This window comes from Prionailurus bengalensis, chromosome C2 (assembly GCF_016509475.1).
Source record: "Prionailurus bengalensis isolate Pbe53 chromosome C2, Fcat_Pben_1.1_paternal_pri, whole genome shotgun sequence".
NCBI classification, from domain to species: domain Eukaryota; kingdom Metazoa; phylum Chordata; class Mammalia; order Carnivora; family Felidae; genus Prionailurus; species Prionailurus bengalensis.
In genome coordinates, this window is record NC_057350.1 from 153,322,061 (window position 1) to 153,456,625 (window position 134,565).

Below are 134,565 nucleotides of genomic sequence, written 5' to 3' on the forward strand. Positions count from 1 at the left end.
GGATCCAAAGCTGGCATTTCCCCACTTAGCAATTATTAGTCACGGGCCTAAAAAAAACCTATGTTACTGAGGAAAGCAGTGATTTCTGGGGCTTTCCCGGTTTCTTTGTAAGACAATAGAGACTATCGTTGTTTTATTAACAGGGAACCATGTTTTCATCTAGTGAGGGAAGTCAAGAACTCCAAAACGTGAGACCTGGCTTACTGATTCAGACCTGGGGTGGTGCCCCATAACTATATTGTTTTATTTTACAGGGACCCTGATACTCAGCTGTGTTTAGAAATGGCAGAGCCAGTATTCCGCAGTAATCCGGAATAACACTTCTATCCTAGGCTTCTCTGCTCCACTTACAAAAATATTGCCCGGAGTTGTCTGCAAAGTATAGAACTAGGGGGAGTGGGTAAAAGTGGGAAATTTGGTAAATATACCCCTACCCTGCAGGAACTTACCCCGAGTCCCAGGACAGTCCATTTAGAAGCCCACAGTGTCTCCAACTAGGTCCTGAGCTTCTGAAGGGCAGAAATGAAGACCCGTGCCGAGCTCCAGTACCACAGGACCATGGTAGACTACGTACTCAACCATTAACAACTGTACGTGTACCACACAGGAACTCACAGGGGTGTTTCTGAGTCAGCTCTGTAAGTGGAAAACACCATTATATTTACTTCTAATCCCCATGAAAAGAAACCTCAATCCCCTGCCACGTGATTAAGAGAGACAACAGGATAGTTTAATTATTATTATTTTATTTTCATATACAAAAAGATAAAACTTGAAATAGCTCTAGATTTTTCCTCCTATTCTGTTGGGGTGTGGCTGCTTCTTCACACAGGGGGAAAAAACTACATTCACATCGGTTTATTTGAGGACCCAGTGCAGAGGTCAAGCAGCAAAACCCCAACTTAGCAGATCTAATTTCAAACTTGACACTCATTTCTAAAATTACCACAGTAAAAAGGAACAAAGATCCACTGCAAATGAATGAACTATGATACAATGTTCTTTCCAAAATGTCTTCATTTTGCAACTGTAATTACATGGATGTCTGCTTTAGGCCATTTTAGATGTGTGCATGTATATAATATATATACGTGTGTATATGCGTGTGTGTTATATATATATATGTGTGTATATATATAAGTCCGCACACTTTTCAAATCCAGACAGGGTAACAGCAACAAGCTTAACTCTGTGTGTGTGTGTGTGTGTGTGTGTGTGTGTGTGTGTATTTTAAACATGATACTTTAGTATAACTTTTTGTTAATTCAGTAGTACAAGCTATTTCTGTTCTACAAATTTTTTATTTTATAGCTACAAGGGTGAAAGTGACCTATTACATTTACATCTCACATATCCTGGTATACAAACAGTACTTACTGAATTTGAGCCAAAAACTAGAAATCTTTATTTTTAGCACTTGAAGAGCTTCCTCACTTCTACAGCCTTAAGTTGTATACTAGTCACATTTCCAGAGTTTGTAATTATTCATTGTTTTAAACTGCAAGAAACAGGTGAATCCAAACTTTTAATTACAATTGTTATATACAAGTTAGATAACACAGCTCAGTAAGACTTTGCTATCCATCCTAAACCCAACACACACATTCTCCACTAAGTTAGACAAGTCCTTAGGATTTTCCTTCTTTTCCTTACAAATAATGTACAAATTTAGAAGTAGCTGGTAAAACTGATACATAAGATGGCAAATGAGAGGTGACATTTTCTGTCGGTTCCAAAACTGGTCCTGCAAATCTTGTATTCTGCTGTGTTCTTTAACTGTGTGTCTGTTACATGCAGAAGCTCTTTTCACAAGAATTGACATCAAACTCAATGTAGGTTAAATTTACAGTACTGTGAAGTTATCAGATTCAAGGACAAATGTGAAAAAATATTAACAGGTGAAAAATTCGGCCCTTTGATGCTACTGTTAAGATCATGTCAAATTCATAAGCAGATTCTTTTGTACAGTTGAAAAATGGCATTGTGTGGATTTGTGGCATGGAACTGAAATCTAGAAGTATGCTTCTATTCTGCGGTAACCCTCACCCTCAATTCTTAAGTACCACTCAATTTTCTTTGCATTTTTACAGAATTCTAGGGGAAAAAACGGGGGGAAAAAGCTGCTGGCGTTTTAACAATCCCTCCACTCACAGGAGGTCTGAACACTTCCAGGTGGGGTCTCCTAAGCGTCTCTCTGTATGATCACTGGCTCTCAGCCAGCCTTCGACGGGGACTTGGACACTTTCCAAATCGAAACCCAGATGTTGTCTAATCTTTCCTACTCTCACTTCTGTCATCGCTGGTAACGTCTGAATGAGCGCATTTTTCCCTTATGGAGAAATTATTTGGCTAAACGTACACTTAGCTTGTGGCAGTGCTCTGAGAAAACCCCACTTGGGCTAAAGTAAAGCACTTGCAGGGACTGAAGTCAACAGTCCGCTGACCAGGGCAGAGACCAAACACTTCGAGGGCTGATCAGAACCCGCCGGGAACACACTGACCTTGGCATCCCACGGTCAGCAGGACAGCCCAGGCAGGCAGCCCACGCTCGGATGGCTGAATTACCACTTTTAATCTTGGTCTGCCATCTATGCCCCAGAGACAAAAATTCAGATGTGGTGACTGCTGGTTAATTAAACTTTTTGAACTGGTAAAAAAGGCTCTTTAAAAATATATATATATATATATTTATTTAAAATACATCAAAATGACAAACAGCCATATCCCGCAAGGCCTAATTTCACAGCAACATATGCTACAGACATCTTCCCAAAATGCACAGTGGTGGATGGTGGGTTTTTTAATCCTGCCATTTAAAGGAATGTTCTACATTTGAGTTTTAATGACTGGAAATGTGTTACAAAGAGCTCATCTTTGGAACTAATTTGTGTGCAAGACCAGCCAATTGAATCACTTTGCCTATGCAGACACAAGAATACTGAAAATGGCAGAATTCAAAGAGGAACCCAGGAAGCACCGTTCAGATGACACTCTAGACCCATCCCACCACAGTGCAGTGAAGAGCTTGCCAGAAGCCCCTCTTTCAGTCCTTGGGAAGAGTTTAACTTCAAAACAAGTAAGTGCCCATACTTGGCAGGGTTCCTGCGTGCGTTATGTTACAAGCCTGCAGTACCGAGAGGACCCAGATGGTGACACTGTTCAACATGAGGTCTGAGGTAACTGGTTCTTACAATACCTGGAGCACAGAACTGCATCCAGAAATTACAGCTGGGAAAAAGGAAAAAGGTGGGGTTTCGGGCTAGAAAAGACAAGTAGAAAAAAGCTTACAGCAGTTGCTTTTGGGGGGAGGCAGGTGACAAAAACAAAGGCACAACAGAATTACATTCCGAGACGCGTGGCTGGAGAACAGAGAAACGTTCTTTCATGGGGAACAGGGAAAGGAACGATGGGTTAGTTCCTGGAGCGCTACTGGACCTGCTGAAACTAAACTTATTCCGAGTAGAAAAGGGGTAGAGTGTAAAACTTCACTCTGAACCAGACTGAATAAAAACACAGCCGGTTTAAAATGACACGTTAGGGATGCTCCTGACAAAACTGTCCCAATCCATGTACTTCTGGAGCACAGCGGCGTGGGTCTGGGGAGCAGGCCTTCAGCTGAGCCTCAGAAGTGGCAGTGACGATACAAAGATTAGCGTCATTGTTCACCTTCCCTGTATCCCCATCAAAAGCCTCGCCCAAATAACCACCCGCATTCTACCCCAAAATGAAAAGGCTAACATGAAGACCACCATCCATAACCATGGCAGTCGTGCTGACCTTTGCAGGAAGAGCAGAAGGGCGAAGTGACAGCTAGAAGGTGCCCTCTGGTACGGGGCTCTGAGCTTCCTCGGAGGGCTCCTGGCTGCGACTCGCTTGATGAAAGCAGGGAGCTGCCCCAAGCACTCTCGCGTCCAGAAGGCCCCGACCAGAGAGGACACAATGTGCCTGGCCACTCCCCATTTAACTTGATCGCTGCATCCACACAACACCCTCCTTTTCTGAGTAGTTACTAAACTGGAAATTCTGTCTTAAAAACTGGGTAATTTGGTCCTGCATAATTCAGTGTTGTGGATCACTCAAATCCCCAAACTCTCATTTCAAATGTTTATAGCCTGAACCTTACTCGTCCCAACCCGCCCCAATCTGCACTCCCATATAATTTCTGTCCCTCAAAACACCCTCATACGACTACATCCGACGGCAGGAACGCACAAACTAATTTCTAATCCCAGAACCTTTTGTTCAGAAGGTATCTCAGGAGGAAGCACAAATGTAAAACATACCACAGGCTCTCGCCTCCCAATCTGCAGGGAGCTGAGCCAAAGCATCACCGTCCCACACAGCCCCAACCGGGGTTTTAGCCAAACAAGACCCAGCGAATGGCCTCCCATCTGCCAGTGTATCACGAGAGTCCATACAAGCACTAGGTAAAAGCCCCGCACCACCCACACTCCAGTGTATATTTATCCTGAAAGGTAAAGCTCATTACTCTGATTACAAAACCATTCGCATCAAACTCACTAGACTTTATAAAAATAATCTGTGGTATAAAACAATCTCCACACTGTGCAGAAGACTCTGTCAGGTGATATAACTAAATATATATGTAGAGCTATAGATCTTTTAAAGTAAAATTTCAAGTGTCATATCTCTATCATATAACCTATTCTTTTATTTACAACGCTACCTAACAACATTCCGATGCAAATGTGATTGGGAGAAACAGAGAATGATCCCATGCCCAACCAACAGCAGAAGTTCCCAGAACTCGAGACAGAACTCATCCATCTGTAAAAACAAAAACAAAAACAAAAACACGCACACAAAAACCAAAAAACCAAACACAAACCCATCCTCACCTGCCTAAAAAGCATTAGCTAATAATGGGTCATGTTCCTCCTAACTGTGAGCTCAAAAATGTAAACTTTGCAAATAAATGTAACACTTTCCCACAGATGTGCAGAAGGGCCCACGTCTGGATAATCCGCTGCATACACACATATGCTTCTCTAGGGTCCTGTGGTTGGCATGCAGTGGTTCTCAGAATTGCGTAGGCCCCAGACAGTCCACAGACACTCCCGGAGAGGAAGGGCAGCACAGGGCCCTTCACCACACACTGGCATTTAGAGACTATGCACTTTAATTTGTGAGGAAAAACCACTTGTATTTATCTCTGCAAGCTGCCACAGGAGCAAATAAAGTATCACTGGTTTTGGCACTACAGGGATACGTGGAGGACCACAGTCAAAAGGTCCTGCTTCATTCACACCTGGAAGATACAGTCACAAAAATGTAAAAGCTTGGTAAAATTTAAACAGTGGTAAATCCTTTAAATTCAAAATCTTGTCCAAACCAAAGTTTACAATGGACCCAAAATGAGTATAAAATAGGAAGATTCAAAATATCCCTCTAGATAATTTGGAATTTTATTTGCTGAGTTTATGGGTCTCTTGGACCCACTGTTTTCAAAAGGAAGCTGAGTCAACTGAATTAATTTCCAGGTGGGGGCGGGGGGGGGGTGCATCTTAAACTTCAGTTTCTTTTTGCTACAAAACTAAATCGTTATCTTAAAAAACTATTCCAAGCCTTCTAAAGGTTTGGGATACATTCATAGGTGGATTGCTGGTTACAAATCAACTATCAGGAATCTTACTGAAACAACCATGCATATAACCCTGAATTTATTATATCTAGACTGAGAAGATAAATAGTTCATCAGCTGCGTTACTGGGCCCGTTTCTTGACCTAAAACATCACTGTTGATAAACACTTAAACTCGTCATTACTAGGCTGAACACGGATTAGCTACTATTTTATTAGTTCAGCTTTTACAAACAGCCATTAACCAAGGAATTCATGGCACCCAAATGAGAAGAAAAACCACTTTGCCCTCTTTCCTTTCTCAATGCTCACCCTGGATGGGGGGTGGGGTAGGGGTGTCGACGAGTAAATTGACTGTGCTTCTTGGAAAGATGTGGTCTAGGAGGCCCTTGAAATGTGAACTGGGTCTGGCCAGCTTTCCAAAGATGAGCCATTAAGAACCCAGCAGGCTACTGAAATAGTTGAGACGGAGGATCAAACGAAGTTAACTCCTGGGAAATGGTTTCCAATTCAGATACTCATCTAGTGAGCCAAGTTCTGAGGAATAACACTTGGCTGTTCGACTTCTAGTACCCATTCTAAAACCTTATATAACTTAACACATGCTTACCGTATTGCTAAAACCACCAAATCCTTATATTACCAATGTACTGAGAACTTTACACTGCATCCTAAGAAAGGCAGAATTCCATTTGCAAGAGGGCCACACGGTCCTCCTGTTCCAGATGGCACAGCCGCCTCCCTACCCTCATGGCTCAGAGCACAGGGACCACGTGACAGGCTTTCTGAGCTGTACACACAGCAAGTATGCACACACACACACGCACACGCACACACACACACACACAGAGCTGGGCTTCCCACCAAAGAAACCCCCCACACACAGCCCAAGCGCTCAGTGCAGAGTGTAGGGATAGCAAGGAGCAAGAACATGGCAACTGGAGAGAAAGGTAACCTCGCAGAACTGCAGGAACACCTGCTTTGCTTTCTAAAACATGACATGACAAGCTTGACAAAAGAATGGCCTGGCCCCTAGGGGCAGTGGAGGGAACTAGCTCAGTGGCCTGGAGGGGACAGATCCTTCACTGGGCTGAGAATACATCAGCAGGAGGCTCAAGCCACCTGAAGATGTTCTGAGCTGAACAAGACCTCTGTCGTCCTACACACATGCCCAAGTCTAGACAGGAGGAATTCTGGGTCAGACACAGCCAGCACACGCGGGGATCCCCTCCCCAGGCGGCATTGATCGCTCCAGGCACTACACCTACAGAACCAATTAGACAAGAAAGCAATGCTAAACAACGAAGGCCAGAGATGCTCACCACTTGCCTTGACAGCCCGCCTCCCTTCCTCCCGAGAAGGTTCCACCTACAGCCGTCACAGAGTAGCTCCCTCGAAGGACTCCTGGAGAAAACCTGGATGATGCTAGTCCCTAAGGACTGTGTCCAGGGCCTCTCCTGGCCCATCATTAAGAGTTCTTTGCAGGACACTGTGACACAGTGGCTTCTGTCCCCCCCCCCCAACCCCACCCCTTGCTTCCTCCTCCTCTTGCTCATTCCCGTATTTCTCTGGCTCAGGATGTCTTCCCAGTGATCACGTGTGCTTTCGAATAATACACTCTCCCCCAAAGAGCAGCCTACAGCCAGGAGCCTGTGTGGATGGAAGAACACCAGAAAGGAAGGAGCAAGGATCTTTGGCCACTTCTCTCCCCTGACTTGGCCACCCTCCCACCCTAGATGGGGCAGCCTCTCCCACAGACAGGGAAAATGATGCCAGACTCCATTCCCACCAGTCTCCACAAGAGCTCGGGGGGTGAAGGGGAGTGGTTCTCTGAGCTCCCCAGAAGTGGACATTGCGTGACATCTTTGTGGAAAAGAGCACAGGCAGAGGCCCCGCAACCCGATAAACACAAACCAGAGCTCTAAGTGGTTCGCTCCCCAAAGGATACATGACAGCAGACACTTTATCTGAGGCAAAAGACCCACCCAGGCTCCGAGGGGCGTGCCCCGGAAAAAGATCTTTTTTCTTCTTCTGCCATCGGCAGCAGTCAGGGATACTGCCTGATGGGTACGTTTTACGACGCAGCACGAGGGAAAGACAGCCTGAAGCCCGAAGAACTGGTCCCCCGAGACCCCCCACCACCACCACCACACAGGAACCATCTCGACACTTCACTCCGGTGCCAGGACCCCAAAGCCACCACAGCAGCGGAGCCCAGGGTCAGCAAAGAGGGGGCCCACCCAGATAAAAGGCCTGTAGGCCAACAGGAAGGCCTGCCCTGTCTGTACTGCGTCCTGACCAGCAGGTCCCACGCCTGGCCACGGCCCAACCCTTCACGGCCAGGCCCAAACTGGTTCTTACAAGGATCAAGCCGGGACACGAAAGAAAACTCACCCAGACAAAATCTGAAAACAAATGGAGAGGCAGGGGTTTCGTGTCCCACACTGGCCAGAATGAGTGAATCAGCTACATACGTTAGCGGTTTGTTGGTTTCTGAGGGTGAAAAGCAGATGCCGGAAAAGTAGAGACGCACTGCCTGAGGTGAAAGCTAAAGAAATTAGATATGGCACTTTTCAATAAATATTTTAAAGCTTTTTAAAGAAATAAGTGGAAAAGAAAAGCAACTGCTGTAAGGCCGGTTTTGCTGTTAAAAATTATTCCGAGGGAAGAAAAATACCACAGCACAAAATAGTTTTTAAAGAAAAAAAAGAAAGAAAAAGAAAATAAAAGAAGAAAAAAAAAAACACAGCTTACCAAAAAAAAAAAAACAAAACCCAACAGCAACAACGACGACAAAAGACCTGTCCCTGTAACCACCTTGGCCAGCTCACAGCCTGGCCCATGAAGCAAAAACAGAGCTCTGGGAGGGCCACAAAGTCACCTCCCACAGCACCCTGTGCCCAAACACGCAGAGCAAAGGACACGGCCAAGTGGCAGGCCCCAGAGGCACACGGCGTGCGGAGTGGGGAGCGTGTGCTCTCAGACCGCGACCCCAGGCCGCAGCGAGGACTCACCACTCTGGACACGCTGCTCCGTCACAGGCTGCCCCGAGTCGCCGCGGTGCTGCCCGCCCCCTCCGCTATCACTGCCGCCCAAGGAAAATGACCTCGAGCGGGTCTAAGGGCCACGGTCTGACCAAGTGAAAGTGGGGTTACCTGCCATTCTGAACACTGACCAATCGGGTCGAGGGAAAGACGTGAACCTCCAAGTCAGTCAAGAGGAGGCACCCCTCTCCCATTCTCACCCCAGTCAACCTCTCCCCAAAACCTCACCAACTCGCCTACCCTCAGGATGAAAAAGATCCAGTTTTTAAATAAAAGTCTCAAGAAACCAGAGGGAAAAGCCTTCGCAAACAAGAGTGACGAATGCCCACACGGCCCAGACGGCCAACCGACAGTTGATGACAATTATTTACAAGAGGGCGTTATCAAACAAAAATGGTAGCACTCCCTAGAAGACTCAAACTTTTTTCTTTTTCTCTATTTCTTTCAAACTTCCTTGTCATAAAAGCCAACTTACATTAAAATATACTTACTACGAGACAACACAACTAATAAAATATATAATAAAACTTACACAAGTAGAAAATTCTGAGGTATTTCTGGTTTGAGGTGGTCTGTGGTCGTGAAGTTTTCATTCTTTTTACTTTTCAAAATTTAAACCTCGGAAGCCACATAGCAAAGCATGTGTGTATATGCGGACGTGTGTTTCGTTTTTAAAAAAATTTGCATGTTTCATAAATTAAAAAAATTCAAACGTTGAAACAGCAGCATTAGGAACATTCACTGACTAGAGCAAGGTTATGGCATAATAGAGAAACGGTTCTTAGAATATGCACCTCTTCGAGGGGTCTGGAGAAAGCCGTGCGCACGAGCCACGTAAAGGGACAGCAGTGTCACCACACAGGGCAGAGCCAGCGCCGCAGGACTCTCAGGTGGCAGCCCCACCCAGGGAATCTTCTTGCCCTGGCTGTGCGGGGCGCCCCGTGGGCATTTCCCTGAACTGTTCCGGGAGGAAGCCATGTGTTTTAACTTCTTCCTCCACTACACGTATTTACAGCATCGTCTTAAGAAGAACGTAGTCACTGAAGCATGAGGATTTCTACCCTCACCTAACCTTAAAATTAGGGCAGAGAAAATGTTTTGTCCAGAGCCCCAGCCCGAGGCAGGGGGAGAAAACGGGTCAGAGCCGCACCCGCTCTCAGGCTTTCTCCAGACCCCGCTCTGGCCGTGAGCGCGCGGCCTCCACACGGTCCTTCCCCTCGATTCCTGGTTACCTGAGAAGCAGCCTCCTAGCAAAGGATGTTGCTCCGGGTGTGCCCGAGTCCAGTGTCGCTCTGCTCCAAACCCCATCCCCAGCTCTGCCCTCCCCTTCCAACTCCGGTCCAAACCATCCGCATCCTCAGCCCAGCTCCGCCTCGGTCAGGGCAACACCCGTTAATCCGTGAAAGACACGTCTGCTGTTTCTTAAACTCACTGTCTAAAAAGGGAGAGAAACAATAAAAGGGAGCGGAGAAGGGGGTGAGGGCAGGGGGAGAGTCCTCCTCGGAGGAAGGTGTGTTCTTATGTAACAGTCTTCAAAGGTTCCTCCAGGTAGAGTTTGCAGCATTAAGTTTCCTAAGACAGGAGATGGGTTTCTTTGTGTCACAGATTCTGAGACAACAGACAAAGAGAAAGCGGGAAAAATGAACCCCAAGGGACAGGAGGTGGCTGAGGCTCTTCAGCATGGCGCTGGTTCTGCATTCACAGCTCAGCACCTCAACGCCTGCTGACGTGCCCGCTGTTTGCGATACAGTAGAGCAATGTGCTGGTAAAAACTGATCCAATCCCAAAAATAATATTAATAATAATAATTATAATAATTATAATAATAATAAAAAGTCAAGGTAAAATAGCAGCTGCATTTTATGTGTTTGTTGGTGTTACGGGATTTCCAAAACAAAACACAACTTTTTTTTCCTTTCCTCTTCAGATCCACTCGTGTCCTGGGCTTAGATGCTCGACTCCTTAGGGGGCAGGTCCACATTGGTGACGGAGGTCACCAGGGAGACAAGACAGTCCGAGGTAGTGCCGTTGACCGACCTCCGGATCAGGGACACGCGCTCCTCCACGCAGCCTGCAGACAGGCGAGCCTCCGCGTCGTGGTCCCAGCACTCCTCGATGGTTACACAGAGCTGGGCCAGGCCCTGCACGTCGGCAGGGAGAGGGAGAGGACAGCGTTGTTACTGACGGTGCCCCTCAGTGAGGGCAAGCATGGGGGACAGGCAAACTTGAGATGTGACCGAGGGTCAGGCAGAGCCCCCTGGTCCCAGCCCCAGCAGCAGGTCGACTAGCAGAGGCCCGGGGGAGACCGCAGGAATCAGGATGCCTTCCCACCCAGCAGCCGCCATCCTGACCCTACTGGCCTCCCTCCACAGCCTCAACATAGGAAGGGATGGCGGGGGGGGGGGGGGGGGGGGTGCGGAACCCAGGCCCCTCTTGGGACAGACACAGCTACTTGCCTTAAGGCAGTGATATTCAAACAAAATCCATGTGAATCCCAAATCATGTAAGGACCCACAGTGCAGCCTCAGTCACAGTGGGGACCACAGGATGGCTTCATCCCGCCCAACTTCCTACAACCCCTGGACCCCTCCTGAGAGTCCGGGGCATGTAGCGTGACACCCTATGCTGGCTCACACTGAGTGGTGCCAGGAAAGGCAAATGCCCACATCCAGGGACTCTGGCCCACCCAGCACCAGGCCACCCCGAAACCTCTCTGGGCCTCGGGCTCCTCATCAGGGAACTGGACCGGCCACCCCAGCATGTCTGCCCTGGGAGACTGAGGCAGAAGGCATGGGCTCTGGCCCAGCCTACATCTCCCCATGTCTGTTTTCTCCGTCTCTAGCCCCCCGTTCCAGGAGGCAGCACTGCAGCTGAACTTGGCCTCAACAGCCTGACCGCTGATGGTATGTAGGGTAGGGTGCTAGCCTCCAATGGCCTCGAGGCTGTCCTGTTTCTAAATTAACCCTGAGGTGAGCAGAGGGAGGGGCTCAAAGGAGCTGAAGGCAAACATCCTTCCAAGAGGGAAATGGCTTACATTGCTGGGGTCTTTTGTACAGTATCCCCAGACTGGAGGAGCCAAGACTCACGGCTCAGCCCGTGCCCAGAAAATAATGAAGGCAGAGAACAGAGAATATTTAATTAGAGCTAGTCCATATTAAGCATCTACGCGACAAGTATCCTGCCAAGCCATTTACGGTAACCAGTTAAATCTACTACTACCCTAAGAAGGCAAAGGCTCAGAGAAATAAAGCAATAAATAAATAAATGATAAATAATAAGTAATAAGTAATAAATAAATAATACATAATAAACAAATAATAAATAATAATAAGTAATAAATAACAAAGAAAGAAAGAAAGCTGCCAGAAGTCACCCAGCTACTGATTGGCAGATCCAGGATTGAAACCCACACCGCGTCAGGGCGAGGGCCAGTCGGCTCCCCTGCACAAATGGTCCACGTGGGGGCGCCCTGACGGACCGGTCAGGCCCCCTTACTCTGGGCCCAAACCCAGAGCCACCTCCCCGGCCAGCACGAAACCTCCCCAGATACTTTCCCGTGGAAGGGAGGCAGGGCACTAAGTGGCCTCTGACCAGGCAGGGGAGGAGAGGACTGTCCGGCTGCCTGTGAGGCATCCCCTCTCTCTCTATCCCATGCTCCCTCGACCTCAGGTTCCTGTCACACATGGAGGGGCTCCCCTCTCTGTGCCCCTGCAGAGTCACCTGCCACCCAGGCCCCTCACCGGGTGCTTCAGCCAGTGATCCTTAATGGCGGGCCGCATCTTCTTGTGCACGACCACCTCCTGCAGCTCCTCCAGTGACGGGTGCTGGCCGATCTCTTCCTCAAAGGGCAGCATGTACTCGTCCACGGGTCCTGGGGGGGGCGAGAGAGAGCCCAGCAGGGTCACCCCAAGGACTCGCTGCTCCCCGTCCCACGCCCTGCATGCCCGGGGCTCCCGTCCCACTCACCGTCCGCGGCCCTGCAGCGGGACACAAGCTCCCACAGCACCAGCCCCATGGCATACATGTCGATGCGCAGGAAGGCATCTCTCTGGAAGTTGATGGCTCCCTCAAGCACCTCAGGGGCCATGTAACGCCGCGTGCCCACCTAGAGGAGGACGGGAGGGGGTGCCAGTGGCCACACACAAACGTACTCACAGCTGGACACGAGAGCTACCTCCTGAGTGCACCAGACGGGGCCAGGATGGCAGCATTCAGACCATACCACGAGGGAGGGCAATCCGTGACTCGCCACATTCGCGGGGAGGTCACAAGAAGTCATGGTGTCTATCATACCTCAGGAATCACTTAAAAATATCACACTCGAGACAACAGTAATCTAATTTGGAACTGCTGCCTCTTTACTCCGCCAGCACAAGGGGCTGCCTAGACGGCCTAAATCTCTGCTTTACTGAGATTAAGATCAAAAACCAAGACGGCAAAGATTACAGATATTTACAGCACTTGTTTTAGGATGATTTCCTCAGGCTTAACTGTTAGCTACTTTTTCCAGGTTTTTGGATTCTTAGTAGTGTTCCTTCTACTTTACACTGCTTAGTAATTCCGCCGACAGAGACAGAGACCGAGGCTACAAGGCTGAGAGCTGACCCCAATGGGGCAGCTATGTTTGGCAAAGCAGCCCCCGAGGCGAGGCCGCCCTCCAGGCCTTGCTTTCCCCGCTGGTAAAACGAGCGTTGTTCCTGGAGTTCTCGGGCAGCTCTGAGCTCAGTGCCCTTGCCCCGTGTCTCGCCAGCTGGGCACGAGAAGGGCAGGGTCCGCTCCTGTGCCAGCCCCCATCCTGCACCCCCCTGAGGCTTATTACCTGCCCGTGAGTGTCCCCCGGCGGTTTCCCTGGCTCAAACCGAACAGCCAGACCAAAGTCAGCCAGCACGGCTGTGAGGTCGCTCTTGAGCAATACATTCTTGCTTTTAAAGTCCCTGTGGAGACAAGTAGACCGAGATGAAGGTGAACACCGTGGTCCAAGCTACCTTGACCCTGGATCCCCACCGTGACCCCCGAGATACCGGAGGCTAAGCTCTAGAGCCCCCACACCAGGGCACCCCACCCTGTTTGGGGGTCAGGGTGTGCACCAGGGTGGAGTTTTATGAAGCCGCACAGGCGGGCAGCTCTAGGACATCCTCCCACCCTTCACCCCCCTCAGCGTGAGCATCTCTAACCGCACTTCTGCCACACCTGTCAAAGCAACACCTCCCGCAACGGCGGGGCAGACCCCATTCCAGTCCCCACGGTATCAAAAGCTGGCCCTTACGTTCTCAGAGTGGCCGAGGTCGGGCATACCGGCCCGGGATTAAGTCTTCTGGGAAGAATGTACGTTATGCGGGATGAACTTGCCCGGGTTTCTGTGCAGGCCCCTGAAGGGCTCAGGCCCGCCACCAGGCCGTGAAGAGCAGGGTGCCGGCATGTGAGTTCAGCGCCACCTCTCACTAGCAGAGACACTTCCGGTCCTCAGTCTCCCCTGTACCTGTCTCAGTCTTGCTGTGACGATTAAACTCAGGGAGTGGGAGATACACATACTTAGGGCCACCCCGGCACACTTACTGGGTACTATCGTTAGGTTGAACCGTACGGAAGAGTCAGCATTCAACCATTTTTGACCTACAAAAATTGCAGTTTCATACTGTCAACCTTAAATGTCACTGATGTTACTACCACCAGGGACCCTTGAGCTTGGATTCCCGGACTCCAAGGCTCGTTCCCGTCCCTTGTAGGTCTGATGACAAAATACCCAATTTCCCTGCCCTACTGTTGTTTCCTCTGTACAATGGGGCTGGGAAAACAACACCTATCTCACAGACGACAAGTGGCTCATGGACACTCTCCTCAGGTAACGAGACCGATGTGGCCTGGTATTTGGAACAGTGCCTACGTTTAGCGAGGACTACGATGATGAGTCAACACGGTGGTGTCAAGGTGTAGCCCCAGGACCTCAAAGAGTCCCTGCCACTGTTTCCGGGGAACCGTAAAATCAAAATCTTTCGCATTCATAACCCATCGTTTGTCTTCTTGTGAGTTCATTCTCTCAGGAGAAGAGTTTTCCAGAGGCTGCATACCTGTGATGTCATCACCAACACTTAATGGAATGTGTGTGCTCCGCTACAGCAAATACCAATACCCATAACCCACATATACACACGTTCTTCTTTGGAACGTAAAGAGGGGCACCTGGGTGGCTCAGTCGGTTGGGCACCCGACTCTTACTTTCAGCTCAGGTCATAAGCTCACAGTTCGTGGGTTCAAGCCCCACGTCAGGCTCTGTGCTGAAAGCACAGAGCCTGCTTGGGATTTCTCTCTCCCTCTCTCTCTGCCCCTCCCCAGCTTACTGTCTGTCTCTCTCTCTTTCTCTCCCTCAAAAAAATAAACACACACACACAGAGTTTTTTTTTTTTTTTAAGAGTATAAAGAGATCCTAGGGCTGCCTGTGTGGCTCAGTCGGTTAAGTATCCGACTTTTGATTTCAGCTCAGGTCATGATCTCACAGGTCATGAGATCGAGCCCCATGTCAGGCTCTGCACTAATAGTGAGAAGCCTGCTTGGGATTCCCTCCCTCTGTTTCTCTCTCTCTCTCTCTCTCTCTCTCTCTCTCTGCTACTCTCCCGCTTGCGCTCTCTCAAGAGAAATAAATCAACATTTAAAAAAGAAAAAAAAAGGACATAAAGATATCCGAACCAAAAAGTCTGAGAACTGCTGAACCAACCCTCCAACCAAAGTAACGGAGTCAGCATTCCCTCATGTGGCCACCAGAGGGCAAGAGAAAACCACCCTCAAGGCCACGCCAGGCCCAGGACACGGGTGGAAGGCAGGGGAAGGGGCAAGTGGGCCCATCACAGAGCAGCTAAGCACCTTTATGAAACTGAGACTCCCCACCCCAACCCCAGGCCCTGCTTTCACCCTCCAGCCCTCTCTGCAGCTCCAGACCAAGCACAGGAAAGGCAACTGCTGACCCAGGTACCTGTGGGCAATAGACGGCTTGTGGCCCTCGCCACGGCACCAGGGCACATCCTCATGAAGGTATGAGAGGCCTCTTGACATGGTCTCTGCCACGTGACACAGTTCGTTCCACGTGATGATGTTCCCCTTGAGGTAATCCGTGAGGGAGCCCTAGAGGAGACAGCACAGAACTGGGGCACAGGTTCTGGGTATAGAACAGGACCCGACCCGGCCCGGCCCAGGCCAGCCCAGCCCTGGGAGGAGGGTCTCAGTGGACCAGCAGCAGCAGGCTGCTCTCCTTGGGAGGCTGGGACTGACACGGAAGGTGTGTGAGGCCAAGAGGGGTTGGGGGGGCGGGAGGGGTGTCAGCGGCTGTTAACCATGAAGGCGCTATGCTTCTTCATAAGAATTCATCCCAGAGTTAGGAGTTCTTATGTCTGCACTTACGAAGGGTCACCTTACGGCGGAAGGCCACCTCATCTCGGGAGCCCCCGTCCGCAGGCATGACTCACCTTGTCATGGAAAGCTGTGATGAGCCACAGCTCCACCTCAAGGCTGGAGCCTCGCTTCTCAGCGGCGATGAACTGCAGCAGGTTCTCATGCTTCATGCCGGGTGTGCTAAAGATCTCCCGTTCGCTCTGCCATGACTGCTTGTCCTAAGGCAGGGATGCAGCTGAACTCCACTGCGGCCACACCACCCTGCGGCAGAACTGCCACCCCCACGCCATCCGCGTACCCACCCACCCTCCCTCCCTCCCTGCCTCGGCTCCGTAAAGGAGGCGGGCAGAAGACCAGGACCGGGCTGGGCCCCAGAGCACCGGCCAACAGTGATCCCTGAGATCGCTCGGGGCTAGCACCTCATTGACAAACACGGCCACCGAAGCCCAGGGAGGGGAGCGAGTGGCCCAGTGTCACCCACCACACGAGATGCAGAGCCAGGCCTCACTTTGCTAAGTGTCCTGGGCAACTGCTGGGGTAGCCTGGTGTCCAACGCCTCTAAGCAGAACCTGATGTCAAGAACAAACCCCTGCAAACCAGAACGGATCGAGGTTTTGCAAAGCTCTACCCTGACCCCGCGAGAACATTTCAGTGGGGCCCACCTGTCTCTCGTCCCACCTGCACGGGCCCGGACGGCCCTGGGGCGGGGTAGCTCAAGCCACAGCAGTGGATGATTTGGGAGTCCCTCAAACACTCACCTGGAGCGGGAAGATCTTGACAGCCACAAAGTCATTCATGAGTTGTGCCTTCCAGACACAACCAAAGCGCCCCCGGGCCTTGATCTCCAACAGCTGCAGTGGCTTCAGGCCCACCAGAGGGGACGGAGGTGGAGGCCCAGGGTCCTGGGGGAGATGGAGGATTTAACAGGGTCTGGCCTACCACCCCACCTGTACCCCTGCCCTGCCCTGCGCCAGCCCCGTCTCACCTCGTGGATGTCCACGTGGCCGTAGGGGGGCTTGCGATGCCGGTACATCCAGAACGCCAGCAAGACGATGAGGGAGAGGCCCCCAATGGGCAGCAGCGAGTAGGCCAGCACCGTGAGCAGGGTGGGGGCTGTCGGGGGTGGCTCGTACGTGACTGGGGGACACACGGAGCCCTGTGTCACACAGCCCGCCCACCCACACGCCTCGGGGGCCAGACCAGAGAGCCCCGCGGTCGCTCCCCCACCGAACTCGGGAGCTGAGACGAGAGCTCCAGGGCCAAGGAGAGGCCCCAGCCTGCCCTCCCGCGGCCCTCACCTTCTGGGCCCCCAGCCTCTGGCAAGTGGGTGAAGTGCTCGTTGCAGAAGTTGCCTTCACAGCAGCAGAAGTACACCTGGGGGTTCTCCTCGGTGGCCACACACTCCTGCCTGGAGGCACACAGTTTCCCAGAGACCCCTCAGAGGAGGGACACGCAGCTCACCGGGGCCCACGCAGCCGACCCCTCCCCACAGACAGAAAAGCTCACGGAGAACCATCAGGGGACAGCGTGAACCCACCTGCCCTAAAGTGGGGCCCAAAGTCGAGCAGGAATAGCCAAGGGGCCACAGCGAAGAGCCCTCCTTCAGACGGAGGCAGGCAAAACAGCCGCGGGAAAGCGAGGACCCAGGCGGCATCCCTACGTGCCCACGCTGTCTGGAGGGGCCCTCGTCTCCCCCTACCCTTAAATGCCAGGCTTGCCTTCACAGACGTCCCGAGGCCCAGTGAGCACTGCAGCAACAGGAGGGCTCCGGCGGGACTGGGGGCGGGGGGCGGGGGGTAGGGGAGGCCGGGCTCCAGCGCACCTGTCATAGCAGTTGAAGTCGTCCAGCCAGCAGCCCTTCTTGACGAGCTCGATGGTGCCCGAGCTGTTGCGCCAGGAGGCGTAGCAGTGCAGCCGCTTGTCCTGCTCGCCCTCGCAGCGCTCCAGGCCGCTCTGGTTGGTGCGCTCCAGCTCCCAGTTGGCGTTGTAGTAAATGCACTCCCGGGTCTCGGCCTCCCCACGCCCGGAACCTGTGCCCCGAAGGCGAGAGGTGAGAGAACGGCCGCGCGGTCCACACGCCCCTGCACCGGTCCTGGGCCCCGGGCCACCCGGAGGGAGGCTGGGTGGTGAGCGGGTGTCAGCCGGATGCCCCCCCCCCCCCCCACACACACACGCACACACACCAACCAGACTGAACGGAAAGCAAGGACCCTCCAGTCCGGTGTCCCTCCTGCACCCAGCAACAACAGCTGGTGCTCAACAGGGCAGGAGAAGATCCTAAGAATGAGGCCGGCGTGCTCAGGGTAAGGCTCCCAGAGTCACCACAAGCAGAAGAAGGGCTGGCTCCCAGCTGGGCTTGGCCCCTGAAGACCCCTGTGAGCACCCCCAGCATTCCATGCCCTCTTCCACCCCTGGCGTGAGTGCCAGCCGGGTGGCCAGGCACTTCCACCCCCAACTGCCCCTTCAAATACTTCTTTCCTTCAAACATGGCCTCAAACATTCACCCAATCTACCTTTCTCACCATCCCTCCCCCAAGCAAGCCCATTCCAGTCCTCAAATCTGCCCCACTGCCCCCAGGCCCTGTAATGGGAAGGAGGAAGGAGGAAGGAGGAAAGGGATTATGGCCCCTAGACCTGACACCTGAGCTGAAGAGCTCTCCAGAACTCCGTTTGGGAGTGCCTTTACGGGGCACCCATGATCAACCTGTCAAAAACCACACAGACGTCCGAGAGGAAACCAGCACCAAGCATCCACTAACCTCTCCACTCTTCTTGGGCTTACTGTGGGCCAGGGACCTGATGATGCCACCCCTAACTGGTATTCCCACCCCAGGAAGGAGGAAGGAACGGTCAGAGTCACCCCCATGGAAGGACAGTCAGCCAGCCCACCAGCAGCCAGGAGCCCTTTTCACCATCAGCCTGAAAGGCTGGCTGGAAGGGCCAAGGAGAGAAGACCCCACCCCAACCCCAACCCCAGCTGAAGAGCTAAGTGCCCAGAGTCCAAAAGCCCGAAGCCTCCCTCACACCCCTATACTGGCCATCGTGAGCAAATAGTGCACCCAGGGAGGACAATGACTGGCTGTCAGGCAGTAAGGGACCCCCCCCCAACCCGCAGGAGTGGTCATTCTCTAGTCACCCCGCCCCTTCTGCATCTCTCTGCAGTGACAAGAGTCTCCTTCTAGAGACCAGGGGCAAGCAGCAAATCTGGAAGCTCCAGGTAGGAGGACCCAAGGGCTCGGAATGTCATCCTATCAGAAAGCCAATGTCTAGCCATGGCTCTGGGCACCCAAGGACACTTAGCCTTTTTATTTTTATTTTTAATTTATGTTTTTTGTTGTGTTTTATATGTATATTTATTTCGAGAGAGAGAGAGAGAGAGAGAGAGAGAGAGAGAGAGCAGGGGAGGGGCAGAAAGAGAGGGAGAGTCCCAACCAAGTAGGCTCCGTGCTCAGTGTGAGCTGCATGCACAGCTCATGAACGTGAGCTCATGACCTGAGCTGAAACCAAGAGTCGGAAGCTGAACCGACTGAGCCACCCACACACCCCTGAGCATCCAAGGACACTTGTAAGAAGGAAAAGAGTGGTCTCCCAACTACCCAGGCAGCTGAGACCCAGCATGGTCCATAGGAAAGGCCTCGGGGTCTACAAAGGGGCTTCTGTGGGGGTGCACGCTGGTTTCCCCCAGCCAAGCCCTTCATCGAGCGTATAAGGTTTAAGGGGAGACGCTGAAAGGATGGAGTGAGCTGCAGATAGGGGTGCCAGCCACCCCTCAATCTTGCTTCCCCCACTGCCGGCACACCGCTCTGCCCGCCTCCTAAATACGCTCAGCTTCTGGGCTTAGCACGAGGGCTACCTCTGGCTGCAAGATCCTCCTCACCTTCTTTAAATTCTGGCTCTTCTCAGGGCGCCTGCGTGGCTCAGTCACTTGACCATCCGACTCTTGATTTGGGCTCAGGTCATGATCCCAGGGTCGTGGGATCGAGCCCTGCATCTGGCTTCGTGCTGAGCATGCAGTCTGCTGAAGATTCTCTCTCTCACCCTCTGCCCCACCCCACCCCCCACTCATGTGCACGCACGCACACTCTCATGTAAAATCAAATAAGACACTACAAATGTACTTGACAATTGCTTTTTAAACGTCAGCTTTCCCCCATGAGACTGCAAGGCTGATGAAAGCAGAAGGCTTGACCACCTTCAGCGCAAGAACTAGTTCCGGACACATGATGGATGGATGGAAGGACCAACGAACAGACAGAAGGACACAGCTGTCACCTGGCTAGGGCAGGATTTCGAAGGGCAGGGACAACAGGAGGCATGGCCTCAGCCCGCAGCCCAAGCCCTAGAGTCCTCACGGGAGTTACCATCTCCACGCAGACAATCGCACCAAGCCCCTCTGCAAGCCTAGGAGCCAAAACACTGACAATGGCCTAAGGCTGGCCCAGCTCCTCTCTTCAAGGCCACTCACCAAGTAGGGACTCCTCCGGCCTTTACCATGGGCAGGACCCAAGTGGACAGGGCTGGGAACTCCAAATCTTAAGGCTCAGGGGTTCAGGATATAAGTGGACCCCCATCTGACCAGCTCCTCCTACAGACAACTGAGAATAAGGCAGCCTCGAGCTGGCCGACTTTGTCCAAATCCTAGCTCGGATACTTCCGGGCTGTGTGACCCTGGGTAAGTTACCAATCTACCCCTATGCCTCTGTTTCCTCATGTGTGAAAAGGGGATGATAAGCCCACCTAATTCCCAGGGCTATTCCAGAGTCAAACGAGTTAATACATTTTAAAGGTAGTTAAGATCATGCCTGGCACATTAGCTGTTGTATTAGCAGCGACAGCCCTTCCTGCTGCCTGTGACAATCCTTCACAGCACAAGTCCCCCAGAGGGCTCACACGCCTACACCTCTAGGAGCTCTGCATTCAGAGCCCAAGGAAGACCTGGGGAGGCTGGGAGACTCCGTGCCCCTCCCATACCACACCCAAGCTCGCTGCCAGCTGGAAACCCAGGGCCTCCCCCTTCCTCCCTGCTGCTCTGCTTCTGCACACACTCAGCTATTTATAGCCTCTGGCAACGCTCCAAACACAAGGCAGCCTCTGCCTTTTAATAGACACAGAGTTCCTGCCCGCGCTTGCTCACAGGGCCAGGGCACCCGTGCACGGGAGGCTCCCCTGACCCCCACCCACTCACCCATCCCAGCAGGAGAGGAAGCCGTGCTCCCGAGATGGGGCGTCTGCAGTACCCCCATACCCAGGGGCCCTGAGGGCAGCCTACCTCCGAGATACCAAGGCAAGTGGTTCGTCCCATCCCTGAGCCCCAGCCAAACCGACTTCTGGCCCCCAAAGGCACCACGTATGCAAGTAGCAGTGTCCCCCAACAAGCATTCCCTAGGTTCCCTCCCAGGGGCCTCCACCTTGTTGGAAAGACCACGGTCCTCCCCAAGTTCTCAGTCCAGGTGGGCAGAGAAACCCCACCCCTGGACACACGCCACCACTGAGAAAAACAAAAAAACAAAAAAACACAGATTCCATTCCTACATTCCGGGAGCTTAACCTAAACAGACCAGTTTTGACACTCGAGGACAAGCACCGAAGGTGTTTCCCAGTCCAGCTGGCCTTGCACACAGCCCAGTATGTGCTGAGGGGAAGCAGGGGAAATCCTACCAGGATCCTGCCTATGAGGACTCGAAGCACTACAGAGAAGGAAGAATGACAGAAGGACAGAAAAACGAGGGCGATTTAGGCAGAGCCTCAGTGGGAGGCTGTGAAGCTAGAGTGGCCATGCCTCGCCTGGGGTTCCCTGAGCTCTGGGCTTGGGGTACATCCGGCCCAGCCAACATCTCCCAGGGAACTTCAAACCCCAGCAACCAACAACCTGCTGAGCTCCACCCTTGGCTCCTGCAGCCCTTCCGCAGCACCCCACCCTCCCCAGGGAGTAGGTGCCCAGCCCCGATCACGTGGGCATTACAGACCAGAGAGAAAGGGGTGTCACCCACCACGTCCACTTCGGACCCCAGCTGGCCGTCAACATGCCGAGGTGCACCCTCCTCCCAGAAGCCCGCGTGCCTGACAGGTGGCCAAGTGAGGCATGCCCGGTGCCCTCCCTCACGGCCCAGACTCCAGGTCCGTCCAGAGAGAAGAGGCAGCCTTCCCCTAGCCAGCGGCCAGGCTCCCTTCCCGGGAGGCTCCTGTCTTAGTCTCCCCTAGCCCTGCCCTCCTCAGAAGGCAACCCTGCAGTTAGCTGAGCACTTGCTGCCCCAACAGGTTCTTCCAGAGGAGCCACTTGCTGCCCCAACAGGTTCTTCCAGGGGAGCCAAGAAGGGCCCAGACACCTGAAGGTTAGGTGACCTTATCTGGTATCCAAGTTCATCACTCCACCTCCCCCACAACCAGAGTAAGAATGGCCAGGGTGTGGAGACTAAGAACCTAGAAGGGAGGACAGGGAGGTGCAAGGAGGGAGGCTGGAGCGTGAGAGAGAGACACACGGACACACACACACACACACACACACGCTGGAGTGTGCACCCACCGTGGAGTGGCACATACGCAGAGTGGGACAGAAAAGAATCCAAAATGTGTGTACCTTTTATCTTTGAACTTTTACACGAGAAGAACTCTTGAGTGGGTTTCCAGCAGCCAAACAATTTCTGATTCATTTGCTTTTTTGCCCTGACCCATTTATTTGTGAGCCATCCACATCGATACACATTTATTTAACAAACACGCAGCAGGCACTACACCAAGCATTTTACAAACAGTAATTTAACGCTGAACTGAGGCACCAAGAGGTGAGGCACCTTACCCAAGTTATTACCGAGGGCCAAAACCAGGTTTTGAACCCAGGCAGCCTGGCTCAACGGTACATGCCCTGTGGCCTCCCCCGTAGCTCCGCAATGCATGTGTTCCCGGCACATACAGTCCACCGTATGACGTCACCACAATTTACGTACCCATCCTCTTGATGAACTTCTAGGTTATTTATAAGAGGTGCTGATTTGATTACCGCCACCATGAAGCCTCTTGACTCCTCTTCTGTGTTTTCTTGTGCTCATGTGAGGGAGGCATTTAGGGTGTATATCAGAGATGCTGGGTCACAGGGTATGATCATCTTCAACTCATTAGATACTGTCAAACTGTTCTCCAAAGTACCAATCTGGATGTGCCAATTTATGTTCCCAGGAGACTACAGACCCACTGAGCTACACCCTCACCCCATGATATTTGCTCACACGGTCAGTATGAAATGGTGTATTACAGTTTTGATCCCCATTTCCTGATTATTTATGAAACCAATCATCTTTTTGTTTCTACTTCTGAGAAATGCCTGTTCACATCCTTTCCCATTTTTCTGTTGGGGTGCTTTTCCTAGGAGTTGTATAAGTTCTTTATACACTCTTGGTAATAAAACTTTTCGAACTATATAGTAACCCTCTTCATTTGTTCGTTTGCTCTTTACCAAAAATGCTATTTGATCTCATGCTAACTAACATAGCTATACGACATTTCCTGTGGTTACTATTTTCTGAATTTATCTTTTTCTTTTATTTTAAATCTTCCTGTATCTTTTTTTTTTCCAGTTAAATTTAACATTGTCTTTGACCTAGATTTGAGTACCATTACAGTCATGATTACTGCTATGTCTACATGTTTTTTCTCTACTGCTACCCCCTTTGGATTATCTTTTTTAATTCCGTATCTCAGCCACTTCTGGCCTGAGAGTAATGCTCTATTCTATTACAAGCCAGGCTTTAAACTTTACTGTATACTGTTTATGCTAAAAACCTGAAGTTAATCAACATCTCTACCATCCCTCGTAAGAACTTAACTGTTCTAACCCCAACTACCTCCTTCCAATTACACTTAGTTTAACATAACATTTGTATTAAATATTTAATCTATCGTTGTTCTTCTTATCTGCTTCCCAAAGCAGATATTATCTGTGTTTTATACACTCAGTATTTTCTTATCTGTCCATACATTTGTCAGCTTGTCTGCTCAGCCAACCCTCCTCCTTCTCTGCTCTTCCTTCTGGGACCACTGTCCTTCCAAAAGAACATCCTTCTTCAGTAAAGATCTTTTGGTAGAGAAGCCTTTGTATGCTTTTCTGAAAATGTTATTTTGCCCCTTTTCCTAACTGACGGTTTAGAAGAACATAAACCTTTAGGTTGAGTTGAAAATATTATTCAACTGTCTTCTGATTTATACTATTGTTGCTGAAAAGTCTGCTATTAATTTAACTTTGTAGATACTCTGTCTTTTCCCTCTGGCTACTTTCTTAGATCTTCTCTTTGCGGTTTCATTGAGATATGTCTGTGTTTATTACACTGCTTGGAAAAACATGCTTTTACTCTGATGATTCTCCTCTATTTTCAATTCTGAAAAATCCTTGACTTTTATCAATTTGAGTACTGAATCTCCCTACTCTATGACTCTGAAATTCCTGTTAAAGTGTATTAGACTTTCCTTTTCTACCCATTATTTTAACCCTGCCTTCGTATTTTCCAATTGTGTCTAGACACCATTATAGAGAATTCCAATTTATTTTTTTTTTTAATTTTTTTTTTCAACGTTTATTTATTTTTGGGACAGAGAGAGACAGAGCATGAACGGGGGAGGGGCAGAGAGAGAGGGAGACACAGAATCGGAAACAAGCTCCAGGCTCTGAGCCATCAGCCCAGAGCCTGACGCGGGGCTCGAACTCACGGACCGCGAGATCGTGACCTGGCTGAAGTCGGATGCCCAACCGACTGCGCCACCCAGGTGCCCCAAGAATTCCAGTTTATTAATTCTCTCGTTAGTTGTGTCTAATTTGCTATTTAGCTCTTCTACTTAATTTATAAATTCAATTAACCCATTTTTTCACTTCTAGAATTTCTACTTTCAAGAAATCTCTTGGGTTGATTTTGACACTTCTGTTCTTTGTCATACTTCCAAATCCCTGTTTTATAATTCTGTAATTGAATTTCTTGAACATTTATTTCTGCCACTTGTCATTCTGATGATTTTCACTCACGGCATCTTGTTTCCTTGCATGTCTGGAATCTGGGATTCTCGGAATTTTGGATTCCGTTTTCGGGCACAGAGCTTACTCTGTCCATCGGGCCTTTTCTGTGAGAATACCGTAAGGCCAAGTTAGAGGGGGCGACCTTCCCGAGATAATTTATGTTTTTGCTTATGCCAAACTTTCTAGGACATGATCAATCTGGAATCACTTTCATTTCGCGACTTCGCGCTTCCCAGAGAACGCTAGTTGCTATCAATTTCAACTCCAAGCTCACGTAAGCACAGGCCTACGGTTGTAAATTCTCAAGGGAAACTACCTGCCTCCCTATCCACCCAGGTCAAGACAATTTTCTTATATACTCCCTGTGTCAGCAAAAGGATCTTTCTTCTAGTCCGTACTTTCACTGAAGGTATAACCCTAAGGATGTTTTACCACCTGAGGGCCTCAGTCTCCATTTCGTACCTCGTCTCTCGTGCCTTACACACTGCTACCAAACCCACATCTCTAAATTAGGCAGAGATGCAAAGTCCCACCGGCTAAAGGCGGAGGTGCACAGCTCTAGTTTCCAGCCTCCTCTTGCTCCTCTCTTCCTTTCTCACAGATGCAGCTATGCGTATCCATTTCAAAAGGATATTTATTATACCCTGCCCGGCATTTCTGCGTCTCGTAAGAGGACATTCTCCGGCCGTTTTGCTATTTCGCTACCATTGCCAGAAATGTAAGTCCAGGAGCACCTTCTAAGGGTGACAAGAGAAGCTCTACATGCCTTCATGAGCCCGGCCTAGGAACAAGGAATCGAGCCAGGTCACCTGAATTCGCTTCCAGCTTTAACTCTGTAAACAGGTCCCTGGCACCACCCTCCCACAGAACAAACCGTGGGTCCCGGGCCATCCTCTGGAATACTTGCTTTTATCTAGGCCCCATCATTTCTGAGGAACACTGGAGAGAGAGCTTCCAGATAAAGGTGAGGGACTGGACACAAACACTACTTTTACTCGCTCCCGTAATGCCATGAAAACCGCAGCACAGAGGTTTTTTTGAAGGCATAAACCCACGAGGACAAAGAGAACAGGAAAGGACCACAGAAATGAAATTTTGAATGGAAAACAGATACACAGTGGGTCAATAACCACAGAGACTCCTGGGCTGGCTGTGGAGAAAGCTGCAAAGGACCCTCCAACACTCAGGAATTTGTGGCCCCCGATGTCTCTTAAGTCTGGGGTAAAGATGAGTCCAAAGACAGTATAAGGGGCGGCCAGACCCTCAGAGCTCACCACCACTCGCCATGGCGGGGGGCTGCCTCCCCCAACCCAGCAGAAAGTAGGTTATTTTCCAAAGAAGATAAAATAAAGAACCTCTGGACAGGGAGGAGGAGGAAAATTTGAGGGCACAGGCACCATACTGAAACAAGAGGAATACAGGCTAACACAGCCAATGAAGAAATTCCAGCTCTCCTCCCCCTGTGGCTCCTAGGATGTTGGCGGCCGGGCCTCTACCTACTCTCCCCCACCAGTCCCCAAGCAGAAAGCAGAAGGTACTTCTCAGGAGAACGTGACCAGCTTCAAAAACAGCCCGGTCAGATCATCCTACAGTTGGCAGATTCTACTCAGGAGCTCACAGTTTTTAAATTTTTTTTTTTCAACGTTTATTTATTTTTGGGACAGAGAGAGACAGAGCATGAACGGGGGAGGGGCAGAGAGAGAGGGAGACACAGAATCGGAAACAGGCTCCAGGCTCCGAGCCATCAGCCCAGAGCCCGACGCGGGGCTCGAACTCACGAACCGCGAGATCGTGACCTGGCTGAAGTCGGACGCTTAACCGACTGCGCCACCCAGGCGCCCCAGGAGCTCACAGTTTTTAATCAGTACTGAGGTCCATCCTTAAATATGAACAGGTCTAGGAAAGCCAAAGCCACTTACCTGAGAGATAAACACAGGCGGGGTTTAACCAACTTACAGAAAACATATCATGTAGAGAGAAGATAACTTCAAAAATTCTATCAATACCCTCAGAGAGCTCAAAAATCAATACATCCATGAAAAATAAATAGGATGTCATTGTTAAAAAAAAAAAACAGAATGAAAGAGCTCTCAGGAATTAAAAATGCATATATATGATGGCAGAAATGAAAATCAACGGAAGGATTAAAAGATAAAATTGAAGAAATCTCACAAAGTAAACACACAAAGATACAGAAAATAAGAGGAAAAGGAGAAAAGACCAGGAATCTAGAAGCCCAGTCCAGGAAGTTCAACACCTAAATTACAGGAGTTCTAGAAACAGAAAACAAAAGGGAAGAAATCAAAGACCAGCACAGTGGAGGAAAACAGGCCCCCCAACAAGGCCCAGAAAAGGTCCCACAACAAATGTCTACCAAGAAAGGTCACCTGGGGCACCTGGGTGGCTCAGTCGGTTGAGGGTACAACTTCAGCTCAGGTTGGGGCGCCTGGGGTGGCTCAGTCGGTTAAGCCTCCGACTTCAGCTCAGGTCACGATCTCACAGTCTGTGAGTTCGAGCCCCGCGTCGGGCTCTGGCCTGATGGCTCAGAGCCTGGAGCCTGCTTCCAGTTCTGTGTCTCCCTCTCTCTCTGCCCCTCCCCCGTTCATGCTCTGTCTCTCTCTGTCTCAAAAATAAAAAATAAAAAATAAAAAATAAAAAATAAAAAAAAATAAAAAAAAAAAAAAACAACTTCAGCTCAGGTCATGATCTCACGGTTCGTGGGTTTGAGCCCCGCGTCAGGTTCTGTGCTGACAGCTCACAGCATGGAGCCTGCTTTGGATTCTGTGTCTCTCCCTCTCTGCCCTCCCTACTCTCTCTCTCAAAAATAAATGTTTAAAAAAAAAAATTTTTTTTTAAAGAACCAGATGAAAATTCTAAAACTGAATAATCTGAAACCAAAAATTCACCAACACAGGTTGAAAGTAAACAAATGGAAATAAATATACCATGTCAACACAGCTCGAGGGTTACAAGATGAAATTTTCTAACATTAAGACACCAAAAGGGATGACTTCTTCCCCTGTTGAAGCCCCATCAACTGGTACTAATAACCAATATTGAAACAATTTCTCACCTCTATGAAATAGCACTTCAAAAGAACTGAAATGCTTTGACTTTTACTGGAAAAGCTTCCATTTTCCAATTTCTGTGTTGTTCCTTCTTTGCTTAAAGAAGTCCAGATTTCTGGACTTTCTATTCTCTCCCACTGTCTATTTAACTGTCTAGCACCAAAAGCTTCCCATTTTAGTTACTTTACCTCTACCACGAATCCTGAAATCCAACAGGTGCACCTCGTTCTTTTCCTTCAAGATAGCCTTGGCTCTTCTGGGTCCTTTGCATTTCCAAATTGGTTTACTCTGATTAACGATTATACCCTACAGGCCTTTTCTGCATCTACTGAGATAATCCTGTGGGCTCTTTTGCTCTGTTAACATGGATTTGCAACTGTGAAATCAATTATGCACTTCTAAGATTAAAACACTTGGTCATGATATAATTTCTTTACATACTGCTGGATTCTCTTTGTGAATGTTTTAAAGATTTTTGCATCTTATATTCATCAGGGATTAGTTCTGTTTATCTCTTACTCTTTGTTCCCTTAATCTGCTTTCTTTTTGAGAATTCTCTATTCCGTTTGTCCCCTGTATTAGCTTGAAAGTTATCTTTCTTTCTTTTTTTTTTTTACACATTTTTATTTATTGTTGAGAGACAGAAAGAGACAGAGCGTGAGTGGGGGAGGGGCAGAGAGAGAGGGAGACACAGAATCGGAAGCAGGCTCCAGGCTCTGAGCTGTCAGCATAGAGCCCAACATGGGCTTGAACCCACCAACTGTGAGATCATGACCTGAGCTGAAGTCGGATGCTCAACTGACTGAGCCACCCAGGCGCCCCGAGAATCATCTTTCTATCCTTTAGTGATTATCCTAGAGATTACAGCATCCCTCCTTGATTTATCAAAACCTAACATTCATAGATAGTTTCATCCTCTTGGTGGCCAATCAAAGAACTTTTAGAACATCCAAATATTATCATTTTCAGTGTTCTTCCTTCTCTTCTGTATCTCTTGACCTCCCCTCTAGATCATTTGCCTTCTGCCTGAAGAACACCCTCTTTACTTGAAACCTTCATTCTTTTTTAATTTTTTTTTAACGTTTATTTTATTTTTGAGACAGAGAAAGACAGAGCATGAACAGGGGAGGGTCAGAGAGAGGGAGACACAGAATCTGAAAAAGGCTCCAGGCTCTGAGCTGTCAGCACAGAGCCCGACACGGGGCTCGAACTCACGGACCGCAAGATCATGACGTGAGCTCAAGTCGGCCACTTAACCGACTGAGCCACCCAGGCGCCCCTGAAACCTTCATTCTTGAAAGAGTTTCACTTGTCAAGTTTAGGTTGACAATTATTTCCTTTCACATTTAAAGTTATCACTCCACTGTCTTCTGGCATCCACTGTTTTTAAGAAGTTAGTTGTCAATATAACTATTACTCTTGTGATCGTAATGCCTTGTTTCCTCTGGCTGCTTTTTAAGGTTCTCTCCTAGGTGTTCAGAAATTTGGCTGGCAAAAGAACAGGTGCGGAATTTTTATTTATCTTATCTAGGTTCATAGGGCTTCCTGAATCTGTGGCTTAATGTCTTTCATTCATTTTGCAAAGTTCTTTTCTACTTCTACCTTTTATTTCTCTGCCCTTTATTACTGTGGCCCTGACTGTGGATCTTAGGCCATCTCACTCCGGCCCCTCTGCATCTTTCCCTCTCTTCCGTATTATTGTTGTGTCTTTCCAGGGGTTTAGTCTGTGTATTATCTTCTGATCTATCTTCCAGTTCACTACTTCTCTCTCCACTTTCACTTCATCTCTTGATAAAATCATCCATTGAGTTCTTAACTTCTGTTAGTGTGCAACACAGATCTGTAACAGACTTTTCATTCGGTTCTTATATATTTTTACAGCTCTCGACTGAAATTCCCACTTCCTTGATCATAGCAAGCACTATTATTCAATATGCATACAATAATGCATATGATATGCATATGATAACAATATGCCAATTTGGAGCTCACCCAAGTTTGCCTCAACTGTTGATGTTTCTGCTGGCTACTTATTTTCAATGATCAGCCAGTCATGATACATACAAAACTGTAAAACAATTTGAGGGAAGGGACGCCTGGGTGGCTTAGTCGGTTAAGTGTCCGACTTTGGCTCAGGTCATGATCTCGCGGCCTGTGGGTTCAAGCCCCGTGTTGGGCTCTGTGCTGACAGCTCAGAGCCTGGAGCCTGTTTCAGATTCTGTGTCTCCCTCTCTCTCTGCCCCTCTCCTGCTCATGCTCTGTCTCTGTCTCAAAATAAAAAACATTTAAAAAAAATTTTTTTTAAATAATAATTTGGGGCGCCTGGGTGGCGCAGTCGGTTAAGCGTCCGACTTCAGCCAGGTCACGATCTCGCGGTCCGTGAGTTCGAGCCCCGAGTCGGGCTCTGGGCTGATGGCTCAGAGCCTGGAGCCTGTTTCCGATTCTGTGTCTCCCTCTCTCTCTGCCCCTCCCCCGTTCATGCTCTGTCTCTCTCTGTCCCAAAAATAAAAAAAAATAAATAAATAAAAATTAAAATAATAATAATTTGAGGGAAAGTAATTTGAGGTGCTATACTCCTGTAATGATGTTACATGTGCTTCCAGCAGGCAGCTGAGGGCACCATTAATTCTAGAACATCTTAATCCTACTTTAAAGTTTATCTTCTTTTGGGGCACCTGGGTGGCTCAGTCAGTTCAGCGACCGACTTCGGCTCAGGTCATGATCTCACGGTTTGTGGGTTCGAGCCCCGCGTCCAGCTCTCTGCTGACAGCTCAGAACCTGGGGCCTGCTTCAGATTCTGTGTCTCCCTCTCTCTCTCTGCCCCTCCCCCACTCATGCTCTGTCTCTGTCTCAGAAATAAATGAATATTTTTAAAAAGTTTTTTTTAAGTTTATCTTCTTTTGGTTCCCCCTTGCCCTCATGTCTTTGGGGTTCCAACTCAAAAGGAGGGGTTCACTACCCTCTGTTTAAAGCCCCACAAGGCTATCAAATGAAAATGCAACCCTATGGAAGAACTAAAAAGGACTCAAATGTCAAAGTCACTACCCTGGGCCTCTGTTCTTACACAGATCCTGACTTGGTAGGTCTTCCCTATATTCTTAGCTGTACAATGCTTTCAGCCAGAGATATTTCCCAAGTTTGTCCATCTTTTCCAGGTGCCTTCAGAAAGAGGGTTGGTCCTGGTCATCAACAGAGGAAGCCTCCATGTCTACCTTTTACCCAGGTTTTAGACTATTTTCAGGAACACATAATACCAAAAGGGGAGACTTCTCCTCTACACATACACAGAAACTACAATCACCTGTCTAGATCAGACTGTCCGTGGAAAGTGTTTAACCAAGACCCTAAGGGCAGAGGTCTGAAAAACAGTAATTTCTACTCCAAAGTGTAACCCAAGACGGAAACAGAATTCTCTTTCAACCGATTTTATTGTTTCAGATTGTTAGGGACCAAACTATATCCCTCCCCCCCCCAAAAAAAAACCTCTTAAGTCCCAATGTGACTGGAGAGATAAAGCCTTTAAAGAGGTAACTAAGGTCAAATGAGGTTATAAGGGTGGGGCCCTAATCCAATAGAACTGGTGTCCTTATAGGAAAGGGAAGGGCACCTGCTGTATGTGCACCCACACGGAGAAAAGACGACGGGAGAACACAGGAAGCACGCAGCTATCTGCAAGCTCACCAGAAACCACTCCTGCTGGCCCCCTGAGGAAGACTTCCAGCTGCCAGAACTGTGAGAAAATAAGCCTCCGTTATGGAAGCCACAGTGTCTGTGGTATTTCAAAGCCATCCGTTCTATGGCAGCCCTAACAGTCTAATACACCGTGCACATCACCTGTACGATGTGGGACAGGCGACGGAGACCATCACTCATTCTAGAAACAGTACCATAAATCCACTGGCCCCTAAATCCATAGGCAGAGACTGACAAGTGGGCTTACACAAGGAACCCCAGTGGAACAGCAGCGGAACAGCAGGCAGCATGCTGAGGGAGAACAGGAACGCAGACGCTCCGGAGAACAAGTCATTTCAAACTGATTGCGGCCGAAAGTTAAACAAGGGCACACCGCACACACTCAGCCAGGAAGCGAAGCTCATCTGAGCCCCCTTCCGTCATGAGAAGCTTTGGACCAGATTCTAAAAGAATTCTGCAAATGTCTCCTACACCACCACCTCCCCCCCCCCCACCGTCATCACCGCATGTGAAATCAGGATCCTGCCATGCCATGATCTTGGCAAATGCACCGGGTTCACAAGGGGTGCCCTATTACCCACAGCCCCTCACAACCTTCAGCAAGTGCTTCCCTCGCTCTGGAGGACGGAGGCAGCATAAAACGCGGCCAGTGAGCTCACGAAGACGCACACATCCACATCCGTCCCAAAGCCAGACCAGCATATACTGGCTAGTCCACTGTACCTCTCCTCTATCAACACAGTAAGCAGGAGACTCAGACACAGGAAGCCGCCTCTCTGGCTCTCCTCAGACACTAGATCTTGCCCGGGCACCCTTCACGAAGTGGGCTATTTCCCACTCCCCCCGAAAGCTCTGCAATCGAGCATTTCTAGAGGGGGAGGAGAGGCTCACATACTCTGCAGAGGGTCACCTGCCATCTCACCCAGCTTCTGCTCCCACTGCCGTCACCTGGGTGGCCGGGGGGCGGGGTGGAGAACAGTATAGCCACCACTCAATATCAATTAAAATTTAAAATACATATGTCCTGGGGTACCTGGCTGGCTCAGTCGGCACAGTATGCAACTCCTGATCTCAGGGTTGTGAGTTCAAGACCCAGGTTCAGAGTAAAGATGACTTAAATAAATAAATCTTAAAAAAAAAAAAAAACCCAAAATATACATGTTCTATGAAGCAGAGATTCCTCTTATCATCTATCCTCGAGAACCAATCTGCATAAACTATATACAATCAGAAAGTCCATCAATAGGAAACTCGATAAAATGTGGTCTACATACAAACTTTGAAATATTAAACAGCTATTAAAAAGATCCGGGTTGATCCATATGTATGAGAAAGGCTGTCAAAACATATCTCTGACTTTAAAAGCCATGAACATGCAACAATACAGATGTAAGTCGCAAACATGGTGAACAAAAAATGGACACAAACTAGTTCACTCTGTTAGATTCCACTCATATAAAGCACAAAAACAGGCAAAACTGACGTGTCCTGGGAGAAGTCAACCTAGTCGTTACCCTTAAGGATATAGGGGTAGAGACTACAATGGAGCAAAAAAGGGCTGGTGGGGAGAGGAGCTGGTAAATTTCTGATTCTCAATCTAGATGCTGATTACCTGGGCATATTCAGTTTGTAAAAATTCATCAAGCTGTCACTTCTGATAATTACATTATTCTACCTGTATTTTATACTCCAGTTAAATGTTTGAAAAGGTACAATACCATTTTAGGTTAAAAACTCTTTTTCTTTAAGTACTCTCACAGATGCACAGATAAAATGTGTAGGACTCTTGGGGCGCCTGGGTGGCGCAGTCGGTTAAGCGTCCAACTTCAGCCAGGTCACGATCTCGCGGTCCGTGAGTTCGAGCCCCGCGTGGGGCTCTGGGCTGATGGCTCAGAGCCTGGAGCCTGTTTACGATTCTGTGTCTCCCTCTCTCTCTGCCCCTCCCCCGTTCATGCTCTGTCTCTCTCTGTCCCAAAAATAAATAAACGTTGAAAAAAAAAATTAAAAAAAAAAAAATGTGTAGGACTCAGATGGGGGCCAGGGGTGGTAAAGGTCCCTGGTTTACCTGTAATGTTTAATTTTCTGCAATTGAATGTATGTGCATTATCTGTAAGACTAAAAATTAATAAAACTTAAAATGGGAAAAGAAGTTTGGCCACAGTGACCTCTACTCCTCCAACTACACCCAGGGTGGCTAACCAGGAGAGTCCTGGGTAAGAGGAGGTTTGGAAATGGTTTTTCAGATCAGGAAAGGCAGGATTGCATTGCCCTGGCTCTCCTTCCCCTGAGTGGCCCTGCAGGACCCACTCTCAGGTGGAGGGTTCACAGGAGGGGACAGCCAGGTGGAAAGGAAAATCAGAAGTCACCTCTGTAACTTTTCCACCCCTCCATTTCTGACCCCCAGGTCCTCAGGGCACAGAGAAGCTAGACCTCCTAAGAGGCCTGAGCCACAGGGCTCCTCTCTAACCCAGTCCCCGCCCCAACCAGCGGTCTAAGGTAGGCCCTGGTCTGCCTGGCTTATGAGCACCTGAAGGGAAGGTCAAAACTTGGGTGACAAGGAAATTCCCCAAAAAACCACCATCAAATAGATAAATAATCTTAACCAATGGCTGTCAGCCCAGGGTTCTGAGAACTCATGCATGCTTTCTGAATTGATGGGGGGGGGGGGGGGGTGGTTAAGAAGGAGGGTTGTCAGCGACATTAGACATTACATTAAAGGCACTGTCCTCATACCTGAAAACACTGTGCACCACTACACAAGCCAGAAGGAAAAAACATCCTGACATTAACATTCAAGAGAGTCAGCTTCCAAGTCAGCCTCCTGTTACCATTGGCTCAGGTCTAGGAGGCAAGCAGAGGCCCCGCCCTCTCCTCGGATGGACAGACAACAGCTGGTCTGGTCACATCTTCCGAAACGCTTGACCACAAACTCCGGGAAGCAGCCTTCTCCAACCTCCAGCCAAGGGCTTGGGTTTCCAACCAGCCTTCCTCTTCCTTCTCCGGAACTAATTTTAGCCTCCTTGGTTGTCAGAGTGGAACTGAAATAGTCCGCAGAGGAACATTTGCAAACGAGAACACAAGCTCACCTCACAAAACACCTCTGCTCCAGCCCAAAAGCTGACCAGAGAAGTCCCTTTGTGTGGCAGGCCAGGCCCCTAGAGAAGGTCCCCTGGGGGGGGGGGGGGGGGGAGGGCCACACATCTGCCCAGAGAGGCAGGCTTCCTTTCCAACACCTGCTCCCAATAACCACATGTCCATGAATGAGAACACCCAGCTAGGGCTGCCAATCCCCCAGAGAGTCTGAATAAAAGCACACGTATGTGTACAGCAAGACTGGAAAAACCAGGGCGAAGCACGGCGCTGTCCAGAGGCAGGAGGCCGTGATTGATCTTGGGCCAGGAGGAGGCACGGCTGACCCCCAGCCCAATCATCACCTGGTTTCCAGTACCTCGGACAAAGACATCACTGGGCAATTTAAAACACAGAGACTCAGAAAAGGCAGCAGCGTCTCCTCTCCCCCATTTCGGCCCCCACTCCCAACTTGGGCATCCAGGAGTGGCACCACCAGGTCCTCAAGAAACAAGCACCTCCGGGCTACGCTGGGCCCGAGTCTGGCGAAGAAAGACCAAAGAGGAAGCCCCAAGGGGGTGGGTATCTATTCTAGAGCAAAGAATTGGTGACTGAATGGGAGAAAAGAAAAAGAGTTCTGAGAAGGCAACAGGATGGAATGTAGTCTCAACCCCAGTAAGAAGCCCTTTAAAATAAGCCCTGGACACACCAGTGAGTGGAGAAGTTGGAAACCCAAGCATTTGGGGCTGCATCTTCTAAGAGCCCAGTGTGCAATCTGATGCCCGGGCAAGCTGTGTCTTGCAGAGCCTGAGATCAGAGAAGAGCCCCCAGAAAGCCCTCCCTCGCAGAGCTCCGAGCAGGTCAGGAGAGGCGTGGAGAGCAGACACGGGGTGCCTACCTGCCAAGCCCAACACACAGGCGCCCGGAGAGACCAAGCCCTTGGGTCGGGCCGTCAGGGCTGGCCACGGTGCTGCCCACCCCACCTCCCAGGGCCTGCCCGCCCACTCCCCGAGGCCAGGGTGGAGGCCCGCGCCCGTACCTCGGAGGAGAGGCTGCCCCCCTGCGCTGGAGTCCCCAGGCTCGGCGGGGCGCCAGGTGGCCAGCCTGCTCGAGGGCAGGGGCATGCCCGCGTCCTGCTGCAGCCCCAGAGTTGCTGCGGCCCGCCGCCAGCCTCAGCTCCCAGCCGCTGCGCGGGCGGCTCCCTGGCCCGCGGCCCCCGGGTTCCAGGCGGCACCGCGGCCCGGGCAACACGCACTGCCTGACATTCTGCGCGAGTGGGAGGGCGAGGCCCCAGTGCAAAGCTCAAGGCGGCAAGCAGAGGCGGGTGGGCGGGTGCGGGCAGGCGGGCAGGCAGGCTGCCTGGCCACCCACGGCCGCCGCCTCCCTGAAACCCGAACCGCTTTTGGGAAAACTCAAGGACGCCAGGATTCTCCTTGCTGGCTGGCTGAAGTACTCCCGAACCGCTCCTTTCCAACAAACTCTCAAAGCCGAGCAGGCTGAACAAACAGGGATCTCCCTGGCTTTGAGAAGAAGCCAACCTCCCATCCCGAATGCAGGAAGGGGGAGAGGAGGGGTGCCGTAGGCATTAGCCATAACCCCACCTCCCACAACTGTCTCTTTAAAAGCATGGGAACATTCCAGATCAGACGTTTTCAACCTCAGGTGATTGGCAACCCCTCCGTTTAGGACATTTTTGTTGTCACAATTAGAAGGGCTATTAGCATTGGGGTGCCTGGGTAGCTCAGCCCCTTAAGCGTCCAACTCTTGATTTCGGCTCAGGTCATGATCTCAGGGTTCTGGAGAGTGCGCTCCTCCTGGGGCACTGCGCTGACAGTGCGGAGCCTGCTTGGGATTCTCTCCCTCCCTCTCCTTCTGCTCCTCTTCCACTCTCTTTCTCAAAATAAATAAAAATGAACATTCAAAAATAAACAAAAAGAAGGGGTCCAGATCAACAACAGTGTTGAGAATTCAGAAACTCTGTTCTAGTCTACCCAGCCAGGACCATGCCTGAGAGCTGTCTATACAGTCTCATTCTCAAAAGTATTCCCCAGACCAACTCCCCCTGAGCCCCCAGATCTCAGTCCACAGTAACAAGCCAGTATCTACAAGTGAATCTAAGCTCTAACTTGACGTCCCTTGGTCCCTTCTTGCACCACCCTAAGCTCCTAGGAAGGGGGTGAATGCACCGGCACTCAAGGGGGGGGGGGGGTGTGCCTGGGGAAGGAAGAGAAGGCAGAGACCAGGGGCTAGCATGGAAACACTATACAGGGATCACAAAAGGCAGAAGCAAAGAAGTCATGTCCAGTGGTTAGAACAAGGAAAGTGGAGGAAGCGATGTGGGAACAAGCCCAGTGCACCCCCGAAGACAATGAATTGTCCCTAAGGACCGGTAGAGTGGCTATGTGCAGGACAGCCAGGACTTCACGGAGCCCAACCCAGGGGGCTCCAGGTTCCTGGTATCCATGCAAAACAGCAAGTGCGTATGCACAATGCATGTACCGACCGTCACATGCACATGCTTTTTCTCTTATTTGTATTTTCCCGGGGGGAGAGTCCACAGCTTTCATCAGAGTCTCAGAGGGGACTCATGATACAAAGGTCCGTGCTATAAGATGGGCACTCTTCACTGGGCTCCCTGAAAAGGTAATTTCGTGGGGTGCCTGGGTGGCTCAGTCCAATTCTTGATTTCGGCTCGGGTCATGATCCCACAGTTTGTGAGACCGAGCCCTGCATCGGGCTCATCACTGACAGCGTGGAGCCTGATTAGGATTCCCTCTCTCCTCTCTCTCTGCCCCTCCTCACCCCCATGCGCATGCACTCTCTCTCAAAAGTAATAAATAAACATTAAAAAAAAAAAAGAAAGAAAAGGCAATTCCTTAGACGAAGTGCCAGGGGAAGTCCGGGTGCTATTTGGTGATTCTCGATGCCCAGAAAGCCCTGCAGGGTAGTACACCCAAGCTGTGGGAGACTCGGGGTTCCAGGACTTGTGTGTGCACACAGCTACAGAGCCTGGGAGGCTGGGTGAGTTTCTCTTATCATTTACCTCGGAAGAGCCTCTAAGAGATTAAGGGTGCCCACTCCTCCCAAAGGGCAGCCCATCCAGCCAGCAACTGGCCTAGAGTACCCAGCAGGTGCGAGGATGGGGAGCAAAGGACACTTTTCCCTGAGGAATGGCACCAGCACCCAGTGGCTCTGTAGTCTGTGTCCTTAACAGTCACCACTAGACCAAGCCTGAGGGTCCCTACACTCACCACACACACACCACACACTTCTCCCCTGCGGAAACACACATCTTTGGGTCAGAGAGTAGCCAGCCTATGAGGACAAAGCGGGCAGTCAAAGCGGGCAGTTCCTGATAGGACAGACAAGGGTCAGGTCCTCCTCCCCTAGTGGCTCCTGACATTTCACTCAGAACATTCTCCACCCTACCCTCATTTGAACCGGAAATACAGAGATAGATGTCAAGAGTTCTTAAAAGATATACAGACATGTGTCCAGAATCTCCACTGCAAGACAAGAACCAAATAACTTACTTTGTCGCAAGGACACTAGGCCAGGCCCAGAACCCAAAAAACTTGCAGAACTAACTGAACAGTGATCTTGTAACAAGCACCATGAGCCATTATGATAGCATAACAGAAGTTCTGCCTTTTCTTCCAGGCCTGCGCCATCCAATATGGTAAACCACTGGCTAAATGGGACTACTGAGCACTTGAATTGGGGAAAGTTTAAGTTGAGATGTTCTAAAACACACGCTGGATTTTGATGATAGTACCAAAAAAAAAAAAAAAAAAGAATGTAAAATATCTCATTAGGTGATTTAATACTTATTACATGGTGAAACGATTGCTTTGTATATATTAGGTTAAATAAATATACCATTAAAGTTAACTTCATCTTGTTATAGACTGTTTGTGTCCCCTCGAAATTCGTATGTTGAAACCCTAACCCCCAATATGACGGTATTTGGAGCTGGAGCCTTTGGGAGGTAACCAGGGTTAGACTGGTTCATGAGGGTGGGGCCCTCAATTTGGGATTAGCGGAAGAGGAAGAATGATCCCTCTCTACCTGGCCCTCCAAACACGAGGAGAGGCCACGTGAGGACGTGAGGACACAGTGAGAAGGCAGCAATCTGTAAGCCAGGAGAAGGGCCCTCGCCACACCCCTACCATGCTGGCACACTGATCTCGGACTTCCAGACACTAGAACTATGAGAAATAAATTGTTATTTAGGTCACCCGCCTATAGTATTTAATACAGCAAGTGGTCCAAGCAGACTAAGCCACCTGTTTCTTTTCCCATTTATTGACACAACTACTAGAACATTTTAAGGTATGTATGTTGTTGATGCTACGTTTCTGTGGGCCAGTGCTGTTCTTGACCCTCCTACTGCGTGCTGCAGAGGACGGGGGTAATTCTAAACAGCAAGCCAGGAGCTGGAAGGAAGGGCATCCATGAACTCAAAGAACAGGAGAGCCAGCTCTCCCCTACCGGCGCCTGAGGCAGCTCTTCCCATAGCTGTTCACAGATCAGGGCAGTGGCCACCAGAAACGTCTGGCGACCCCACCTTCCTCCTAGGGCAGGACCACAGGTCCTTGGATTCCAGTCTAAGTCTAGCTGTCCCTCTCTGCAAGGAACACTGCTCAGCACTACCCAGGCCGGGTGGGGGGAGCAGAGGGAAGGAGGGAAACGCAGTCTTCCAGGGGCCCCATTCCACCCTGCCGAGTCTCATCAAGGAGGGAAGTGAGACTGGCGAGACCAGAGTGAGACAAATTAGGATGAGGGTTCCAGGTCTGAGGCTGTCCTGTTCTAGGAGGAGGCCCTCTGGGCAGGCAGGGGGAGGAATGAAAGAGCCCGGGACCTTCGAGAGGGATCTAGAGACAGCCAGGCGGGCTGCCTGCCGCGTGCCTATTAAGTCCGAAGCCGGGTCCTCTGGAAGGCAATGCCTTTCTTTCTCTTCAGAAGCATCTCAAAGCAGCACTTAAAAGGCAGAGTTCAACACCATCACTTTGCTTCTACCACACAAGAAATGGCTCCAAAAGAGCCGCGACGCCCCATCCCACACTGGACCCAGGGACCAGTAAGGGGGTCCCCGTCCTCTTGCTCCTGCATTCAGGCTACGCAGCTCCAAACTCCACAAGGAGAACTCACCTGCTTCGAGGGCAGACCACTAAGCTGTGATACATTCACAGGAGGCGGGAGAGTGGGGGTGGGATGGGACGGAGATTCCCCCATCCCCACCCCCGCAGCAGCGCGGGGATCCCTGCCCCGCCCCTGCAGGCCAGGCCCCGCCCTTCACGGGTTTCCCAGACTCCGCGCTGCTGCCACCGCGGGCGGCAGGGGACCCGCGCTGCATGTGTAATGGGGGCTGGGAACAAAGACTCGCAGGACCCGACGCCCCGGCTGCCGCGCACCAGCCGCCCCGACCTCTCGGGGCTTCTCCCTGGAGCTTCAACGCGCGGCTCTCCACGCTGCTCAAGGCTGCCTGGAGCCACCCGAACTGGAGCGCGCAGCCCGAGTTGGGCGCGCCCGGGCACCGCTCGAAGAGGAAAATCACGGTTTCGGCCTTGGGGAAAAGCGCTTTTCCCGGCGGAATTCCCACTGTATGCACCCGCACCCACACACCCTCCTCCACAGGCACGCGAGCCGAACGCTAGCCCCGCCGGTCACCCGCCCCCGCCACGTGCTTCCCAGAGGCACAAACAGGGACCTGTTAGTGTTTCATCGCACCCCACCTCTCTTCCCAGGAGCCTCAAACAAAGCGGTCCGTGGGGCGACCGCACCTCGCGTCCTGGGGCCGCCGCAGGGAAAGCGGGCGTAGGTGGGAGCTGGCGCCAACTGCCCGCCTCTCGGGGAACCACGACGCAGACGCCGGTGGGATGGGGTGCAGGGGACTCCTCCAGGATGTGTGAAGCAGCCCCCTTCGTTTGGCTACACCTAGTGGCTCTGAGGGTCGCGCAGTCCTGCCCCCAGCCCCTTCTGCGCCTACGATCCCGCCACCTCCGGGTTAGATCTGCCTACCCCGCCTGGCCACTTTCCCCACGCTCCGGTTTCCCTCTCGCTCTCCCCGGGTTCCACGCGCCCGAGTAGCCTGAACCCCGACCCTGAGGCACTGGACCCCGGCCCCGATCATGGGGTCGCCAGGCCGCCGCACCAACAAGACCGTCCCCCCAAGATTGGCGAGCGCGGCGCCCAGCGCGCCCCCAGTCCCCGCCCCGGGAGGTGCAAGCTGGGTGCAGGTGGCGCGGCGAGGAGGCCACGGGCCCGCCCTTTGTTGGTAAACACCGCGCGGCGCCCGAGACCAGCCCCGCGCGCCCTCCCCGCGCCCCCCACGCCGCGCTCAGTCCTTACCCGCGCACAGCGATCCCCAGAGGAGGGCGAGGGCGGCCCAGGGCGCCGTCATGTTCCGCGGCGCCGCCCCGCGGACACCCGGAGCCCGCGGGCAGGGCCGCGCGGCGCTCCCGGGGCGCGCAGGGCCCAGCGGCGGCTGCGCTCTTCTTCCCGCTTCTTCCTTCGGTCTCGTTCCCCGCGCGTTTCCTGCGCCTTCGTCCCCGGGCAGCGTGCAGGCTCCAAGGGCCGGGCGGCGGGGCCGGGCTCAGGGCCGCTGCGGGCGGCGCAGGTTGCGGCCCGGGCTCCGGGGCGACGCGGGGGCCGGGGGGCGGCGGCGGGGCGCGGGTCGGGGCGCGCCCGACTCAGGCATAGCGCGGCGGGGCTGGGCCCGGGCCCCGGGCGCAGGGGCCGAGTCCGGAGGGGCCATGAACGGGGGGAGGGGTGGGGGGAGGGGAGCTGAACCGAGTCCAAAATGGCTCCTGAGCCGCGGCCGCGGAGCCGAGCCAGCGGGGAAACCCGGATGTTGGATACAAAGAGGCGGGCGAGCTGGGCGGGGAGGGGGAGGGGAGGCGGGCCCTCCGGCCGCGTGGTCCGCGCCCCCCTCAGGGGCGGCGCCCTGGAGAAACAACAACAAGGAGGCTCCGCCCCCAACCCGCGCCCTCCGCCCTCCGGGAGGTCGCGAACCACCTCCCGACTGGAGGGCGAGGCCGGGCGAGCAGGCAGAGGTGGCGGCGATGGGCCAGGGACCCCGTGGCCGCCGCACCTGGGATCTTGCTCCGCGCTAGAGCCCACGCTCCCGAGCGCACGCTGCCCTGCGATGCGGGAGTGGGTGGACAGCACCTGGACTCGTCTGGATTCCCCTCCGCGCCTCCGTTTCCCCACCTTTGAAATGTGGGTCAGTGTGAACCCTGGGAGAGTCGTGTCGGCAGAAAAGGCTATCTTCTCTGAAATGACAGGAGTCCCCACGTCTGCAACCCCACCACACACACACACACACACACACACACACACAGGCACAGTTGGGCATCCTGGAGTTGGATCCATCAGTGTGAGAGAAAGTGCCGAGCCCCTCCCCGCAGAGCCGCAGCAGGTGGAAAAGGACCAATGGCAACTGCCTTCCCCAGCCTTACCCTTGTCCTTGGCGCCCCCACCCCTCCCCAACCCCGCTTCAGTCTGCACCTTCAAAACTGTTCTCAGTTGCCTCCAGTCCCCCAGTTAAAGATACTGTCTAGCGAATGATTCTGCTGTCCTCTTCACCTGCCACGTTCCTCCTCGGGACCCCTTGTTTTTCACCTCACATCCTACTCTCCTGTCACACACCAGAGCTTGGGAGGGTCATGATAGGACTCCCAGCTGAAGAGGGAAAGAAAGCCCATCACAACTCAGAGATGAGGTGCAGGATCCTTGGATACAGAAATTGTCCTCTGGCTTCTCCCGGCTTGCCACAGCCTTTCTAGGAGCAGGGCGAGAGCAGCCAAGAAGGAGGTAGTGCCTGGGGGTCTTGAGTTATTTCTCTTCTCTAAGCCTCGGTTTTCTTACTCAGAAAGTGAAGAGGTTAGATTTCTGTGCTTTGCATTTTTCGAAAAGCAGAAACCTTATTCAGACAAAATAGGAGCAAGTCGGGGACCACACTTTGAAGTCAGTGCCCAGAAAGATTGGAGTCTCCAAGTCCCTTCCAGTTCTGGAAAATCCTGTGGAAAATGACAGCACCTCCTTGCCGCAATCTCTATATGGGCCTTTTAGCACAGAATTGAACGCTGCTATGAGCTGAGCAAGAAGCAGTGTAGTGTGGGATACCCTCTGGGTATAAGGTATTCGGTAATCCTACAGGTGCTACATCTAGAGACACATGATGGCAGGGGAAGGAACTCCATATTCAGAGTAAGTGTCTTTTCTAGGAACGATAAATCACTGCCTCCTCCCTACTGGAAGGTATCAACTATAACCCATTGTGCCAACAATTGAATTTGGCTGGTTCTTCTCTTCTACTCCATACCACGTTAGATATCACAATAAGGGCTCCGGGTGGTCCACGTTGCCAAGACATCTGTGTCTTCCACCTTGATGTCTCTGGAAACTCCAAATTTGTATATCTAACTGCCTACTTGACATCTCCATTTGGCAGCCTATCAGGCGTCTCCAACCTGACCTAGCCAGATCAGAATTACCCGTTTTCACCACAAATCTACTTCTCCAGTTGTCCCTGTCTGAATCGATGGCATAACCAACCAACCAATCGCTCAGATCAAAACCTTATGAGCCACTCTTGATTTCTCCGGTGTGCAGTCCCTCAGCAAGTTGGCTTCAAAAACACATCAACCGTCAAGCCACTTTTTCCATTTATACCATTGCCTCCCAACCTCTCACATCTGGACCACTGCAATAGCAGTGAGCTGGAAGGGGTTGTAACTAGTCACCTGCTTCCCTTCTTGCCTGTAACAATACACCTTCTATATAGCACCTGAAATGATCTTTTAAACATGGACCTAGTATCACGTCACTCCCTTCCTTAATATCCTCCCATGGCTTCCTGTTACAATGACTAACAAAGCTTTCCATAATCAGCCCTTCTTCCTCTCCAGCTCATCATGATAAGCCAGACACACTGGCTTGCGTTCTGTTCCTCGAACACATTAAGGATGTTTCTACCTTAAAGCCCCCACGATCTCCACTGCCACTGCTGGATACTCTTGCCCTGACTCTCTTGGAGAGCTGAAATCCATGTTGTTGAGCTCATGAGATTAGCCTCTATCTCTCCTACCATTTTGTTCGTGAACCCATACTAGGCTGGGAGGGAAAGGTGATGTAGGTATCTGAAAATCAAGTCTGGTTTGGGTTTTCTGTTCTTTTGAAACTACAAGAGCGCTAAATACCCCCTTTGGTATTAGACATGAGGTAACTGGCAGCTGAAAGGCAAAGCAAACAAACAAACAAACAAAGTAGCAAATGTCTATGATAGAACTTATGGCTGGGAGTTCTGCCATTCAGGAATTCTGTGTTTAGGACCACTATCCCCCTGCTCTCCCCTCGCCCCTTCTCAATGATCATAGTCAGAAACCAAGGAATTAGGAAGAAACAATTGAGCATGGCATCCTTCAGTATCAGGCTAATAATGTAGGATGGAAAATTATAGCATTATAATATGACATGGTATCCGGATAGTTCTAAGGCATTTTATTGTGAGGGTTACATGCATTCATTTGTCAAGATAAACTCTTAAAATAACCACAATTTTTGTAATTTGATTTGAAGAACTCTTCACTTTAAAGAAAAGTCAAGTGGCCCCAGCCTCTTTCAACTTCTGAGAGTCACTGGTTAGAGAGATGCTATAGTGGGTAATTATGAGAGATATAGGGTAATATATACTAGAACATATTAGTGGGTAATTTAGTTACAGCAGTACCACATTAAAAGATTTCAGAGGGTACTATTCACTCTATATAATGGGGGTGAACCCCACTCTATATAATGGGGGTGAACCAAACCTTAGTAAGCCATCTGTTTATTTCCAATCTATTCTATGTGCCATCAACATTAAAAGGGACTTCCACAACTCTCCAACTGTTTTTATTTCTTTTCCCCCTTCTCTTCATACTTCTCCCCATTCTCTCTTTCTTAACTTATGGTGGCCATCTTGAAGGCAACTAAATTCATTGGGTTGGGTAGAAAGGTCTCTCAAAATAGATTTGATTATGCAGCGGTAACGGAAAATGTCCAAATCTCGATGGCTTAAAACAACCAAATTTATTTTTCGCTCGTGCTACCTGTCCATGGTGAGTCACCAAGCAAATTCTACTCATTGTAATAACTCAGGGACACGAGCTAATGTAGGCTACATTTTGACACATGCTTCTATTATTGCAGAGACAGAAGGCAAGAGCATGGTAAATTATATTCAGGCTCTTAAAACTTCTACCAGATTCCAGGAAAGTGGTGGCTAGGCTGGTGGTAGTATAGTTTTCGAATCTTCCAAAATCCTCACAGAGCAACTACATGGGAACAAAAACAGAATATCCATATACATTTGCAACAAAACTAGGTGACAAAGTTTCCCCCAAAACACCAAAAATACAAGCAAACGGAGGCAACCTACAAACTACCAACAGCAATGAAAGCTTCATGGACCAGCATGTGCGCAAGGGGGACCTGAGGAAAACAACAGGGTGGATGAGATTCCCAAGAACAATAGAATCCGAAACAGCTAGGAGGTATTCCTCGGAAAGCGTAGTTCAATAACTTAAGAACAGTAGGTGAAACTGGGAGGGGTTTCCCCAATCTGACAGCAAGTGAATGCAAGGAGATTGTGGTAAAAATAGGAAGAGCTGGAAGAGTTTGTCTCTGTGAACTCTTAAGACTGATTAGCCAGGGCTCTGTTTTATCTATCTATCTATCTATCTATCTATTGAGGGAGAGAGAGAAAGGGAGTGTGTGCACTTGCAAGTGGGAGAGGGGCAGGCGGAGAGGGTGAGATGGAGAGAGAGAATCCCAAGCAAATTCCATGCCCAGCACAGAGCCCTTTGTGGGGCTCGATCCCATGACCCCGAGATCATGACCTGAGCCAAAGTCAACAGCTAGATACTTAACTGACAGAGCCCCTCAGGCATCCCCAGTGCTCCGATTTGGGTCAGATTCCTACATTGAGAAACTGCTGGAAGTGGAATCAAAATTGAGCTGGGTAACAATTTTCCTCAGGCCATCGCAGAGTAACTGGAATGGCATTTGTCATATGTTATATCTACCATAACCAGAAAAATGGACAAGATATAGGAGGCAATTATTTTTGGACATTATACAAGCTGTAATCCCTGAAAAAAGAAAAAAAAAATGAAGGGAGCCTTATGATTGCCCCTACTTTCTGCCTGGAGACAAATTCCAGTCCACAGTGCAGGAAGTGTATCCCAAGCAGAGCCTGGCAACCTTGCAGAGTTGACAACAGAATGAGACTAAAAATCAAGAAGACTATAGCAAACTTAACGGGGCGCCTGGGGGGCTCAGTCAGTTAAGCATCCGACTTTGGCTCCGGTCATGATCTCATGGCTCATGAGTTCGAGCCCTGCATTGGGCTCTGTGCTGACAGCTCAAAGCCCGGAGCCTGCTTCGGATTCTCTCTCTCTCTCTCTCTCTCTCTCTCTCTCTCTCTCTGCCCTTCTCTGCTCATGCTCTGTCTCTCTCTCTCTCTCTCCCTCTCAAAAAGAAATAAACATTAAAAAAAAAAAGTTTTGCCTAAAAAAAAAAAAGGCTATAGCAAATTTAAGAGCAAACTTTACTCTGGTAGAGTACCAGAGAGAGGGGAACTACATAAAGAAAGCTGGACATCTGCAAAGGAGTCTCCTTGGGTCTTTTCCTGAATTCTGAGTTGCACATACACATAATGAAACTCCATGGGGTGAGAGAAAAAAACAACAGAAGAGCTATAAGCTATGAGCTCCAAGAACTCACACAGGAAAGGGAAGTTTTTAGCTCTTACCATCCAGAGTGGAAAGTCCTCATTAAATACCCAGCACACTCAGAGTGGAGATACAAAGGGTCACTCTGCCATAGCGGAAGTAAACTAGCCAAGAATAAAGGCTACCGTAAGCCCACCATGCCAAGCCTTGAAATGATGAAGCTGATACATAAGTGACTTAAGTACTTACCAGACAAAAGTTCAACACTTTTTTAAAGGAATTCAACAAATTCTGACTCTCTACAATAAAAAATGTACAATGCCCAACATTTAAAAAACTTTACCAGACATGTGAAAAGGCAAGAAAATGTGACCCACAAGAAGGAGAAAGAATGGTCAATGGAAACAGAAAAGAGATGATGAAATGACAAGTCAAGGATTTTTGTTCAATTGTTATTTTTAAATTTTTTTTTAGTATTTAGTTTTGACAGAGACAGAGCACGAGCTGGGGAAAAGACGGGGGGAGGGGACAGGGACACAGAATCCAAAGCAGGCTCCAGGCTCTTAGCTGTCAGCACAGAGCCTGCCTCGGGGCTCGACCTCAGGAACCGTGAGATCCTGACCTGAGCCAAAGTCAGACTTTTGACTGAGCCACCCAGGGACTCTATTTTTATTTTTGTTTAATGTTTATTTTTGAGAGAGAGAGAGAGAGAGAGAGCAAGCTCACAAGTGGGGCAGGGGCAGAGAGAGAGAGAGAGAGACAGAGACAGAGAATCTGAAGTGTGCTCTGTGCTGACAGCAGACAGCCCGATGTGGGGCTTGAACCCACCAACCACAAGATCGTGACCTGAGCCCCAACTTTCTTTTTTTAAATCAGGAATGAGTGTTAAGTTTTGTCAGAGGACTTTTCAGCAACCATAATCAAATTGCTTTTTAGATCTATTAAAATGGGGAATTGTATTCACTGATTTTCTAATACTCAGCCACTAAGCTGCACTTGAGTCATGATCGATCATCTTCAATGCCCTGTTGCTTTCTGTTTGCTGATATTTTCTCTTGGGGATTTTCTTATTGATATTAATCCAATGATATTTGACAAATGTATCATTTATAAATATGATCTTTTTAAAATGTTTAATGTGTTTTTTTTGAGAGGGGTGGGAGTGGGGGAGGGGCAGAGAGAGAGAGGGGGACACAGAATCCGAAGCAGGCTCCAGGCTCTGAGCTGTCAGCACAGAGCCCCAAGCAGGGCTTGAACCCACGAACCTGAGCCAAAGTCGGACACTTAACTGACTGAGCCACCCAGACGTCCCTATACCTATGATTTACACTAAATCATTACAAATTGGCAAAATTGGCAATAACTTCATTGCTATGAATAAGAGATTGATATGTAGTTTCTTATTTTGTTTTATCTTTATGAGGTTGGGTATTGTAGCTGTTAACTACTGTTGAAATCACGCTGCCTAACAAGCAACCAGAAAGCCTGAGGCTTACAGCACTAAAAGGTTTATTGCTCATGTGACTGAGGTGCTTCCAACATTGGCTGGGCTAACTTACACATCTGCAGTTCAACCAGTTGTTGGCTGGGAGCACGTGGAAGAACCAGGCTCTGGTCCCATGTGCTCGTCACCTTCTTATCACAGTAACGCTGCTCTTACAAGAAAGAGAAGGCTCACTCAGGCAAGTCATTTCGAGCCTCAGCTTGCATCCCATTTACTGATGAGGCCAAGGCCAAGTTACACAACCAATCCTACTCAGAATGGTAGAGCGTGGCAAAGCCGTGCAACAAAGTATGCGGACACGCATGAGGCACGTGGGGCCATTTCGGCAGCTGTCTCAGTTTGTCCTCCTGGCCGCAGTTAAACACATCATTTCCACATGCAAAGTACGCACACTCCCATCCCAAAGCCCTCGAAAATCTCCGTCGGGTTTAGGATTTCACCATCTAAGTAAGGTCTGCTTGCGCCTACGCTTGAGCCAAGGACATATGAACCAGATATAGGAGAGGCTAAGCTTTTCACATAGCCAACATAAGTGGGTGAAAACAGAGACAAGATAAGAGCAAAAGAGCTATCATTTGGGAAGTGTCAGGATGGAAGCAGATAGCAGTCACTGGCCCATAGCAATTGCCAAATCCCACTGGGAGTGTATGAGCAGGTCCCTCTGCTCTATAGATGGGGAATGCTTTGAATTTCTATTGCTGCATAACAGTAAATAACTACTGTTATCACCACAAACTAAAACAACGCCCATTTATTATGAGTTTTTGTGGGTTCAGAAACTGGGCACGGTTTACCTGAGTCCTCTGGTCCTCTGCGTCAGAACCTCTCACAAGGCTATAATCAAGATGTTGGCCAGAGTTGGGGGTCTCATTTGAGGCTTGACTAGGGAAGTCATGTGGTTGTTAGCAGGATCCAGCTCCTTGTTAATTGCTGGACTGAGGGCCTCAACTATTGAATGGTTATTGGCCAGAAACTGCCCTCACTTCCCTGCCATGTGGGTCTCTCCATAGGACAGCTTACTTCATCCAAGTCAGCAAGGGAGAGTCATTAGAGTCCGCTAGAAAGATAGAAATTAGAATCATATGTTAACATAATTACAGAAGTGACATACCATCACTTTAGCCAGATTCTATTAGAAGCACCTTACAATAGCTTCTCGGCCTTTTGGCTAAGATCAAGTGTAGAAGCACCTTACAGGTTCTGCTCACACCCAGGAGGAGGGAGTTACACAAGGGTGTGACTACTAGGAGGCAGGGATCATTGCAGGCCATATTGGAGTTTATCTGCCACACTGGAAGTGACATCCCTGTCCATTGTTTTCCATGGCTCTTGGCTTCACCGTCTACATCTTTCACTTTGCATTGCCCTCCTTGAGCACTTCTGAAGAGAGCACTGGAAAACACGCCTCTGAACAACATCCTCAGCCTGTGTCCTGGCCAAAGAAAGCTGGGGGCCCAGAGTCTTTTTTACATTTAGTCCCTTTTAATCTAGGCTGATGCCACTTTTTATTAGTATAGCTCCCTAAAAAGTTCTTTGGATCTTCTGTGCCTGATTTAAATCCACTCTCTACACCAAAAGCCATACCCCATCATTTTTGAAATCTTGCTTGCTCTCTGGGTTTAATCACTGATACTTTAAGGTATCAATCAAGCTGCTGAGGGACAGGAGTCTCATGTTTCCTCGAAGTCATCTTAATCAACTGGAAAAGTCTATTAGATAATGCCTTGATTCTTTCTCAATGCCTTGATGATGCCTTGATTCTTTCAGAGGTCTTGGCAAGGGGTCTTTCAGTCCTTGACTTTGTTTTTACTTAAAGCTATATCTTAAGTCAGATCTTTTAATGGCTTAAAGGGATGAAGATGAGAGTTATTATTCTAGCACCTTTACATTCCCTCTAAATTCTACTTTAAACCTGGCTAATTCTCTTCCGAGTGATAGTTGACATTTTCAACATCCTGCCTAGGAATGTCTTTTCTCAAGCCCAAATGTTCAGTAGATAAATCTTCCACCTTCCAAGTTACTACAAGGTGCTAGGTTTCCTTGCATCTTTCAGCCTCCCAAAATAATTTTCTCATCATTTTTCCAAGTTCCACCCACAGCCCAGCTTCAATGTCACATATATTAGTTTTTTTGATTCGGCACCAATTTCTGTATCAGTTGTCCATTAAAAAAATTTTTTTTTAATGTTTATTTATTTTTGAGAGATAGAGACAGAGTGTGAACAGGCAAGGAGCGGAAAGAGGGAGACATGGAATCTGAAGCAAGCTCCAGGCTCCGAGCTGTCAGCACAAAGCCCAATGCGGGGCTCGAACTCATGAACCACGAGAGCTCAACCGACTGAGCCACCCAGGCGCCCCTGTATCAGTTGTCTGTTACTGTGAATAAATCATTTTAAATATCAATGCCTTAAGATAATAAGTATGTGTTTAGCTCACAAATCCATAGGCTGGTGATTTAGGTTGGACTTGGCTGGGCAGCATTTCTGGTCTCACGTGGACCCACTCACCTGTCTGGGACAGTCAGATACCTTGATTGATCCAGGATGGCTTGGTCAGGCTAGGTTAGACACAAAATTTTCATAATAAAGGCAGAGAGCAAAATGAGAGAAATCCTCAATTGCATAAGGTATTTTCAAAGCCACGCTTGCATCTTGTTTGTGAAAACCCCACTGGCCAAACTTACATGGCCGAGCCGAGTCAGGGAGGGGGGGGCACAACAAAACTCCATTGCGAAGTATGTGGATGTAGGGATAAATGAAGAATTGGGGTTTATTTTGCAATCTAGTATAGGGATCAATGTTGGATTTGCTTCACACAAATAATCTGGAAGTGTTTCTTCTTTTCCAGTGCCCTGAAATACATTATGTAGCAAAGAGATTAACTATGAAAGTTTGGCAGAATTATCCTGTGAAACCATCTGACCTAGAGTCCTGTTCATAGTATAGCTCTTCGACAATCTTTTCCATTTCCTTTATGAAAATTAGTCTGCTTAAACTTATCTCTACTGGAGTCACTTTACATATTATGTTTTCCTAGGCCATTACCATTTCATCTAGGTTTCTAAACTTCTTTGTAGGATTGTACAAAATAGTCCTTAAAGTTAAAAGTTATTTTTATTTTTTCACCATTTTACTTTTTTATATTTTTACTTCCTTGCCCTTTTACTTGATTAAGTTTGCTAGTGACTATTTTTTTTCCCAACTAATCAAAATACTCCTAATTATATTTTCCTGTTTTCCAACGTGTGATTTTATCATTACTTCTAACACCCCCCTCTTTTGTTCACTGTTCTTTTTTTTTTGGAGTTGTATTTTTTTCCATTTTATTTATTTTTTAAATTTACATCCAGGTTAGTTAGCATATAGTGCAACAATGATTTCAGGAGTAGATTCCTTAATGCCCCTGACCCATGTAGCCCATCCCTCCTCCCACAACCCCTCCAGTAACCCTGTTTTTTCTCCATATTGAAGAGTCTCTTCTGTTTTGCCCCCCTCCCTGTTTTTATATTATTTTTGCTCCCTTCCCTTATGTTCATCTGTTTTGTATCTTAAAGTCCTCATTTGAGTGAAGTCATATTTGTCTTTCTCTAATTTCGCTTAGCGAAATTCCATCTGCATAGTTGCAAATGGTAAGATTTCATTCTTTTTGATTGTGGAGTAATACTCCATTGTATATATACACCACATCTTCTTTATCCATTCATCCATTGATGGGACATTTGGGCTCTTTCCATACTTCGGCTATTGTTGATAGTGCTGCTATAAACATTGGGTGCATGTGCCTTCGAAACAGCATACCTGTATCCCTTGGATGAACACCTAGGAGTGCAATTGCTAGGTCGTAGGGTAGTTTGATTTTTAATTTTTTGAGGAACCTCCATTTTGTTTCCCAGAGTGGCTGCACCAGTCTGCATTCCCACCAGCAGTGCAAAAGAGATCCTCTTTCTCCGCATCCTTGCCAACATGTTGTTGCCTGATTGAGTTGTATTTTTAATTCATTTATGTTTTACTCTCATCATTGTTACAGTACTTAAAAATTTTTGAGTATAGTTGACACATTGTGTTGCAGTATTAAGTTATATTTCACCTATCACTGCTTTAAATAGATCTCACAGATTTCATTATCATTTTTTAAAAGCTCTAAATTTTTGGTTTATGTGTCCCCTTTGCTCCAAGAACTATTCATAGAAGTCTTTCTCCAGGTGGGACTAAGGAATATATTTCATTGAGGTGCCTGGGTGGCTCAGTCAGTTAAGCATCCGACTTAGCTCAGGTCATGATCTCATGGTCCATGGGTTCGAGCCCCGCATGGGGCTCTGTGCTTCGGGTTCTGTCTCCCTCCCTCTCTCTGCCCCTCCCCAGCTCATGCTCTGTCTCTCTCGAAAGTAAGCATTAAAAATACATATATTTTATCCTCATTTTATTGCGTTGTGATTAAAGAAGATTGTATTCTCCCTATTTTGCGGCAATTATAGATGTCTTTGTGATATAATAAATTACCAGTTTTTGTGAGAATAATATATTCTCTATTATTTATTATTATTCCTTATTAGGTGCAAAGTTCAATATATATTCAGAAGATATATAGATTGTTGGAATCTATAGGTGAAATCAAAGAAAATCATTTAACATTGACAAAAGAAATAGCTGAGGCTGTAACATTCATAACATACCTTCATTGTGAACTGTGGCCTTTAGCATTATAGTGCCCTTCTTTGTCTAATTTTCTCCTGGCTTCTACCTTTGTCAAATAGCAATATTGCAATCTTGCTTTTTATGATTTGTATCTGCCTGGTATATTTTTGCCCAGCTCTCGAATTTTTAGCCTTTGTGGATCAATTGTTTTAAGTGTGTCTCTTGTAAATAAGATATGATGTTGGTTTGTGAGCTAATCTGAAACTTTTTGAAAAAAGTGAGGCCTCAAGTTTAAATAAACTTTTGAGCAAGAGAGAGGGGCAGAGAGAGAGGAAGAGAAAATCCCAAGCAGGCTCCACACTGTCAGCACAGAGCCCTACTCGGGGCCTGAACCCACAAACCATGAGATCATGACCTGAGCCAAACTCGAGTTGGATGCTTAACTGACCGAGCCACCCAGGTGCCCCCCAACCTGAACTTTTCTCAAAGTTTTTATTTAAATGTGTTAACATACAGTGTAATATTAATTTCGGATGTACAATATAGTGTTCAACACTTCCATACATCACCCAGTGCTCATCACAAGTGCCCTCCTTAATCCCCATCACCTACTTCACCCATCTCCCCATCCAACTCCCCTCTGGTCACCTCATTTATTCTCTATAGTATTTCTTGGTTTACCTCTTTTTTTTCCCCTTTGCCCATTTTTGAACTTTTAATACATGACTTGAGTCCTTTACTAATTTGACTCTGTGCTTGTTATACTACTGGGTGTATATACTATATTCACTGTATGTTTTTCACTATGTGATTTATTGTTTTTACTATTGTTTCTTCGGACATTGAGGGAGATTTCTATTTTTATTCTGGTGATTATCTTCATAATACACTATTACCTTTATATAATTTTTAGTCTTTTTCTTACTTAAGCCCCAACTATCTGCTTTGTCAACTTTAAATGATACTTTGCCCTGTATGTTGCCTTTGCAACACAGACGTCTTTGTATTGTCCTTTCTCCCTTCTTTTTATTTCATTGTTTTTTGTTTTAACCTTTTATTTTTGAGACAGAGAGAGACAGAGCATGAACAGGGGGAGGAGCAGAGAGAGAGGGAGACACAGAATCTGAAACAGGCTCCAGGATCTGAGGTGTCAGCACAGAGCCCGACGCGGGGCTCGAACTCACGGACCGTGAGATCATGACCTGAGCCGAAGTCGGACGCTTAACCGACCAAGCCACCCAGGCGCCCCTATTTCATTGTTATTTCTACCTTGTCAAAGCATATACCACTTGATACTATTCTTCTACTCTTATCTCCACTTTTATTTTGGTCTTAGATCTGAAACTAAAGACACTCAAGGCTCACCATCAGTCATTTTGCTGAAGTCCCCCAATCATCTCGTAGTTGGTTGAAGCATGTCTTTTAGTAAGGTCCTTCAGGGTTACAAGTACACTATTTCTTGAGCTCTCACATGATTCTAACTTCGATATATCCTTGATACTTAAAGGACAGCTTAGCTTGATACAAAACACTTATTCTTAGTTCAGTTTTTTTTCTTTAAACTTCTTGAAAATGTTGCTCCCCTGTACTTTCTTTTTTTGAGAAATCTGATGCCAACCTGACCTTTCCTTTGTAAGAAACTAGCTCTTTTGGACTAGATGGGTTTTTTCTTCACCTTCAAAGTGTAATAGTTTGCTAGGACTATGTCTCAGTTGATCATTCTGGGTCAATTTTCCATGTAACAAAAAGGGGCCCTTTCAAGATAAAGATTCACATCTTTTGCTTTTCAGAAACTTCCAGGGGCAGTTTAAGTATTAGCCAATTCCACTATCTTGAGAAACTTAACAGAAGACCATGGGGAAAGGAAGGGGAAAAAATACAGAGAGGGAGGGAGGCAAACCATGAGAGACTCCTAAATATAGAGAACAAACTGAGGGTTGATGGGGGGGGGGGGGGAGAGGGGAAAGTGGGCGATCACATTGAGGAGGGCACTCACTGGGATGAGCACTGGGTGTTGTATGGAAGTGATGAACCATGGGAATCTACCCCAAAACCAAGAGCGCCTTGTACACACTGTATGTTAGCCAATTTGACAATTATACTAAAAATAATCAAAAAATTAAAAAAAAAATAACCAATTCCACTGTCTTCTCTTTTGGTAGCTTCCAGAAGCTCCCATTTTACCTGTTACCTTACTGATCCTTTTCCTTCTGGACTTTGTCAGCTCTTCCTCTCTATCGTTTGCTGTCTTAGCTTTCATCATTCCCATCTTCTATTTGTTCTACTATACTTGAAGACATCCCGATTTTTATTTGAATATGTTGTAATTTAGTCTTCATTCCTATGACGCTTTTAATTTTTTGTTCAAATCCTTTCCCAAGCTTGATCAGTTCTCTCTTCACACACATGCCTGTTGAACCTTCATTTTTATTCTGAGTTTTACATGCTCTGACCTGTGATATTCTTTCACATCTGCAATTGCACTGAAACTTTTATTTTAAAGCTCACACCGGAGGGTTGTTACCATTTACCCTATTTGTCCTTTACTCTCTTTCTTTCTCTCTATTTTGGAGTATTTCATCGGCTTGAAAAATCAATTCTCACTTTGTTTTCTTCCTACATGTGTCTATGTGGTAAGTTCCCTTTTCTATTTATGTTGACATGCTTGCAATGACAGACAACTCTTATGGGGGCAGAGGTAAAACGGGAAATAGATTGATGGCCTTTCTCTGTTTCTTGGTCTAAGAGAGCCTTTCTCTTGGTCAATGTTGTAAAATTTCTTTAATAAGTCAAGTCTAGGTAGCAGGGGTGGGGAAGTTGCCCGTTTCCCTCTGAATCGACTTGCTGTTGACAGGCTGTCAACCCTCAGCTTTCTGCTTTCTTCTTCCTCTCATCCACCAAGCCTGCTAAGGACACCACTTCCTTTCGAGATGACTTCAGAGAGAGATGATCTCTCTCAGAAATGCTGCTGGCCCCATTCATTTTGCAAACCTCTTCCTTTTGACTCCCCCCCCATCCACTGCTCTAACCCACCGGGTCTCAGATCTGCTCTGCAGCATTTTTCCACTCTGGGTGAGACCACAAGGAGCCTGGTTGCACTGAAGGCCCAATTTAGGTGAGGGCCTGCAGCAGAGGTAATCTCTGGGGGATTCTGTAGAAGCAGATCACAGAGGATTTTCTATGTAGGCTTTTGTCATAATTTGAGCAAGGTATAAAGGGGTCCAAGGTAAAACAGGGGGGATGGAGAGAAAGGAACTGCTTTAGGAGTTACCAGAGGAATAACCAAACTCACCTGGTGACTCATCTGACGTGGGAAAGAGAGGATATCTGCATTTGGGGGTTGGGTTCCTGAATGCATGGGTGCATGGTGATTCCAGTTCACTGAAACAGCAACATGAGGAGGAGGAGGTTGGGGGAAGGGCAAGGGAAGACAAGTGGAGTCTGAAGTACCCCTGTGCGAATGCTGGTAGACTCCAAGGAGAGTTCTGGATGGAAACATAGATCTGGATGTTCCTGGTATGGAAACGGTGGTTGAAACCCAAGAATAGATGAAATCATCTAACCAGAGGACAGAATGGGTGAGAAAGAAGGATGAGGACAGAGATTTGGGGCGCCCGGCAGGAATGAAGGGGTAAACAGAGCAGAAGTATCAGTAAGGAAAGAAGGAATGAAACGTTAGGAAAGCAGAAGAGCTGGAGAGAATGGCCAACAACAGAAGGCAAGGACAGAAATAATTACCCCAATGGATTAAGACACATAAAATACGCTAAATGCATCAGATTGACACTGAAAAAAAATACCTAGCTGCTGTTAGAGGATGCCTGGGGATTAACCCATTATTTTGAACACTAGTGAACACCGGGAAGAATCTATTCATTCGGCCTCTCCTATATAAACACCACCACGGGGCACCTGGATGGGAAATGTCTCACATAGAAGAATGCCAGGTCATAAATGAAGAGGACTACCAAAACTAGCGAGCTGATCCCTAGTGAGCTGATGGGGCTGGGGATGAACATCACGACAGTGAGAGAAAACCAGACATTACGTGCCTCCTGATGGAAGAACACCGTCTTGGTTGTCTGACACAAAAAGGAAAATTGCATCGTGTCTGATCGAGTCTCTTAAGTCAGTGGTTACGAACGAGGGGCAATTTGGCCTCCCCATCCCCACCGGGAGGTATCTGGCCACGTCTGGAGACATTCTGGATTGTCACGGCTCGGGGAGAGGGTGACACTGGCATCTGGCAGGCAGACGCCAGGGATACTGCTGCCCCCCACACCCAAAACTTATCCAGTCCCAAATGTCAATAGTACTGAGGGTGAGGAACTCTGTATCGGATCCAACCACCAATCTTCAGGAAATATAGAAGATAGAGAACATGTCAAACAACACTACAGAAATAGAATAAAAAAATCCAGAATTTGAGAAATTCTCCCTGAAGGAAGGGAGGGAGGGAGGGAGGTGCTACCCTGTACTACCTGGAAGAGGGGCCCTCCAAGTGGTCTGGTGTGCCAGGGAGTCAGGCAACCGGTGGGGAGAGCTGATGGGAGGCGACAGGAAGCACGGTCATCAGGTCTGTCAAACTCTTTGGGTGGGAGGTAGTGAGTTTCAGCAGGTGGGCATGGGGAGGAAGAAGAGATCACGTAGGATGAGGGGCAGATGCTGGAAGGACAGAAGGGAGAAACCTTGAAGGAGGAGTGAGCATGGGGAAGACAAGAAAGCAAGAAACTAGGAGGCCATTCAGACACTGAAAGAAGGGAGTCAGGGTTGGGGGGGTGGTGAAATGGGATAGCAGGGTCACGATACGGGGTGGGGGTGGCTGTGGGTTACAGTTTGGGGAGGAGTGGCCAAAGAGTCCGAGTTGGAGAAGGGGGTGCTGGGGTCAAGGGATGAGGGATGGCTTTGTTTTCCCCCGTTCTGCTGATTTAAGTCCCTGTACATAAAAGTCCCCTGGGTTTAGGTGGTCCGGGGCAGGACTGGAGCAGTGCAAGGTGGGCAGGCACAGTCACTTAGAACAAGGAGGAGGATCCCTGCTGTCCAGGAGCACGTCTCGAGGCGGGATCAGTGAGTCTGAGCAGGCGGGGTTAACAGGGGTGCCTGGGCCTGAGGAATTGTCTCAGGAGGCCCCTGGGTCTGCGACAGGATTCTCTGCTCAAGCTTGGCGTATCGAGGAAGGAGGGCCTCGTAGACCTGGAGGGGCGGAAAGAGCGGGTTAGACTGGGGAGGGGGAGGTGCCTCTTACATCTCTCTGCAACTTACAGTTTTAAAACTTAATACCCCATTTACTTGTAATTGAGGCTCTTGTGCAGGGCAAAAGAAAGGAAGCATCAATTCGCAAAAGAGGAAAAAGCTAGTAGTACTCAAACCTACAGCCCAAGGTTTTTTAAAAAGGCAAATTAGGACGAACCAAGAATTTCCGTTACCAGGTTTACAACATTTTTAAAAATTCTAGGTCCCTGGTAATGCTGTCTCGCGGTCTCTTCCCAGAGCTGGTGAGGTCGGTCGTGCAGCCCTTCCGGAAACCAACTTGACCGCACGCTGGTATCAAAGGGCATAAAAATGCCCACAGCCTTTGACCCAGTTACTCTACTTTTGCAAACTTCTCCTAAGGAAATCCTACGTGTGGGGGGCCAGGCCTACTGAGGGTCTTCTTAGACACCACTGAACAGCCAGTCCCCTAAGAATACCACAGGCCACACCCTGGCCCTCAAAAGGATACACTGGAGAAACGTACCTGTCGGCACAGTGGCTGCAGGTGGATCTCTTCAACGAAAGACCATGCAGCGGTCCTTACAGCAGTCTGCACAAGTGTCCAGGAAGGGGTCTCCCTGCCGTCTCTCCTCCCTGACCCCCATGTTACAGCTCAGGCGCAAGGAGATGGAATCCACACCATACAGGTGCACGAACCACCCTGGCTCTGGAACCTCCTACCACAGGAGTCTCTCTTTTAACAACTCCATAGGCAAGAGACATGCCCCTGAGAGGTCACTGTACTGAGGGAAGCCCTACGAACGACTTCCTGTCAGGTGTATATGGTTTTCCCACCCCAGGTGCAGTGCCTTAATTGAAGGTCACTTTTAACATAAGCAATGTGTGGCCTAGTAATGCTGTTGACATTCCATTTTTATTGTCTCAAAGGAAACAGAGGTAGAAAGTTAACCGAAGTTCAAACTTTCATGCAGAATAGAAGGTTTTGTTAACCTTTTACTCGCATAATTTCAATTATAATAATTGAAAACCTAGGAGCAACTGTTCTAAGACATATTAAATGCTCAAGTAGATTACTGGGGGGCACCGGGGTGGCTCACGAGGTTCAGTGTCCGACTCTTGATTTCAGCTGAGGTCAGGCTCTCACAGTTGGAGCCCCTTGTGGGTTCTGTGCTGATAGCACGGAGCCTACTTGGGATTCTCTATCTCCCTCTCACTCTCTGCCCCTCCCCTCTGTGTGTTTTCTCTCTCAAAATAAATAACCTTAAAAGAAACTATTGGTTCAATTGCCACATAGAATATCATGCAGTCGTTAACAATAATGTGTATGCTCAGTTCTTTTTGTTTTTTTTTTACATTATTTTTGTGAGAGAGAGAGAGACAGAGACAGAGCACGAGTGGGGGAGGGCAGGGAGAGAGGGAGACAGAATCCGAAGCAGGCTCCAGGCTCCAAGTTGTCAGCACAGAGCCTGATGTGGGGCTTGAACCCACAAACAGCGAGATCACGACTGAGCTGAAGTCGGACACTTAACGGACTGAGCCACCCAGGTGCCCTGTGTATGCTCAGTTTTAAGAATACAAATACTCATGTTGTGCTGTAGTGTTTTTTTTTTTTTAAGTGGGCTACAAAATTACATATACAGTATGCTGTGTAATAAACCAAAACGAAAAGCCAACACGGGAAAAAGAACCAGAAACACAAACCCACATTCTTTTTTTTTTTTTTTTTTTTTTTTTAATTTTTTTTTTTCAACGTTTATTCATCTCTGGGACAGAGAGAGACAGAGCATGAACGGGGGAGGGGCAGAGAGAGAGGGAGACACAGAATCTGAAACAGGCTCCAGGCTCTGAGCCATCAGCCCAGAGCCCGACGCGGGGCTCGAACTCACGGACAGCGAGATCGTGACCCGGCTGAAGTCGGACGCTCAACCGACTGCGCCACCCAGGCGCCCCACAAACCCACATTCTTAACCTTCATTCCTTTTTTTTTTTAAGGTGTTTTCACCCGTGGCTCTTTAAACCTCGCCTGAGAAGGGCAGGTGCATTTCAGGTGAGCACATGTTGTCTTCCAGACAAGCAAGATTTACGACCAAGGGACCCAGAGTTGCTTGAGACTCACAAACACCACCACTAGCTTATGCCAACCACACCTCTTCACTTGGCTTAATTAGCTCCAAAGTCCGGTATTTTAGTAATTGATTATGCAACCACGGCCTACTCTCGGTGCATCGGGAGCAGCTCTGTGAGGTTGACAGAGAACTCAAGGGGAGCTTCAATCTCCTCTTGGAAGAGGAAACTACAATATCCAGCTGAGCTGAGAAAACAGTTACAGTTTTGCGTTTCCACTGGAGAACAACCAAGTAGGTGCCATAGAGCACCTCCTGCTCCCAACGAGTTTACTAACCGGTCCTCCAATAGGTCATGACACCAATAATCACGGACTGTTGCTGCTTGCGACACCTGGTGTTATGAAGGATTCTGAGGTTACACTTGGGTGTAAGAGTAAAGGGTTCCTTGGGCCCCCAGGTAGCTCAGTCAGTTAAGCACCTGACTTCGGCTCAGGTCATGATCTCAAGGTTCATGAGTTCGAGCTCCACGTCGGGCTCTGTGCTGGTAGCTCTGGGCCTGGAGCCTGCCTCGGGTTCTGTGTCTCCCTCTCTCTCTGCCCCTCCCCTGGTTGCATACTCTGTCTGACATTGCTGAACCACTAAATCAACCCTGGCAACTACCTTCAGACTTCTTGTTATATAATCAAGCCATTATAGTCAAGGACTCTTTTTAAGCCTCACAATTAGTAGATTAAAAGTAGGCAACCCAGGGGTGCCTGGGTGGCTCAGTTGGTTGAGCCTCCAGATGTTGATTTCGGATCAGGTCACGATCCCTGGGTCCTGGGATTGAGCCCCTCATCAGCCTCCACACTCAGCTTAAGATTCTCTCTCTTTCGGGGCGCCTGGGTGGCGCAGTCGGTTGAGCGTCCGACTTCAGCCGGGTCACGATCTCGCGGTCCGGGAGTTCGAGCCCCGCGTCAGGCTCTGGGCTGATGGCTCAGAGCCTGGAGCCTGTTTCCGATTCTGTGTCTCCCTCTCTCTCTGCCCTTCCCCCGTTCATGCTCTGTCTCTCTCTGTCCCAAAAATAAATAAACGTTGAAAAAAAAAAAATTAAAAAAAAAAAAAAGATTCTCTCTCTTTCTCTAAAATAATAATAATAAAAAAAAGTAGGGAGGACAGATATTGTCCCCACTCCACAGACGAAGAAACAGGTTCAGAGATGAGAAGTGCTGTTCAAGGTTACATGGTGAGGGGAATTCAGGATAAGACCCAGAACCCAAAGGCCCTTTATATCAGTTTAGGGTCTTTTTATTGCACTGAGCTGGCTCTTAAGGGCACACAACCTAAGGACAAAGTAATAGAAGCATGGGCACATCTATATGTGTGGGTTCTCTGTCACCTGTAAACTGTGAGCTTCTGCTCCCAGATATGCTGGGAGACAATTCTCCATGGCGTTTCTATATGTCTGGAGACAGCTTTTCTCTTTCTTTTTTTAAATTTTTAAAAAATGTTTATTTATTTTTGACAGGGAGAAAGAGACAGAGCATGAGTGGGGGAGGAGCAGAGAGAGGGAGACACAGAATCTGAAGGGGGCTCCAGGCTCCAAGCTGCCAGCACAGAGCCCGACGTGGGGCCCAAGCTCACGGACTGCGAGATCATGACCTGAGCCGAAGTCAGACGCTCAACCGACTGAGCCACCCCGGCGCCCCAAGGAGACAGCTTTTTTTGCAGACTATCTTTTTGGTATTTACACAGCAAACAGCCTTGGACGACAGAGACAGGGTCACCCTCTAGAGAAGAGGAAAAACTTACTTGCTGACCAGGATAGTACAGATAATGTTTCCCTTGGGGTCAAAGGTTGGGCAGATATGCTTTCAGCTCCTTTGTAACTTGCGAGTTTCCTAACCTTGGGGTCACTCAGTTGTGACACAGACACAGCATGTGCTCTGGATGCTCCTGGGCCCACCCCACATCATCCCGTGGCACTTCAGGGCCAAGGAAATCTGATGCAAGCAAGAAGCTCACGCTGCCTGCTAGATGAGAAATAACGCCCCGTCTGCTCAGCCCTGCTCCTAGGCTGCAGGAACCTTCTGCAAGCAGGAACACAGGTGTCACAGATGGCCTGGCATACCACACAGACTGCCCTTCAGGAATGAAGAACTTATTCTCCCAGCCCTCAGCTGACAGTCCCCACTGGGGTTTGCTTTGGCTACAGAGAGCTGCCTTACCCCATCCTGGGGTGGCCTGCATGCAGAGATCAATCAACGTGAGGTATTAAAGGCCCGGCCCCCTCACCCCAACTGGGTTAAACTCCAAAGAGTAATCTCAGCCTCACAGATTAGTGGTTAAGTTTTGGGGGAGTCGGGGCGCCTGGGTGGCGCAGTCGGTTAAGCGTCGGACTTCAGCCAGGTCACGATCTCGCGGCCTGTGAGTTCGAGCCCCGCGTCAGGCTCTGGGCTGATGGCTCAGAGCCTGGAGCCTGTCTCCGATTCTGTGTCTCCCTCTCTCTCTGCCCCTCCCCCGTTCATGCTCTGTCTCTCTCTGTCCCAAAAATAAATAAATGTTGAAAAAAAAAATTAAAAAAAAAAAAAAAAAAGTTTTGGGGGAGTCAAAAGTTATATGTGCATTTTCATCTCTGCCAGAGGACTGGCGCCCCTCAACCTGTGTTGTTCAGGACTAACTGGATTAACTAGTCGGTTTTCACGACGCAAAGGCTCTGACCAAATTCTGATGGTGTCTCACCTGAGAAGCTCCTGGGGTTGGGGTAGCAGCTAATCTGGGAGGTGGGGCTAACTTCACAACCTCTGAAAAGGGCACGTCTGTTCCAGCTGCAAGGCCTAGAAGAAAAGCTCATTTCACATCAGTGCATGTTGCAAACGAAGACATTAACTGAAAATAGCATTGTATCTCTGGGGTGATACAATATTTTAAAACTGCATTATGGTGACGGTAGCACAACTCAATCAACTGACTAAAAAAATCACTGAGCTGCGCACTTAAAGTTGGGTGACTTTCATGTCATATAAATTGTGCTTCAACAAAACTGTTTTAAAAAAAGGGAGAAGAGATGTGCTTAGGTGGCTCAGCTGGTTAAGCGTCCAACTTCGGGCTCAGGTCAGGATCTCACGGTTTGTGAGTTCAAGCCCCGTGTCAGGCTCTGTGCTGACAGCTTGGAGCCTGGAGCCTGCTTCAGATTCTGTGTCTCTGTCTCTCTCTGCCCCTCCCCTGCTCGTGCTCTGTCTCTGTCTCTCTCAAAAATAATTAAACATTTAAAAAAATAAAAATAAAAATAAAATAAAATAAAATAAAATAAAATAAAATAAAATAAAAAGAGATAAGGGAAGGGGTGCCTGGGTGGCTCACTCGGTTAAGCCTCCAAATTCAGCTCAGGTCATGATTGCATGCTTTGTGAGTTTGAGCCCTGTGTCAGGCTCTGTGCTGACAACTCAGAGCTTGGAGCCTGCTTTGGATTCTGTGTCTCCCTCTCTCTGTGTCCCTCCCCTGCTTGACTCTGTCTCTCTCTCTGTCAAAAATAAATAAACATTTAAAAAAGAGAGAGAGAGAGAAAGGAGAAATTTCACATGCAGACCTCTCCCCAACAGGGCCTGGTTTGTCTTGCTCACTGTGACAGCACGTGTCACCGCAGGGCAGCTAACACCTGGCACCTGACAGAAGAGGAGGGCTTGCCTGCCCCTCCTCCCTCACAAGCCTCCACTCTCATGACTCTCATGACTGACCGCATTGAAGCCATCCCCGGCTTAAGCTGCAGCTAAAAATGTCACCTGTTTGGAGGCTCCCTAACCCTCCACCCCTAAGTACCATCTGCTGTCCACGGAGCACTTCTTACCATTTCTGGCTACAGATTCAAGGTCCCTCCTTTGCTGAGCCCGAGCTCTGCGAGGCCAGGGACTGGGTCTCCACAAGAGCCCTGGTGCCTAGCACACACCTGCATACCCGAAGCACTCAATAAATGCTCACCAAGTAAATGAGTGCAGGCCTGGAGAAGAGGAAAGACTGCCATAGGTGGACAAGAAAAGTGAGGACTTTCTAGGCAATTTAAGAAGTAGAATCAGATTGACAGGGAAACTCAGGACCACCATGAGTGAGGGAGGGTCCAGTGAAGACATGTGGCCCAGTTTCCAACGAGATGCTGGGATATCCCAGCTCAGAGCTGCAGGGGAACAGGGAATGGGATGAGTGGTGGGGAGGCCAGCACGGAGACCAATCAAAAGACACTGGTCCCCTCTCCACTCACCCAGAGACTATGTGTGAGGTTCATCCCGGATGCAGCTGGGGAAAATAGACATGAAGTGGCTGATACACCTCAGGGTGAGGACTGGTGTGCTAGGACTTAGCTCAGGCTCTGATTTTGGAGGGCAGAGTGAGGCAGTACCCCAGGTGACCTCTGGCAACAAAATAGGCAAAGAAAAGGAAAAATAAGAAAGAAACGAAGTAGGCAGCTCCTTTCCTGCTTCAGCAGCAGGAGGAGCAGGAAGTAGGCCCCAGGCTTCTCATGGGCAACGCTAAATGCCGAAAGATTATGGAACAGTATTTTCAAGATGCTAAGGAGAAGTATTTTGAAGTTGGGGTCCTTTGCCTAGCCAAGGTAGCATTCTTTTGGAGAGGGAAATAAAGTCCATGCTGGACATGTAAGGCTTCCAAAATGATCACCTACTGAATTTCTTCTTAAACTTATCTAGGTGGTATATTCCAACAAAACTATCAAAGAAGAGAAGAAGAAGAAAGAAGTTACAAGGAATCAAAAGAGAGAGAAAGAGAAGTTCATAGGGAGGTGCAAATAAAAGCCAACATGAAAAGAAGTTTAATTAAAAAAATAACCTGGAAGTAAACTGCCCAGTGATCTTGACACAGGAGGTGGTATGATGTGGGCTGAGGTGGGCAGGGCGGAGAGGGAAGGGACAAAGGAGGAAGCGGTTAATTATTAAGAGAAGGATCTAGTCCCTGATTAATTCTCGATGTTGACAGAAAAACGTAAGTTTAAATAGGCGTGTTAAAAAGTTCAGAGTAAATGCCCGAAGAATGGAACCGCTAGAGGGAAGAGAGCCCTTGAGGTAAATGGGCAGCTGGAAGAGCAGTCCGAGCAGGCAGAGGACAGGACAAACTGACTAAATGGGGCCACTGTGGGCATGGGCTGCTCCCACAAGAACCCGCCTAGATGAGGGAGATTCTTTCATTATCTCGAGTTTCAGAGAGGCCGCCATCGCATAGATGGTCCCCTGTGGAGCTGTCCAGGGTACTGGACTGCTTGGCTCTGAATTTCATCTTTGTCTCCACTTCCTGCATTTGCTGAAAATAATGGCTCTGGACTTCATCCACCTCTCCTGCCCACCAGCCGTCTAGACCCCTGCCCATGCACTCTCAAGCACGTCCTGTGTCCCTTCCCAATGTCCCTGTGCTGAACCTGACTGTGACCAAGCCTTGTTCAGTTAGAAACCTACTTTTCTTTCCCTACTTTTTAAGAACAGAATAAAGGAACAAAAGGTTTGGGTTAGTTCTCACCTGCTAGGAGGGAGAAAAATGAAACTAAAGCCCAAGACTCTAATGTCCTTAAGACTGGGATTGCCCATCACCCCTTTCTATCCTCCTCAGCCCAGCCAGTGCCCCAACTCTTCCAGAAGCCTCTGTTCCCCATCCATCGACTTACCATGGAAAGCTCGGTACGCAGAGCCCACACAGGCAGAGTTGGCAGTGTCTATGACATACACTGGGGCGCCAAACACATCCGCAAGTACCTGGAAATGACAGAGGTTCTTACTGTCGTAAGTTGTTCCTCAGAGGGAATATGAACACTTTGGTATGCATTTTTCCTTTTTTCCTTCCTTCCTTCCTTCCTTCCTTCCTTCCTTCCTTCCTTCCTTTTTAATTTTTGACAGAGAGAAAGAGAGAGAGAGAGAGAGAGAGAGAGAGAGATGGAACATGAACAGGAGAGGGGCAGAAGACACAGAATCACAAGTAGGTTCCAGGTTCTGAGCTGTCAGCACAGGGCCCAAGGCGGGGCTCAAACTCACAAACCACAAGATCATGACCTTGGCCAAACTCAGATGCTTAACCAAAGGAATCACGCAGGCGCCACCCCCCTTTTAAAGTTTATTTACTTGAGAGCGAGCACAAGCGAGGGAGGGGCAGAGAGAGGGAGATCCAAAATCCAAAGCCACCCAGGCACCCCACTGACATGCATTTTCTAGGCTCTCTTTCCTCATGTGTCTTCTGATGCCTTCCAGTCCACCTCTACTGCCTTAAAGAAGTATAGTTGGCCATACCACCCTGGTAATAATAGAGTCAGGATGACCTGGGGGGGCATCTCTAGTGGAGAGCCACAGCTCTCCAGGTTGTCCCTGCACTATTTAACCATTTTATCAAAGACAAGAAGGAAGATTTAGGAAGTATGCTTAGCCAATGGCCAAGGTGGAGATGGCTGGGTATCAGACTAATATCAACAAGACCAAACAAACCCAAACTAACAAAGGCATGTTTTATAGGGAAAAGGGTAAAATTTCCCATTTAGGTCCCCAAAATAAATTTTATAAATTTAAAACGGAGGACCTATACTAAGAGAAGTTCACATGGAAAAGACTTGGGAGTCTTAGTTGACCAGAGATGATATAGTGAATGCCACTGATGCCCCATCTGAATCCCGTTACTGGACTGGTGTGCATCCTTCCCCCAGATGCTGTATCAGCTGCTAATGACTCACAGCTGCCCCTCCTAGGAGGGTTGTTCTCACCTCTCTCCAGGGTAGCCACTTGGCCCCTTACCCAAGGTGGAACCATGTCTGCCATACAGATCATGTTTCAGATCTTTCCTATGGGATAGAGCTAAAGCCAAAACCAGATTCTTGCTTATCTTTTCCGCCTGCCCTACCTGCACCCCTCACTCTCTTTCTTCTGGGAGCACCTTCTCAACAACCCACTTAGAGAGAATTCCCATTTCAGGCTCTTCTTCAAGAGAACCTTACCTAAGACAGGTATATTACAAGTCAATAGTTGATACAGCTTCAGGCTATATCAAAAAATGCTCAATGTCCCAGTAAGATACTGGCAGCCTTATGATGTGATAGCCTGATGGTCAGACATCTGCAAGAGTGGGAAGAGGCAGTCCTTACTAGACAGTGTCTGGGTCTTAGGAATAACTGACATGGAAGAGGCCCTTCTGTTTAGCCTGCTACCAGCACATACCTGTAAGATGTCTCTGTTGTGAGATGCCCCTCCAGTGGCCAAAATCTTTGTCTTGGGCACTGCAAGGAAAAAGAAACACCTGAATGGATGCAACAATCTCCCCAAGGCAAAAAATACTGTTTTCCAGAGTTCTTTAGCCAAGAAGGGCTTGTGTTCGACCAATGCCTCTTGTTCATCACACAGGACTCAAGGAGAGATCCAAAGCTGGCTCTGTCCATGCAGGCTTGTCACAACTAAACTTTTTTTCCCTTAATTTTTAGAGACAGAGCGAGAGTGAGAGAGAGAGAGAGAGAGAGCGGGGGAGAGGGGCAGAGGGAGAGAGAAAGAGAATCTTAAGTTGGCTCCATGCTCAGCATGGAGCCCAACTTGGGGCTCAATCCCATGACCCAGGGATCACGACAGGAGCCAAAATCAAGAGTCAGACGATCAACTGACTGAGCCACCGAGGTGCCCCACAGGTTTGTCAGAAGTAATTTGCTTGTCAGGCTGCTGTCCCACTGACCTCTGTCTTCATTTTTTATCATTAAAGAACAGAATCTCTCAACAAACCAGGAAGAGAAGGGAACATACTTAATAAAAGCCATATATCCAAAATTTACAACAATCATCACTCTTAACAAACCAGAAGTATTTTCTTTAAGACTGCTTTGCCTCTCAGACCCCCGAAAATGGATTCCAAATGACCCCTGCCTCCAGATATTTTTACTGTCATGTCATTCCCTCTCACATTCAATAAGGCTGACTCATGTGGCCAGTGGGATATTGTGTAAAATGTGGAGTATGAGTTCCAAGTCTAGGTCATAAAGGACACTGAGGCTTCTATTATAGATTAGTCTCTTGGATCCCTCACTTTGGGTGCTAATTGCCATGTCATGAAGACACTCAAGAAGTCCCCTGGAGATGTCTACAGGGTGAGGAACTGCAGCTTCCTGTCAATAACAATGTGAGCTGGTCACCTGGGAAGGAGATCCAACCCAGTCAAGCCTTCAGATGACTACTTCAGATGACTACTGCAGTCGAGCCTTCAGATGACCGCAGCCCCAGATGACATACTGACTTCAACCTTATAAGAGACCTCAGCCAGAACTACTAAGTTATGCGAATCCCAAATTCTTGATCCACAGAAACCATGCAAGATAATAAATGCTCATTGTTTTTTGAAGCTGCTAAGTCTTTTAAAAAATATTTTCTTTAATGTTTATTTATTTTTGACAGAGAGAGAGCGAGTGAGCAGGGGAGGGGTAGAGAGGGAAACAGAGGATCCGAAGCAGGCTCTGAGCTGACAGCAGAGAGCCTGATGTGGGGCTTGAACTCACAAACTATGAGATCATGACCTGAGCCAAAGTCAGACGCTCAACTGACTGAGCCACCCAAGCGCCCCTAAGTTTCTAAGTCTTGAGGTAATTTGTTACACAGCAATAGATAACTAATAGTAGGAACAAAACAGAGACTCATACTATCCAGTACACTGTTACATAGTACTAGTGATGTTGCCATACCTATAAAACAAATAAATACATCAACAAATAAATATTTAAGGATTGAAAAAACAGAAAAAAAACTACCATTATTTACAGACAATATACTATATAATTGGAAGAATTTTAAATAAGCAAACTAATTAAAGTTTAATAAGGCTGCCATATACAATAATCAACTTATAATAATCAATGGCATTTTTAGCAATAATCAATTAGTAAATGTGATAGAAAATAAATTACCATTCACATTGGCAACCAGATGTAATCTAGTGAGGATATACTTTAGCAAAAAATTCAAAAGTCTCTATGAGGAAAGAAATTGAAACTGTTATTAAAGTACAAAAAGGAGGGGTGCCTGGGGGGGCTCAGTGGGTTAAGCCTCCAACTTCAGCTCAGGTCATGATCTCACAGTTTGTGAGTTTGAGCCTGATGTCGGGCTGTGCTGACACCTGGGAGCCTGGAGCATGCTTCGGATTCTGCGTCTCCCTTTCTCTGCCCCACCCCTGCTCATGCTCTTTCTCTCTGTCTCAAAAATAAATAAACATTAAAAAAATAATAAAGTACAAAAACGAATATCTAAGTAAATTAAAAGATATTCCATGGTCTTGGATGGGTTTGAATTAATATCATAGAAGTGTTATTTTTTTTTGCAAATTAATCTATAAATTCATTGCAACCTAAATAAAAATTCCAATTGGACTTTTCTTAATTTTTGCTATTTATTTTTGAGAGAGACAGACAAAACACGAGCAAGGGAGGGGCAGAGAGAAAGGGAGACACAGAACTTGAAGCAGGCTCTAGGTTCTGAGCTGTCAGCACAGAGCCTGACGTGAGGCCCAAACCTACGAACTGTGAGACCATGACCTGAGCTGAAGTCGGTTGCTTAACCAACTGAGCCACCCAGGCACCCCTTATTTTCTGTTTTTATAAAAAAGATTTTTCTCTACTACATTTTTTACTTCTTTGTAAATTTTTTAATTCTATTTTTACCTTCATCATTTCATTTTATTCTATTTTATTGTATTTTTTTAAATTTTCAAAAGCTTTGTCCCCCCCCCCTTTTTTCCTTTTCTTATCTTTCCCTTTTTTCTCTAATCTATCAAGCTTTCAACAACCAGACCAAAACACACCTAGGATCTAGCATCCTTTATTAGTTTTTTATGTGTTTTTAAAATTTTTTTTTTTACTTTATTAATTCCTTTTCTTCCTTCAAAATGATGAAACAGAGGAATTAACCCCAAAAGAAAAAACAGGAAAAAATGACAGCCAGGGACTTAATCAACACAGATACAAGCAAGAGGCCTGAACCAGAATTTAGAATCACAATAATAAGAATAGTAGCTGGGGTTGAAAAAAGCATAGAGTCCCTTTCTGGGGAGACAAAAGGAGTAAACTCTAGTCAGGATGAAATTAAAAATGCTATAACTAAGATGAAATCTCAAATCGATGCCATGGTGGCAAGGATGGATGAAGCAGAGCAATGAATCAGCAATATAAAAGACAAACTTATGAAGAATAATGAAGCAGAAAAAAAGAGGGAAACTGAGGCAAAAGAGCACGATATAAGAATTAGTGAACTCAGTGACTCATTAAAAAGGAGTAACATCTGACTCATAGGGGTCCCAGAAGATGAAGAAAGAGAAAAAAGGGTAGAAGGTTTATGTGAGCAAACCATAGTGGAAAACTTTCCAATCTGGGGAAACACACAGACATCAAAATCCAGGAAGCACAGAGAACTCCCATTAGATTCAACAAAATCCAACTATCAACAAGGCATATCATAGTCAAACTCACAAAATACTTAGGCAAGGAAAGAATCATGAAAGCAGAAAGAGAAAAAAGTCCTTAATCTACAAGGGAAGACAGACCCGGTTCACAGCAGACCTATCCACAGCAACTTGGCAGACCAGAAAGGAGTGGCAGGATATATTGCCACTGTGCAATGTGCTGAATCAGAAAAATATGGAATCAAGAATTCTTTTTAAAATAATTTTTTTAACGTTTATTCATTTTTGAGAGATGGAGTGAGACAGAGCATGAGGAGGGATGGGAGGGATGGAACCCAGAGATGGGAGGTCAGAGAGAAAGGGAGACACAGAATCCAAATCAGGCTCCAGGCTCTGCGCTGTCAGCACAGAGCCCAATGCGAGGCTCGAACGCACAGACAATGAGATCACGACCTGAGCCAAAGTTGGACACTCAACCAACTGAGCCACCCAGGTGCCCCTGCAACCAAGAATTCTTTATACAGCAAGGCTGTCATTCAAAATAGAAGGAGAGATAAAAAGTCTCCCAGACAAACAAGAACTAAAGGAGTTTGTGACCATTAAAACAGCCCTGCAAAAAATTTTAAGGGGGACTCTCTGAGGGGAGAAAAGATGAAAAAAAGAAAAAAAAAAAGAAAAAAAAAAAGACCAAAAGCAACAAAGGCTAGAAAGGACCAGAGAACACCACCAGAAACACCAACTCCACAGGCAACATAATGATAATAAATTCATATCTTTCAGTACTCACTCTAAATTTCAATGGACTAAGCACTCCAATCAGAAGACATAGGGTAACAGAATGGATAAGAAAACAAGATCCATCTATATGTAATTTACAAGAGACCCATTTTAGACCTAAAGACACCTTCAGATTGAAAGTAAGGGAACGGAGAACCATATATCATGCTAATGGTCACCAAAAGAAAGCCAGAGTAGCCATACTTATATCACACAACCTAGATTTTAAAGTAAAGCCTGTAACAAAAGATGAAGAAGGGCATTATATCATAATTAAGGGGTCTATCCACCAAGAAGATCTAACAATTGTAAACAAAGATGTTCCAAATATGGGAATACCCAAATATATAAATCAATTAATCACAAACCTACAGAAACTCATTGATAATAATACCATAATAGTAGGGGACTTTGACACTCCACTTACAACAATGAACAGATCACCTAAACAGAAAATCAACAAGGAAACAATGGCTTTGAATGACACACTGGACCAGATGGACTTAACAGATATATTCAGAACATTTCATCCTATAGCAGCAGAATACACATTCTTCTTGAGTGCACAAGGAACATTCTCCAGAATAGATCACATACTGGGACACAAATCAACCCTCAAATCAACCCTCAAAAAGATCAAGATCATATCGTGCCTATTTTCAGACCACAATACTATGAAACTCAAAATCAACCACAAGAGAAAACTTAAGGCAACAAATACTTGGAGACTAAAGAACATCCTACTAAACACTGAATGGGTTAACCAGGAAGTTAAAGAAATTAAAAAGTAATAGAAGCCAATGAAAATGATAACACCACAACCCAAAACCTCTGGGATACAGCAAAGGCAGTCATAAGAGGAAAGTATATAGCAATCCAAACCTTACTAAAGAAGGAAGAAAGGTCTCGGATACACAACCTAACTATACACCTGAAAGAGCTGGAAAAAGAACAGCAAATAAAACCCAAAACTAGGAGAAGACAGGAAATAATAAGGATTAGAGCAGAAATCAATGCTATCGAAACCCAAAAAACAGTAGAACAGAACAATGAAACCAGTTTCCAAGAACCATGTTTAAAAGAATTAACAAGATTGATAAATCCCTAGCCAGTTTGATCAAAAAGAAAAAAAAAAAAGGACCCAAATAAATAAAATCATGAAGGAAAGAGGAGAGATCACAACCAACACTGCAGAGATACAAACAATAATAAGAGAATATTATGAGCATTATACGCCAATAAAATGGGCAATCTGGAAGAAATGGACAAATTATTAGAAACATATAAACTACCAAAACTGAAACAAGAAGAAATAGAAAATTTGAAGACCCATAACCAGTAAAGAAGTTGAATTAGTAATCAAAAAACTCCCAAAAAAAGAAGAGTCCAGGGATGGATGGCTTTCCAGGGGAATGCTACCAAACATTTATTTTATTTATTTATTTTTATTTTTATTTTTTTAATGTTTATTTATTTTTGAGACAGAGAGAGACAGAGCATGAATGGGGGAGGGGCAGAGAGAGAGGGAGACACAGAATCGGAAGCAGGCTCTGGCTCTGAGCCATCAGCACAGAGCCCGATGCGGAGCTCGAACTCACAGACCGCGAGATCGTGACCTGAGCTGAAGTCGGACGCTTAACCAACTGAGCCACCCAGGCGTCCCTCTACCAAACATTTAAAGACGAGTTAATACCTATTCTTTTGAAGCTCTTCCAAAAAACAGAAACGGAAGGAAAACTCCCAAACTCATTCTATGAAGCCAGCATTACCTTTTTTCCAAAACCAAAAACCCCACTAAAAAGGAGAACTACAGACCAACTTCCAAGATGAACATGGATGCAAAAATCCTCAACAAGATACTAGCCAACCAGATCTAAAAATACATTAAAAGAATTATTCACCACGATCAAGTGGGATTTATTCCTGGGCTGCAAGGGTGGTTCAATACCTGCAAATCAATCAACATGATACATCACATTAACAAAAGAAAGGATAAGAACCACATGATCCTCTCGATAGATGCAGAAAAAGCATTTGGCAAAATGCAGCATCCTTTCTTGATAAAAACCCTCAAGACAGTAAGGATAGAAGGATCATACTTCAAGATCTTAAAAGCCATATGAAAGACCTACCAGGAATATCATCCTCAATGGGGACAAACTGAGAACTTTCCATCTAAGGTCAGGAACTTGACAGGGATGTCCACTCTTGCCACTGTTATTCAACATAGTACTTAAGTCCTAGCCTCAGTGATCAGACAACACAAAGTAATAAAAGGCATCCAAATCGGCAAGAAGGAAGTCAAACTTTCACTCTTTGCAGATGACATGATACTCTATATGGAAAACCCAAAAGATTCCACCAAAAAACTGCTAGAACTGGTCCATGAATTCAGCAAAGTTGCAGGATATACAGTGAATGCACAGAAATTGGTTGCATTTGTATATGCCAATAATGAAGCAATAGAAAGAGAAATCAAGGAATCGACCCCATTTACAATTGCACCAAAAACCATAAAATACCTAGGAATAAACCTAACCAAGGAGGTGAAAAATCTATACACTGAAAACTATAGAAAGCTTATGAAAGAAATTGAAGAAGACACACACAAAAAATAGAAAAATGCTCCATGCTTATGGATTGGAAGAACAAATACTGTTAAAATGTTGATACTACCCAAAGCAATCTACATATTCAATGCAATCCCTATCAAAATAACACCAGCATTCTTCACAGGGCTAGAACAAACAATCCTAAAATTTGTATGGAACCAGAAAAGACCCTGAATAGCCAAAGCAATCCTGAAAAAGAAAATTAAAACTGGAGGCATCACAATCCCAGAGTTCAAGCTGTATTACAAAGCTGTACTCATCAAGACAGTACGGTACTGGCACCAAAACAGACACTCAGATCAACGGAACAGAGAACCTAGAAATGGACCCACAAACATATGGCCAACTAATCTTTGACAAAGCAGGAAAGAACATCCAATGGAATAAAGACAGTCTCTTCAGCAAATGGTGCTGGGAAAACTGGGCAGAGGCGTGCAGAAGAATGAACCTGGACCACTTTCTTACACCATATCCAAAAATAAATTCAAAATGGATGAAAGACCTAAATGTTAAGACAGGAAGCCATCAAAATCCTCAAGGAGAAAGAAGGAAAAACCTCTTTGACCTTGGCCGCAGCAGCTTCTTACTCAACACATCTCCGGAGGCAAGGGAAACAGAAGCAAAAATGAACTATTGGGACCTCATCAAAATAAAAAGCTTCTGCACAACAAAGGAAACAATCAGCAAAACTGAAAGGCAACCAATGGTATGGGAGAAAATATTTGCAAACAACATAGCAGATAAAGGGTTAGTATCCAAAATCTATAAAGAACTTATCAAACTCAACACCCAAAAAACAAATAATCCAGTGAAGAAATGGGCAAAAGACATGAATAGACACTTCTCCAAGGAAGACATCCAGATGGCCAACCGACACATGAAAAAATGCTCAACATCACTCATCATCAGGGAAATACAAATCAGAACCACAATGATACCACCTCACACCAGTCAGAATGGCTAAAATTAACAACTCAGGCAACAACAGACATTGGCAAGAATGCAGAGAAAGAAGATCTCTTTTGCATGGCTGGCAGTAATGCAAACTGGTGCAGCCACTCTGGAAAATAGTGTGGAGGTTCCTCAAAAAATTAAAAATAGACCTACCTTATGACCCAGCAACTGCACAACTACATATTTATCCAAGGGATACAGGTGTGCTGTTTCAAAGGGGTACATGCACCTTAGTGCTTATTTATAGCAGCGCTATTGACAATAGCCAAAATATGGAAAGAGCCCAAACATCCATAGATGGATGAATGGATAGAGAAGATGTGGTATATATACAATGGAGTATTACTTAGCAATCTAAAAGAATAAAATCTTATCATTTACAACTATGTGGATGGAACTAGAGAGTATTATGCTAAGAGAAATTCATCAGAGAAAGACAGATATTACATGATTTCACTGATATGAGGAATTTAAGACACAGATGAACATAAGGGGAGGGAGCAAAAATAATATAAAACAAGGAGGGGGACAAAACATAAGAGACTCTTAAATATAGAGAACAAACAGAGTTGTGGGAGGGAGGGGGATGGGCTAAATGGGTGATGGGCATTAAGGAGGTCACTTACTAAGGGATGAGCACTGGGTGTTATACATAGGGTATGAATCACTGGAATCTACTCCTGAAATCATTATTGCACTATACGCTAACTTGGATGTAAATTTAAAAAAACAAATAAATAAAATGAGGCCACTAGGTTGGGCTTTAATCCAACATGGCTACTGTCCTTATGAGAAGGACACACAGAGGAAACCATGTGAAGTCACAGGCATCTATAAGCCGAGGAGAGAGACCTCAGGAAAACCAACCCTGCTGACACCTTGACCTCAGATTTTTAGCCTCCAGGATTCTCAGAAAATAAATATTTTGTCCAGTCTGTGTTATGCAGCTCTGGACAACTAATACAACTACAAAACCGCAATACATAATAGTTTGTCCCAAGAACAGACCAATAAGCCAATGGAGTGGAAAAGGGGGTGTGGAGAGAGACCCACGTAGAAAGGTTTCTTTCTTTCTTTTTTTTTTTTTTTTTTGCTGTTTATTTATTTATTTTGAGCAAGTTAGAGAGTACTAGGGGAGAGAGGGGCAGAGAAAGAGGGAGAGAGAATCTTAAGAAGGCTCCATGCTCAGTGCCAAGCTCGATGTGGGGCTTAATCCCACAACTGTGAGATCATGACCTGAGTCGGTATAAGAGTCAGACGTGTAACTGACTGAGCCACGCAGCTGCCCTGAGAGACTCATGTATATATAAAAACCTGATAAATGATAAAGAGGGCACTACATACAGATAATACAGGAAAAGAGAAGTGAGTCACCATATGAAAAAAAATTAAGCCAGGACCCAATTTACACCATTCATAAAGGTGAGCTCCAGATGGATCAGAGTCCTAAATGTGGAAGTTACACTAACAGTACACAATGTAAAAAAAACATTTCTGTGGCAATGGTAAAACGTCTTAAACAATATCTCAAAAACATAAAATTTAAGATGAAAAATTGGTGGGTTTCATTTAATCGAAATTTTGTTCAGTTGCCGACACTATAAATAAGGTTAACAGACAAATGACAGGAGATGTTTGCAACACAGAAAGCAGACAAGGATCCAAGTGTTTGAAGCATCCGACTTCGGCTCAGGTCATGATCTCACAGTTCATGGGTTCGAGCCCTGTGTTGGGCTCTGAGCTGACAGCTCAGAGCCTGGAGCCTGCTTTGGATTTCGTGTCTTCCTCTCTCTGCCTTCCCCTGCTCACGCTCTGTCTCTGTCTCGCAAAATAAATAAATCGTTAAAAAAACTAATTAAAAAAAAAAGAATAAGAAGGGAAATACAATACGGGGAAAATGATGAAGGATATAACCAGCCAATTCACAGAGAGAAAAACCAAAGTTACAAAAGCTGTTCAAACTCGTTATTAATGAAGAAAAACACAAATTAAACCAACACTGGGATACTAGTTTCCATCCATCAGATTAGCAAACGATTCAAAGGTGCTTAATGCTAAGTGTTGGTGGGGATGCACTGAGAGTAGACCAATGATTTCAGAAATGTGAGACTCAGCCTCTCTGTCTACCCACTTCCAATGAGCAGCAGCAGCACCTGACCTCAAGCTAAAGACCTGCCCTCCAGAGGTGGTACCTGCAGAGGGTGCCTGGAGGGCCTGAGGAAAAGCTGAACTTGAGTAACACTGAGCTGCTAGGGCAGACGTGAAAAGGAACAGACATGCACCCATCAGAGAAATGCCCTACATTCACCTTCTAAGCAGAATAAAAAATCCTGCTGATTGCGGCATGTGGAGAGCCTTTGTAGAGAGGACTCCAGCTTCTAACCTTGTACAATGCTTAGAAGATTCAACTTAAATCTGCCTGTGGTCAGGGAGCCTGTGGTCAGGTTCAGTCGGTTAAGTGTCGGACTCTTGGTTTCTGCTCAGGTCGTGATCCTGTGGTTTTGTGAGTTCGAGCCCTGCATCGAGCTCTGCACTGACTGTGGAGTCTGCTTGGGATTCTCTCTCTCCCTCTCTCTCTCTGCCCCTCCCCGATTCGCATTGTCTCTGTCTCTCTCAAAATAAATAAATAAAAACTTAAAAAAAAAAATCTGGTGTCTGTTGTCACCCCATCTACTGTCACAGCCTCTCTAGGCTGCCCTCCTGCTGGGGTAGGTGGGGTGTGGGTGGGGGGGCACGGGGTTAAGAAGGGATCTTGCACTTGAACAGGAACCCAGGCTTGCTGTCGAGACTGAGACCCAATTACTCATTCAGTACTGTGAACCCACAGCCAAGACAGTTGAGAAAAGTATCCTTTTAGTTATTAATTCCACAAATATTTAGGGAGAGCCCAGTTACCACCGGGGAGTGGTTTAAGAGGTGGGAACAGGTGGTCTAACAAGACAGAGGAGACCCTTCCTCTCAGGGGGCTCACATTCTAGTTGAGGAAGGACAGACCATAAACAGGTAGATAAATTAGAAAATAGAGCATGATAGTGACAAGTTCTGTGATGAAACAAAGCAAAGCGAAATTAGGGCCAGAGGGCCAACAGCTGGTCCAGTACAGGGTGTCTCAACCTCGGCACAGGTGGCATTTGGACTGGATAATTCTTTGCTGTGGAGGGCTGGCATGTGCCCTGTGGAATGGGCAGTGGCACCCCGGCCTCTGCCCACGAGAGCAGCACTCCCCGTCTGCGACACCAAAAAGGTCTCCAGATATTGTCAAATATCCTCTGGGATAAAAGGCAAAACTGCCTCTGCTGAAAACCACCAGTCAATATGAATTCTAGTAAAAAGAACAGAGAAAATGAAGGGAAAGAAATCATCAGAGAAATAATGTGATAAATTTCCTCAAGCTAGAAAATGTCAGATATATTCTAATGAAATGAGCACTCACCACAATGAAGGAAGAAGGCTGAGACCTAAACTTTAACTGAGAGACTTCAAAACCCTAAGAAAAGATTCTAGAAGATTCTGCAGAGACAAAAATACCATTCAGATGGGCCTCTCACTGGCGACACTAAAAGTCAGAAGAGGACAAAACATTGTTTTGTTTTAAAGTTTATTTATTTTGAGACAGGGGCACTTGGGTGGCTCAGTCAGTTAAGTATTATTTAAGTGTGAAAGCAAAATTGAAGTATTTTATTACAGTCTGAGAGCATCCCCCACACTCCCACATCTACATGAACGAAGGGTCAAGGATGTCCTGAAGCAAAGAGGAAATACAAATACAAAACCACTTAGATGTGTGATCTAATAGTGGCAATCAAAGAAAGCAACCAAGTGTATAATTTAAGTAATTATTGATGCATAATGCACACTGAACAGTAACATTTCTGGAACTGGAAAATGGGAGGTAAAGACAGGAGAGTAGAGAGGGAACATAATGTCTTTCGGTGGAGACCATCATCACCGAGTAGAATATAAATTCTAAACACTGATCAAAAGCAATAAATGTATCTGTTTCGAGAAATTTTTTAAACGTTTGTTAATTTTTGAGAGAGAAAGAGAGCACATGTGCAAGCGCACATGATGGGGAGAGAGAGACGGAGACAGAGGACCTGAAGTGCGCCCTGCGCTGACAGCAGCATGCCCCGTGCGGGGCTGGAACTCACAAACTGTGTCATCATGGTCTGAGCTTAGCTGACTGAGCCACCCAGGCGCCCCCTATGTTGGAATTTTAAACATTAATTACTAGAAAAAGAGGTAGAGCCTATAGGCTCAGGGGCCAACGGTGGAAATGCCTGCAGGGCCAGAAGGGGCGCATGAGGCCAGAGTAAGGCAGCACCGGCACCCGCTCGGGCAGAGGTATTTGACTGAATAACCAAACGCTGTGCTAGCCAAACACAACAGGCTCTAGAAACAAAATCCGTACTCAGGTTGTCACTTTACTACCAACACCTGTTACACAGAAGAGACGAAATAAGGAACAATCAGTCACGGACATTTACAAGCCTGAGAGCAGCCCACGGTTCCTAATACTGAACCGGCAAGAGCAAACCTACACCACAGAAGACCAGAGAAGTCGATCGCAGCACAAGCACGTGATGGAACACTCCAGTGCAGTGAGAACGAACGAACGGCTAATAGCCACGCTAATTCACACGGATGAATTCATGAAGGTCACAGAGTTACAGAAGCAAGTCCCCTAAGAACACGAGTCACTCCACACCACAGCTGGGGGAGAATGATGCCTCGTGTTTGTGCAGCCCTTTCTGGTTGCAAGCATGTTCGTTTACGTAATCTTATTTGGAAGGAGCCCAGCAGAGCTGGCAAGACAGGTTTGATAGCTGCTCTTAAGCTTTTGCTAAGAGGGTAAGTAACTCTATGTGGTTTTGCACCAAAAATTCTTTAAAGGCTGGGAATGATGACATTATCCCATCAGCCCTCCGGTGCCCGGAAGGACTTCTCTGCTCTCACGGCTGCTTCCTGCACACTGTTGGGGACAGCCCCCCACAACGTGTCCCCTCCTGATGGCTGGAGGACCCTCTGTGCCAGGCACTGGGTGCCAACCTCAGCACCATCCCCGCCCTGTTCACCGATCTCTCTTTTCTGGGGATTCTGGAAGCTTTGGAGACCTTCAGGGAATTTCTTTTTACGCTTTGAGGGATGCAATGGAAAGAAATGGGAATGTGTATAATGCTTATTTTATTTATTTGAAAATCTGTGATGAGGGCGCCTGGGTGGTTCAGTCAGTTAAGTGTCCAACTCTTGGTTTCAGCTCAGGTCATGATCTCACAGTTTGGGGGTTCGAGCCCCACGTTGGGCACCATGCTGACCACACGGAGCCTACTTTGGATTCTCTCTCTCTCTCTCTCTCTCTCTCTCTCTCTCTCTCTCTCTCTGTCCCTCCCTGGCTCACACACGCTCTCTAAATAAATAAATAAATAAATAAATAAATAAATAAATAAAATTTGTGGTGAACACACATACATCCTGAAAAATGTACGTAACCCCTCATAAGCCGACAGCCTGACATATTCTCACACACTCAACACACCTCGTGTAACTCAGGAAAGACAGCACCATCAGCACCCCAGAGGCCCTCTCCTGCCTTCTCCTGAAAGGTAGCTGCTAACTGTCCTGGCTTCCAGTGACTGCAAATCGTGTTGTCTGGTTTTGAACTTGATGTACATGGACTCCCGCCGCATGCACTTTTGTGTCTGGCTTCTTTTGTTCCACCGAGTTACATTGATGAGATTTGCCCCTTTTGCTGCAGCTAGTGGGGGCTGCTTGATTTTCGTTTCTGTGTAGTATCACACTGCATGAATACCCCACACACACTTATCCTGCCTGCTATCGATGGGCGTTGGGTTCCAGTGCAGGGCTATTAAGCACCGTGCCACGATGAATGTTCTCTTGGACGTCTTCAGAGAACACGTGTACACATTTCTGTTATGCATTCGCCAAGAGGCGAGGCTGCTGGAAGGTGTGTGTGCGGCTTTAGTAGATGCTGCACGACAGCTTCTCAAAAAAGCTTCCCTAATGCTTACTGCTATAGTATCCTCGGACTTGGTTGGTTCAAAGACATAAAACATACGACACAGAACTCAGATTGTCCATAAAAGTATCATGAGTTGGAGCTCAAGCCAAGAGGCTTCAGGTGCCCAGAGGGACAAATACACCCTCCCGGCAGAAGCCCCGCCCTAGGCCACTCCAGTGCCAGCAGTTAAGGGGAAGTTCAAGGACCTAAAGCTGCCCATTCCGGAGCTCAGGTTCTTAGAAATCCCTTTCTCCCCACAGGTGCCCCTCTCCCCAACCCACCCCGCTCTGCCTTTCCGTTCCAGACCTCTGGTTTCAATAGTGGTTCTGTATCCCCATTCGTCCCCGATGGAGCCGCGGTGCTGGACAGGGCCCCCCCAGGGCAGATGGACCCCACGTAGGCCTTTCCCACCTGCACTGCCCATGTCCTCAGGGTCCAGAGCTTGGGGCATCTTGGAGGTTCAGGTTACAAAAGGTCTCCAAGTGCTACAGCTACTCACCAGGAGGCCAGGCTCATGGGGACAGAGCAGAGAAGCAGAATAGCCTGCCTCCTAGTCCCTGTCTGCCCAAGGCGCTCCTGACTCACCTCCCCACGCCACGGGGGCCAGGCTCCATGTCCCTCCTGCCCTTGTGATGAAGCCACAACAAATCTGTGAGGCCTGGCCTGGACATTGGGAAGGGTCTCAGGCACCTCAGGGTATGAGGGTCCGTGCCCCAGAACACAGCCCACGAGCAGCTCACTTACTGACTCGGTAGCCCAAGCCCTCGGCATGAATCCTCTTGGCCATGAACTGCCCTTCAATCAGTGCTCGGATCTCCATATCCCTGGGGAATGCTGGGACCTGTCCCCAAGAGAAAGCAGGCACAGAGTGAAGATTCCTTGTTTTCCCTTCATTGTGTGTGTGTGTGTGTGTGTGTGTGGTCTTTTTAAATGACAGCCCAGATTCAGAAACCGTGATTCAGACCTCCGGTGCGGCTCAACCAACTAAGCACCTGTCACACAAACACATCACTCACACACACACACTCCCAGCCTCATGCATGTTCGCTCTGGAGAAACAGAGCATCAGAGGGCTAGTCTCAGGCCGCCAAGGGTCCAGCTCTGTGACCTCAAGTAAGTTACGCAGACCTTGCTGGGGTCTTAACAACACTGAGGTAATATCGGTACCTGTGTCTCAGGGTGGTTACAATGACCCAATTAGACGGCAGAGTCTGGTCTGGGTGTTTGATACTAAGTGACAGCCTGCAGCTGACGCTGACGACCCACAGCTGCTGATGGGTGTCAACCCAAGCTCTGCCCATGCCTGAGCCCCTGTGACCAGCATAGACCCTGCCTTCTCCCTGTTAGCCCTCGATGGGTTTATGGAAAAGGGAACAGGCATACCTTCTCTGTATCTTCTCTGATCCTTCCTCAGAAAACCGAGATGAACTCCTTCCTTCTACGGTTTATATAAAGCTTCCCACTTCTAACCCAATACAGAATGGCTTCATCAGCTACAAATCCAATGCCTACTCTAACTGTAACAGTTGCCAGACAGAGTGACTTACTGACCCCACCTAGGGAAGGCTGCAGGGTGGAGAAACAAAACAGCAGCTTCAGGGCCAGGGAGGACTGGGGTTGGAGGCCCCCCTCCACCACCCAGGCCCTGGTGACTTGGGCACATGATTTAGCCTCTCTGGACCTCAAGAGGCTATGAGCAGTAAATGAGGGATATAGGAAACCATCAGCACAGTGCTTGGAGCTAAACAGCCCTCAATAAATGTTAGTGCCCCCCGTCCCAGAAGCCTTCCACCAGGAAGGAATTCCTGATCTGGAGACAGTGTCAGTCCTCGGGGGTGCAGGGTTAAGTCGGCCAAGTCAACAGTCTCTACGACTCTCAGTGATAGTCAGCGTGGACACAGGTGATTTGCACTCTGTTTTCTAGGCATGTCTGCCTTAGATCCTGCTGATTCCCCAGCACTAAAATGCACTCTGGCACATCAAAAACATTTGCTCTAGGGGCACCTGGGTGGCTCAGTCGGTTAAGCGTCCGACTTTGGCTCAGGTCATGATCTCACAGTTCGTGGGTTTGAACCCTGTGTCGGGTTCCATGCTGATGGTGCAAAACCTGCTTGGGAATCCCCCTCTCTCTACCCCTCCCCTGCCTGCTTTCTCTCTCTCTCTCAAAATAAATAAACTTAAAAAGAAACTGCTCTAATAATAGATGAGCAAATGCATGACGTCCCTAAAGCAGCAGAATCTGATAGGCGATTGTTAAATTTAGTACTCAAAAATGGAGCCAATTTCTCTCCAATACCAATACCACACGTACCTTGCGGTTTTCTGCACTAAACCTATGGCGCCCAATAATTTCAGGGGTGATCTCCATTACGTCAAAATAAAAACCTGAAACAAGACCGGGAAGAGATTCACTGTCAGGAATCAAAAACAAAAGATAAGCTTCTCAAAGACTTATTAAAGAACAGGGTGAAATGACCCTACATCTGGGTCTGCCAGAAGAGTCAGGGGAATACCCTTGGTTCCCGCTCTCCAGCAGGACAGGAAGAAAGGCCCTGAGCTACACTTTCTTAGAGACGGTTTTTCCTACTCTCACCTGTAGCCCGGGCCAGAGGCGGCTGCCCAACCAGCCCTGAAATACCAGCGCAGGTTTGATCAAGGGAGACACGTCTCCTCCCCGCTCAGAAGGCCGGCCACCATTCCTAACAGAACGCTGCATCTGGGACAGAAAGCTACATGTGGAGGACACAATGGGATAGAGCAGGAGCCGTGGCTGCCATCCCTGATGCCGTCACCAGGGCCTCTGAGGGGGACAGAGATGCAGTTATGGCCTGACTTCCACTCAAAGCATGGAGAACGGCCCAACCTTACTCAGATCATGGGGTCTCACACTAGTCTGGAAGGCCCATGGGGCAGAAGGATAGACAGGTAGGGCTCCCCTTGGCTGCTCCATGGCCCTCACCTCCCCATACCCCTGAGGCCCTAGGCCCTGTCCCTTCTGCCAGCAACCGCTGCCCTTGACAGGCCCAGGCATCACCAAATAGCCTACCCAGGTTCCCGCCGTTCCCCATCTCCGTGGACCGCAGTGCCTCAGAGAACTCACTCCAGGAACAGGCAGCTGACTCATCACGGATCTTCTCTCTCATGAGGGAGCCATTTTTAAAGCTGCAGAAGCACACACACCTCTGAGGGAGGGACCCAGTGCTTGCTGACTGCACCCACATATTTTGGTGAAGAATCCGAGGGAGAAGGGCTGCAGGTCAGGCTGGACCGCAAGGTATCGGGCCCAGCAAAGGCCCCTCGGAATTGCGGGGAAATGCACTGGTCTTGGGCTCTTGTGCGGTTGCCACAACCAGCCCTGAAATACCAGCGAGAGACAGGGAGAAATACCAGGGAGAGACAGGGAGCTGTGGCTTCTATACATCATACCACCCGGATGATGGAACAGAGCTGGTAAACTTAATAGACCTATATATTCTCCAATGGTTCCTGGGGCCTAGAGGCTCAGAAACTTCCCTGAGTAGCTTCCAGTGGGTTTCCAAAGGCCTGTGATCAGGGTACAGAGCACACCTCCTCCATGACGACTGTCAGGAGGCAGGATGTGCTTCTTACCATTTGTTGAAGGCCTACCATGTGCTAGGCACGTCATAACAACGCTACGAAGTAAACCTTTTATTCTTCCCATTTCATGAGCAAAGTGTGACTCACATGTGCTGTGGCATCTGCACACAAGATATAGGTGTTGAGGATGGGACTGCAATCTGGGTTTGGGGAGGACTCCAGATGCCGGGTTCTTCCCCACCCAGCTCTGCTGTCAGAAGGACCCAACGCGTCCCGGGGTCTCAGCTGCTGAGCACAATGACTTGAGGGCTCCAGATGGTACCAGACCTGCCCACACCACCCTCTTCCCCATCAAGCCTACCAGAGGAGTGCCATGTAGTGCTGGGAGCCAACGGGGTTGCAGAAGATGTGCCCTTCCAGGGCGGGCATGGGCTCCTGGAGCCAGAGAAATAGGGTGTCGCTGGTGCCCAGGCTGACCTAGGAAGAAACGGGCAGAGGTGAGGCGCCTCTCTGCTCAGCTATACCAGCCCTGACCCCCATCATGTCACTCCTGATGCCGTTGACCGCTGATTAAATGTCCCTTCCTCGGAGAAACCTCCTTCTGACCCTCCCACATCAGGTAAGTCTAAAGTTAGCAACCAGATTTAGGATCTCATGGAAACTGTAGGCCAATTTCTTAGAATTTAACCACAATTGCATCTAACTAATGGTTTGGGTAACAACTGATTCCCCAATGACTTTCCCACTAGACCCAGAAGGGTCAGACCCTTCTGTCACTGCACCAAGCAAGACTGGCCACTGTTAAGGGGACCTGCCAGCAAAGGCCATGACCTTCTAACAGAGGAGATACGAATAGATCCTGGGGCCTAGGTCTTCCTATCCCCTCCTTCAGCTGCCTTTTGGGGCCAGCAGACCCTCTAATAGACAACAAAGATGCTACTGGGGCCCAGAACCCCTGTCCCCTAGGGCAGGAAGAGTTAGCTCCGCCTGTAGGTGTGAGAAGTCACCTTACCGCAATGTCACCTTCCTCCAGCCTCATGCCTGCCAGCGACGCTGAGAATAGGAGGGGAGCCTCTGGTTAGCTGGAGGTCACATGGAGCCACAAAGCAAACCACACTCACCCCCAGGTGGGAGCCAGCCCCTACCTCCCGCCCCAATCCACATGCTAGGGTAGAGGAAGGAACAGGGTGAGTTGAGGGCTCAGGATGGCCCAAGGGAAGGTCCCAGGGGTCAGGGGGTAGAGTCCCTGTGGTCATGCTTCCCAGCTTCTTCTAAAGGGGCCCAAACTCCCCACCATCAGGTGCTCACAAGAGTGCCAAGAACCAAGGGGCCCAAGTCAAGACATCAGGATACACACGGCAGAGTGTGTCACAAGGTGAGGCAGGAGTTGGGGCTTCCTTCCACCCAAGCAGAAGGTAAAGGGGACTGTCCGTCCCCCTTAGACATGAGGCCCCTAAGAGCAATTCTTGTCTGCTTTGCTCACTGATGTACTCTGGAGCTGAAAGGTCTGGCATGCAGTAGGTACTCACTAAATGTCGAGAGACTGAATGAATGAGTGAAAGGAGATGTGGGAAGGACAGATGCACTCAATCACTTCTGCTGAGTACAACCAGCCATGGGTACTGCTGAGTACAAACACATCCAGTGTTTGGATGTGTCCCCAAACACTGGAAGCCCCATCAGCCTCCACTGTCAGGGACTGGGGAAATAAAGCGGGACGACTGGACTGCAGGCAACCATTCAAATGATACTGCACAAAAAGATTGCCCAGGTTAGTTAAAATAAGATATGTTTACTTATGAGCATAGGAAGAAAGTTGGAAGGATAGCCATCAAAACTGTAGCTGTAGCTATCTCAGGGTTAAGAGCTTATGGATGATTTTTGCATCCTTCCTTTGGTTCGTCAGCATTAAACAAATTTTTTTTCCTGCAGTGAAGAGGTATCCCTTGTAAGAAAAAGAGCACAAGCGTCTGTTAGTCTGTTTGCTTGTTACCCCTGCTGTTTTAATGAGGGAGCAGCTAATAATACATTATTTAAAACACCAGCAGAGCGGGGCGCCTGGGTGGCTCAGTCAGTTGAGCCACTGACTTTGGTTCAGGTCATGATCTCACGGCTCGTGAGTTCGAGCCCCACGTCGGGCTCTGTGCTGACAGCTCGGAGCCTGCTTCAGATTCTGTGTCTCCCTCTCTCTCTCTGCCCCTCCCCAACTCATGTTCTGTCTCTCTCTGTCTCAGAAATAAATAAACATTAAATAAATAAATAAATAAATAAAACACCAGCAGACTAAAGGCCAGACTTGGGGAGGAACCGACTAAAGGGCTACCTGCCTGGGATCTCTAACATTCAGCCTGAAACCGAGGTCCAAGAGGAAGGATCGGAAAGCTGCTTTTTTGTCATTCCTGCTCAAACATGCCCAGAAGCTCACTGCAGTGGTTAAAAAGGCCCCTTCTTCCTCCTGACATGCTTCTAGTTGATAGAGGAGATACGAGTGTATACACCGCCTAACGAGACTCAGTGAGGTTATTTTCATTCCGAAAGGAAAATAGACGTGGCCCACAAAAGTGTAGAATTTTCCTAAATTGGTGCTCATAAACCAACTGTTCTCTGCTCTTCTCTGACCTCCCAACTTTTAGGGCTGATGGGAACTGGCCCTGAGTGGGCCCTGGGAGCCTGGGGCACCAGAACATGCACACTACAGGCTGGAGATGCCTCTCGACCCAGGGACAGAGCATGGGGCTTCATGCCTCGCCACCGTGGAAATCAGGCCACTGTCTACCAGCGTCTACCTCCCTCCCCTTCACCTTTGGACCAGGAACACTGGGATCCTTCCTCCAAAACCTGGTCTGTTTGGTTCTGTGCTCTGACAACAGGGTTCCGCACGATCATCTACAGAAATTGCTCAGGGACAGGAAGGGCCCTTGTCTGGCTCCTGGGGATCCCCCCAGATACCAGAGCCACAGCTGTCCCGGGAGAGACAGGTCACAGATGCGGCCACAAGCGTGGCGGGGACGTGCTAGCTGTCCCCTCAGCTCCAGAGCAGACAGGCCGGAAGCAGACTGAGGAACACCATGAGTGGTATTTGTAGTAGTGGCTGAACAGCAGTGACTTAAATGTTTTTCCCTCATCACGAAAATATACACAGACACTGCAGAAAATATGGAATCGAATACTACTGCTAATAATATAGCCACTGTTATTAAGAATGAATTTTAACCAGGGCCATCAGCTCTATTTCGAGGCACACAACTACACTCCTAGGCACACATGCCTCTATTTATTTTTGATGCTCATATCCTGCTCGTCTACACAGCCAACAGAAGGAAAGTACAGGGAGGCTAGTGGGTGTTGAAACCGGGAGAAGGGCTGAAGTCTGAAAATAGAAAGAAATGTGTTTCAAAGGAGAGTGAAATAGAACAGACAGCCACGGGGTGCCGGGGTGGCTCAGTCGGTTAAGCGTTCGACTTTGGCTCAGGTCATGATCTCACAGTCGGTGGGTTTGAGTCCCGCCCTCAGGCTCTGTGCTGACGGCTGGGACCCTGGAGCCTGCTTTGGATTCTGTGTCTCCCTCTCTCTGCCCCTCCCCTGCTCACTCTCTCTTGTCTCCCTCTCTCAAAAATAAACATTAAAAAAGTTAAAAAAGAAAGAAAGCACAGAGAGCCACGCATGTTCCCTGACCATGGAGGAAAGCAGGAGAGGCTCTACGAAGGGAAGTCAGCCTCCCTCGGACAGCAGACCCTGGTCCTCGGCCACGTTACTTGACCCTCACTTCCTTAGAGCAGGAGCCTAGGAGGGTGATTTAGGGTCGAGTTGCCAGACAAAGTGGAGGACACTCAGTTAAATTGAATTTCAGAGAAACATGCTTTGGGACATACTTACACTAAAAAATCATTTGTGGTTATGTGAAATACAGATATCGCAAGGGATGCGCTTATATTACGTTATTATTTGTTGTTCCTCTGAAATGGGAGTTACGCTGGGTGTCCTGTACCTGTATTTGTATTTACCTGGCAATCCTAATTTGGTGGCTCGTTAGGGAAAGGGCTGCCGGGGGTGGGGCTGAGGGGCAGCGGTCTGGTGGTACAGTGTGGCCATCTGGCCTTTCTTCAGAGACCTGATGACCCCTCCTGGAGTGGCAGGGGGAGGGAAAGGTGTTCGGATGAGGAATAACTCATATCCATAGAGCAAATGATGGGGAGGAGACCCAAGACCACGTCCCAGAGGAAGGGCTGGAGGAACTGAGATGTTTAGCTTGGAACAGAAAAGGCAGTTGCAAGGGGGGTGGTGGGCAGGACTACCCTCCTTAACCACTGATCAGTTCTCTCCTGGGGCGGAGGGGGCAGCCCTCGGCGGCTCCAGAAGGCAGAGGCAGAAGCAGAGGCAGAACCAAGGCGGGGCAGGTACAAGGAGGCAGATTACAGGCCAGCAGTGTGGCAGGTGGCCAGGGAGGAAGGGTTTCAAGAGGCTGGACTGGCTGACATTCTCAAATGGACCCAGTCAGGCTACTTGGGAGAGTGAAATCCTGTGAGGTACTCACCAGGGTTGTCCCCAGTAAAGGCCACCACTTGGCATCCTGGAGGAAATCCATAGCGCTGGACGTAGTAGGAAGAAATGGCTCCCTGAGGAGGAGAAGCAAGTACGCCCTACTGAGGCAAATCCCACCTGTTCACAGCCGTCCAAACCGCAGGTTGCAAGAATGCTACGAGCCCCAGGTCACTGGGCCTGCACTCACATCACTCTCAAGGGATGTCGCAACAGGATGTCCCCTCCTGTTCACAAAAAGCCAGAGGAACGCAGCACAGGCTTGGAACTATACATTTAAGGTCATCCCACTGCCTTGAACACCACTGGATTTTGAGAGGCAGCTAGAACAAACCAATCCCCATCTTGTACTTTTTTCGTAAGCTCCACATTCTGGTATAGCATTAACGGTAAGTACATAACCAGTGGACACACAGTAAGCAAATTCACGGAAAGACATAATGCCTTACATACTCATTCTATCAGCCCAGCAATCTGATTAAGAATGACCAAACATGCGGGGCGCCTGGGTGGCTCAGTCAGGTAAGCCGCCGACTTCAGCTCAGTTCATGATCTCACGGTTCTGAGCTCAAGCCCCACATAGAGTTCTGTGCTGGCCTGCTTCTGATCCTCTGTCTCCCTCTCTCTCTGCCCCTCTCCTGCTTGTGCTCTCTCTCTCTCTCTCCAAATAAACACTAAAAAAAAAAGAAGAATCAACATGCAAATGCAGAGGTCAACTTTCTAGAGAAAATAAACCAAAAAAATGGCAGTGTGGGGGAGGGAACTCCCCTGAGAAGCATGGCCCCCAAGGCTCCTCCAAGGGCAGCTGTGGGACCAGAGATCAGGGACACCCGCTAGACAGACCCATAGAAAACACAGCTATAAAAGAGACACTTTCCCCCCCCCACCTTTCCCTGACTTTACCTTAGTTCCAAAAGTTTGAAATAAATGATGGGTTTTCCTGGGGCCTAGAAAGAAATTTTGCTCCTTATAGCAAAATTTCAGTCTTACATCAGAATAAGCCATCTCCTGGGAGAGAAATGTCTCAGACCCCGTTGCCTCCAAAAACAGAGCCAGAGTCAGAGTTCGTGTGCAGGTGGCTTATTTGGGAAAGTGACCCCAGAAAACGAAAGGGGACCTGGGGAGGAGGGAGAGGCCACCCAAGGGTACACTGTCAAGCTGGTCGCCACTGTGGGCAGCGTCCGAGGAGCCGTGTAAAGGATCTGGGGGTTGTCCACCTGGGAACGGGGCGAGGGGCGCATCTCCACAGGCCCCCGCTACTGAAGGGTGTCCCCTGGGATGTTAACTCCCTGGACCTCCAGGTTTGCAGAGCACAAACACGGAGTCACAGAAGCCCTGGGCGGAGAGGGAGGGAAATGAGATCCCACCGCGGCAGGCTGCGGCCAGGTGACACTGAAAAGCCCCAGCAGCTGGTCAAACAGATGGGTTAGGAGGCTGCAAGGCAGGGCTGGAGAAGCGTCCAATACCATCCATCTCCAGCTATCTTCCTGCAAAAAACGTGAAAGCTGCCTGGGCACCACCTTCCGAAGAAGGGATGATGGGAAACACCGGTTCCGCTTGTCCCCGTCCCCCGACCCCCCCATCACGTGGGTGCATCTGTTACAAATGAAAACATGCTTTTCAGAGTCGGTTCTTTTTGGTTCCTCAAGCTGCTAGTCTGTGCACGAGCTCCCTCCTGGAGGCATGTGTTCCCGGCATAAGGAAAACAAAGCCTGTTGCCGTGGACAAAACATTGCTTCCCATCTCACACAAAACCAGAAGCCGTGCATGGAATACCAATCCCAGAGGCTGGGCTGTTTCCTGTTGGCCCTTCCTTATTCCTTCTGCTGTGCTTCAGCAAGGCTGGGTCCTGAACTGTCCCCCTTCCGAGGCGGGGGACACCCCTCCCTAAGCTCTGTGCATCGGTGCTGATCTCAGAAAAGTGCTTTTGTGGCTGAGACTCTGAACGGGCAGCACAGTGGCAGCCTGATCCTTCTCATCACCCTCCTCAGGCCTCAGGGACCCTTCTCCTTCCTTCCTACTGACATCCTCAACCACCCAGCCGTTCTGTGTGTGGCACATGTTCCTGCCAAAGGGCCCCTGAGGGCAGGGCCTAGCTGTCTACTCCATTCTCCCCACAGAGCAGCCTAGAACTAAAGCCAGTTAACTGGGGGAAACCAAGGCAAATACACCCAGCCAGTGTGCATTCTGAATGGGGTGTCGTGCTAATGGTTAAATGTTCTTCATCTTTTCGCTACAGAGTTGTGTGGGTTCTTTAGATATTTTGGATGCTAACTCCTTATCAGATACATGATTTTGAAAAAATTTTTTTAATGTTTATTTTTTCAGAGAGAGAGAGAGAGAGAGAGAGAGCGAGAGAGCGAGAGAGAGCGAGCATGAGTGGGGGAGGGGCAGAGAGAGAGGGAGACACAGAATCTGAAGCAGGTTCCAGGCTCTGAGCTGTCAGCACAGAGCCCGACGTGAGGCTCCAACTCATGAACCATGAGATCATGACCTAAACCAAAGTCGGACGCCCAACCGAGTGAATCACCCAGGTGCCCCCAGATACATGATTTTTATGTATATTCTCCCATCCCATAGGTTGCATTTTTGGTTTTCTGAAGTTTATTTGAGAGAGAGAGAAAGCACAGGGGAGGGGCAAAGAGAGAATCCCAAGCGGGCTGTGTATCTCCAACACAGAGCCCCACGAGGGGCTCAAAATCACGAATGGAACCGTGAGATCATGACCTCAGCCGAAATCAAGAGTCAGAGGCTCAACCGAGCGACCCAGGCCCCCGGCCTCTCAGTCTTGTCGATGGTTTCCCTTTGCTGTGCGGAAGCTTCTAAGTTTGATATAGTCCCACTTGCTCTTCTTGCCTTTGCTCTTGGTATCAAATCCCCAAAATCATCACCAACACCTGTTTTTCTCTAGGAGTTCCATGCTTTCAGGTCTAACATTCAAGTCTTTCATCCATTTTGAGCTCATTTTTGTGTGTGGTGTAAGAGTGGTCCCACTTCATCCTTTCCCGTGTGGCTGCCCTGAATGTTTTTCATATTGCCCTTGGGACCGAGAACTATCCTGAGCACTTTAAATGCATCAGCTCACTTACAGCGCACCTGGGTGGCTCAGTTGGCTGAGCGCACAGCTCTTGATTTCGGCTCAGGCCATGATCTCGCGGTTCGTGGGTTCAAGCCCTGCATCCATGCTAACGACGTGGAGCTTGCTTGGAATTCTCCCTCCCTCTCTCGCCACTCCTCCCCTATTTGTGCTCTCTCTCTCTCTCTCTCTTTCGAAATAAATAAATAAACTTTAAATGCATCGACCTGTTTATTCTGCACATCAGTCTGACAACACAGAAAGTATCATTATTCCTTCAGGAACAATAGAAATGAGGAAACAGAGGCACAGACTAAAATCACAAAGCTGGCAAATGGCAGAGACGACATTCCAGCCTGGGCAATACGGTGCCAGGGACTGCGTTCTCCGTAGCTTCCTGGCACCTCTTTGTATTTACTCCTACTCTCTGCCTCCTTCAAGCTTCAGAGGTGGTTCCTACCCCAAGAATTTCAGCATTCTGTGTATTTTTTCCTAACGTATGCAATCACCCACAACTTATCCCTTCAACTTTTCTTCCTATCCTAATAAATTTCTACCAGAATTTTCCTAAGTCCCCCTACCCCACACCTCACCGCCACGAGGCAGTCATATATACCTGCACCTGAGTACCTGCTAAATGCAAGGCACTGATCAAGACGTTCGGCTTTGACATGTCAAACGCTTCTCTTGTACACTGCTTTCCCCAGTAGCTGCCAGCTCCTAAAGGAGCCACGCCGCCGGAAAGAGGACCTACCACAACTGAGCAGGACGGTACCGGTGAGCCAAGCTTCTCCTCTAAATGAGGAGCACAGGCAGCAAGGCAGACCTGCGACCAGACTTTGTCCTTGATCTGCAACAAATTCATTCCAGAACCTAAGGGAATGAAGGAAACAAGAAACAGAAACATCTTTAGAAAGGACCTTTTGGGAAAATGTACCAGTGGGGCAGAAAGCCAATCATCCTCTTGCAGCAAACTTACACTTGGACCTCTTCCCACCGGAACGTATACGGTGCGCCTGGGTCATTACGGAGCTGGCAAACATGAGGTCCACAGGGGCCCTTGGAAACACACGGCCCCGCCTCCTCCGCATATCCCTCACGGGCTCGAGCTCCACCATTAGCCTGCAAATCTGCAGCCCTAAGACCCGACAATACGTAGACCAGGCACTGTTCTTTGTGGCCCCTGGGTTCAAGGTGTCTGCTTGGAGGCAGCCCTGTGCTGATGTGGGTCAGCCCTCAGGATTTCCCAATCACATCTAACTTATCGAGGGAAGCTAAGCCTGTCTGAAAACAATCTACTGCTCCCGAGGCTTTCCTGAGGACGGCGAGGGGGAGACGAGCCAGAGCACAGGGGGAGGCCTCCCATCTTCCTCCTCCCCTGGGTCCAGGTGGAGGCACATAGACGTCGGCCAGGATGCTAATGGAGTCATGCACCCAGGTGAGGAGGTCAGACCACAGGTAAATCAGGGGGTGACCTCTCAGGGGGGTGAGGACAGCGGCGTGGAGGGTCCGGCTGAGGCTGAAAAACGCGAACCTCTGGACCGCCCCGGGAGTGGGGCTGTGACTTTCCCCCCCGCAGCACAAACAGCCCCAGGGGAGGTGTGGCGAACACAAGTGGACACATGCTGTTCCAGGCTCAGGGTTCTGCTGGTCTCACTTCTCCAGAGCTACCTGTGGGAACCTTCTCTTCTCCAGATTGTAAGTGAAGCTGGGGGACCGGCTTCCTCTCCCTGAACACTAGAATAACAGCTGGCAAACGACAGCACTCAAACACTCCAGATGGAGTCCCAGGAGGCTCTGAGCATTCCAAGACTCCTCTGAAGCCACGTTCATAGGCCTGGGCTCTTGCTCTGCGTTCTGGTCCCCTCTTCTGTTGGCAGGCCTTGCAGCCCGGCCGCATGCAAAAGTGCCTTCGGCAGCCTTGTCCCAGCTTTCCTTCCTCACTGGCATCACCCGCAGTTATTTCGGGCAAGGTTTTGGACTCCAGAAGCTCACCACTCTCTTGCGTTCCCCAAGAAACAACTCCTTGGGGGAGCCAGGCTCCAAGATGGCTCGTGCTCAGCCCTGAGCCCTGGTGTTCACACCTTGTGAGGTCCCTGTCTTCCTATACCTGGGGAGGTCTGTTGTGACCAGCAGGGTGGGGCAGCAGGGACGGTAGGACACTTCCAAGACTAAGGTGTAAAAGATTCTGCAGCTTCTGCTTGACTGCACTCTCCTCTCATCCCTCACCCGGGGGGAGGAGGGGGATCCAGCTCCAGTGTCGTGAGTGGTCCTATGGGACGGCCACATGGAGAGGAACACAGGCCTCAAACCAGTTCTGTCTGGAGCCCTGGAAGTGGATCCTCCAGCCCCAGTCAAGCCTTTACATGACTGGTCCTGGTTGCCAGCTTGAAGGCCACCCCATGAGAGCTCCTGAGCCACACAAGCCAGCCAAGCTGCTCCAAGATTACAGACCTGCGGAAATTCTGCGAGATCATCAACACTTGTGGTCTTTGGCTGCTAAGCACCGGGGACATTTATTACACAGCAGAAGACAATATGCTCCCTTCTCGGCAACAGACGACAGGGCTAAAAGACTAGCACCCAGCCGGGTGGGCAGGGCTCACGCTGCCCACAGCCCCACATGTGCACGTGCATACGGAACAGGCCAGCGCCAGGACTCTGAAGGCTTACCATCACTGCAGTCGATAGGAGAGTAAGACCCAAGGAACAGGGAGGCAGCAAAGCTACTGACCAAAGAAATTCTCTGTAAAAGGAAGAAACAGTCAGCTAGGACTCATTTCCATAAGCCACCGAATCCTCTGATGCGCACAACATGAGAAGAGCTTTCAATTGAGGAGGGAAGTGGAAACTTGGAGCAAGGTGCCCAGTAATGGCAGTGACTGAATATCTTGGGTACTAGAACATCCGAGTATCTGGATCACCAAGACTCCTTGGGAGAGCACCTCACGCTGCCGTTTCTGTTGGGCCATAGAACTCAAGTCCGACAAAGCAAAAAAGCAACAAGCCCTATGAAAAAGCCGTGCTTAGGGAAGTGGCTTTTCTTTTTTTTTTTTTTTAATTTTTTTTTCAACGTTTATTTATTTTTGGGACAGAGAGAGACAGAGCATGAACGGGGGAGGGGCAGAGAGAGAGGGAGACACAGAATCGGAAACAGGCTCCAGGCTCTGAGCCATCAGCCCAGAGCCTGACACGGGGCTCGAACTCCCGGACCGCGAGATCGTGACCTGGCTGAAGTCGGACGCTTAACTGACTGCGCCACCCAGGCGCCCCGGGGAAGTGGCTTTTCTACCCAGAATCCAGGAGGTGGGATGCCTGATCTCCTTCCTCCATCCCTGTGGTCTTTATATCTAAATCACAAGGGAAGAGGGTGTGTGTGGCCACAGGACTCAGAACCAACAAAGACACCCTCGGGGGTCCAGAGCAACTCAAGCGAAAACCAGTCCCTCAGGAGCTGGAGGACTGATAATGGATTTCAAATGTTGGCCTGGGGGTCTGTGCTTCCACGTGGGAATCACCGGCCCTTGGACCACTGCAGAGAATGCCAGCACCTCCTGTCCCCTGTCCCCCCTCAGGCCACCTTGGTTCCACACGGAATTTGGAGAGGGTTTTACATCTCTGCCCTTCCCCTCCTCCCCAAAATCTACACAGCACATGCTGCAGAGTAATCTGGAACCCTGAGTCATTAAACAACAAACCGGATGCTGTTAACTCCCAAGATTAAAAAGGCACTTTGGTTGAACATGAGCTGATCGTTTTCTAATTATTCAGAGACGACAATCACTAGCCAAGGTGTCAGGCTGCTTCTCAGGCGGCATTAAGTGCCAGCTCTCGGCGACCGTGGTCCAAGGAATGAATCTGAGTTCCTGGGACACAGGCTCCGGTTGAAGGGCCACAGCTAGGGACACAGGGGCTCAGCTTTCCACATTTCTGGAGAAAACACTCAGCCCACACCAATCAAGTGCCTGGTAGCCATTTCCATGCAGGAAACTGAGAAGATGGAGACTAAAGGGCACCTGGAACTCCTACTACTCTGGTGGCCGGAGAAGACACCAGTCCCCACTGCTCCCACCCTGCCCCTGCCCTCTGGGGTCAAGACAGACCCTGACTTCTCTTTCCCACGATTCCATTCTTTCCTTCCTCTTTGGAAACAGCTCGACGATGAGGGGGAAAAAAAGCCAAACTGAATATATCATTTTCAATGTCTGCTAATCCATGCTTTTGGCCAATGCGCGCGAGATGTATTTATACTAAAGGTTAAGTATTACAAAAGGAATTCAACTGTGACTGAAATCAAAGAGGAACGTTGAACCGACCTCCGTGTGTGAGTAGGCCTCGGGGTTCTGCTGGTAAATCTTCGCGATCTGGTTTCCCGTAAATCGCTGCAGAGAAGAGCTCAAATTCTTAAAAATCCATATCCTATGTGCAATGATCGGCTCTCACAAAGTGAGGTTAGCGTAGCATGCTCTGGATATTAGTACAATGGAAGCTTTCTCAAGGCCTCGACTCTAGAAATGTTTGCTCAACACCCTCCAGGAATAAGCCTCGCTCCTCACCCGCAAGGCAATGGCGAAGCTGACCAAGAGCGCCTGCGCAGGGTATTTCCCCCCCCCCCCATTGTTCTCAAGGCAGGAGGGGTCACATGACCCCAGCTGCGCCAATCGCAGCCGGCCCTGGAAGGGTGGCTGAAGGCAGCGGGAACCGAAGCTGGCTTTTTTTTTTTTCTTTTTTGGAACATTTCCAGGCGCTGCCTTACATGCACTGACTCCTCTCGGGTTCAAAACTGCTCGAAGTGTGGGTGCTATTTTTGGCCCCCGCTTAGAGGCTGAAGCGGAGGTGCCATCGTCGCCCCCGTACAGGGCCGCTCGACACGAGGAGCACAGCCACGTCCACGCCTCAGCTCCCTTCTGCGAAAAGGGCAACAGGAGGTCCGTCCTGGCTCGCCAGCAGCAGAGGGAGGCAGGACAACAGGGCGCAGACCCAGGGGCCAGACACCCACGTGTCTCCTGTGATTCCCCTGGGGGTGGGTCGGCAGCTGTGTCCTCCCAGACACCCAGGGAGAAGGGACCAGAAAGGACCAGAGCCAGCAACCGGACCTTCCTCCCGGGACCAACCCTAATCCCCAGCCCGTGGCAGGTGCGGCGCACCTCGTAGGCCCGGGAGCCTGTGAGGCAGCTGAGAGCGTGGGCGCCGCCCACCGCGGCCTCCAGCTGGCGACACTGGTCTGTGGTGCTGGAGTCCATCCACACCGGGCTGTCGCTGATGGAGAAACAAGCCTGGAGGGGAGGAACAAAGGCGCAGGCTGGAACGATGCCTGCTGACTCTGGGAGCCACCCTGGCCTTGGCGGTTACACTGCCAATCACGGCTGTGATTGCATGTGACCTCCCTGCATGTGCCCTAGGAAGACCCACGGGCAAGCCCTTCGTGCCCAAATCTTGGCCTGGCTCTGCGCGGTCTCTCCCCAGAAAGCTGGAGGTTGAAGGTTCTAATAAGGACACCTGAGCACTGCAGGCAACACTAGAGATGAGCAGCCAAGTGCAGTGTCACGGAGGCATCTGAAGCTGGGAGGTGTGGAGAAGACACAGCCTGCCTTCCCAGCATCACCAGGAGGCAGCACGCCCCATGGGGAGATCCCCAAACGGGGAACTAGCCGGAGCCATGCCAGACTGGAAGGGACCCTCGATGAGGACTGTTGGCACCCCACCCTCTGTTCAGACACCAGGGATACCCATTGGGGGGCAGGGCAGACCATGTTCACAGCACTATTGCCCGAGCCAAGTTCCTATACCCTTGACAATGCACAAAAGCCCCAGACTTCAGGACCCACAGGGGCTTGGGCCCTTCACCCCACCCCACAGAATTTTCTCAGACTCCCACAACATGGCCACGGTTACCTGCAGCTGCTTATGTAACGGGAGGTCTGGTGACAGGCTTCTCAGCACCTGGCTGGCCCCAGCCTTCCAGTATACACTTCCATGTTGCTGTGGAGGGAAAACGCACCCACACGTTCACACGGCTACACACCGTTACCACTTTGGAGACACAGAAAGACTGCAGACCACACCCCGAAAGAAACGGGCTCCAAGCCTGCCCCTGCCACTTCTTAGTCACAGAACTCATCACCTTTGTGAGACTTGGTTTTCATTTCTAGAAAATGAGAGCTCTGCTCTGTTCACCTCAAAACTTACAGGAAGGATCCGAGAAAGAATTATTGGTCTGGATTTTGGTAATTCTGTAAAGTTGTACTTAAATATGTTGCTCATAATATTATCTGAAATTCACGCCTTCATTCACTCACCCATTCATTCATTCAACAAACTTTTTTTTTTAATTTTTTTTTTTTTAACGTTTATTTATTTTTGGGACAGAGAGAGACAGAGCATGAACGGGGGAGGGGCAGAGAGAGAGGGAGACACAGAATCGGAAACAGGCTCCAGGCTCTGAGCCATCAACCCAGAGCCCGACGCGGGGCTCGAACTCCCGGACCGCGAGATCGTGACCTGGCTGAAGTCGGACGCTTAACCGACTGCGCCACCCAGGCGCCCCCATTCAACAAACATTTATTGAGCACCTAGATCATGCCAGGCAATGAGACAGATGAATAGGATAGTACTGTCCCTATTCTCTTGAACTGGGGTTGACGCAGGGAAGAAGACACAAACATACAATTATAAAACCCCATGGATGTGCAGTGGCAGGGCAGCAGGAACACAGAGGAGGGGCATCTAACCAACTGGGGCACTCATGGGTAGAGGTGGACATGATTAGTAGGAAAGGAGCTGAGAGTTGAGTGTGTGGGTGTTCCATGCAGAGAGCAACCACAGGTGAGAGGTTGGCAGGCGTGGGGAATGGTGGCATTCTTTTTATTTATTTATTTTTTAAGTTTATTTATTTTGAGAGAGAGAGAAAGCATGAGTAGGGGAGAGGCAGAGAGAGAGAGGGAAAGAGAGAGAATCCCAAGCAGGCTCTGCACCAGCAGCACAGAGCCCGACACGGGGCTCGAACCCACAAACCACCAGATCATGACCTGAGCTGAAGTCGGACGCTTAATCACTGAGCCACCCAGGCTCCCCGGAAGGGTGGCATTCTAAACAGTGGGCTGGGTCTCAGGTGGGAGGTGGTGGGGACAGCCTGAGCACCAGGGCCTTGACGTCCGTACTCAGGAAGCTGGGGTTTATCGGGGAGGTGTGGGAACTCTGGATTAGCAGGGGAGTGACGTGGCCAGGGCTAAATGTATAAAAGGGTTTGGGAGAGTCACAAAGAAGGTATAGGGGAGGCAGGGAGGCTGAAGCAGAGACCCAGAGAAAAATCATAGACGTTTGGCCTGGGGCAACAGAGGCAAAATTGGAGAGAAGGTGTGGTAGATTCAAGAGTCATGTAACAAATCAATGGGACATGGGGACCCCCTTGGACATGGGGTCAAGGATGATGGGTGGGTCGTGGCCCTGGGGAAAGACAGAGCACTCAGTCTAGCACAGAGGTTGGGATACCTGGCCATGGGGCCGGGGGATGCCCAGGAGGGAGAGGGTGTCCCAGCCTGAGATTTAGGTAAGAGAAGTGGGTGAGATCACTCAGAATCCATGTAGTTTAACAAGGACACGAGCAATAAATTCCTGTCGGGTTAGGGAGAGAGAGGGGGAGAGAGAGAAGGTGGCTTTAGAAAACTCAGTAAGCACTCTCTGATGAGCATGTGAAAATAGGCTAATTAGGCATGGAGCAAAGTGATTCAGAGGATATGGCTCAACTTGGGTCCTGACTCCCCCTCCCAGCAGCTGTGTGACCTGGGGTAGGTGACGTCGCCCCTCTGTGCCTCTGGGTTCCTACATAAATGGCAATGATAATAAAAGCAGTAGCTAGGGGTGCCTGGGTGGCTCAGTCAGTCGAGTGTCCAACTCTGGATTTCAGCTCAGGTCACGGTCTCATGGTCTGTGGGATCCAGCCCTAAGTCAGACTTCGTGCTGACAGCACAGAGCCTGCTTGGGATTCTCTCCCTCCCTCTGTCTCTACCCCTACCCCACTCGCGTGCATGATCTCTCTCAAAGATTAATAAACTTTATTTTTTAAATGTATTTGTGTTATTTATTATTTTGTATGTTTATTTATTTTTGAAAGAGAGAGCACGAGCCGGGGAAGGGCAGAGACAGAAGGGGACACAGGATCCAAAGCGGGCTCTGTGCGGACAGCAGGGAGCCCGACGTGGGGCTCGAATTAACAAACTGTGAGATCAAATCATGATCTGAGCTGAGGTCGGGCATTTAACCCAGGTGCCCCTTAAATTTATTTAAAAAAATTTTTTTTTAACGTTTATTTATTTTTTTGAGACAGAGAGAGACAGAGCATGAACAGGGGAGGGTCAGAGAGAGGGAGACACAGAATCCGAAACAGGCTCCAGGCTCTGAGCTGTCAGCACAGAGCCTGACGCGGGGCTCGAACTCACGGACCGCGAGATCATGACCTGAGCTGAAGTCGGCCGCTCAACCGACTGAGCCACCCAGGCGCCCCTTAAATTTATTTTTAAATGTTTATCTCCTTTTGAGAGAGAGAAAGACAGAGCTCGAGCAGGGGAGGCACAAAGAGAGAGGGAGACACAGAATCCGAAGCAGCCTCTAGGCTCTGAGCTGTCAGCACAGCACCCGATGCGGGGCTCGAACCCACGACCCATGAGATCATGACCTGAGCCGAAGTTGGATGCTTAACCGACTGAGCCTCCCAAGCGCCCCTAGAAGTATAATTTCTAACTTTGCTTCTGCTTCCAGGAAACACAAAAGCAATTCTAGTGCTCCAAAGCAGGCATCCTAAATGCACGGCAAACGCCTCCCCCCACCGCACCGGAGGACCTCTATCCGGTTCTGCCTGACCCAGTGTCCTGTTCCGTATAATGCTTCACAGTACGAACTGCCTCAGATCCTTCAGCAAGGAGGCAAGCTATGCATCCTCCGAGGTAGGAGGGCGGTAGGGGTCTCTACCAGCAACAGCAGGGGTGCAGTGGCTCTCAAGGACAAGCATTCCCTCCAGGGGAGCCCCACACCACTGCCCCACAGCCGCCCCGCACGCCGCACGGAGGCTGCTACACACAAACCTGGCCGGCCCCAGACAGGGCGAGGACTTGAGAGAAGTCAAAGCCCGAGGCCTTCATCCTCTCCAAGATGATATCCAAAGCCTGAGAAGACAAACAGAGCCCGCCGTGACTGTCCTGAACCACCGAGTCAGGCAAGCCCACGAGCCTCCACACTGAAACCTAAGTGTTCGCCATCACCCCGGAGATGAAGAAGAGCTGATGGCCTGGGATACGTAGGCACTAGAAAAATTAACCAAAGTAGAGATCAACCAAACGAAAAGGTGAAGTAGGGTAAACGTAGTTTAAATAGACGGAACCAGAAACCACTGGTCCTCAAATTCTGCTTCTCCAAGGGGCGCCTGGGTGGCGCAGTCGGTTAAGCGTCCGACTTCGGCTCAGGTCACGATCTCGCGGTCCGTGAGTTCAAGCCCCGCGTCGGGCTCTGGGCTGATGGCTCGGAGCCTGGAGCCTGTTTCCGACTTCAGCCAGGTCACGATCTCGCGGTCCGGGAGTTCGAGCCCCGCGTCGGGCTCTGGGCTGACGGCTCGGAGCCTGGAGCCTGATTCCGATTCTGTGTCTCCCTCTCTCTCTGCCCCTCCCCCGTTCATGCTCTGTCTCTCTCTGTCTCAAAAATAAATAAACGTTAAAAAAAATTAAAAAAAAAAAAACTTCTGCTTCTCCGATTTGTGACTTCCAAGCACTTGGCAAGAACAAGGTGGATCATACCGTGGTTTCTTTTCTCTGCATTTTCAACCCACCGGACTAGTGGTCTGACTTCACTGCAGCTGAGAAGTGAAGAGTGATGCAGACGGCCCCGTCAGAGTGGGGACCAGGCCTAGACTCCCCACGTCCAGGAGCACCAGGCTGGAAGGAGTAGGTGGAGACGGTCGCCACTTGTCCCCACCCCCGTTCCACCCTCTACCATCTGGGTGCAATCTTCTTTTTTTGCAAGACCCAAGCGTGGGATAAATGGTGCTGCCCCGAAGAACCTGACACTGGCCCTGAGGTTTCAGGGCAGGATTAGAGAGTCACCCCAGGCTGCAATTCCCTTGAGGACAGAGCAGCCCCTGGAGCTCTGACCCAACTCCGCCATCCCCTCCCTATGCTGGGAGGGCTCCTTTCACAGCCCTGGCTGTGGCTGCCAACTTGGCCCCCCTGGCCAAACCTCAGGCAGGGAGTGGGGCACCCCTGGAGCGGGGATTGGCGAAGCCAGAACAGGTCCAATCCTGACGGGCCTGCTCACGACTAGGAATCACGTGGCCCCACCCCCAAGCCTGGCTCTCTATCCAGTGCTCACTACCCCAAGTTAAAGCCTTGGCCTATCAGAAGCCCCTGGCATTATCAGTAGAACCTCTAGATCGACTGTTGCCTGTCACACCCACCGTCCCTTGGTCTGGGGCTCAGCCCTAAGAAGTACATTCTGGCTGGCCTATCTGGTGGAAATCTGTCCTTTACCCCAATCCTCCAGTACGAGTCAGGGTCAAGTTGAAAAAATGTTTAAAAATCACACCAATCGTCCTAACAGAAAGAATTTAGTATAGGGAATTGATTGCTTAGACCAGTGTTGGAGGCCTGAACAGGCTTTGGTGGACACATTAAGGACAGCCTTTAGCTGGCTCCCAGTTGTAGGGTCTCGGGACCCCTGAGGCAGACTCCAGCCCTATTATGCTGGTCTGTACTGGCCATACCCCTGGTCCTGTGGCTTCACGGGTCGCCCATATTTGGCTACAGGTATCTTCCTTTCTTGTTGGTCCTGAGCAGGCAGGCCTGTCTTGGGGTCCAGCGGAACCTGGCTGGTCAGGTCATAAGCTACCGTTGAGAAGTTCCCCTGCTTCAAGAGCTGAGGATTCTGGGGGCTGAGCACGAAGACACCAGTGCTGTGTCCGGATCTCGGGGTAAAAGGGAGGCCACAGGGCCTGCCTGCAGAGTGTTTGGCAACGGTTTGGGAAGGCGGCATTCTGAAGATGCTTACTCACTGGCAGGACTTGCCAAGTTCTCAGCACCAGACCTACAAGCCCTGTGCGTGTCCTCTTGGCTCAAGAGGACCAGTTGAGGCTGAGTCTAGCCTTAGGAACCACGCAGACTCCATTTCCCAGCGAAGACTTGGTCTTAACAGAGGGCTTCGCAGTAAATCAGCAAGTCTGCCAGTGAGACAGGCTGGGGACAGGAGAAGGTCAGGGATCCCTATGCTTACCCGGACCCACATCAGGACTGGAGATGTCACTGTCAGCCCATCCTCGTGAACGTGAACTCCACCCTGAGTCCTACAAGGAGAATAAGACAGAGTGTTGGCAGAGCCTTGGGCAGGGGCGCAGTGGGGGGCAGACCCCGGATCCCTCCAATGGAAGAAGAAATGCCCTTTCCGCAACCTCGACGGGAACTCTAAACTGAACAAGACTGAACAGTGCTGGCAAGATGGAAAGAGAAGTCCCAGCAATTGCTCAGTGGTGACGATTCTCAGAAGACACCAGCAAAAATATGCCTTCTAAAGAGGAAGGACTCACCCTGGAAGGCAGGCATGGCGTCACTTGGCACTGTGGCCACGAGGGAACTAGCAGGCGCAGGGCGGGATTAAAACCCTCCCAAGCCCGCTGGGGTAGGCATGTGCTACAGAAGTGCTGTGTCTGCGGGAGAACTTCTTGGTTCTCAGACCAGGGAGTCCTTGGATTGCAAGCCTGGAGAGTTAGCTGCCTGGGCCCCTCTCCAAAATCCAACCCTTTCAACTATGAGTTTAAAAAAAAGAAAACCAAAACAAAACTCAAAACGAAAACAGGCTCCAAATCCATACCAAGATACTATTAGATAACCATGTGATCCAGACATTCTATGCCTAATTACCAGCCAAGAGAAATGAAAGTATACATTCACAGACAGGCCTGTATACAAGTTTTCATAGCAGCCTTATTTGTAATAGTAGAAAACTGGAGTCAGCTTAGGTATCCCTAAGCAAGTGAATGGATAAATTGTGGTGCGTGTGTTACACACACCAGCAGGGAGATGAGTCTCCAATGATCGTGCTGAGCGAAGGAAGCCAGACACAAAAGAGTACATATTACGGGATGCCATTTATATAACTTGCTAGAAAATGCAAATCCACCTGTTTTGTGGTTTCCCAAGTCCAGTGGGGGAGGAAAGGACAGAATGCAAAGGGGCACAAAGAATCTTAGGAGTGATGCAGATGGTCTGTATCTTGACTTTGGTGGTACTTTCACAGCTATAGGTCTGCCTCTATCAAAAGGCACTGAGATTGTACATTTTAATGGATGCCCTTTTTTTGTACACAAGTTATACTCAATAATACTGATATTTTTAAAAAGATACTGTTAGGGAAAAAAGTGAAAAAGAGCAGCAAACTTTCCCATAGACAAAAGGGCCGCTCAGGTGGCTCAGTCAGTGAAGCGATGACGGCTCAGGCCATGATGTCATGCTTCATGAGATAGAGCCACACGTTGGGCTCTGAGCTGACAGTGTAGAGCCTGCTTGGGTTTCTCTCTCCCCCTCACTTGCTGATGCTCTCTGACCCTTTCTCAGAATAAATAAACTTAAAAAAAAAAAAAAAAAAGAAACTTGTTGGGGCGCCTGGGTGGCTCCGTCGGTTGAGCATCTGACCTCGGCTCGGGTCATGATCTCTCGGTCTGTGAGTTCGAGCCCCACATCAGGCTCTGTGCTGACAGCTCAGAGCCTGGAGCCTGCTTCGGATTCTGTGTCTCCTTCTCTCTCTGCCCCTCCCCCACTCATGCTCTGTCTCTCTCTCTCTCTCTCTCTCTCTCTCTCTCTCTCTCTGTCAAAAATAAATAAACTTAAAAAAAAAAAAAACTTGTTGGGGCACCTGGGTGGCTCAGTCAGTTAAGCATCTGACTCTGATCTAAGCTCAGGTCATGATCTCACAGTTGGTGAGTTCTAGTCCCTCATTGGGCTCAGCGCTGATGGTGCAGAGCTTGTTTGGGATTCTCTTTCTCTGCCGTCTCTCTCCGTGTCTCTCTCTCTCTCTCTCAAAATAAATAAAGTTAAAAAAAAAAACTTGTTAAAAAAAATCACACATTACATAAATTCCTTTATAAGGAATGTTCAGAATAGGCAAACCCATAGAGACAGAGTAGACTGGTTGCCAGGACTGTAGGAGGAGAGATAGGGAGTGACAGCTAATGGATACAGGGCTTCTTTCTTAGGTGATGAAAACGTTCTAAAATTAAAGAGTGGAGACTGTTACAGAGTTCTGTGAATATATTGAAAACCACTGCACTGGACATTTCATTTCTTTCTTTCTTTCTTTCTTTCTTTCTTTCTTTCTTTCTTTCTTTCTTTCTTTCTTTCTTTCTTTCTTTCTTAAGTAGGCTCCACGCTTAGCATGGAGCCCAAGGCGGAGCTTGAAGTCACAACCCTGAGATCAAGAGTTGGACGCTTAACTGACTGAGCCACCCAGCTGCCCCCTGAATTGTACATTTTATTTATTTACTTTTAATTTTTTTTAATGTCTATTTATTATTAAGAGACAGAGAGACACAGAGCATGAGCATGGGAGGGGTAGAGAGAGGAGACACAGAACCCAAAGCAGGATCCAAGCTCCGAGCTGCCAGCACAGACCCCCGACGCGGAGCTCGAACTCGCAAACTGAGAGATCAGGACCTGAGCCGACATGGGTCGCCCAACCAACTGAGCCACCCAGGCACCCTTTGTACATTTGAAAAGAGTGAATTCTTTGGCATGTGAATTCTGTCGCAAGAGCTTTTCTTCTTTCTTTCTTTCTTTCTTTCTTTCTTTCTTTCTTTCTTTCCTTCCTTCTTTCCTTCTTTTCTTTCTTTCTTTCTTTCTTTCTTTCTTTCTTTCTTTCTTTCTTTCTTTAAGGCTATGATGAGGGATTCTCTGTATTAGTTCTGGAAAAAACAAAATTTCCATGGCTTGATACAGAGGAAGTTTGCTTCTCACTCCTGTAAAGCATAATCAGTGGCATGATAGGGACGAGGAGGGGGCTCTGTCCCCTGCAGTTATTCAGGGACCCAGGAGGACGACAGCAACTCTCATCTTCCAACTGGTTTCCAAGGCTGCCCTGGCCATTCGCATCTAGCCGTAGAGCCGAGGAAGGAACAGGGCAGAGGATCGCGGTGGGGGCTGTACGGATGGGTCGCAGTGGGGGCTGTATGGATTAGGTCTTACAGACAGGCCTGTTGATCTTCTCCCAGTTAGGACTCAAGTCACACAGCTGAACATAACTGCCAGGAAGACAGGAGTATACCCAGGAGGAGAAGGAAATAAGTCTAGTAGATCACTGGTCAGTCTCTGCTACAAAATTCCTCATGTGCATTAGTAAAAAGATAACGACAGTTAGAAATAAGTTTACCATTATATGTACCAGGTGGTTTTGCCTTGTCACAAACCACTTCACAACTAAGTGGTCTGAAACTACCGAGCTCATTTGGCTCACATTTCTGTCGGTCACCGGGCTGGGCTTGGCCGGGCTCACCCATGCATCTGGGGTCGGGTGTGAGTAGCTACAGGGCTCCGTTTCTGAAGACTGGCTGCCCCTTCTCTTGGCTGGGATCTGGGGGCGATTTGGCCACGTGTCTCCCATTCTCCAGCAGGCTGGCCTGAGCTTGGTCACGTGGGGGCTAGACAGGGTCCCAAGAATGAGAGCAGAAGTCAGCAAGGCCTTCTTGAGACTTAGGTTTAGAACTGGCACAATGGTACTTCCTTCACATTCTCTATTGGTTAAAATCAACAGGTCAGGAAAGGACTCCATCTCTTGACTGAAGGAGGTACCAAGTCACATCGCAAAGGGCCTGGGGAATAATGGTCTTTTCTGCAATATATCCCAACATGCACAATCCACATGTCAAATATATTAAAACACACGTGAAGTACAGGCACCTTGGTGGGTCAGTTGGTTGGGCATCCGATTTCGGCTCGGGTTCATGATCTTGTAGTTTGTGGGTTTGAGTCCCGCATTGGGCTCTGCACTGACAGGGCAGAGTCTGCTTGGGATTCTCTCTCTGCCCCTCCCCCACCTCTTCTCTCTCTCACTCTCTCTCTCTCTCTCCGTTTCAAAATAAATAAATCAACAAAAGAAAATACATGTGAAGTATTCAAAAGAAGCCCCGGACAAATGGAACGACAAAACGTGCGCTTAGCTAGGAAGACTCAATCTCACAAAGCTGTCAATTCTCTGCAAGTTAACTTATAAATGTAATAATGATCTCAAAAAAATATTAACAATTTTGCTTTCTGGAACCTTAAAAGCTGATTCTAGAGTACATTATCAAAAAAGAACAGGAGGGGTACCTGAGTGGCTCAGTCAGTGGAGCATCTAGCTCTTGATTTCAGCTCATGTCATGATCCCAGGGTCATGGGAGTGAGCCCCATGTTGGGCTCTGTGCTGAGCATGGAACCTGCTTAAGATTCTCTCTCTATCTAAAATTAAGGGGTGGGGGGGGGGAGAACAAGAAAGAATGGCCGTGGAAACTGAGAATGAAGAACAATCAAAGGGACCAACAATTCCAGATATTAAATCATATTGTAAAGCGAGAATAACTAAAACAACATGTTACTAGCTCATGAACAGACCCACCAATCAATGGGCCAAAAGAAAACACTCAGGAAAAGACCTAAACACACACAGAAATTAGCATATAAAGCTGGCATCTCAAACACAGACTTCTAAAAAAAGGTGTCAAAACTGGAGAGTCATCGGGAAAAGACTGAAGCTGGAAATAAATGGCATGCCATGTACTTAGATAAACTCCAAATATTTTTATATAAAACTGACTCTTACAAGAACCAGAAGAGAACAGCGGTGAATTCCTTCACAATCTTGGAATGAGGAAGGCCTTTGAAACTCTGACTCAACATCTAGAAGCAACAGGAAAAGACTGAGAAGTTCGGTGGCACAGGAAACAAAAGCCCAGGTGTGGCCACGACCCAGTCGCAAATCAAAACAAACAAAAATCTGGGGAACCTATTTGCAATTCATTTAACGAGGAGATCATTCCTCTAACATTTGAAGAGCTCCTAGAAATAATCAGAAAAATGGGCAAAGGTCATGAAAAACTTCACAGAAAAAAAAAAATTCAACTAGCCCTTCAACATATGAAAAGATGTCACCTTCATGCATAATAAGAGAAATGCAAAGTAAATCCACATAGAGGGACTACTTTCACCTCTCTGATTGGCACAGAACTAAAACTCTTTTAACAACCACACCGCATTTCGGTGCTGTGGGAAACGCACTCTCATGCATTGTTGGTGGGGTACAAATCCATACAATCCCTATGGGAGGCAATCTGGCCACATCTTCCAAAATCATACATCTATTTGCTCTTTGATCCAGCAATCGATTTCCAAACTTTTATCCTGCAGATACACGGGCACATGTCTGTAAGGTAACTCACTTTTCACTGCAAAAACCTAAGGTCCTTCAGTTCTATCTACACAATGGAATACTATGCATCCTATAAAAAAGAACACAGAAGCTCTATGTACTGATGTGGAAACACAGGCAAATTATGTGAAACGAAGAAACCAAAGTACAGAATGGCGTGTACCGTACTTTTTTATCCGGAAACAAGGGAGACAATGACAAGACTGACATCTGCTTATATTTTGATATAAAACACTGGACAGATACACAAAAACCAATGAAAGTTCTCTGTCGAGGAGGGCAGGAGGGACAGATGAGATTCGGAAAAATTAAGACTTGTCACTGCACGCCTTTTGTTTCTTTCAAATTATGTACCAAGTACCTGCAATGCCTATTAACAAAATAACTGTATTAAAACAACCGCTTTGGAAAAGAATTTGACAGTTTTAAAACCTACCCTACAACGTAACCATTCCTGAGTATTTCATTTCTAAGACAAATGAAAGCTTATGCTGACACCAAGACTTGTGTGTGAGTTTCACAGCCTCTTTATTGATAATAATAAAAAACTGGAAACAATCCAAATATCCCTCATCAAATGAATGGATAAGCCAACTGTGGTCCACCAAGCAATAAAAAGAACAAACGATTGGGGTGCCTGGGTGGTTCAGTCGGTGAAGTGTCCGACTCTTGATTTCGGCAGGTCACGATCTCATAGTTCCTAAGCTAGAGCCCCGTGTGAGGCTCTGTGCTGACAGCGCTGGGTCTGCTTGGGATTCTATCTTTCCCTCTCTGTTTGTGCCTCCTGCATGCATGCTCTCTCCTCTCAAAATAAATAAATGATCTTTTAAAAAAAAAGAAAGAAAAGAAAAAGAAAAGAAAAAGAAAAAGAAAGAGAAAAAGAAAAGGAAAAAGAAAAAGAAAAAGGAAGGGGCACCTGGGTGGCTCAGTCAGTTGACTGTCTGACTTCAGCTCAGGTCATGATCCCACGGTTCCCAGGTTCAAGCCCCATATCGGGCTCTGTGCTGACAGCTCAGAGCCCGGAGCCTGCTTCGGATTCTGTGTCTCCCTCTCTCTCTCTCTATTCTTCCCCTGCTCAAGCTCTGACTCTCTCTGTCTCTCACAAGTAAATAAATGTTAAAAAAAAATGTTTTTGTGGTTTTTTTTTGTTGTCTTTTGTTCGTTTGTTTGTTTTTTAAAGGAAGAGCAGGGCACCTGGGTGGCTCAGTCGGTTGAATGTCCAACTCTTGATTTGAATTCAGGTCATGATCTCAACGGTTCATGAGATTAAGCCCCAGGTTGGGCTCTGCGCTGCGGCTTGGGATTCTCTCTCTCCCTCTCTCTCTGTCTCTCCTCTGCTCTCTCTCAAAATAAATAACCTTAAAAAAAAAAAAAAAAAGAACTATTGATACATGTAACAACCTGGATGAATCTCAAAATGAATATACGGAGTTTTAAAAATCAGACCAGGGGCGCCTGGGTGGCGCAGTCGGTTAAGCGTCCGACTTCAGCCAGGTCACGATCTCGCGGCCGTTGAGTTCGAGCCCCACATCGGGCTCTGGGCTGATGGCTCAGAGCCTGGAGCCTGTTTCCGATTCTGTGTCTCCCTCTCTCTCTCTGCCCCTCCCCCGTTCATGCTCTGTCTCTCTCTGTCCCAAAAATAAATAAATGTTGAAAAAAAATTAAAAAAAAAAAAAAAAAATCAGACCAAAAAGACGGGGCACCTGAGTGGCTCGGGGTTAAGTGTCTGACTCTTAATCTCAGCTCAGACCTTGATCTCAGGGTCGTGAGTTCAAGCCCCACATTTGGCTCCATGCTGGGCATGAAGCCTACTTAAAAAAATAAAATAAAAGTCAGATAAAAAAAGAGTCTATTATTATGATTCCCTTTATCTAAAATTCCAGAAAGTGGAAACTAATCCATAGTGATAGAAAACTTATCAGTGGTTGCCAGGGGTTGGGGTTGGGGAAGAGGAATAAACTCAAAGGGGCACGAGAAAACTTTTGGGGGATGGAAATGTTCATTATCTTGATTCTGGTGATAGTTTTATAAAGGAACATCTATGTCAAAACTTATAAAACTGTATATATTATACATATGCAATTTATCATAAGTTATATCTCAATAAAATTATAAAAATTAAAAAAAACAGTGGAGGAGGAATGAAGCAGATCTGTATATATCTGCTTTGAAAGATCTTAAAAATGTAACTGGATAAAAAAAGCAATACTGTATTTTGGGTATGGATAGCTTTTTTTTTTTTTTCTAATGGAGGGGACTGATTGACTCATTGAGTTGAAGACAGAGTGAGGTAGAATTTAAAAACTTGAAAGAATGGAAATCAAATGACTTATGTTTTCATACCGTCATATGGAATTGAAGTAAAAATCCAGACCATAAAGACAGCTGGTGGGGCGCCTGGGTGGCTCAGTCGGTTGAGCGTCCGACTTCGGCTCAGGTCATGATCTCACAGTTTGTGGGTTCGAGCCCCGCGTCGGGCTCTGTGCTGACTGCTTGCTCAGAGCCTGGAGCCTGCTTCAGATTCTGTCTCCTTCTCTCTCTGCCCCTCCCCCGCTCATGCTTTGTCTCACTCTGTTTCTCAAAAATAAATAAAATGTAAAAAAAAAAAAAAAAAAAAAAAAAAAAAGCTGGAAGATCTGGAGGTGAAACAACATCCTTCTAAATAACACACGAATCAAAAAAGTCTCAAGCGAAACGAAAAAAATATTTTGAGGGGCGCCTGGGTGGCTCAGTCGGTTGAGCATCTGACTTCAGCTCACGTCATGATCTCGTGGTTTGTGAGTTCGAGCCCCGCGTCGGGCTCTGTGCTGACAGCTCAGAGCCCGGAGCCTGCTTCAGATTCTGTGTCTCCCTCTCTCTCTGCCCCTTCCCTGCTCACGCTCTGTCTCTCTTTCTCTCTCAAAAATAAACGTTAAAAAATATCTATTTTGAACCAAATAAAAATGAAAATATAACATCAAGGTCTGTGGAATACAGCAAAAGCAATTCTTAGAGGGAAATTTATAGCATTAAAGGCAAATATTTAGAAAAGAAAAGCTAAGATTAAAAATCTAAGCTTCCACTTCAGGAAACTAGAGAAAGAAAAGCAACGTAAGCTGACAGCCAGCAGAAGAAAAGAAACCCTAAAAAATGACAGCACAGATCAGTGAAAAATGGAAAGAGGAAAACAGTAGAGAAAAATCAACAAAACCAAAAGCTGCCTTTTCAAAAAGATCATTAATGTGATGAACCTCCAGCCAGGCACACCAAGACAAAAAGAGAGAAGACACAAATCATCAATATCAGAATGACAGAAGGGTCATCACTACTGATCCCATAGACATCCGAGGAAAAGAAAGGAATAGTATGAAGATCTCTATGGCCACACATTTTATAGCTTAGATGAAATGGACCAATGCCCTGAAAGACACAAGCTACCAAAACTCAAACACATGTGGCCTGTAGTGATAGAAAATAATACAAACGCAAGATGGTTTCCAACCGCAGCTCAAAGAGGCACATCAGCTAAGGGGGAAGGAAAGATGGTTAACACAACGTGATCAGCAGTGGGTGCTGCACAAAGAGCCAGCAGGGAAGTGATATCTTTTACTCTAATGTCTATTTATTTTGAGAGCGAGAGCACACATGAACAGGGGAGGGGAAAGGGAGAGCACCCCAAGCATGAGGCACACCGCCAGGGCAGAGTCCAGCAGCACGAACTCAGAGTCTGACACTTAACGGACTGAGCCCCCCAGGTGCCCCTAAAGATTTTATTTCTAAGTAATCTCTACACCCAATGCCAAGCTCAAACTCACAACCCCGAGTTCAAGAGTTGCACGCTCCACCGACTGAGCCAACCAGGCGCCCTGGAAATGATATCCAAACAGTTGTTTAGGGGCGCCTGGGTGGCTCAGTTGGTTAAGCATTCCACTCTGATTTCGGCTCAGGTCATGATCGCCCAGGGTTCGCCCCCGACCCTGCGCTGACAGGGTGGAGCCTGCTTGGGGTTCTCCCTTCCCCTCTCTCTTTGCCCCTCCCCAGCAGGCATGTGTGCACTCTCTCTCTCTCCCCAAATAAGCAATCCTTAAAAAAATAGTAAAAAATAAAATAGTCGTGGAGGAACACGTCCACCAAGACCTCTCAGAGCCACCTCAGAATCAAAATCAACAAGTCCACAGCTGTTATGGACTGAATTACCGCCCCCCCCCCAATTCCTGTGTTGAAGTCCTAACCCCCAGTACCTCGGAACATGACTGCATTTGGACAAAGAGCCTTGAAAAAGGCAATTAACTTGCAATGACATTATTAGGGTGGACCCTAATCCTGCATGACTGGTGTCCTTATAAAAGTAGACTGGGACACAAACACAGTGGAGACACCAGGGATGCACAGGCAGAGGATGACCGTGTGACAGGCAGCAAGAAGGTAGCCATCATCTGCAAACCCAGGAGAGAGGCCTCGGAGGAAACTAACCCTGCCGGCACCTCGACCTCACACGTCCAGGCTCCAGAACCGAAGGAAAATTAACTTCTGTTGCTTAAGACGCACAGTCTGGGGCATTTTGTTCTGGTAGCCCTACCAAACTTTCACAGCAGCCAAACTCATCATCTTCCTCCCCCAGATCAGTTCTCTTCCACAGTCTACCAACCATCCAGAAGGCCAGCCAGAAACCTCACCTTCACATCTCACGTTCAACCCTGCACCAAGCCCTGTCAATTTTACCACCCAGCCCTCTCCTCCAAGACACCATCATTTCCCATCCAGAAGATCTGGAGAAACCTCAATGGCCTCTCAGCATGCACTCTGACCAATACCCAACTGCTCTCCCATTGCACCCAGATCTTTTCAAAGCACAAATACAACCACGTCACGCCTTACCCCCATCCCTATGGCCCTTCAGTGGCCGTCCACGTCTTTTAGGATAAACACAAACTGTGTACCAAGGTTTATGTAGCTGGGCACAGCCTCTACCTCCCTCTCTATTCCCCAGCCACACTGGCCTTCTTCAATTCCCTGCATAAGCAGTGCTCTTTCTTGCTACAGGGCCTTTGCACGCACCGTTCCTTTTGCCTGGAATGCTGCCTCCCTTCCATCACCTGGCTAACCCTACTCACCCAGACCTTGGCTCAAGCACTACGTCCTTAGGGACCCTCCCTGACCACCCCTCCCCCCCAAGTCTGGGTCACATTCCTTTATAATAAACATTTGGAGAAGTAAGTCCCTTTCCTTTAATAGCGTTCTCTGAGTTTATAACTAAATACTCTTCTGTGAGATTCTTCGATTGATATCAGTCTCCCCTACTCAACGGGAAGCTCTGGGAGAGTAAGCACCACGTCTCTGTTTGGTTCACCATCAAATCCCAGTACCCAGCACGGTGCCTGACACGAAGTAAGTCTCAACTGATACCTACTGCATGCATGGTTAATGAGTGCACGGAATTGGGAAGGAATGGGGGAAAACTCATTCCAGGAACACACACACAAGACGCTGAGAGGCCTACCAAGACTCCTGCAGTTTGATGAAGCCAGATCTACAGATACCAACTCTTAGGTTCTTGGACTCAATTCTAACGTGGCGGGGGTTGGGAGGGGATGGGGGTCCCCTACACACAACACCAAACAATTCTCAGACACCAGCAGATGGTCTGAGATGATCAACTTCCGCAGGTTAAGGGTTCAGTCCTACAGGACTGCCCTCCCCACCCACTTCAGATGCCAGGCCCAGGACCCAGGCTATTACCTTCTGACCAAACAGCTACAGATGGGGGGGGTTCCAATGACCTTAGGTTCTTTTAATGTGCTTGAGCAGCTCACAGAAGTCAGGGAAATTAAAGGACGTGATAAAGGACACAGTCAGATGAAGAGATAACATAGGGCGAGGTATGGGGAAAGGGCACCGAGCTTCCATAACCTTTCCAGGCACTCCACTCTGCCCAATCTCCACTTGTCAACCAATCCAGAAGCTCTCTGAACCCAGTCCTTTTGGGTTCTTATTAAGACTTCATTACAAAGTCATTACAAGGTCAATGACTAAGTCATTGGCCATTGGCCATTGAACCTCTGGCTGAAAATTCCAACCCTCTAAAGACAATCTTTAATTTTCTTGGCAACCAGCCCCAGCCCCTGGGTGGGGTCCAAAAGTCATCTTCATTAATGTAACAAAAGACACCTTTATGCCTCTCAACCCTTAGGAATTACCAAGAGGTTTAGGAGCTGTGAGCCAGGAACTGTGGATGCAGACCAAAGGCACAGGAGAAATAGATTTTGACCATCTAAATGACCAAACACGTATTTTTTACAAATCACAATCTCACACCAGAACAGTGTGGCTCATGAATATAAAAGGTGGAGGGAGGACCCCAAAACCAACCCTCCCCCACACATCCCCTGGGTACATACCCGAATTCTAGAAGGTCTCTGTCAAAATGCACACTGTCCTCATAGAACACATTCAGCTCTGCGTCAACAGCAACAACTTTCACCTGGAAGGGATTTTTTAAAATGGTGTATAGAATTTGCCACAGCAAAGGAGCCCCCTGGCACCCCACGCCCAGTCTGAAGGCACATTTTGAATCTGCAGAGGCCTGGGAGCGGCACAACCCGTCCTCGGGCCAGCAGCGCTGGGTACGCCGACCCGGACACGCCGGGGTCAACCACGGGAGGAACAAAGTTCACGTGTACAGCGTGCCCACTCCACTGAAACAAGTTTCAGGCGGTGATCCGGTTCCAGGTCACCGGTTATGCCTGTGTGCCTGTCTACCCGTTTGGGTGTTCTCGAGTCTTAGGCGGCCGAGTTCCCTCGGGTCCCTGTCCCTCGGGCGCCCGCACCGACGCGCGAGCCCCCTCCGGGACCCCGGCCGCGCTGCGCTCTTCCCGCTACGCGCCCGCGGGATCCCGCCGGGGTTGGGAGGCGGGGGCGCCCGCCGTTTCCGGGAGGGCCGGGGTCCAGGCCGGGTCGCGGTCGCATCTTGAGGGCGGGCGGCACGGGTAAGGCCTCTCGGTGGAGGGGACGCCGATCCCCCGGGGGAACCCGAGAGGGAAGCGCGCCCGCGGCTCGGCCCCAGGGTTCCCCGCGCCCGGGTCCCGCCAGCCCGGCCCGGCGTCGCGGAGGAGGCGGCCCGCCCCGTCCCGCCCCGGCCCGCCCCGCCCGGCCCGGCCCGGCCCGACCCTGGGGCCCGCGACGGTACCTGCTGCGTGCTGAAGTCCCAGCCGAGGCAGCAGCGGCGGGCGGCGCGCTCGGCCATGGCTGCGGAGGGGGCGGCAGCGCGTCCGTCCGTCCGTCCTTCCCGCGGCGTGAGTGTCGCCGCGCTCTAGCGCCCCGAGACGCCGGGCCCGCCCCTCGCCCCGCCCGGCCGGACTCCAGGACCCGAGTCACCCGCGGGCTAGCGCTCTGGCGCCGCCTGCGGGGAGACGGTGCAGGGACGCGCGTCCTGCCGAGTCCTGGCGCTTCGCACCTGGGCGACATACCGGTACCCCCTGCGCCACCTTCTCCCTTCCAACCCTCCTCCGGCCTCCTTCCCATCCACGTGTGCCCTAACGCCGCCTGGCTTCCCGCGGAGGACGTCTGGACCAGAGGTTCCACCTTTAAGCTGGATTGTCCCTGCCTGTCTCTCTAGTGGCCCTGGAGACTTCTGTGGCTATCTCTTGGGTACTAAGGCGACTGTCCACTCATGGTGGTGACACAGAGGTCACAGAGAAACGTCTCCTGGGAGTGCAGGCACTGGGATCCACAGGCCCTGTCATGTCCCAGCAAATCTGAATGGTTACCCGGCTCTGACATGTGCCACATCCCACCTCTGTATTTAACTGCTCTTTTAAATTTTTTTTTACTTATTTTTGAGAGAGTGAGAGACAGAGCACCAGCAGGGGAGGGGCAGAGAGAGAGGGAGACACAGAATCGGAAGCAGGCTCCAGGCTCGAGCTGTCAGCACAGAGCCCGATGCAGGGCTGGAACCCACGAACCACAAGATCAGACACTCAACCCATCGGAGTCACCCAGGCGCCCCCCAACGTCTATTTAAAATCAGAGCTCTGGATGCTCCCTACAGAAAGGCTCATTCACACCTGTGGTCAGCTGATATTGATATTCTAATGTGTGCCGGAAGTGGTGAAGGAGGCTTGAGAAATAAAATCAGACCCACTCCCTTCCCCCCTAGAGCTGAGGACACCTTCTCTTCCCCGTGTTCCACCTGGCTGCGTCATTCTTGTTCCTAGCACTGACTTCTTCCCACTCCCAGGGGCTTCCCAGCCCATCAGAGCCCCTCTCATACTTTTTGTGATGGCCTGATTGATTACCTGCCTATCTCTCTCGCTGAACTTGAGCTGCTTGGAGCCCAGATGCTCCTCTTGGCCCAAGGTCCCAACATCAGTGGCAGAGCTGGGCCCAACGCCAGCAAGTCCGATTCCAGAATCTGCATGTTTAACCACTAAACAAGCCAATTCTCTGAGCAGCCTTGTGAGAAGGCCCGTGGCAAAACACAAATATCTCATGAAGGCCAAGGCCACTGGCTCCTTTTCAAGCTCTCTTACAGGGTGGCCTTGTCTTGTTCAGGGGTGCCTCTCTCTATGGGCTGTGACGCCTCTCCCATTCTGGTGACTCATCCTTTCTTTTGGTGCAACAGCCTTTTCACCCTGGCCAGAGAAGGCTGGAGGTCCGAGAGGCCGTTTGCCTACATCTGGAAGCTGCACACCCACGACTTACTCCATTACCAAGGAATGAAGACAGAAATCGTAATTCCAAGCTGTCGATGCCTCTCAGGTTGTCCTCTGTGTTGATGCCCTGAAAAAGCACACTGAGTAGTAGAGGTGGTTACAGGGGACCCTGGGGAAGTGCTGCCGTGGCCTGAGCATAGCTAGTCTTTTGCCTATTTTGCTTCAAACTTGAACCTGGCTCCCGGCACAGAACCGATTGAAGAGCCCCTGCACTGTGCACTGACTTCGGAACAAAGCAGAAACTGCCCCGGAGGGGTCTCTCTGCAGTGACCAGGATAACCACAGTCCCCAGCAAGGCTCCTTCCTTCATCCAGGCCCTAACTGCTACCCCAGCCTTAGGGCATAGCAAACCCCCAGAAAGGAAGTCACGTGATCAGAGTTGCATATTAGGAGGATGGTGTGTGGAGAATAGGGGCAAAAGGCAGGAAGGGAAAATCCATTAAAATGTGGTTGCAGGAAGCCTGAGGCAGGGCAGAGGTGCTGATGATGGAGACGAGTAAATGGAGTCATGAGATATTGGGGAAGCTCCAGGGACTGAGAGGGGGAGGGGTCAAAGGCAATGCCCAGGTTTCTGGTTTAGGAACTGTTGATGCACAACAAAGCACCCTCAAACTTGGTGCTCAAACTTAGAACGATAATCTCGTAGTCTCCCTCACTTATCGGCAGGTCTGCTGGGGGCAGCTGATCTAGACTGGGCTGGGGTGGAGTGGTTCCACATGTCCCTCATTCTTCTCTTCATGGGGCCAGCAGGGTACCCCAGGCCTGCTCTTCTCGTGGAAGCAGAGGGGCAGAGGAGGGCAAGGGCAAATCCGTGAGGCCTCTGAAGGCCTAGGTTCAGAATTGTCATGCCGCACTTCCTCCTCTGTGCCACCCGCCAAAGTCTCGTGGACGGCCCAAAGTCAAGTGGTGGGGATGGGACAAGGGCATGACTGTGGATGCAGGGAGGGGTGAAGAACTGGGCCGCTGATGCCATCCGCCGCAGGCCCCCACCAGATGGAGCGTGGTTCCATTTCCTGAGTTAGGAAACATGGAAGGAAAACCAGCGGGGGGGGGGGGGGGGGGGCGGGGCAGGGAAGATGGCGAGATTAGCCAGGACCTGGTAAGTTTCAGGTGCTTGTGGAGACATTGAACAGGATGTTGGTAAGCGGCCTCCAGCCCAGGAAAGAGCTCTGGACCAAAGACAATGATTTGTGAGTTAGGAGGTCCCCATAGGAGCGGGCTAGCTTGTCGGAAAGGGCTCAGGGTGGGACAGACGGAAACCCCCAAAGGGAACTGGGAAGGACAAGTCAAAGACAGATGAGGAAGAGATCATGAGAGAGGGGTGTGGTGGAAGCCAACGTAAGAACGTTTCTGGAAGGGGAGGGGCTCACCAGGGCTAAATGCTGCATGGGAACCTGTCCCCTGGTTTAGCAGTAAGATGGCAGGTCATTGAAACTTTAACAAGAACAGACTCAGGGGAGCCCCTTAGGTCTTACTTTTTTGGTGCTTTTTAAAAGTTGGTACTGTTTTTATGGTTTATTCATATTGTTATATGTATACCTAATTTCGTGGTTCCAAAATGGTGCCACGTGAACTGCTAATTTGAGGTAGTTCATAGCTCCAACATTAGATTGTGCTACATTCCTTTCTGTAGCAGACCTGTGCCTTCAACACGTGCAGTGAGAGGCAAGTACCACAGGGAAACCAAGGTAGAACGGACAATAACAACAACGGGGCACCCGGTGGCTCAGCTGGCTATGTGTCTGACTTTTGATTTCCACTCAGGTCATGAGCTAACAGTTCATGGGGTAGAGCCCCATGTCGGGCTCTGCGCTGACAACACGGAGCCTGCTTGGAATTCTCTCCCTCTCTCTCTGCCTCTCCCCTGGTCATTCTCTCTCTCTCTCTTTCAAAATACATAAACTTTAAAAAAAGAAAAGGAGGACAGCAGTGTTCAATCCAACGCCAACACTTGAGAAGTTGGGCAGCGTCCAACAGGCACGACCATTGTCTTAGTAAGTTATTCCGGTTATTTAAGAATGAAATGAAATAGTATTTTCTCCTCAATTTACGTGCAGTATTTTCTTCAGATAGCTACTAAGTTATTAGGACATAAATATATATTAAGCTCTTTGGACCTAACTACTTAATACACAGAATCGTTAGCCATTGCTTCTGGCCTAGGAGTTCCAGAACATCTGGGAACCCATGATCTAGTTATTTCCATCTAACTGCTCCATCATAGTCAGTAGCATGCCAACCCCACATTTTACTGTCCAGGCTCCCAGTGACACCCGAGTGGATTCCAGTTCCCCATTAATACAAACAACACTGCACAGAACGTCCTCATCCATGACCCTATGGACCTGTGCGAGGAAATTTTTCTGGGTTATATATACAAGAGTAGGATTTATACTATGTGTGCATAACTAATTTGATTGGAGTGCTGGATTACTCCCAATGTACTTCTATCCCCACATCCTTTTGTTTTTTTTAGTGTTTTATTTATTTTTGAGAGAGAAAGAGAGCGAGGACAAGTGGGGGAGGGGCAGGGAGAGAGGAGGATAGGGGATCAGAAGCGGTTCCACGCTGCCAGCAGCCAGCCAGCCCAATGCGGGGCTCAAACCCCTGAGATCATGACCTGAGCCAAAGTCAGACGTTCAACTGACTGAGCGACCCAGGTGCCCCTTCTTACCCCACATCTTATATAAAGCCCTTGTGAAAATTGATAAAAGGAAACTTCATTTAGAATAAAGTGCAGAGGCCAGCAGGGGGAGCTCTAACACCCTGCCACTCGTCAATTGCAGACTTACTAGGAAGAGAAGGACCTTGCTCTTGGCTACTACTTAGTCACCACTTTACTGTTCCCGCAAGAGGAAGAAAGCCCTCTTCATCCACCTCCGAGAGCCAAGCCAATGAGAGACAGTCAACTCAGCCAATCAAAAGCCACTGTATTTCATACTCCCAGTTTCCTCCAATGGACCTTTTGTTTATAACAGCCTCCCCAATTTCCCCATTTCCTCTATAAATGAGTGGTCCTCTCCTTTGTTCTGCCTGTGGTTTTGTAGTAGAGTGGCTGTCCTTGATTACAGTGCTCTGCTATTCCCAAATAAACCCATTTTTGCCGATAAAATAACTAGCAGTTTTATTTATTTATTTTTAAGGTTAACACCATCCTTCTAATGTTTGCCAATCTAATAGGTGAGGGACGATTTCTCGTTACTGTTTTAATTTGCATTTCCGTCATTACTGATGAATTTAAGCATCTCTTCGTATATACTCATTAGACATTTGGGGTTTCCCATTCAGTGGCTTCCTGCTTATGTCCTTTGTCCATTTTCCAGTTGGGCATTTTTGTCCTTTAGTTGTGGATTTGCAGGAGTTTCTTACTTTTCAAGGTATAAATCCCCTGTTTTAGATGTCACAAATCTTTTCTCCCAGTATGTCATTTATCTTCTGACTTTGTCCATCTTGCCCTGTGTTGACTGGAAATCTCTAAGTTAAATAAAATAAAATCCATCATTTTTTTTTTTGCCTTTGTGATGAGGCTATTTGATCTTCTTTAAGTGCTATTACCCTACTCTCAGACCACAGAGCTATTATCTGACATTTTCTACAAAGATATCAGCCTTCATTTTCTTTTATTAATAAGGTCTTTTATTTTTTTTAAGTTCACTTATTTATTTTGAGAGAGAGAGAGCACAAGTGGGGAGAGGCAGAGAGAGAGAGAGAAGGAGAGGAGAGAATCCAAGCAGACTCTGCACAGCGTGGAGCCCGATGCAGGGCTCAAACTTATGAACCATAAGATCATGACCTGAGCCTAAGTGAATGCTTAACAGGTGGAGCTACCCAGGCGCCCCTAGGGCTTTGATTTTTAAACCATTGAGTTTGCTTGGAATCTAGGTGTTTGTCAGCTGAATAAATTACATCATAACATGGAAATCAGTGAAAACGAATGTCTGAGGTAAGCACTAGATACAAGTGTTTTAGAGGAAGAACAAACTTTCCATTTAGTACATATAAGCATGAGATTCATTGTAACATAGGAAAATGGAGAGAAGCCTAAATTCGAGTTGGGTCTCTAACGAAACAACACCAGAACATCTCCTCATTCTCTAAAGATGGCAACCACAACAAGGATTTTTCTCAAAATAAATCTTGTTCTTTGCAAAAATCATGAAGTAAATATGCTTTCTTTATAAAGATGCATTGTGTATAAATTCCAAGAGGTTTTATTTTTTTCATATAAAAATAGCAAACTAGTTGTTTTTTATCCCACCCAGCCTACGGCAGTATTCATTAATACTGACCTATTGAAATCATCCAGGCTTATATATATTTTTCTTGATGAGTTGTTTCAAGAGTGAAAAGTTAGGAGTAATTCATAGCTTTAATTCCTATCCCTTTCACTTCTAAGACCAAGAGGAAAATCACTGAATCAAAAATAATCAGAAATTAGGGAATGAAATAGACAATTATAATTCAGGTTCATTAATTTATTATATATCTGAAATTTTATAGATTTCATCTTGGGATGCGTTTCGAGTTAAATCATTCTTCTGTCCATTCTATCGCAAAGGTAGCACAAATTCTGTGTGAGATCAGCGGAAAGCTGTTATGAGAGAAAAGAAATATTTAGAATTTAGCTCCTAGCTGGGCAGACATCAGAGAGATTTATTTGTCTAAGTTTGAGGGTAAAAGTCGGTCCTGCCTCCAGTTAAATAAGTAACTCATTTAGCTTGAGGTTAAGATTTTTCTAAGCTGATTTTTGTGTTTATATCTGGAGAAAACTTTGATGGACTTTGATATTTAAGCAGACTGTCAACAGCCCTGAGGAGAAAAGTGCTTATTTTCACCGGAGTGCAGCTACCCCTGCTGTTTATGTGTTTGTACTCACCTCAGAAGCAAATTTGATTTAGGAAAATTAAATGTTGGTGTGGATACCTTCCATTTTTCTGGCTTCGTTGCATTTGTACCTTAATACCTGCCTTTCCCCACCTCCGTGAACATTTGAGGAAGATAATTACACCTGTATACACAAAAGAAAGGCCTGGAAAGATTAACTCCAAGTAATTAACAATTATCTGTGAGAATGAGATCTAGAAGCTCTTGGTTAGGAGGTGACATTTTAATTAACTCTATATTGTTGGGCTTTTTGTTGTTGTTGTTGTTGTTGTTTTTTGGCTATGGTTGATGAATTATTGAACTTTCAACTTTTGGACTAAAAGAATTTAAAAAAAGAAATCAAGAAAACAAAACAACAATAATGGGGAGTTATCAAGGCGCTTAGGACTTTTAACTTATTCTCTTAAATAATTATGGGTCAAAAAGGAAATCAAAATCTAACACACTACTTAGAAAGCAAGAAAGTGAAAGCATCCTTAGCAGAATCTTTGGAATTGACTCAGAGGTGAATGCATATGCTTGAATATTTTCTTTAAAGAATGAAAAGAAATTAATTCTATGTAATGAGTACAATTGTGTGCCCCCCAAAATAGAGTACAAGTTCTAACTCGTAATACCTGTGAGTATGACCTAATTAGGAATTAGGGTCTTTGCAGATGTAATCAAGTTAAGATGAAATCATCTAGATTAGGGTGGGCCCAAATCCAATGACTGGTGTTTTTATGAGGAGAGAAATTTAGACACAGACATACACAGAAGAGGAGACCATGTGAAGACAGAGGCAGAGATTGACGCAAGGTGTCTACAAGCCAAGAAGCCCCGCGGATTGCCAGAATCTAGAAGAGGCAAGGAAGGATTCCTCCCTAGATCCTCTGGAGGGAGTGGGGCCCTGCCCAAATTTCAGTCTCAGACTTCTAGCCTGCGAAACCATGAAAGATAAGTTTTGGGGGCACCTGGGCGCCTCAGTCGGTTGAGCGTCTGACTTTGCCTTAGGTCATGATGTCACGGTTCCTGGGTTCGAGCCCCGCGTTGGAATCTGTGCCGACAGCTCAGAGCCTGGAACCTGCTCTGGATCCTGTGTCTCCCTCTCTCTCTGCCCCTCCCCCGCTTGCACGCTGCCTCTCTCTCAAAAATAAATAAACATTAACAAAAATTAAAAGAAAAAGATAAGTTTGCATTTCAGCCACCCACTTTGTGGTATTTTCTTTCTTTCTTTTTTTTTTTTTAGCAGCTCTAGGAAACTAATAGAGCCCATAATTCAGGAGGTTAGAAAAGAAAAGAAAAGAAAAGAAAAGAAAAGAAAGAAAACGTGAGCCGGTAGGAAAGCAGACAGCAGACAAAAAAGGCAAAAACAATAAGAAAACGGTACAAACACAAAACTGTTAAATAATTCAAGAGCTAGTCTTTGACTCCAGAGAAAAAGATGAACCTCTTCAGAAACATAAAACAAAAACAAAAGCAAATCTTCGTAAAGAGCTAAACCCACAACGTGGAGTCACGTGCCGTTGTCAACACTCAGGCCTCGTCACCAGGTCGGTCAGGCATCCAGGACCCAGATCTCCGGGTGCTGCCAAAGCCCGGGGCAGGGACACTCCCTGAGGATGCCCCACAAGGGGCCCTGGATCCAGTGCCCTGTGAAGATTTGTCCTTCACCTTCTCATCTAAATGGGTGAGGAAGGTGACAGCAGAGCCACTGTCCCTTCCTTGGAGGAGAGCCGGTGGCATAGGACAGCAGGAGACCACTGAAAGACCGGAGCGGGGGAACAGTGTGGCCGGGGTGCACTTCTTTTGGAACTGGGGATTGACTTTGAAACACGAAGCTGAAATTGTAAAAATATATTGATTTTACTATGCTGACAATATACAACCATATGTATGTGCTCATTCATTCATTCATTTTTTAAATGTTTTACTTATTTTCGAGAGAGAGAGAGAGAGAGAGAGAGAGACAAAGCATGAGTGGTGGAGGGGCAGAGAGAGAGAAGGAGACGCAGAATCCGAAGCAGGCTCCAGGCTCCGAGCTGTCAGCGCAGAGCCCCGTGCCGGGTTCGAACTCGCGAACCTCGAGACCGTGACCTGAGCTGAAGTCAGACGCTGAACTGACTGAGCCACCCAGGCACCCCTAATGTGCTAATTCTTATAATAGAGTGTGAATCAAATGTCAATTTGCTGGCATAACCTTTCCGACAAACTGTAGACTGGAAAACACTTTACATTTGTTTTAAGTCTATTTTTTTATTTTGAGAGCGACTGAGGGTGGGGGAGGGGCAGGGAGAGGGAGAGACAGATTCCCAAGCAGGCTCCGCCGTGTCAGCACAGAGCCTGATGCAGGGCTTGATCTCACAACCAGGAGATCACGACCTGAGCCGAAATCAAGAGTCTGATGCTTAAGTGACAGAGCCACCCAGGTGCCCCAGCACTTTACATTTGAAGGGTCTCACACACTTAAAAAGAGGGTTTGCTTGGCAAAAAATATTCGTGTTTTCCCAAGGAATGCTTAGTTTATATCACTACAATTTTAAAACGTTTTCCATGGTGACCTTTGAAAATCCATGAAACTAGATAGAATGATATAACGAACCCCCATGGATCCATCACACAGCTCCCAAATCATTCACCTATGGCCCGTCCTGCCCAACCACACTCCCCACCCATCGTTTCCCCCACTTTATTATTATTTTGAAGCAATCCCAGATGTGATAGCATTCCATCAGTATGTAGTTATTTAACAATTGGGGGGGTAAGGTTGGCGCCTGGGTGGCTCAGTCAGTTAAGTGTCCAACTTCAGCTCAGGTCATGATCTCACAGGTCATGAGTTCAAGCCCCACGTCAGGCTCTGTGTTTACAGCTCAGAGCCTGGGTCCTGCTTGGGATTCTGGTCTCCCTCTCTCTCTGTTCCTCCCCTGCTCACACTCTGTCTCTCTCTCTCTGTCTCTCTCTCTCTCAAAAATAAACAAAGAATTTAAATTGTTTTTTAATTTTTTCAGTTTACTTATTTAGTTTGAGAGAGACAGAGAGAGCACCAGCAGGAAGAGAGGCAGAGAGAGAGAATCCCAAGCAGGCTCTACAAGGTCCGCGCAGAACCCAACACGGGGCTCGAACCCACACAACTGTGAGATCATGATCTGAGCTGCAATCAAGAGTCAGATGCTTAACCGACTGAGCCACCCAGGTGCCCCTCTGGTTGTTTTTTTAAAAGGTTTTTTTAGGGGCGGAGCCTGCTTGGGATTGTCTCTTTCCCTCTCTCTCTCTTTGCCCCTCCCCCCCAAATAAATTTAAAAACTTAAAAAAAACCCACAATCCCATTTTCAAACCTAAAAGAAAATTTAAAATAATTTCTTAGTATTATCAGTGTTGAAATTTCCAACTGTCTTGTGAATGTCATATTTGTTTGCATCCGGACCCCAAAATACCCGCACTTTGTGATCACCCGCTTTGCCTTTTAAGTCTCCCTCCATCTGTAGATTCTCCTTCCATCTTTTTTTTTCTTGTAAATGGCTTATTGCAGGAGACACGTTGTTTATTCCACAGGGTTTCTTACAATGTGGATTTTGCTGAATGTGCCCTTGGGGTGTCATTTAACATGTTTCCCTGTTCGCTGTCTTTCCTGTAAGTTGATAATTTTACACCTAGAGGCTTGATCACAAGGAGGCGGCAACAAGAATGGAAGAACAGTACCCAGTGATATTTTGGGGAGACGAGACCACGGGTCTTGGAGACTGAAGTGGAAACACGAAGGCAAAGAAGATGCTAAAGTGAGCTCCATTCACCCCCTCTCTCAGTGTCAGAACTAAGGGTGTTCTGTGCTTTGGAGATGCTCCATCAAAGATCTTTCCTTTCCTTTCAAAAACTTTATGTGATTTTGAGCCTTTTAACATTTCTTAGTGAATTTTTGTAACCCTTCCCGAAGGTCATCATCTTTGTGAAATTTGAAGTGTGAAGCCCTCTTCTCATACTCCATGCTGTTCCAGAAGTTCCCTAATAAGGGCACTGTGTGGTGTGGTCCTCTGGTGACCGGCCAGCTCCTCCGTCTGGGTATCCCTCTGCGCCTGGACTTGGAAAGGAGGCTGGCTCCTTGGCTAACATGCTCCCGAGAACTTCACAGGCAGCACATGGGTGTGGACTGAAAACCTGCGTGGAGACCAGCTAGTTGTATCTTTCATTTCATTCATTCCTAGAGTTTTAAACTTTTCCTGCGTGGACTCTTCTACTGTGTGCAAGTGTAATGATAATATTTTAACATCCTTGTTCCCTTACTTGTCTCCCTGCACTGCCTTGGACGGCTAGTACTTGCAGAATAGAAGTAGCGAGGGGCACCTGGGTGGCGCAGTCGGTTAAGCGTCTGACTTCAGCCAGGTCACGATCTCGTGGTCTGTGAGTTTGAGCCCCGCGTCGGGCTCTGGGCTGATGGCTCAGAGCCTGGAGCCTGTTTCGGATTCTGTGTCTCCCTCTCTCTCTGACCCTCCCCGGTTCATGCTCTGTCTCTCTCTGTCCCAAAAATAAATAAACGTTGAAAAAAAAAATTAAAAAAAAAAAAAAAAAAGAATAGAAGTAGCGAGAGGGCAGACGTGCCTGCACCTGACCTCCGAGAAAATACAACATTTTAACACCAAGGAGAGTTTCTGCTGCCTAGTTTTATACAGAGACTGTACTATTTAGGGTCCTCCAGAGAAAGAGAACCAATAGGGTGTATAGAGATATAGACAAGAGGAGGTTTCCTATAGTATTTGGCTTCTGTAGTTGTAGAACCCAGGAAGCCCCACCATCAGCCACCTACAACCTGGAGAACCAGGAAAGCCGATGGTGTAACCCAGTCAAGTGTGAAGGCTGGCGGGTTGAGGAGCTATAATGTGAATCCTGATGTGGGTCTGAAGGCCACAGAACCCAGACTGCCAATGTCACAGGGCTGGAGAAGGTGGATGGATGTCTCAGGTCAAGTGGAGAGAGTGAATTTGCCCTCCCTCTGCCTTTTCGTTCTATTCCAGCTCTCACGGGATTGGATGGTGCCCCCCCTCCCCTCTGCTTTGCTAGTTCACCGGCTGATCTCGTCCGGAAACACCTTCACAGACACACCCAGAAATGATGTTTCCACCAGCTCTCTGGGCGTCCCTTGGCACAGTCACGTTGACACACAAAATGAACCCTCGCGGATGCCCTTTATTACGGAAATTCTCTCACATTCTTGAGTTTATGCTAACAGGGTTTTTTTTTTTTATTTGATGTATGTTAAATTTGTAAATGATGGTTTCAAATTCTGTGAATGTGGTCAAATATATTAATCTATTTTATAAGGTTAAGCCAATCTCGAATTTCAGGAATACATTCAACCTGGTCAAAGTGTATTGTCATTTTATTGCGTTTTGCTGGACTTGCTTTGTAATTGCTTAAAGTTTTTACATCTATGTTCGTGAATGAGATTGAGTCCTAAACTGTGTCTATGTTTTAATCAAGACTTTGCAACGCTCATAAATTGGCTCAGAACTATTTTCTTTTTCACTATCTTCTGGAAAATTTTGTGTAAGTTTGGATTATAAAATTCCTTGAATAGTGGAACTTACCCTTTTGTCCTCTTTCTTTAAAAAAAATTTTTTTTAATGTGTCTCCTCTTTGGGAATAGCCTTACTCTCTTATAAGCATCATGCATACATATTTAAAATTTTTCTAACATTACAGAAAGATACAGAGGCACCTGCCTGGCTCAGTCAATAGAGCATGCAATTCTTGATATCTGGATCATGAATTCAAGCCCCACGTTGGGTGTGGAGCTTATTTAAAAAAAAAAATATATATATATATATATATATATATACCAAAAAAAGTGCCAAAAATTTTTCTCAAATTAAAAAAATTTTTTAAATATTTTCATAAAACCTTCTATCCAGTGGAAATCACTCAACATTTTGAGCGTATTATCTCCGTATTAATCATCTCTGTATAAATAAATGTCTAAATTTTATATAACTGGATGTGGTTCTACAGTAAACTGCTTACTTCCCACAACATTATTCCACTGACATATTTTATGTCAGGAAATAAAGAGCTTTATCATAAGTTATATTGATTACTTAGTCTGAACAGTAGTGTCTCTAATGATGACTAAAGTCTATTTTTAAAAATTGTGTTTTTGAGGGGTACCTGGGTGGCTCAGTAGGTTAAGTGTCCAACTTCAACTCAGGTCACGATGTCACAATTCACGGGTTCGAGGCCCACATCGGGCTCTGTGCTGACAGCTTGGAGCCTGGAGCCTGTTTCGGATTCTGTGTCTCCCTCTCTCTCTCTGTGCCTTCCCCGCTCATGCTCTGTCTCTGTCTCTCTCAAAAATAAACATTAAAAAAAATGAAAATAGAATCATACAACATATGGCTTTTTAGGACGGATTTATTTCACTTAGGACATTGTTTTCAAAATGCATCCATGTTGTAGCAGGGATAAGTTTCTTTCTTTCTTTCTTTCTTTTTTTTTTTTTTAGCCAAAAAATATTCTCTCACATGTACATACCACATTTTATTTATCCACTCATCTGCTGATGGACATTTGAGTTGTTTCCACTTTCAGGCTCTTATTAATAATGCTGCTGTGGACATTCCCGTACAGGTTTTGTGTGGATAGATGCCTTCATTTCTTTCGAGCATCCACCCAGGAGGGGATTGCCTAACCATCCAATATATCCCAACATTGGTCCTTGTTTGCCTTTTTCAGGGGGCTCTTTCCCTTTAATTCTTAATATTTTTGTTTGTACCTTTTCTCTTTTTAAGAATTCTTATTGACAGAGGTTTGTCCATTTGTGTCTGTAATGAATCTTCTCAAATAACAAACTTTCAGCCTTCTTTATTTTCTGTATTACATCTTTGTTTTCTACTTCGTTGACCTCTGCCCTTATCTTTATCATTTCGTTCTTTATATATTTGATGGGCATATTGAACTAGCCTATTTCTAACTTCTTATGTTGAAAGACCTAGCTCATTAATTTTCAGCCTTTCCTGTTTCTTCAAAAGTGTTAAGGCTCTTAGCCACGAGCGGCTAATGGCTACTGTATTGGGTGGCACAGCTACATAACGCCGCCCAGAAGCTTCTACCAAACCGGCCTAGTTGAAAGGGTCTAGGAGGCACAGGCTTCAACCTTTCAAAGTCTTCATAAAGGGCCTTACAGTGGTTGCATTTTTTATTTGCTCTAGACCCTGTGGCCAAGGATTCTGTATTTTAACAGGTGCATTAGGTAAATTTGTGGAGCTAGGCCCACTGACCTGTGTGGAAGCCACGCATCCAAGCCCCATCCCGTTGAGCTAAGTTATACGTCGGCCTCCTGACTCATGTCAGCCCACACTCAGCCCACCTCCCCACAGCAGCCAGAGTGACCTCTGAAGAAGGCAAAGCTGATTCCGACATCCCCTGCTTACAAGGGGTCAGAGGCTCCTCTGTGTCCTCGGGATAAGGACACAGGCAGTGCTGGGCCAACAGGCCCGCCCACAGACCTGCTCACGCCAAGGGGTAAAGGGAGGTTTGCTGGCCGTGTCCCCTCGGGGGCCTCAGCTCCTCGTACTAACGGGTGCGGGGCGCAGGGCAGGGTGCAGCGTCCGTGGGCCAAACACCCCAGACACGGGCGCCGGGTGGAGGGAGGCACCCTGCCGGCCCCATCCGGGCCACGGGGGCCGTGGGAGGAAGGAGGACCGATCGCCAAGTGGGGAAGCTGCCGCCTGCCTTCGGCAGCGCGAGGTGACGGCCTTGCTCACGTCTGCTCAGGTGAACGTGTCCTTCTCGCTGTCCCTGGAGCTGCTCTCCTATCAGAAGCTCCCGGCGGACCAGATGCTGCCCGGGGTGGACGTTCGGCGGCATGCCAACGGAGAGAAGGAGATGGTGTTCGCTCAGAACCTGCTCCTGGAGTACGCCGACCAGCCCGCTCAGGCGAGTCCCGGGCCTGCCCCGCGCGCGCCGAGGGGGGCAGCGGGCCAGACTGTCCTGGTGGGTCGGAGGAGGTGGGACCCCCACGCGGCCCTCAGAAACGGGAGCGGCCCCGGCCCTTGCCCTGAGGGCCCGGCGTGCCCTGGAGGACGCCTTTCCCCGAGGACACACCCCGAGAAATACAGGTCTTCCTTCCTTCCCCATCTCAGCTCAGAACCAGGGGCCGCGCCGTGGGGTGGGACATGGGGCTCCCGGCTGCAAGACGCAGGTGAGGACCGAGAAGGGATAGCCTGAGGGGCGGGTTCGAGAAAGGCCAGGAGGAAGAATCAGTCTAGCCAGGCGGGCCCTCCAGCCAGAGCCCAGGGGTGGGGAAGGTGAGCGCAGCAGCGCCTCGCCTGAGGGTGACGTGGGGGGACTGGCCAGGAAGAGGGGAGATGGCCCAGAGCCCAGGAGGGGCAAAGGGCTGGGCCTCGGGGCCCCCAGGGGATGGAGGAAGACGGGGAGGGCGGCCTGACCGGGGAGCAGGACGCACCCAGCTTGATGGGGGCAGGGGGAGGGGGGTGGTGGGGAGAGCAGATGGCGCCTTCCGGGCCCTTGACCTGCACACACGCCCGCCGGCCTGGGTTTTCGATGCCAGGCCAGCCCCCTGCACAGCTGCGGTGCTGCCTGAGAGCTCCTAGAAGCTTCCACACCTGTACCCCTGGCTCTGAGCCCGGCAGGAGTGGACGAGGGCCCCCGCATTACAGGCTCTGCTCTGTCCCCCTAGGTGGTGCCCCTGAAGGCCACCGTGGTCGTGCCCGAGCTGCAGCTCTCCACCAGCTGGGTGGACTTCGGGACCTGCTTTGTGAACCAGGCACGGGTCCGGGAGGTCTACCTCATGAACCTGAGTGGCTGGGTTGTGCCTATGGGTCATGGAACTGAGACCCGAGTTGGTCTCCACACTGAGCGTGGAGCCTGCTTAAGATTCTCTCTTTCCCTCTGCCCTTCTCCCCTGCTTGCACGCTCTCTCTCTAAAGTAAAAACAAATAAAATAAAATAAAGTTTCTAAAATTGGAGTAAACATAATTTAAGGCAAAATAGAACTGATGGCAAACAGTATCAGTAGTTATGAGGGATGCTATTTAAAGATAAGGAAAACAACTCACAGAGAATATCGGACAATCTATTCTAGTTTCACTTCTCTATTGTGTTTTTAAACTTCAGTCGCTATATTGTTCATTTCTAGGATTTATAGTGTCTTCGGAGTTCTGTTGCTTCCTCTCTTTGACCGTTTAAACAAATGCATAACCCTTTTCCGAGAGCCCTACCACCGCTGGATGGCACATTGATGGTAAATCCTTCTTCGCTCTATTGTTCCTGCCTCACACCGGCATCTTTCCTCCTGTACTCAAGAATTACTACTTAAAAATTTATCTTGGGTGAGATTCATCTTCCCTGGAAAGCCCTAGGAGTCTTGGGCTGTCGGTGGCAACATCTGTGTGAAATGGTGTTGTGTCTGCTTCTGCCGGGACCTCACAAGGTCCACATCTTTTTGGGTTCATTCCTGGGCTGGGGGCTGGTATCCGTGGGGCCAGGTGTTCCCCCGAGGCCAGCACCCGAGCCCCCTTCTGAGCTGCTTCCATCTCGCCATCAGCTTGTGCGCACTCTGTACGCAGAGAGCAGCAGCCCTGTGGGGTTGGGGTTGGAGGCGAGCAGTGTAAGCAGCTGGGTCCCACGTGTAGGTCAATGCCTGGGCAGTGGTAGAAATGCCCGAGCACCTGGGGGAGCCTAGGTGGCTCAGTCGGTTAAGCATCTGACTTTGATCTTAGCTCAGGTCTAGATTTTAGGGTTGTGAGTTCAAGCCCCGCACTGGGCTCCGCTTGAAGAAAAAAGAGGGGCACCTGGGTGGCTCAGTCAGTTAGGTTTCCAACTTCGGCTCAGGTCATGATCTCATGGTTTGTGAGTTCGAGCCCTGCATTGAGCTCTCGGCCGTTAGCGCAGAGCCTGCTTTGGATCCTCTGTCTCCTTCTCTCTCTGCCCCTCCCCCACTGTCACGCATACTCTCTCTTTCTCTCGAGAATAAACATTTTTGTAAAAAAAGAAAAAAGTGGGACACCTGGGTGGCTCAGTTGGTTAAGCAACGGACTTCAGCTCAGGTCATGATCTTGCAGTTCGTGAGTTCGAGCCCCACATCGGGCCCTGTGCTGACAGCACAGAGCCTGGAGCCTGTTTCAGATTCTGTGTCCCCCACTCTCTCTGCTTCTCCCCTGCTCGTACCCTTTCTCTCTCTCTCTCAAAAATAAACATTAAAAAAAAATTTTTAAGGTAAATAAAAAAGACTTTCTCTCTCTCTCTCTCTCTCTCAAAAAGAAAGGAAGAAAGGAAGAAAGAAAGAAAGAAAGAAGAAAGGCCCAAGCGGCTGAAAGACACTGGTGACAGAGTTCCACATAAGCTAGTGACCATGACCCGGGCAGCAAGAACCCCACGATTTACAGGCATCCCAAGCTTACAGGTCATTCCTACAGGGAGACCCTGGCTGATGTGTCTGCTGTTGATTATATCATAAAGACACCAGACTTGTAGGGTCATACGATGGGCAGCTTCATGCAATATTGGCATTTAATTTTCATTATTTCATTAAGCAACCTGTGTGATAAGAATGATGTGGGAGACCAAAAAGAAGAAAGTTCTAGTCTAGTGCTGTCTAGTAGAGATGTAACGTGAGCCACAAATGCAAGTCATGTGTGTAGTTTTAAGTTTTGTGCTATATTAAATAAATATAAATTTTCTGTTATGTTAAAAACAGTTTTTTAAAAAGGTGCAATGACTTTAATATTTCATTAACTCAATATCCAATATCTTATCATCTTTACACACAACCAATATAAAAAATACTGATGAGATATTTTATGTTTTCTTTTGTATAAATGTTTGAAATTGGTGGTTTTTTACACAGCACATCTTTTTGCTGTTGTTATTTATTTTTATTTTTGTAAATTTTATTATTTTATTTTTTTAAATTTACATCCAAATTAGTTAGCATATGGTGAAACAATGATTTCAGGAGTAGATTCTTTAATGTCCCTTAGCCATGTAGCCCATCCCTCTTCCCACAACCCCTCCCGTAACCCTCAGTTTGTTCTTCATATTTATGAGTCTCTTTTTGTCCCCCTCCCTGTTCTTATATTATTTTTGCTTCCCTTCCCTTATGTTCATCTGTTTTGTCTCTTAAAGTCTTCATATGAGTGAAGTCATAGGATTTTTGTCTTTCTCTGACTGACTCATTTCACTTAGCATAATACCCTCCAGTTCCATCCACATTGTTGGCAAGATTTCATTCTTTTCGATTGCCGAGTAATACTCCATTGTGTATATATACCACATCTTTATCCATTCATCCATCGATGGACATTTGGGGCCTTTCCATACTTTGGCTGTTGTGGATAGTGCTGCTATAAACACGGGGGTGCACGTGTCCCTTCGAAACAGCACCCCTGGATCCCGTGGACAAATGCCTAGTAGTGCAATTGCTGGGTCCTAGGGGAGTTCTATTTTTAGCTTTTTGAGGACCCTCCATCCTGTTTTCCAGAGCAGCTGCACCAGCTTGCATTCCCATACACAGCACACCTTAATTCCGACTATCGCCACATCTGGCTAGGGCCTATTGTGCGAGACAGCATGGATCTAGTCTGTTAAGATATATAATGTCAAACTCTGAGTAATATTAGCCATTGATTAGATAAGCAAACTAGATAGGTTTATCTAGGACTGACTGACAAAGTCTTGTCCACCTAAAGAAAATCTAAGTCATGTAAGGGTGCACGAGGCCTTGCCCATAGCCACGTCTGAGGTTACCAGCTCCATCGCGCCAGCGCTGCCTGTCTGTTTTCTGTCCTGACCCATTTCCTCTTCCGGTTTTCTGAGGCACTGGCTGAATCCTTCCAGCAAAGTAATCTGAGGTGAGGTGTTTAAATGTGGCTAACGTGTTGGTCATCACAACCCACAGACAGGCCTCCCCCAGAAAGAGCAGGGGAGGCCTTTAAAAATCCTGTCGGGGCACCTGGGTGGCTCAGTTGGTTGCCTGTCTCTTGGTCTCCGCTCAGGTCATAGGCTTACGGTTCGTGAGTTTGCGCCCCATGTCGGGCTCCGAGGCGGGGAGCCTGCTCGGGATTCTGTGTCTTCCTCCCTCTACCCCTCCCCATATCACGCACATCATCTCTCTCTCTCTCTCAAAATAAATAAACATTAAAAAAAAAATAAAAATAGGGGCGCCTGGGTGGCTCAGTTGGTTAAGCGTCTGACTTCGGCTCAGGTCATGATCTCACGGTTCATGAGTTCGAGCCCTGCATTGGGCTCTGGGCTGCCAGCTCAGACCCTGGAGCCTGCTTCGGATTCTGTGTCTCCCTCTCTCCCTCCCCCCTCGTGCTCTGTCTCTCTGTCTCTCGAAAACAAAGAAACATTGGAAATATATAAATAAATAAAATAAATAGTAAAAAATATAAAAAATAAAACATGCTGTCATCCTGTAAGCAGATAACTTGTGAGACCCCTTTCTCTGGGACCTGCAAACACTACTCGGGAGGCAATCTTGGGAAATTTGGCAAAGAACAGGGGGACCAGAAAATGACACTGAAAAGAGGTGTGGGCACCAGCTTCTTGCTGTGCCCAAGCTTGGGAACACACACCTGGAGCAGGGTGTTTGGACCAGGCTCTGTGCACTGCGCTCCAACCCTCTCTGGGAGACCTGGCCTCCCTGCCTTTGCTCCGCGAGGTT

At 48.3% G+C, this 134,565-nt stretch overlaps 2 protein-coding genes and 1 long non-coding RNA gene across 5 annotated transcripts; all 3 read right to left on the reverse strand.

Moving 5' to 3' along the window:
* Window positions 1-726: 726 nt before the first annotated feature.
* On the reverse strand, window positions 727-41,485 carry ACVR2B (activin A receptor type 2B). Of its 3 annotated transcripts, none has more exons than XM_043595731.1 (11): window positions 41,208-41,485; window positions 17,851-18,058; window positions 17,327-17,436; window positions 17,014-17,141; window positions 16,787-16,930; window positions 16,103-16,246; window positions 15,613-15,761; window positions 13,465-13,579; window positions 12,612-12,750; window positions 12,386-12,516; window positions 727-10,786 (listed from the first exon to the last, which is right to left on the reverse strand). In XM_043595731.1, the coding sequence occupies exons 1-11, from the start codon at window positions 41,257-41,259 to the stop codon at window positions 10,592-10,594; spliced, it is 1,515 nt and encodes a 504-aa protein (XP_043451666.1). In that variant the 5' UTR covers window positions 41,260-41,485; the 3' UTR covers window positions 727-10,591. The 3 variants fall into 3 exon arrangements, with proteins under 3 accessions (XP_043451666.1, XP_043451665.1, XP_043451667.1); XM_043595730.1 differs by having other exon boundaries at window positions 17,014-17,165; XM_043595732.1 differs by lacking the exon at window positions 41,208-41,485 and adding an exon at window positions 35,896-36,132 and having other exon boundaries at window positions 17,014-17,165.
* A 2,854-nt stretch (window positions 41,486-44,339) lies between these two features.
* Window positions 44,340-50,320, reverse strand: LOC122492149. The gene is made up of 2 exons (XR_006299553.1): window positions 48,872-50,320; window positions 44,340-45,175 (listed from the first exon to the last, which is right to left on the reverse strand). It is a non-coding gene; the product is annotated as an uncharacterized LOC122492149 (long non-coding RNA).
* Window positions 50,321-55,119: 4,799 nt separating this feature from the next.
* Window positions 55,120-115,637, reverse strand: XYLB (xylulokinase). Its single transcript, XM_043595733.1, has 19 exons — window positions 115,505-115,637; window positions 114,717-114,799; window positions 103,162-103,231; window positions 100,989-101,069; window positions 97,804-97,890; window positions 97,056-97,184; window positions 96,225-96,290; window positions 94,582-94,654; window positions 92,663-92,781; window positions 88,828-88,909; window positions 85,306-85,346; window positions 84,655-84,770; window positions 83,782-83,897; window positions 83,047-83,120; window positions 81,480-81,576; window positions 67,166-67,224; window positions 65,635-65,722; window positions 62,712-62,806; window positions 55,120-57,903 (listed from the first exon to the last, which is right to left on the reverse strand). The coding sequence occupies exons 1-19, from the start codon at window positions 115,559-115,561 to the stop codon at window positions 57,775-57,777; spliced, it is 1,662 nt and encodes a 553-aa protein (XP_043451668.1). The 5' UTR covers window positions 115,562-115,637; the 3' UTR covers window positions 55,120-57,774.
* Window positions 115,638-134,565: the final 18,928 nt, after the last annotated feature.

Coding starts and splice junctions, on each gene's coding strand:
- XYLB (XM_043595733.1), bottom strand. CDS start 115,561: ATGGCCGAGCGCGCCGCCCGCCGCTGCTGCCTCGGCTGGGACTTCAGC. Junction 103,232..114,716: donor AGAGACCTTCTAGAATTCGG/GTATGTACCCAG, acceptor TTCTCCTTGTAG/GACTCAGGGTGGAGTTCACG. Junction 83,898..84,654: donor CACTACATGGCACTCCTCTG/GTAGGCTTGATG, acceptor GTGCTTCTGCAG/CTTTAAAAATGGCTCCCTCA.
- ACVR2B (XM_043595732.1), bottom strand. CDS start 35,980: ATGCCCCTGCCCTCGAGCAGGCTGGCCACCTGGCGCCCCGCCGAGCCT. Junction 17,437..17,850: donor GACTTCAACTGCTATGACAG/GTGCGCTGGAGC, acceptor GTGTGCCTCCAG/GCAGGAGTGTGTGGCCACCG. Junction 16,931..17,013: donor GCCACGTGGACATCCACGAG/GTGAGACGGGGC, acceptor CATCTCCCCCAG/GACCCTGGGCCTCCACCTCC.